The 144179-nt window shown below is 39.4% G+C and overlaps 1 pseudogene; it reads left to right on the forward strand.

The window, feature by feature from the left end:
- Positions 1-45683: 45683 nt before the first annotated feature.
- LOC119533036 lies at positions 45684-116804 on the forward strand (annotated as a pseudogene).
- Positions 116805-144179: the final 27375 nt, after the last annotated feature.

Below are 144179 nucleotides of genomic sequence, written 5' to 3' on the forward strand. Positions count from 1 at the left end.
AGGTCATAAGCTCTACCCTCTTTGAGCATTGGGGTGGCAGCCACACTCTCCCTGAATGCCAGAGCAGTAGGCCCATCCCCTCCAAATGTCAGGGTGAGCTGCCCTTTCCAAACACTACAGTGGGCCCACCCTTTCCAAATGTCAGAGTAGAAGACCCACCCTATCCAAAGGCCAAGACAGAACCCCCATCCTGTCTAAAGACTGGGGCAGAAATCTCCCTCTCTTGGCCTAAGGAAATCTCTTCTGCCCAGACCTCTGCTTCCATGGTTCTGCCCTTGAAGTATTTTTCCTCCATTTTGTCCCATATCTGTCCCTTTCAGTCCAGACTGGCAGTGCTTCTGCTTATACAAAATTCTCAAAAACTTTGCCAGGTTTCCATGCAATTCAAAGGGACCCAAGCCATCAGACCAAAAGATCATCCACAGATCCTTCCTGGATAACTGTATGTTCATTCCTGACTATCCACTAAGATCATGAGTTATACACCTATACTCCTTAGCAAAGGAGTATTCAGCCACACCTTTATACGGAGCCCTGTTTTCTTGGAACTCAGATCCTGGGAGCTCAGGGAGGGCCTTGATACAGCTGCTTCTGGCTGTAGTCTCAGAGCACACTATCTGGATAACTGAGAATTTTACAAATCGTCAATTTATTCTTCCTTTTTGCTTATCAGTTCAGGCCTCAATTTACCTCTTTCTACTTGCATTTTTCTACAAGAAGCAAGGAGAAACCAGGCTGCACCTTCCAGACTTAGCTGTCAAAATCTCCTCATCTAAATATCGAAGTTTATGCTTACAAATTCTTCCCTCCAGTCTAAATTAAACCACAATTTCACCAAGGTCTCTGCCCTTTTTTTAAAGGGTCACCTTTCCTCCAGTTTCCAATACACATTCATCATTTCCTTCTACAGCCTCCCTGGAAGCACCTTTAACACCCATATTTCTACCAACATTCTCTTCAGGACAATATATTATTCTCCAGGACAAGAGAAACATTTTCTACACCTCTCTTTTTATTGAGCCCTCACCCAAGTTGCATTTAAGTTCTGTATCTCTACCAACGGTCTCTTCAAGGCAACTTTAGGCTTTTTCTACCAAGTGCCTCAAAGTTCCAGCCTCTACCCATTACCCAATTCCAAAACCATTTCCACATTTGTAGGTATTTATAATAGCATCACCCCTCCCTACAGTACCAAAACCTCTCTTAGTTTTCCAGGCTACTATGACAAATACCACACACTGATTGGCTTAAGGAACAGGAACTCATTGTTTCACAGTTTGGGGGGCTAGAAGTCCAAAATCAAGGTGTCAGCCAGGCCCTGCTTTCTCCAAAGTCTATAGCTTTCTGGTGATGGTAATCCTCAGTCACATGGTGATAGCCCTCTCTCTCTCTCTCTCTCTCTCTCTCTCTCTGTCTCTCTCTCTCTCTCTCTCTCTCTCTGGCTTCTTCTACTTCTGGCTTCTACTGACTTCTAGCTTTTACCACTGACTGCATTCAAATTTCCTCTGCTAATAAAAACTCCAGTCATACAGATTAAGGCCCACCCTGATTCAATTTGGTCTCATCTAAAAAGGATCTTCAAATATCCTTTCACAAATGAGTCCATACCTTAACTAATAATATCTTCAATGTCCTATTTACAAATGGTTTCACATCCAAAGGACTAGGATTTAGGACTTGGCATGACTTTTGTGGGGAACTTGATTCAATCCCCAACAGTCATGTTATATAATTCTTTTTATATGTTGCTGAATTCGGTTTGTTAGCAGTTTGTTAAGGATTTTTACATCTAAATTTAAAAGGGATCTTGGTTTGTAGTTTTCATTTCTTGTGATGTCTGTCTGGTTTTGGTATCAGTGCAATAGAATGAGTTGGAAAATGTTCCTTCCTCTTCTGGTTTTTTGGAAGAGCTTGTGAAGTATTGGTATTAATTCTCTTCTTTTACCACTTAGTGGAATTCACCACAGAAGCCATCTTCACTTCTTCATTTGATATACCCAAATAGGGTATGTGTCTAATCAGTCTGAATCTACTACAATTGACATTTGTTAATTCAGTTAATTTCCATTTATAAAAGAGAAAAGAAAACATTTTTAGTGAATTGTTAATATCATTTATAACAAACAAAATGAAAAAGACAGTTGGTTATAAGAAAGTCCTCATTAAATATAAAACCGACACCCTTCTTTGAACTATGGATTCTGAGCTACTTCAAAGATATGCCTCAGGCTTATTACCTATCTGGTATAATTCATTATATTCTTCTATTGTAGAATTTATTAAGTTATACAAAATTTGTTTAATAAAAAAGCTCCCACTGTATTGGAAGGTCTCTGGAGAAGATAATTTATAAAAAGGAGAATATTTTTTTGAAGCCATCCTAAAAGCAAAGCATGATTTAAAAAGTGGATGTAAAAGGCTGGTTATTATAAATAACCAAAAATCTATGAAAAGACTACAATAAATCAGTTTAGAAATGGGGAGAAACCTTTGTTATAGCAACTACTTATGTCCATACCATGCACCTTTATTGTAGAATGAAAGTTTTCTTCTGCTTTTAGTGTCTGCTTACACACCACATATTGGGAGGAAAACTGAAAACATGCAAACATCTACATAAAAACACATGCACCAAAACAAATACACAAAGCCAAATAACAGATGCCTACCCAATTACATTTCCTAGAGGAACTGAAGAGTAATCATCTCTAATCAAATAATTAAGAACATAGGATGTAAAACATGCCAAATTTGTCTTGATCTCAGATCCAGCACCATTTAAAGTGCAGACATGATTGCTGCTTCATTTACATATTATGACTCATATTCTGGAAACACGGTGAATAATCCACTGAAGTCTGAGTACACGTGGTGTTTAACAAAGGCATCACAGATACATGGTCTTTCCACATAGGCTAGTACGTAAAGAGTCTTTGCCTCATACAATCAACAAAGTAATTTTATGCTTTTATTTGCACTGCATTCACTATACATGACACTTTGGCCATGGCAATTATACACCCCAGATTTTCAAAGACATCTGATTTTAAATGTTCCATGGCCACATACTGTGTCCTGCTTTTTAGACTGAAAAATACCATCTTCCTAACAATAAAAAGCAGAAAAGACATGGCTCTGGTTTGCAAGGAAGCCTCTTTGGAAGACCAGAAACCCAGAGCTGAGCAGTATAAACTGGTGGAGAAGTAAAACACAAGTGATACAGTACCTAGAAGCTCCAAGGAGCTTCACTGTAGTCAATATAGTCTTCATAACATATGTGTAACTTTCTTTTAATAGAACTGAGAATTTTTGAGCACTCACCCCCAATATGCATATATTTATTTATTTATAAATATATACATGTACTACTGTCATCAGCTATTATCACAAGCACAATATATACTTTGAGTGAGACTGATTATTAAAAACTTTAGATCAATAGTTTAATTTTTAAAGTCTTCTTGATGGTTTCTAACTGTTTTGTGATTGTTTTGTGATATGATTGAAAAAGAGCTAAAACTAGGACTAGAAGTGTCAGCTCTGCAATTTCCATGTAGTTTCCTCTCATTATTAGTTTATCTTCAAGCTAAAGTTCCTTGGCTAGAATCTTCTTAAGTCACTTATCCATTTTGTCAGGGTTGTTAGTTAAATCTAGATTATAATCCATAGATTTATATAACCAGTTGTATATGAACTGCAAAACATCGTAACACACAAGGGCACAGAATTACCAAGCACCTGCACCTCTCATCTCATTTATTTTATGACATTTGATATGTTACAAATATGTTAAGAAAAGCTGCCAGTGACAATCTGTATATTAAATATTAATAAAGCATTAATTTCTTTCTTGCATATATATAGTACATATAATAAATCTAAATGGAAGGTCTAATATTTTCTACAGTAACTCTAATAGGTTGTCTTATTTAAACCTCCCCCCAAAGTACATAAGAGTAACTCAGGATGAGAATTGAAAAATCAATATACTAATTTAATTAATATTGGTAATTAATATGGAACTCCACGTAAGAGAGGGCAGAAAAGCCTTATAAAGAAAGGACAAGTCACAAGATTACCTCAGACCAAAACCACAAAACAAAAACACTCGTATCCATAAGAAACAACCTCCTTATGAGGTCAGTCCAAGAAACTCTTGTTTCTAATCTTTACACTTTCCAGAAACATTCTATAGAAAACAAAACAATGACCCTCCATGGTACTGTCCTCAAGCTACATCTCAAAATTTATTTACCTTCATTAATTTCTACCCTTCCTACTGGAACTATCTTCTTCCTAAACAGTGTATATATTTAGAGAACCCATTTCTCAACTAATAGAATCCCCACTTGGGGACACTCTCTAAGACCACTCTAACAGACTTTCCATCTAAGATCCCCATCAACCTACCCATCTGCTATCCAAAGTAATTATCTATTACCATTGAAATTTAGATCCATCAAACGCCTCTGAATTTTCCCATTGTCCTAAGTCTCTCATAAACTCTAGCCTACAAGACATCTCAGACAAGATACCTCATTGGTTAAACAAATTCAAAAAGACACAGAAAGCCACTCAGGCTTACATACACATCCCTTCCCGATGCCCTAAAGGTATCCCCACATGCCCTGACCTCAGATCGGAACATCTGTTACTCATCACTGCACACGTCATACAGCCTGTGTGCTGCCAGTGCCTTCTACTGCTAACTTTGTAACAGCTGAACCTGCACTGCACTCACTGCCGTTTCTCGTTTCTCACATGTGTTATGAAATCTCCTTGACTTGTCTCCAACACTGCTACATTTCAGGAAGGCCTTTGGGAGAATCCTGAACATTCCCTCACACCCACCCACTCATCCCCACCCACCCCCCAAAAAACAGGCAAATAAAGTGAAACTCTATCAGAAGGAGATTAAAGATTAAAAAAATAGGTTTAACTTTACTGAGTATAGTTAAAAATAACAGGCATAAAGCAAATGTCATACACTAAATAGAAAAAATTCTGGGACCACTTTTCTCCACAGGGGGAAAAAAGTTAATATTTGCAGTCCACACAATACAGGGCAGGAAGTAATTAAGTAATTATGATGAGGAGTTGCTGTTTGGGGACAGCTTTCTGGAGCTTTATAAAATGTGTAAGAGTGTTGTGCAAAGTGAGACGAATCCGTTTCCAGCCCCCACTCAAGGAAGGAAATGACTCTTCACGCCAATGAAGATTTTCATTGTCCTTCTCTGTCCCCCAGCACAGAAAACTCTTGTTTTCTACAAAGAGAACAAAGACCGTAGAGAGAAGGCAGACACAAAATGCTGAACCTCTGTGTTATCTTCATTAACGAGTAAGGCAGTTAGGTTTTTTTCGTAGCTTATCTGAGGGAAGCAAAATCATCTAAAAGAATCAGCTGATAAATAAGTTATTAATTAATGTTTAAGGAAAGTCCAGGACATAGTGATGAGGGCCCTGAAGCAAGAGGTGGACAACCAGGGCAGACGGCCCAGGACCCAGCAGGGTACTCAGAAGGTGACTGACCATAGTAGAAACTGTATTTTTAACTATTTTTATCACTGCTTCTTTATGAGAAAGAAGCTAGAGATTTGTTTCAGAACTGCTATATAACCTTATATTGTGTCATATAAATGTATTTATCTAACTGTTTATAGATCCCCTTAATTCAATCAGTCTCTACAATATTTTATTATCCGATTTAAAGAACACTGCTAGATGGGCTCTTCCTAATGACCATCTCTCAAAGCTGGGCAAATCCATTTAATGAGTGCTACTTTGTACTAAATTTTGTCTGCGTTCACTACAATTTACACTTGAAAAAATGACTTTCAGCAAATAAAATGTAGGTGCAAATAAAAAAATCAGAACGTAAGTATTTAGCGCTAAGCAAAGACTTTTGACACTGGTTTAATGTGTTGGTGATATATACCAGAGTTATTATTCTTTTAGTGATTTTCTGGTAAAGGTCTGAATGCTAATGAAATATGTGCTACATATTTCATTATACCCCCAGGAAGTTGAAGGAAAAAATGTGCTTCAAATGTTATAAATTATACATTGCTCATCATGATCTTGGTCAAACTGATTATGTTTGCATCACTTGAAATAAAGATATCTTTTTAAATGGGAGCCATTTTCTTTCAGAAGAAATAAAATGAAGAAACAAGACAGATGTCAGTTCTCCATAAGCTAATGCAGGCCCTTATTTATCTAAACTAGGAGACCCCTATCCAGGAAAGTAGGATTGGTCATATCTGCTAGGTCACCAAGATGGCTAGTCCAAGGTTTGTGGATCCAGAAATACAATCCCTTCTGCGAATCTCTCTCTTCTTCTCTGAGGTTTAACTTAGGCATCGTTTTCCACCCTCGTTAACACCGTGCCAAACACACATAGAGAGCACTTACTTAACAGGTTACATCACAGTGAAACATTAGAGCACCAACAACTAGAAATTATTCCCAAGGGAAGCTAAATTAACAGTCCTTTTATATCCTTTTATACTGAAACATAAGCAATTTGAAAGAGAAGTTATCAAATCCCTACACTCTCCCGAAAATAGCTTTAAAATCTAAGTATGATTCAGGACTCTCTATATTGCAAGTGAAAGAAATTCAATTCAAACCAGCTCATGAGAGATCAACCAACAAAAAGTGGGATACGCATGGCTATAACGAATCAGCTCCCTCTGTCTCTGCCTCTCTCACGCATGCGCTCCTGGCTGTCTGGCTCTCTCACTCTCACTCAGTCTCAATCAACTGACTTCATCCCTTCTCACCACCCACTCCCAGTTGGCCAGAAACAGGGCAATCATGGTTCACATCTCATGTCTTCATATGACTTCCACCACCAGAGCATGCCTCACCAACTCTCAGTTTGTAAACTTAAAAATAACCAAGCTCCAGTCAGGAGACCAGTTCTGGCCAGGGATTTTGAAAGTACATCACAGCTCCCACAGGATACTGGCCTGAAAAAGAGGAGTCCCCAGAGAAAGGAAGGGTGACGAGAAGACTAAAAAACACATGTCCCCTATAGTCTCATTCCATTTTAAAGTAAAGGTCAAAAGAGATTTGGGGGGAAAGTTCAGGTAATTTTCCTCCACCTGGTGATTTTTTTTTTAATTGCTTTATTTTAATTCCCTTGGTCCTAATTCCAAATTTTGACATCTCTTTGTTCTATAGATTTAAACAAATTAATGATGGGCATTTTCTTAAGCTATAGCTTATTCTATTTACGTCCTTGAAATTACAACTCCCGCTTTGTTTGGTATATTAAAAAATCAGTGTGATTTTTTTTCCCAAAGAAAACAAAGGATCAAACAAGCATAGTTCCAGACACTGACATGTTTTATTCTTTTTAAGTAAAGTATCAGAGGGAGACAAGCACATGTACAATATATGATAAATAAGTCAATATTTTTCTACTTGGAATGCTTTTTTAAGGCAAAATACTTAGATGTCTAAAAACAGATGCTTTAAAATCTACAGTCAACTAGCCCACAAATCAGTGGGCTCATATGCTTGTTTGAGTTATTATCACTCTCTTGCTCTTCTCTCACTCTCTTTTCTGAGGCAGACTAAATAAATACATATACAAAGGAAATCTCTGCAACTAGAAATTTTTTACATACTCTCTATTACAATGATAATACTCAGAGAATAAATACATTAAGATACATAAAATGTCTCCTCATTCATTTGTTAAATTTACCTATATCAATTTTTATACCTTCAATTTTAATAACTCATTACACACTTTTATATAAATATATATATATTTTACATAAACAATTCTCAGTCACTAATGAAATTTAGATAGTAGTATAGATACTCTCCCTTAAACCCACTTAACACTACATAGATCTTTAAAGAGTATATACATTTAAAATCATAGATAGATGATATAGATAGATAGATAGATAGATAGATAGATAAAGTCATGCAACATGTCTTTAGAGTAGTCATTTTAGACGTTCATAACAAGCCAGAGATTTTCATTTTTATTGAAGGAAATTCTTTTCTTACTCTCTGGGCTCTGTGATCACTCTTATCTCCTCAGGAACATGCTGTGTTGGGTTCTACCCATGTACCAACACCCAACCCAAAAAGGGTGGGTGTTGATAGAAGGGCTTCCCTTCTATCAGGCATAGGGAGCATGATGTCCAGTTGCATCCTGCTCAGGTGCCATTGACCCCTGGAAAATCCTAACACCTCAGTGCTGTTTATTTTCCTGACATCTCCAATGACAAGGTGGGATATGGAGTTAGGAGCTTGCAAGATCATCCCTCATTTGGGTCTTCACACTGTGACATCCTGGATGGGCTAGCAAGTCTGTGACATGGCAGGAATGGCCAATGAACCTGAAGAACTGGCCTAAGCCTCACCTGGGCACTGCTCATAAGATGGGAACAATACAACTCCTTCCACCAGGCAGAAAAACAGCCACCACAAGTTAAAAACTGTTCAAATATTTCACACAAACATCCTACACAGAGAGCAAGGAAACCTATAAATGAGGCTCTTTTACATCATTTGGGGGCTCAGAAACCACACTAACCACTGTCCATTCCGGTGGGGCATACCTGGTAACAGTCACAGAAAGGAGACAATGTGCTTATTCCCTGGATATTGATCTCCTGAGCTTGAAAAAACAGCACTAGTAATAGACAACAACAAATAGGAAACAAGGATGACTGTTTCTGAACATGATCACAGTTAAAATGTAAACATTAATGATAAGCCTAATCAGAAATTGCTTAACACAAACACAAATCCAGATGAAATCCAGATAGTTACAGTCTGGTTTCATTCTCTCATGCAAAATCAATCCAGGACTATATGCAATATCCCAGGCTGATAATATGTATCTAAGTATAAATTCCCTGAAGAAAGATGCCAAAGGCATTTCTTTTCTATTTTGTGAATGGATCATAGTATCTATAGCATCCAAATATATTAAATAACAACATTGAAGTAACAAATAACTCAAAAAATTCTCTTTTACCCTGCAAAATGTTCAAATTAAGTCAATTCACTGCAATTTTTCATTAGGACAAAAATATGTGGCAAATATGCTCAAAATAAATCACTATCACAGATGCAGCAAAGGCATAAACAATAAGATGTGTTTAATAAATCTGAAGTATCCCAACAGGTATTTTCACACTTTAAAGGGCAAGTAGAGAAAATGAAACAAGTATTTCCAAATAACTCATAAAAATCTAAGCAATTTGAGGGGAGAGGTGGGTGTTCATTATTAGATGCCAAAACCATTCCTGATTGTTGGAGAATGGTATTGTCAGACTCCAAGTGAGGACTGTTTCAAGGACAAACACCAACTCTTATTTCTCACTCAAATAACAGTTACGGAGCTTTTAGACTTGTAAGTATAGAGAGCCCTTCACAAGTAAGCACTATCACACACCAAGGGTAAATTTTCCCCACAGTCAGTGTTACAAGGACTGCCAATTACAGATCTTTTTCCAGCACCCTTAAAACCCTAGAGAAATTAGCAACTGAGTGGGGAGGTACAAGCCAGGGAGATTGATGACACTACAAGCCTAATAAGCAAGCACACTGCAGAGGGAAAGGGTGAGGTTGCAGTGTGAGCAATGCACAAAGTTTTATAATGAAGCTTTTTAGCATTTTAACATAAGGGACCTTAAAAGCTTTGACATTCAATTTCAGTTCAAAGCTATGCTCTATAATAGCACTGCCCAACAGAAATAAAATGAAAGCTACATATATAATTTAAATTTTCCAGAAGCCACAATAACAAAGGTAAAAAGAAACAGGTGAAATTAATTTTAATATTACATTTTATGTAACCCAGTACATTCAATATATTATCTTTTCAACATGTAATAAATATAAAAAATTATTAATGAAATCGTTTACATTTTTTTTTCATACTGAATCTGTGAAATCCAGTGGGTATTTTACACTGAAAGCACATCTCATCTGGACTGGTCACATTTCAAGTACTCAATAGCCACATGTGGCTAGTGGCTGCTCTAATAGATAATACAGCTCTACAGACACCCCAAGAACATTCTTTCCCTCATTCATTCATTCAATTAATATTTAACAAGTGCCTACTCTGTGCCAGACACTGTGCAAGGTACTAAGGACACAGTAGTGAAAAGGATTAACATAGCCCTGCTGTAATAGAGCTTGTAACCTTGAAAGGAACACAGATATCAAGCAAATAATTATTCAAATATTTATGACAATGTTTGGTACAGGAAATGTATAAAGTGCTGCAAGAGTACATACTCGTGGAACCTAACGACAACAGGAAGAGGGACCAAGGGAATACTCTTGAAAAAGTGAGATTTCATCTTAGATTTGAAGGACAAGTAGAAGTTGATCAAGCTTGGGGGCTGGAAGTGGAGATACAGACAGGGAAAAAAAAGTGGCCCAGGCAGTGGTTAAGTGGAAAGAAGACTGATAAGGACATGAAACTAAAAGAAAGCCAATAAACTGAGAGCATAATAAATACGGTTGTAAAAAATGAGGTCAACAAAAGAAACAGAGAAGGATTTGGGCTTTTATCATAAGACAAAATGACAACTTTGGGAGAATGTTAGACAGTGGAGTGACATAATTAGATTGCATATTAAGAAGATAAATCTCACTGCCCAATGGAAAATGTATCTGAGTTTATACAGAGTACATGTTTGGGGACAAACTAGGAGACTATAGCAGCAGCCCAGGGAAAAGATAATGGCTGAAAATAGGGTGGTGGAAAGAGTTGCAAGAAATGTCTAGGTGGTGGACTCAAGAGGATGTGATGCCAATGACTCAACTGGATGTGTGTAGTGAGGGAGAGAGTGTCAAGCAAGTTTCCCAGGTTTCCGACACAAGCAATCAGGGCAGTGGTGGAGCCATTTAATGAGATGGGGTATAAGGGAGGAGGAATAAGTTCGAAGTAGAAGAACATGAGGACCATTTTGAGCATGTTATTTTTGAGATGCCTGTAATACATCCAAGAAGGAATTTCATTTAGGCCAAGAGAAGAACTCGGAATTCAGAAGAGCAGTTAGAGCTAAAAGTTCACCTTTAGGGGTCATTAGCAGAAAGAAGTTACAGAAGTCACAGGCACAGATGAAATCACCTAGAGTCGAAAGGTTAAGTGGAAAGAGTAAAGGACACAGGGCTGACATCTGAGGATCTTCATCATGTAAAGACTAAGTAAGAAAAAGGACCCCAAGAAGGCTGACAAGTGCCAGGGAAGTCAAAAGAAAAAAAATAGCAGAGTGATGAGACAGGGATACCAAGAAAAGAGTTTTTCCTAGGAAGAGGAAGTGAGTGGTAAATGTACAGAAAATGCATAGAAAGTTAAGAAGTAAAAATTGTCCGTTAGACTTGTAGACAAGGCAACTTGGTGAGAGCAGTTTCAGAGGAGTGGTGGGACAACTGGATCAGGAAGTGGAAACAGCCTTTTTGGACAATTCTTCTGAAAACCTGGCTATGACAGGAAGGTAACTGTCAGGACAGTAATGTCACTTCCTACATTCTGTCTGTCAATGTCTGACTCACCATAAAATCAGCACTGATCCACCCCTAGTTACAGTTACACATAGAAGGTCTGTATGTAGCTAATGCCAAGCAAACAAAATACCCAGAGTAGGGAAGGACACTGTTTATCATGAGATCATTATTTATCATCAAAAGATGCTTCTGTTTTGAAGAACCCTCAAGTGAAAAAAGAATTGGCATTGTAATCAGATTTTTCTAAAACATCCCTATATTGCCAAGAAACTTCCAGCCCACTTAACTGCACCCAGTTGTATGCAGTTGTGTATTTTTCTCACTGGGGAGAAAAATATCCATGGGCAAGCTAGTCAGTGGCATATGATAAATGGAGTAAAACTGAATCATCAGGTTTGAGAAACAAAGCCCAATACGGCAATTTGCTTCTAAGATTCTTAGAAGTCTGTCTTTGGTCAGAGCCTTTAAAAGATAGTTTTGTGGATTTCAAAACCTCAAAAGAGAACATGGTGGATGTCTTATATACCAGGCTTCTATGACAAATACCACACAAAGTGTTGGCTTAAACAAGAATTTATTGGCTCACAGTTTTTAGAGAATCCCAAAATCAAGATGTTGGCAGGACTTGCTTTCTCCCAGGAATCTGTGGTGTCCTCATTCTGGTTGCCAGCAATCTTTGACGTTTCTTGGCTTCTCATCACATGGCAATGTCCTCTCTTTTTTCTTCCAGGTTCTTGTTGACTTCCTGCTTCTAGCTTCTTCCTATTGCTAAAGCCTCTAACAGTACAGGTTAAGGCCCAGCTTTATTCAGTTGGGCCACAGCATAACTAAAAATAACATCTTCAAGAGGTCCTATTACAATGGGTTCATACCCACAGGAGTACAGATTAGGAGCATGTCTGAACTGGGGTCCATAATTCAATCTACCATTGTGGAATAAAGAAGACGTGTCTCAGGATGCCCTGGATTTAAATCCTGATGTCTTTACTTACTATTGCATGTTCCTGGGCAAAGTCACTTCCACAAACTAAGCCTTAGTATCTTCATCTATAAAAAAAAAAAAAAAAAGCTCTAATAATACCTCTTTTATACTTTTGTGGTGGAAATTAAATAGGATAGTATATGGAAAGGGCTTAGGATAGTGCATGGGCATTGCTTATAAATACTATATTTATATGTAATAGATATAGACAACTAATGGAAGTTCATTTCATCCCAGAAGGAGGTTTCTGATCCTTCTCACTCTTTGGTCAAAATGCCCTTTAAATGTACATTAAATGGTGTGAATAGGAGATATGTGCTAGCACTTAAAATATCCGCAGAAAGAATTTATGTGAAAATTAGAAGAAACACTGTAACCAAGCAAGTTAATGTGTCAACATATTCTGAAGGAGCTGGAGAAATCCTGAAATCACATCAGTGATTACTATCTGACAGATGAATGAATGAAACAGCCCTTGACAGTATCTTTTCAGTCTTTCCAGAAGAGAATGAGGTACAGTATCCTCTAGTGTAATACCCTCCCCACAGAAGATTTTGTCACAAATATCCTCTCAACACAAGAACCAAAGCAATCTTTCAACTTAGGCATGCCCAATTTCAGAACCACAGTTAAATGACTAGTTTTGTTTGTTTGCTTTTTACAAAAAGGATTTAACATCACAGGAAACATTTTTTAAATTTTCATTTCATTGAAGATTTGGAGATTAGGGGGCTTGTGCTTTGCTTTCTTACCCATTATCCTAGATTTTGAGATATAGATCATTCCTCTAAATCTCAGAGTCAGCTGGACCACTCTGAAACGAAGCTCTCAAATATTTAGAGGAGGCATTTCCTACAGCAAACCTCATCTTCCTTTCTCCAACAGCAACACAATCTACAATAGTGACTGGGCTTATCTAGGATTTTGAAACCCTTTCCCCTTCCCTGCAGAAGCAATAAAAAACTGTGAACAAGAAGGGTGTTGTTTTAGGGTTAAATATTGAATCAAATCTATTGTATATTTTAAGAATAAATAAGTTAGTACTTCAATATTATTTGCAAATTACTTATGACTCCCCCTCATAACCAAGCCAGACTCACTACCAAGGGCAAGAAGAAACTTGTCCTTCCAAAGGGCCACTATTGTTATGATCCAACCCAGTTAGTAAATTGGGTAATGTCTACTGAATTAAGAACAAATTCTTTCAGTGTTGAAGTCAAGGTTTCCCACAGTCTGACTAGTCTCCATCTTCCACATCTCTCCCAAATAAACATTAAACTTTAATTGACTTTAGCTACTAACCATTTCCCAAACGTGCCGCTCACCCTTTCTCATCTCGCACTTTGCTAATGCTGTTGTTTTTTACTGGAATGGCTTCCTTCAATCCTCACCTAAACAAACCTACCCAGCCTTCAAATGCCCCCTTCTCTAAGAAATTCCCAGATCAACACAGCCAGAAATGAGTTCTCTCTTCACCTAACAGACAGAGCACTCAGATTGTACTCATCCCATGGAGCTTTGCATGTGCAAATCAAATAGACTTTATGGAGAGATATAATCCATCTGCTCTACTCATCTGTAAGTTTCTTGATGACAAAAATCATACTTAAATAGTATATTACTTCTTCATAAATAATAAGTGCTTTATTAATAAGAGTTCAACAAACAATAATCATTGTTTTAAAAAATCTTAGCAGAAGTTCTACGTCACTAACCACATTTTTCTCCATTCCCAATGTGTCTAACACTCGGTGGCTGTGCAAAAGATGAGCAAAGTCAAGATCCTTTAAATCAGTTTCCCAACTTTTTTGCAGCACTCACCATATTCTAGTTTCCCTTATAGCATATTCCTTAATGTATTCATTATAGCTTTCCTTCAAAATCCACTTAAGCCCCTCAGAGAAGTCAATCCTCTTTTAAGACTACACTTCATAATCAAGATTTATGTTTGGAATAAATTTTGATGTTCAGCCTATAAGCCGGTCCTTTAGGTTTTGGTATTTCCATTATGACAATATAGTAAACATTTTCTCATGTGAGAACACATCCTTCCTCCTACAAAACATAGAAATCACAGCGAACATTGCCTGCCACCCACTACCTAACCAGAAAGACAGTTCATTTCTCAAATAGTGGATGCTTTTTGTGACCCTATCTAAAGGGAGCTTCTGAAAACCCCTCATTCGCTTGCTGAGGCAGGCAGTTTTAATAGCTCGAAGATTAACACTGTCTATAATCATTTCTCACTTTGAACCTATGTCACACTCACCATGGGAGAAATTTTTCTTCCTGTCTGGGACATACTTTCCTCCATCACTTTTGAAGGATACTAAAGCAGAACTCTTTCCTTCTGCCCCCTTTTCTTTTTTTGTGGGGGGGGGGGCTGGTAATTTTGAGAAAAGCTGATTCTGTGTTCTTCTCCGGAAGAATTAAAGCCATTCAGATCATTTTCCAAGATTTCTCTGACAGCCCACCATCAGTCTCATCAAAGGCAGAGCCCCAGATGCCTGGTGTAAAAACAAATGATATGCAGAGACAGCTTAGTCCCTCTACTAAAGAGTTTCTCTGCAGAAAACCCAGCTGCTGCTGCTGCTCCTGGACAGCTTCTGGGGAAAACTGGCCAAGACTGGAGAGGTCAGTGTTCAGGAACAGCTGGTTGATTGATTTTCAGGTTCAAACTTTAATTATGTATTGAATCCAAGATGATTATGTTTACATTAAAGTAGCATCCACATGGCCATGTTATTAACGGGCCCATTTACTGATGCCAAAACAGCAAAACCTCGTGGGGTGGAAAATGGACTGTTGGAAAGAAGGCAAACTACACAGAGATGATCAGGTCCTTTCTTCCCTGCCACTTCATGAAGAGACCCTCAAAGCAGTACAATTTAAAGTACCGTAAAGTACTACTATCCCCTTTCAACTTCCAGCTCACCTGTTGTTATTCAAGAAATTGAAAGAGAGCAGAGTTTGGATAGGCTTTTACGCCCCACACCTCCAGAATTCACAGAACTTGACCAGAAAGCATTGTTGATGCCTACATAAAAAAAAAGGATAATTTTAATGTAATTTAAAAGGGTAAGCCATTAGAGGAACAAACACCTCAGAGCTTATCTACAAGAGCTAAGACCTCTTATTACTAGAGTTTTGTATCCCCACACCACCCAGATCAAAAGTGAGTGAAAGTCATTTCCACATAATGACTCTCTGGTTGCCTACAGATAATGAGTTTGTTATCTCCATCCGCCTCTCATTAGGAAGGGATTGGGTCTTTTGCTAAAACACAATCCAGAGTGGCTAAACTTTACACAAAGCTTTGATGAAGAAAGAGCTGGGTAGAATTTCCCAGATCACCAGGGAAAGCAGATTCTATCCTCAGCACTGATGGGGTTTGGCACATTTAACCTTCACATGCCTCCTTTTGTGAAGATATAAAACAGAAACACCCTTCTGAGCAATCCACCTTCAACACAGGGTCTTTTTCAAGGTGAATGATGTTGGTGAGTGTTCGAGTTTCCTAATGCTGCCAGAATGCAACACCAGAAATGGATTGACTTTTATAAAGAGGGTTTAATTGTTTACAAATTTACAGTCCTAGGGCCATAAAAGTGTCCAAATTAAGGCATCAACAAGAGGATACTTTCACTGAAGGAAGGCCGATGGCTTCCAGAACATCTCTGTCAGCTGGAAAGGCACATGGCTGGTGTCTGCTGGTCCTTTGCTCCTGGTTTGTGTTTCAAAATGGCTTTCTCCGAAATGACTCTGGGCATCTGTCTTAGCTCCTCTTGCTCACCCCTTCTGCATCTTTGTTTCTTTCTCCTAGGACATTTTTTGCTAAGCGTCTGGGGGTCCTTTCTTAGCTTCTCCAGGGCAAACTCAGGTCATCTCTTAGCATCTCCAAGCATCTCTAAGCATCAGCAATCATCTGTTTGTCCTGGCTTAGCATATCCCAGGGCATTTTTGTGTCTCTGCTCTCCATGTGTGCTTCCTTTAAAGGACTCCAGTAAACTAACCAAGACTTACCCTGAATGGGCAAGGTCAAATCTCTATGGAAACATTCAATCAAGAGGTCGCACCCTAATCAAAAAAATTAATGTCTGCCCCCACAAGATTGCATTAAAGAACATGGCTATTGTGGGGGGCATAATATATCTAAACTAGCACAATGAGTATGGTAAGAAAAATATACAAATAGAATCACAGCTTTATTTTCTGTTGCTCCTACTATGACCATGTCTAAGCCATGAAAGTGAATACAGAAGTCTGTTACTGAGGGCTAGCAATAATATTCTTGTATGTTAGGTGGACTTTTAGTGTTGAAGTGGCTGTTCATCCATCCTCATGGTATACAAAGCAGCCAACCCACAGCTCTGAGCTCATCTGATTGTGCGGATTTCCCATTCCACCAGGGCCATACTGATGAGGATGCTCATGTGAGGAGCTAGGGAGCTGTGTCCACTCACTTGTCTCCTGATCTGGAGTATATTTTTTTTGACTGCTTGTTTATTAGATCAGTGGTAAACAATAGTAAAAGTAAAAGCAATCTTGAACATAGGCCAAGTTATCATTCTTATGAATCTTCAAACCCAAACCAAACTTTGTTTTCCAGCCTGAAACTCACCAAGTCAGGTCAATTACTACATTACCAAAGCCGTAAGAACAAGTTTGTCCTACAACAATCAACGCCTGACATTAAGTAAGTAAATCTACTTTTTATAGGCTTCTAACCCTAACTACACATTAGAATCACCTGGAGAGCTCTTAAAAGTCCAGTTGCTCAGGCAGCATTCTGATTAAATCAGAATTTCTGGGGGTATCATTACTTTTCAAGTCTACCTAGGCAACTCCAAAGTGTACCTGTGCCAGTGTGGATATATTATGACCCCAGAAAAGCCCATATTCTTTAATGCAATCTGTAGGGCCAGACTTATTAGTCTTGATTAGGGTGTGACCTTTTGATTGACTGCTTCCATGGAGATGTGACCCACTCAACTGTGGGTGAGAACTCTGAATAAATTATGCTCATGAAGGTGTGGACCCTGCCCATTCAGGTTGGGGCTTGATTACTTCACTGGAGTATTTAAGAGAGCTAAGAGCTGACACAGACACTGATGCTTAGAGATGCTTGGAGACTTTTGGAGATGCTAGCCTAGAGTCTGCTCCAGGGAAGCTAACAGAGGAATCCCCCAATGCTTACAGAGAAATGCCCTGGGAGAGCAAGCAAGAATGCACAGGAGCTGAGAGAGACAACGTAAGAGAGGACCCAGACGCTTAGATGCACAGGAGCTGAAGAAGCTAAGAGAGACTCGGGGACATTTTGGAGAAAGCCATTTTGAAACCAGAACCCAGGAGCAAAGGATCAACAGAGGACGGCCACGTGCCTTCCCAGCTGACAGAGATATTCCAGAAGCCACTGGCCTTCCTTCAGTGAAGGTATCCTCTTCTTGATGCCTTAGTTTGGACACGTTTATGGCCTTAGAACTGTAAATTTGTAACCTAATAAATTCCCTTTATAAAAGCCCATCTATTTCTGGTATTTTGCATAACAGCAGCATTAGCAAACTGGAACAGTCCCCTAGGTTGAGAACCGCTACTCTACAGCATCCTTCCATCCTATTATAGGAGTCAAGTACTAGGGTGACAAATCCATCCCAATTTCCCAGGAATCTCTCAGTTTTACCACCAAAAATCCTGCCTTACAGGAAGCCCCTCAGTCCCAGGCAAACCAGGAGAGTTGGTTAGTCTATTACTGAACTCGGGCTCTACTATAACCAGGTTTCAACTCTGTTTAAAGTCAGGCTCTTATTATTATTCTTATACTTGCCATTGACAAGCCATCTCCAATCAAAATCTACAATTTCTCACCTACTCTGTTTATACTGCCTGTATTCCTCATCCCATTTCCTCATCCAAAGGTCTCAGGAATAAAAAAAAACAGGACTTAGGGGATATTGACTCATGAGCATAATAATATCAGGAATTAGAAGTTCGGAAGGCAGGGCAAGATGGCAGACTGGTGAGCTGAATGTTTTAGTTACTCCTCCAGGAAAGTAGGTAGAAAGCCAGGAACTGCATGGACTGGACACCACAGAGCAATCTCACTTTGGGCATACTTCATACAACACTCATGAAAACGTGGAACTGCTGAGATCAGTGAAATCTGTAAGTTATTGCGGCCAGGGGACCCGCACCCCTCCCTGCCAGGTTCAGTCCCATGGGAGGAGGGGCTGTCAGCTCCGGGAAGGAGAAGGGAGAACTGCAGTGGCAGCCCTTCTCGGAAACTCATTCTGCTGATCCAAACTCCAACCATAGATAGACTGAGACCAGACACCAGAGAATCTGAGAGCAGCCAGCCCAGCAGAGAGGAGACAGGCATAGAAAAAAACAACACGAAAAACTCCAAAATAAAAGCGGAGGATTTTTGGAGTTCTGGTGAACATAGAAAGGGGAAGGGCAGAGCTCAGGCCCTGAGGCTCATATGCAAATCCCGAAGAAAAGCTGATCTCTCTGCCCTGTGGACCTCTCCTTAATGGCCCTAATTGCTTTCTCTCTTAGCATTTCAATAACCCATTAGATCTCTGAGGAGGGCCTTTTTTTAATCCTTTTTTCTTTTTCTAAAACAATTACTCTAAGAAGCCCAATACAGAAAGCTTCAAAGACTTGCAATTTGGGCAGGTCAAGACAAGAGCAGAACTAAGAGAGCTCTGAGACAAAAGGCAATAATCCAGTGGCTAAGAAATTTCACTAAACACCACAACTTCCCAAGAAAAGGGGGGTGTCCGCTCACAGCCATCATCCTGGTGGACAGGAAACACTCCTGCCCATCGCCAGCCCCACAGCCCGGAGCTGCCCCACACAACCCAGTGTGACGGAAGTGCTTCAAATAATAGGCACACTCCACAAAACTGGGCGTGGACATTAGCCTTCCCTGCAACCTCAGCTGATTGTCCCAGAGTTGGGAATGTGGAGCAGTGTGAAATAACAAAGCCCCATTCAGCCATCATTTCAGCAGACTGGGAGCCTCCCTACACAGCCCAGCAGCCCAGAACCGCCCTGGGGGGACAGCACTCACCTGTGACATAGCACAGTCATCCCTCAACAGAGGATCAGGGGGTGCACAGCCTGGAAGAGGGGCCCACTTGCAAGTCTCAGGAGCCATACGCCAATACCAAGGACTTGTGGGTCAGTGGCAGAGACAAACCGTGGCAGGACTGAACTGAAGGATTAGACTATTGCAGCAGCTTTAAAACTCTAGGATCACCAGGGAGATTTGATTGTTAGAGCCATCCCCACTCCCTGACTGCCCAGAAACACGCCCCATATACAGGGCAGGCAACACCAACTACACACGCAAGCTTGGTACACCGATTGGACCCCACAAGACTCACTCCCCCACTCACCAAAAAGGCTAAGCAGGGGAGAACTGGCTTGTGGAGAACAGGTGGCGTCCACGTGCTGATTAGTTAGAGAAAGTGTACTCCACGAAGCTGTAGATCTGATAAATTAGAGATAAGGACTTCAATTGTTCTACAAATCCTAAAAGAACCCTATCAACTTCAGCAAATGCCAAGAGGCCAAAAACAACAGAAAATTATAAAGCATATGAAAAAACCAGACGATATGGATAACCCAAGCCCAAGCACCCAAATCAAAAAATCAGAAGAGACACAGCACCTAGAGCAGCTACTCAAAGAACTAAAGATGAACAATGAGACCATAGTATGGGATACAAAGGACATCAAGAAGACCCTAGAAGAGCATAAAGAAGTCATTACAAAACTAAATAAAAAAATGGATGATCTTATGGAAATTAAAGAAACTGTTGACCAAATTAAAAAGATTCTGGACACTCATAGTAAAAGACCAGAGGAAATTGAACAATGAATCAGTGACCTGGAAGATGACAGAATGGAAAATGAAAGCATAAAAGAAAGAATGGGGAAAAAAATTGAAAAAATCGAAATGGACCTCAGGGATATGATAGATAATATGAAACGTCCGAATATAAGACTCATTGATGTTCCAGAAGGGGAAGAAAAGGGTAAAGGTCTAGGAAGAGTATTCAAAGAAATTGTTGGGGAAAACTTCCCAAATCTTCTAAACAACATAAATACACAAATCATAAATGCTCAGCGAACTCCAAATAGAATAAATCCAAATAAACCCACTCCAAGACGTATTCTGATCACACTGTCAAGCACAGAAGAGAAGGAGCAAGTTCTGAAAGCAGCAAGAGAAAAGCAATTCACCACATACAAAGGAAACAGCATAAGGCTAAGTAGTGACTACTCAGCAGCCTCCATGGAGGCGAGAAGGCAGTGGAACGATATATTTAAAATTCTGAGTGAGAAAAATTGCCAACCAAGAATACTTTATCCAGCAAAGCTCTCCTTCAAATTTGAGGGAGAGCTTAAATTTTTCACAGACAAACAAATGCTAGAGAATTTGCTAACAAGAGACCTGCCCTACTGGAGATACTAAAAGGAGCCCTACAGACAGAGAAACAAAGAAAGGACAGAGAGACTTGGAGAAAGGTTCAGTACTAAAGAGATTCGGTATGGGTACAATAAAGGATATTAATAGAGAGAGGAGAAAAATATGACAAACATAAACCAAAGGATAAGATGGCTGATTCAAGAAATGCCTTCACAGTTATAACGTTGAATGTAAATGGATTAAATTCCCCAATTAAAAGATATAGATTCGCAGAATGGATCAAAAAAAATGAACCATCAATATGTTGCATACAAGAGACTCATCTTAGACACAGGGACACAAAGAAACTGAAAGTCAAAGGATGGAAAAAAATATTTCATGCAAGCTACAGCCAAAAGAAAGCAGGTGTAGCAATATTAATCTCAGATAAAATAGACTTTAAATGCAGGGATGTTTTGAGAGACAAAGAAGGCCACTACATACTAATAAAAGGGGCAATTCAACAAGAAGAAATAACAATCATAAATGTCTATGCACCCAATCAAGGTGCCACAAAATACATGAGAGAAACACTGGCAAAACTAAAGGAAGCAATTGATGTTTCCACAATAATTGTGGGAGACTTCAACACATCACTCTCTCCTATAGATAGATCAACCAGACAGAAGACCAATAAGGAAATTGAAAACCTAAACAATCTGATAAATGAATTAGATTTAACAGACATATACAGGACATTACATCCCAAATCACCAGGATACACATACTTTTCTAGTGCTCATGGAACTTTCTCCAGAATAGATCATATGCTGGGACATAAAACAAGCCTCAATAAATTTAAAAAGATTGAAATTATTCAAAGCACATTCTCTGACCACAATGGAATACAATTAGAAGTCAATAACCATCAGAGACTTAGAAAATTCACAAATACCTGGAGGTTAAACAACACACTCCTAAACAATCAGTGGGTTAAAGAAGAAATAGCAAGAGAAATTGCTAAATATATAAAGACAAATGAAAATGAGAACACAACATACCAAAACCTATGGGATGCAGCAAAAGCAGTGCTAAGGGGGAAATTTATAGCACTAAACGCATATATTAAAAAGGAAGAAAGAGCCAAAATCAAAGAACTAATGGATCAACTGAAGAAGCTAGAAAATGAACAGCAAACCAATCCTAAACCAAGTAGAAGAAAAGAAATAACAAGGATTAAAGCAGAAATAAATGACATAGAGAACAAAAAACAATAGAGAGGATAAATATCACCAAAAGTTGGTTCTTTGAGAAGATCAACAAGATTGACAAGCTCCTAGCTAGACTGACTAAATCAAAAAGAGAGAAGACCCATATAAACAAAATAATGAATGAAAAAGGTGACATAACTGCAGATCCTGAAGAAATTAAAAAAATTATAAGAGGATACTATGAACAACTGTATGGCAACAAACTGGATAATGTAGAGGAAATGGACAATTTCCTGGAAACATATGAACAACCTAGACTGACCAGAGAAGAAATAGAAGACCTCAACCAACCCATCACAAGAAAAGAGATCCAATCAGTCATCAAAAATCTTCCCACAAATAAATGCCCAGAGCCAGATGGCTTCACAGGGGAATTCTACCAAACTTTCCAGAAAGAACTGACACCAATCTTACTCAAACTCTTTCAAAACATTGAAGAAAATGGAACACTACCTAACTCATTTTATGAAGCTAACATCAATCTAATACCAAAACCATGCAAAGATGCTACAAAAAAGGAAAACTACCGGCCAATCTCCCTAATGAATATAGATGCAAAAATCCTCAACAAAATACTTGCAAATCAAATCCAAAAACACATTAAAAAAATCATACACCATGACCAAGTGGGGTCCATTCCAGGCATGCAAGGATGGTTCAACATAAGAAAATCAATCAATGTATTACAACACATTAACAAGTCAAAAGGGAAAAATCAATTGATCATCTCAATAGATGCTGAAAAAGCATTTGACAAAATCCAACATCCGTTTTTGATAAAAACACTTCAAAAGGTAGGAATTGAAGGAAACTTCCTCAACATGATAAAGAGCATATATGAAAAACCCACAGCCAGCATAGTACTCAGTGGTGAGAGACTGAAAGCCTTCCCTCTAAGATCAGGAACAAGACAAGGATGCCCGCTGCCACCACTGTTATTCAACATTGTGCTGGAAGTGTTAGCCAGGGCAATCCGGAAAGACAAAGAAATAAAAGGCATCCAAATTGGAAAAGAAGAAGTAAAACTGTCATTGTTTGCAGATGATATGATCTTATATCTAGAAAACCCTGAGAAATCGACGATACAGCTACTAGAGCTAATAAACAAATTTAGCAAAGTAGCGGGATACAAGATTAACGCACATAAGTCAGTAATGTTTTTATATGCTAGAAATGAACAAACTGAAGAGACACTCAAGAAAAAGATACCATTTTCAATAGCAACTAAAAAAATCAAGTACCTAGGAATAAACTTAACCAAAGATGTAAAAGACCTATACAAAGAAAACTACATAACTCTACTAAAAGAAATAGAAGGGGAACTTAAAAGATGGAAAAATATTCCATGTTCATGGATAGGAAGACTAAATGTCATTAAGATGTCAATTCTACCCAAACTCATCTACAGATTCAATGCAATCCCAATCAAAATTACAACAACCTACTTTGCAGACATGGAAAAGCTGGTTATCAAATTTATTTGGAAAGGGAAGATGCCTCGAATTGCTAAAGACACTCTAAAAAAGAAAAACGAAGTGGGAGGACTTACACTCCCTGACTTTGAAGCTTATTATAAAGCCACAGTTGCCAAAACAGCATGGTACTGGCACAAAGATAGACGTATAGATCAATGGAATCGAAATGAGAATTCAGAGATAGACCCTCAGATCTATGGCTGACTGATTTTTGATAAAGCCCCCAAAGTCACCGAACTGAGCCATAATGGTCTTTTCAACAAATGGGGCTGGGAGAGTTGGAGATCCATATCCAAAAGAATGAAAGAGGACCCCTACCTCACCCCCTACACAAAAATTAACTCAAAATGGACCAAAGATCTCAATATAAAAGAAAGTACCATAAAACTCCTAGAAGATAATGTAGGAAAACATCTTCAAGACCTTCTATTAGGCGGCCACTTCCTAGACTTTACACCCAAAGCACAAGCAACAAAAGAGAAAATAGATACATGGGAACTCCTCAAGCTTAGAAGTTTCTGCACCTCAAAAGAATTTCTCAAAAAGGTAAAGAGGCAGCCAACTCAATGGGAAAAAATTTTTGGAAACCATGTATCTGACAAAAGACTGATATCTTGCATATATAAAGAAATCCTACAACTCAATGACAATAGTACAGACAGCCCAATTATAAAATGGGCAAAAGATATGAAAAGACAGTTCTCTGAAGAGGAAATACAAATGGCCAAGAAACACATGAAAAAATGTTCAGCTTCACTAGCTATTAGAGAGATGCAAATTAAGACCACAATGAGATACCATCTCACACCAATTAGAATGGCTGCCATTAAACAAACAGGAAACTACAAATGCTGGAGGGGATATGGAGAAATTGGAACTCTTATTCATTGTTGGTGGGACTGTATAATGGTTCAGCCACTCTGGAAGTCAGTCTGGCAGTTCCTTAGAAAACTAGATATAGAGTTACCATTCGATCCAGCGATTGCACTTCTCAGTATATACCCGGAAGATCGGAAAGCAATGACACGAACAGATATCTGCACGCCAATGTTCATAGCAGCATTATTCACAATTGCCAAGAGATGGAAACAACCCAAATGTCCTTCAACAGATGAGTGGATAAATAAAATGTGGTATATACACACGATGGAATACTACACGGCAGTAAGAAGGAACGATCTCGTGAAACATATGACAACATGGATGAACCTGGAAGACATAATGCTGAGCGAAATAAGCCAGGCACAAAAAGAGAAATATTATATGCTACCACTAATGTGAACTTTGAAAAATGTAAAACAAATGGTTTATAATGTAGAATGTAGGGGAACTAGCAATAGAGAGCAATTAAGGAAGGGGGAACAATAATCCAAGAAGAACAGATAAGCTATTTAATGTTCTGGGGATGCCCAGGAATGACTATGGTCTGTTAATTTCTGATGGATATAGTAGGAACAAGTTCACAGAAATGTTGCTATATTAGGTAACTTTCTTGGGGTAAAGTAGGAACATGCTGGAAGTTAAGCAGTTATCTTAGGTTAGTTGTCTTTTTCTTACTCCCTTGTTATGGTCTCTTTGAAATGTTCTTTTATTGTATGTTTGTTTTCTTTTCAACTTTTTTTTCATACAGTTGATTTAAAAAAGAAGGGAAAGTTAAAAAAAAAAAAAAAAAAAAGAAAAACAAGGAAAAAAAGATGTAGTACCCCCTTGAGGAGCCTGTGGAGAATGCAGGGGTACTGGCCTACCCCACCTCAATGGTTGCTAACATAACCACAGATATAGGGGACTGGTGGTTTGATGGGTTGAGCCCTCTACCATAGGTTTTACCCTTGGGAAGACGGTTGCTGCAAAGGAGAGGCTAGGCCTCCCTATAATTGTGCCTAAGAGCCTCCTCCCAAATGCCTCTTTGTTGCTCAGATGTGGCCCTCTCTCTCTCTAGCTAAGCCAACTTGAAAGGTGAAATCACTGCCCTCCCCCCTACGTGGGATCAGACACCCAGGGGAGTGAATCTCCCTGGCAACGTGGAATATGACTCCCGGGGAGGAATGTAGACCTGGCATCGTGGGACGGAGAACATCTTCTTGACCAAAAGGGGGATGTGAAAGGAAATGAAGTAAGCTTCAGTAGCAGAGAGATTCCAAAAGGAGCCGAGAGGTCACTCTGGTGGGCACTCTTACGCACACTTTAGACAACCCTTTTTAGGTTCTAAAGAATTGGGGTAGCTGGTGGTGGATACCTGTAACCATCAAACTACAACCCAGAACTCATGAATCTTGAAGACAGTTGTATAAAAATGTAGCTTATGAGGGGTGACAATGGGATTGGGAAAGCCATAAGGACCACACTCCACTTTGTCTAGTTTATGGATGGATGAGTAGAAAAATAGGGGAAGGAAACAAACAGACAAAGGTACCCAGTGTTCTTTTTTACTTCAGTTGCTCTTTTTCACTCTAATTATTATTCTTGTTATTTTTGTGTGTGTGCTAATGAAGGTGTCAGGGATTGATTTAGGTGATGAATGTACAACTATGTAATGGTGCTGTGAACAATTGAAAGTGCGATTTGTTTTGTATGACTGCGTGGTATGTGAATATATCTCAATAATATGAAGATAAAAAAATAAATAAATAAATAAAATACAAAAAAAAAAAAAAAAGAATTAGAAGTTCTTAATATTTTAATTGACTTTGTAGAAGGAATTACCTGGTAAAGTTAAAATGGATTTCAATGAACACTTTATTGAAGCCTACTATATGCCAAGTACAGTTCCAAATGTTGTGGATTCAAATATGAATAAGAAGAGAACCTTACATCCAGTGTCAATAGTCTGCTAGATCTGTAACTGTCAAGGGAGATAAAAAGGAGAACTAAGGAAAACAAAGAGAAAATGAAGAAGATTTAAATGGAGGCTAGGAGAATAATTTGCAGTTTATATTATAACTTTGAACTTTAAGCTTCATAGGAAAATATAATACATATCTGTTCAAAATAGAAATGTTATGCTTAGAAGAACCTTGTGGCTCCCACTCCCTTTATCCAGTGTATTATGAGCAGAAAAATGAGGACAAAAAGTAAATGAATAATAGTGAGGGATGAGGGGACAGGATGTTTGGGGTGTTCTTTTTTACTTTAACTTTTATCCTTATTCTTTTTTGTGTATGACAATGAAAATGTTCAAAAATTGATATTTGTGATGAATGTACAACTATATACTGGTACTGTAAACAACTAATTCTACACTGTGGATGACTGTAGGTTTGTGAATGTATCTCTACAAAATTAAATTGTTTTTTTAAAAAATCAGTCTTGGTGGAAATATTTATACCACAAAAAATGGAAAATGATAGAAATCAGGGCTTGGGGTGGGGGAGGGAGGAGCTGGTTGTTAACCGTTTACAGCACACTGCTTGTTTTCACACCAACCAACTTGAATGTGCTGAAAGAGTCAGAGGCAATCAAACTAAAAAAAAAAAAAAAAAAAAAATGGTGAGTTCTAGAGCAGAAGAATGAGGGTCTCATTGATAACTGTCAGTGAGATGTCCAAAGGAGCATCGAGAATGCAAAGTTTTCCTAATAGACTAACAGAAAAATATGAAAGAAAAAAAAAAGCCGCTGTATATCTTAGCTCAAAACAGATTCACCTTTAAAGAAGAGGTGCTCAAATAAAACCGTAGTATGGAACGAGGCTGACACTTCGAAGCAACTGGAGAAATTGTAGTGAGGGTATAGCAGACCCTTCACCCTTTCCAACACCAGTATTCCATACCATACCACATACAGGTGGGCACGTCGGGGAAGCCCACATATGGAGCCGTGAGAACGGACCTGACACTTTCTATAGGAGATCTACCTAGTTTCACAAGCCAGAATGTCTTTTCTTTGCACAGCCCACCATGATGCCCCTCATAAATTATAAATATAAATTTTGATTTCAAAGCCTTCTGTCTCTGTCTTATCAAAGTCTTGCTAAAGAGAAGGAGAAAAAGAACAAAGAAAAGAAAAGAAAAGGGCAGCTTCTCATTTCCCATTCTAAAGCTGATGTTCAAGGTAAGAGATTTTCTGCTTTTGTTCATGCCTCTGAAGCATGAACACAAAATTACTCGGAGGTCTGATCCATAGGTTTCTGTTTATGATTTTATCAAACATTTTGAAACATTGGATTCCTGTTTCTTCCCCAGGAATATACTTTATGTTTCCAGGGTTTCTTTCCTAAGCTTTCACATCCCTTTCTGTAACAGTCTAAATTGAAAGTGCAGCAGGGGTCAGACTTTCATTGATTTAGCAATGTTTCCCTTGACTTGGAGAGGTGGAGTAGTGTATCCTGTCCCTCATGAGGCTGAAAGGTAGAAAATCAGGTTTTGCAAAAGCCTGTCATACCTGTCCATGTGGATGCCTTCCTCAGCCTACTTGTGCTCTGATACTCTATGCTGACTGCTCACACACTGCCATCCTCACCCCAATTGGGCTCTGACACCCCATGCCAGGCCACCAGTTTCCTGCCTGCTTGGATGCCCATCTTACCCTGCTCCAGCTCTGATACCCACACTGGGCTGCTTTGTCATGGGATCACCCATCTGACTCTGCTCAAGCTCTGAAATCTCTTGGGTTTCTTTAAACTCCTCATATCAGGAACAGTTTCTCTCTTTTCTTTTTTTTTTTCCTTATTGGGTTTGTTGTGAACAGTCCTACGCTCTAAAGAAAAAAAGAAACTGATGAAAAAAGAAGGAAGAGAGGGAAATAGGGAGGGAGAGGGGGAGGGAGGAACATAAAATGCCGGTACTCAAAGGACAGTAAAAATAAGAGGATGGACTTTGGTACCTAGAGAGGAATGGTGCTTAATTGAGTGAAATACCTACAAGGCCTGTCAGGCTACCAAAAAAAGTCTAGAGAAAGGCAAGAACTAGCTCTGCCTCTTCCAGGGACATTTTCTGACCACATACTTCTACATGCACATTGTGCTTGTTTGGAGCTGTTATGTACCCCAGAAAAGGCTATGTTCTTTTAATCCATTCTTATGGGTGTAGACCTATTATGGGTTTGACTTTTTGATTAAGTTGTTTCAACTGAGATGTGACCCAGCCCATTCAAGGTGGGTCTTAATCCTTTACTGGAGTTCTTTATGAGAGGGTAAAAGGCTCTCATTTGGAGTGAGCTTAGAGAGAGAACCGCCCCATAGATGCTAAGAGAGAACCCACAGATACTCAGAGAAGGAGCCACAGGAATCAGAAGCTGAAAGCAATGAAATATAGGAGCAAAGGATCTATAGATGCTGTCCATGTGCCTTGCTATCTGACAGGAACCCTGGATGCCAGCAGCCTTTCTTCAGAGTAGGTATCCTCTTTTGATGCCTTAATTTGGACATTTTCATGGCCTTAGAATTGTAACTTGTTACTTAATAAATCCCCATTGTTAAAAGCCAACCTATTTCTGGTATATTGCATTCTGGCAGCTTAGCAAACTGAAACACACATAAAACTAAACCCTTTTCCTTCTGCCTTTTTGTGTTGCTGGATTGCCAATATTATTCAGCTGTAACAACACCCATCAACACTGCAGCCATACACCATTTGCAATTCCTCTACTTCTTAGCAGTTTACTCATCTCCCAAGATATCTTGTGGTAAAGAAAAAAATGAAAAGGTTAAAAATTTTTTGTTCTGCAGCAGCCTTGGGAACTGTTAAACTCTGAGAGCTGCATTCACACCATCATGCTAATGAACAAGAATAGCTTTGCTTTCCCAGAATCCATTTTTTCAAAAGGAAAAAAAAAAATGCATCACAGAATTAGATGTCACTGAAAATATTTCAGTAATTAAAGATGAGCAGTGCATTGGGATCCAATTATTTTCCTTCCTGAGATGACATGATAACTTGGTACCAAAAAGGAGGAAGGAATAGATAAACCTGCCCTCTTCCCAGGAGATGGCATGCCCAACCCAAGGAAAATAAAAGGAGAGGTAGGACAGAAACTAGCTGAAAAATGGAATTTGTCAAATGAAGAGGCATAAATGGAAGCCATCCTCATTGTGCCTATCTATTGGAAAGCTTAGGTTACAGGGTATTTTCTGGATAGCTGTAGACACTCATTTGCATTTGAAGTTAAGCAATGAGCAGCCAAAGGAGGTTTAATTAACTTTGCTTTCAATTACTACTATGATGTAATTAATCATCTCTGTCCCCAAAATCAGTATTTTTTGTTGATCTTTTGTTGACGGGACCTTACAAAGGATGGAGGGAACAAGACTTGCAACCTTTTGTAGCCCCCCAATTGAAAATACCAGTCTAGTAGTCTCCCACACGGGGTGCACAAATCCCTAAGGGTGTGCAAGATGATCCTTTGGAGTGTTGGAAAAAAATATTAGGACATCTATTTTAACTTATTTTTCAATCTATCAGAAGAGAAAGAAATTAAGCTCTACTAATATCTTAATCTATGGATCAGCCCTGGCACCCTCAGATGACTTGCAGCTCATCTGTCCATTTTCAGGTAATCAGATGCCACCTGTCTAGAAGAGGTATCTTAGAGGGGAGCAGGAAGAGCTCACAGCCCTGCCCTTGTTTGTTGTTTGGTTTTTGGCATTTTGCTTTGTATGGCAGTTTTGTGGGCCCAAATACGTGGACTCCCAGATCTTACTGCCAAGTTTTAATCAAACTTACCCCACTAAATGGTAGTGGCTTAAGCTATTTGTGCAAAGAAACCAACTTACTGATTATATAATGCAACTTAAAAAGTAGGAAGATGGCAATGGCAAAGCTGATGCTTCGCCTCCTTCCAGTACAAGCTCCTTGTCAGCATCACGCTTAATTGGTCCCTTCCAGGTAAATTAAATGTTTAACAATAAGCAAGACTGCAACTGCTTTTCAAAAGAAATGCATGCTATGGAAGAAGCATTGTGAAAATGAGTGTTTGGAAATATTTCCATCATTATATGATTTGCTGAAGAAAACACTGTAAATATATCACTACAAACACTCTCCTATCTGAACACTGCTTTAGAATCTTCCAAATGGAGGGTTTCAGTGGTTTTAAATGCCTTTATTAAAAACATTAAAATGCAATACCTTCAAATTAGTTTTGCAAGAACATCTGATTGAGATCACAGAAGAAGGAAAATTACTAGCCATATTTCAACAAAAAACATTGCAAGATGAATTTTGGATTGAAAATTGACTTGCATGATCAAATGAGTGAAATCCATGATGCACATCTTCTACTTGGATATTTTTGAGGAATATTTTTCAGCTATGACAAAATTTGAAAACCAAGTCTCAAACTTAAATTAGAAACACTTCTAATTGCTGTATTACGAAGTTTGAAACCAGTAGTTTAAAAACTAATGAAGCAGATTCATGTACATTGCTCTCATTTAAAAATGATATTAATATATTAATGAGAGCAAAAATATTTTATAATCACAAAAAAATCTTTTTAAGGTGTTTATTTTATATCTAGCTCACCCTTCCTAAATCCTTTAAATCTATGTATCACCATATGAAGTAATATATATTTGCTTGCTTTTTTTATTTAGACAGGAGGGTAGATTTATGTGTTTTATTCACTGCAATATCTCCAGTACACAGGACAGTGCCTGGCATGTAGTATAGCCAGTAACTTTTGAATGAACACATATCTTAAGAAGAAAACTGAAGAGGTGCTTCAAAATGCTTAAAAGGACAAGAAGAAACTCCCTCCATTAATTTACCCAACATTTATTGAGCATTTACTATGCCTATGCATAAAGCACTGGTTTTGATTCTTTGAGGAAATGCAAAGATGAACAAGATGAAGCAACCTCAAGAAATTATGATTCAGTTATGGGGAAGATGGCGGAGTAAGAAGCTCCAGGAATCAGTCCCTCCACCAGAACAACTATTAAACAGGCAGGCGCTATCTGAATCAACTATTTCACAACTCTGGGAGTCCAGTAGAACACTTTACAGTATCCAGGGAAGAATGGCAGGAAGAGGTTGGTAAATTACAGAAAATACCAGTAATTGCTCTCTCTGCATGATGGTTACCATCACCCATCCTCCACTCTTGCAGCAGGCAGCAGTGATGTCCAGGATCACTGGGGGCTGGCTCTGAGGGTGGCCATTTTTCCAACTAGCTCTGGACAAAGGAAGTAGAGAAGATTTAAAGATAGTATGGTTCCTCAGAGCTGCAGAGGACAGCTGAAGGGCTGCATTTGCTGGACAGGGGTGGAGTCAGGAAAGCACAGCTTTGGAGAGTCACGGAAGAAGCTCCTGGCACCATTCCTGACCCCTTCTTCATCCCTTCCCCAGGGCAGTTTGGAGGTGCAGGTGCTCTCTTTGTGGGCTGCAGGCCTTCTGGCTAGCAAAGACTGACTTGGAAAATTCCTCTCTGGCATGATACCCCCACCCCAACTTGAAACAATGAAAGTAGTATATGAAACAGCTGAAGTGTCAAGTGGACAGCAGGGAGCAAAAACTTATCTGCTATAAGACCTGCAGTGGAATACCTGGAAAAGGGAGAAGGTCTGTTTCCTGGGAAGTAGAGGGACATTTAAACTCCTGTATACAGGGTACTCCTAAGGCAACTAGCAAGCACAAGCCCAGGACAAGACACAGGCCCAGAAAGGTAAGGAGGATCCCGCACTTTGCATTTTCCTTGGGCTGATCACCCGGTTAGGAGGGCTGAACTCCAACTTAGAGCACCAGCCAATGCAAAGCCAATTTGCAGACAGTGAAAGGTTTTTTTTGCTTTGGTGTGCTTGGTATTATTAGCTCCAGAAACTCAAAAAAAATCTCTGTAATATCAACAGGTGGTTACAAATTCAAGAAACAGACATCTCAGAGAATAAATTTCCAAGTTAACATTTTAAAATATTAAAATGTACAGTGTGCAACCAAAGAAAGAAAAAGGTGAATGGGAACTCATCAAAATTAAAAACTTTTGTTCCTCAAAGGACTTTATCATGTAAGTAAAACAACCACCTACACAACAGGAGAAAATATTTGGAAACCACATGTGGTGGTTTGGAACTGTATGTACCCCAGAAAATCATGTTCTTAAAGCTAATCCACTCCTGTCTGTGTAAGTAAGACCTTTTGATGAGGTTACTTCAGTTTAGGCATGGCCCAGGGTGGGTTTTAATCCTCTTACTGGAGTCCTTTATAAGAGAATGAAATTGAGACAAAGAGAAAAAAGCCACGGAAGCAAGAAGCTGAAAGCAATGAAACCTGAAGCAAAGGGAGAGACCAGCAGTTGCCACCAGGTGCTTTGCCACGTGGCAGAGGAGACAAGGTTCATCGCAGTCAGTTTCGGTGAAGAAAGGAATCATCACCGTGATGCTACCTTGATTCGGACATTTTTCTCATCCTCAAAAATTGTAAGCTTGTGAGCTAATACATTTCCATTGTTAAAAGCACATATCTGATAAGTGTTTAATATATGTGATATTATAAAGAAATCCTTCAACTCGACAATAAAAAGACAAAAAATAATTTTTAATGGGCAAAAGTCTTGGACAGATATTTCTCCAAGGAAGATACACAAACAGCCAAAAAGCACATGAAAAGATGCTTAACATCATTAGGTACTGGAGAAATGCAAATCAAAAGCACAATCAGACACCATTTCACACCCACTAGAATTGCTACTATTTAAAAAATGGAAAATTACAAGTGTTCCAGAGGATATGGAGAAATAGGAACACTCATTCATTGCTGGTGGGAATATAAAATGGTGCAGCCACTGTGGAAGATAATTTGGCAGTTCTCAGAAAGTTAAGTATAGAATTGCCATATGCCCCAACAATCTCACTTCTTGGTATATACCCAAAAGAAGTGAAGGCAAGGAAGGACTCAAAAAGATATTTGCACACTGATGTTCACAGTGTCATTATTCACAATTGTGAAAATATGGAAGCAACCCAATTATCCATGGACCTATGCCTGGATAAACAAAATGTGGTATATACACACAATGGAATATTATTTAGCCATAAGAATAAATGAAGCTCTGATACATGTGACAACATGGTTGAACCTTGAAGACATCATGTTGAGTGCAAAAAACCAGACATAGAAGGACAAAGATTGTATGATCTAACCAACATGAAATAATTAGAATAAGCAAACTCAGAGTCAGGGTTACCAAGCAATGCGGTGGTGGTAGGGAATAGGGAACTGCAGCTTAAAAGGGACAATATTTGGGGTTTCTATTTGGGAAGATAGAAAGTTAGAAAGTTATGGTAATGGATGAGGGTAATGGTAGCACAACATTGTGAACATACATTTTACTAGAATAAAAAATTTTAAAAACTCCATGAAACTGCACAATATAAACAGTGAATCCTAACTTAGGAAATTTAAAAATGTGCTTTCATCCACTGTAACAAACATAGTATGCCAATGTGAGGTGTTAATAATAATAATGTGGTATATGGGAACCCTGTATTTTATGCATGATTTTTCTGTAAACCTACAGCTTCTCTAATTAAAAAAATTATGATTCAATAGGAGATACAAACACAAATAATTATAATACCCAATAGGTTATGTATGTTAACCACTGAAGAGACACTGGCACCGGAAAGCCTAGGGGAGAAAGAACCCACTTCTGTCTGAATGGGGAGGAAAAGCCAAGGAAGTGGAATATCAGGAATGACTTCAGAGAAGAAAATATTTCAACTAACTCTCAAAGATAAAATTTTGTTCATAACTTTAAACTTACACATTATTTACTATGATTCATTTTCATCTAAGATGATTGTCAGTTTTTCCCTCTCCCCACTTCAGAGAGGTAAAAAATGAATTTATAAATGCATTTGCTCTTAAAGAGCCTACAGCTTCTTGTAAGTCTAAGAGTTATTCTAATTTTAACAAAGATTCTGTAATTCAGAAAGAGAGAAACTTGGCCCATCAGAGCAAGGGATGTCACATTTCAGGGCAAGTAAGTGTGAGCTAAAGTGAATAAGATGCACCCTGGTGTGAATGGGGAAAGACAATGTGGGAGTTTAATTTTAACAAAAATAGTTTCTTTCAGCAAATGCTACGTCTTGGCTGGTTTATGTTTCTTATTATGCAATTTTTACACTTAAAGAGGGTAACAAAGAAAGTCAAAATCCCATGAATGTCTATTAATCTTTGATTCAAGCAAACACATAGAGGATCAGGACATCAGATGTGACAGCTTTATCCCCCACCCCCACCCCAAGTACTTCAAACCCTTGTATGCCCCAAATGGGAAGAGGAAAGAACAGATCCAGAATTATCCAGTTTACACTTGCTAACATTCTTCTCTCATTCTACTATTACATATCTGTGAACATAGCACTTGCTACTTCAGAAATACCAAAAGACCAAATTCAAGAGCTCTTACAACTATTTCATTGCTGGACTAAAAGAGGTATCTAGACAGAAAAGATTTCTGCTAAGAGTAGTGCAAACACATCTTTCACACCTTTAGAAATGTATAACCTTCCAGCAGCAGGTTGTGATGAGCCAGTGGTGGAAAGGATGGCAAGCCATAGGCACCTTGGGGTTGTAACTGGAGCGTGTCCTTCACTGTTCATGGTGAATATCAAACATGGCACCACAAGCATTCTTCCAGGAACCTTTGCAGAATCGGCTTTCTTAACAATTGTACAAACCCAGCCCCGCCCCGGGTCCCATCCTCCCACTTTCTTAATAATCTCTTTCCATTTGCAAGCAGTTGTCTGATGATAAGTGGGTTCTGAGAGCAGAGGGCACCAACATTATTTCCATTTTGACTGAATATTAGACTCCGCACACAAATGTTTTATCAAATAAAAGTTTGCAATGGCATATGAACATAAAACTATTAAAGATGGGAAACTCTTCCCATTATAAATAAATGTTAACTACTTCTAATCAAGTATAAAATAATATCTCCTGCTTGAATAATTTTCTTAGGTAATTAGAATATGCAAATCAAAGAAGAAAGGTATCTTAGCGGTAACGCTTTGCGTATAGCAGCAGTCATGGATGCCACTTATCTACAAATGTCTTTCAGAAGAGGGACGGGGATAGGTATTACATAGAGGAGCATAAAGCTCAAAAGGAACTAATTTGGTTTGCCAAATCCTTTTGCAAATCAAGCTCATGTTTGTAATTTCTTGCTGATTCAGAATCATTTCACAGTTTATCACTTAGTTCAAATGTCCTTCTGAACAAACTGATTCCCAGCATCAAGGAGTTAATACTCATGTGTTTTATGCTGACACTCAAGAGGTTAATTATTAAGCAAGTAGTGTGCATTTCATTTCCAGGAGCAGATAGACATCTCCCACACAGTCCGCAGGGATAATGGAAGGTAGAAGAAAGATCTGATCCTCACTTCACTCAACTTGTTGATGAAGTGAATATCCTGAATGGATATTCTGTGGCAGTCTAATGAGACAACAACAGCTCACGGCGGAAATTTGAAATATTCTCAGTTGCTACAGAAGAGGAGATTCAACCTGCTTTTGTTTATTTTCTCATTTCCAAGTGCTTTTATACCATTTTTCCAAATATGAAAATGTCCCTTGTCTCCCCCAACCACTCTTTTTTGATTGTGTATCTTACTCAGTGCATAGTAATAATTTCAGCTGGGAACAATCCAATTGAATTTGGCTGCTGTCCACAAACATTGTCCCTGGAAACTTGTTTCCAGTCTTATGCCCTTTACATTCTTGCCATCTCATGGAGACGGCTTGACACCTCCCAAGGCACAAGCCACAGGAACTGTAGTGCATAGACCAGTGTGTTCAGTTGCTCTTGTATAATTCATTCCATTTTGAAAAGCAGACTTCAGCCACAGTTTAAGTCAAACGTGCAACACAGCTGTAATAGAAGTAAAGTCTGTAGCCTGAAGAAATACCACTCAATTTTTATTGAAATCCTTTTTGGGTAGAGCCTAGCCTCTTTTAGGTTTAGGCTAATGTCTTTCAAGTCTTACACCTGTGAACAAATCTGTGGTACTTTTATGACTGATTTATTCCAAGCATCAGCAAAAATGTCTGTCCTTCAAATATGACAATCCAATACTTTTCATCAAATATCCCGAAAAGCTTTCTGAACCCCAAAATGTACTTGAAAAACAATGCTATGCTTGTTATCTCAGATTTTGCTATTCCTTGGAGAAAATTCTCCCTTCTCATCACCCTTTTCCTTACCCTTTCCATATGCAAAGACCAAAAAGCTGAGCTCATATTAAATTCTAAGATCTGTAAGACCAAAAAAAAAAAAAAAAAAGAAAAGAAAACCTTGAAACTCAATGCATTTCTAATGGTTAAAGAAAAACAGCACAAAAAAATTTCTCCCATAAGTGAAGCCACAGGAAAAGAAAGAAAACTTGAACCAAACAAAATGACCCTCTCCCTCACTCAATCAACATTTTTGTTAAAAGCCCATGATTTGTAAACAACACTTACCCATGATTCTTACCTGCTGCCAGAGAAACATGAAGTATTTTAAGTTTCAATGCTGTGCATTTTCCTTAAGAAATGATACCTACTGGCCAGAGAGAAGAATTAGCTATGAATAACGAATAAACATTATTTTATGAACTTTGCTGCCTCAGGGGGATAATGATTTTACCAATAAGCCAGCTTTTTAAATAGGATAGATGAGTGCATGGCACATTAGAGATGCAATCCTATAGCCGTTACCTGTCTGTGCATCTCCCTCTGAGACACCAGGTAGCAAAACAAACTGCTGCACTGTAGAATGAGGCCTTAAATGATGAAAATTAGTTTTGAGTGTCATAGTTAACCTGTCCTGTTTTATCCCAATCCTGAAGACCAATAATATCTATGTCTAAAAAGCCTTTCTTTCTGGGGTAAATTTGCTTTGTCTTTCTGCCTCTCCATCCTCAGAAGAAGAGGGCTGGGGCAATGGAGAAGAATTCTGTCTTCAGCCCTCTTTCTCCTTCCCCTTCTCTCTCCCCTGGTTTCTATCCCTCAGTTTCTCTTCCCCAAGTCTCTCCTCCTATCTCACTTACCCTTCTCTCTGCTTCACTGTATTATTTCAATTTGGGTTTTCTTGTTTTGCAGGAAACAGTACTGATTTTACACTCCTGGAAACGAGAAAATGCAGATGCTGGGCAAGGAGTTCTCTGGGAGCGAATCACTTTTGCTCCCAGCAGTTTTATTTGTCTTCTTTACAAGTCTCTCTGCTGCCTACAAAAGTGCCAAACTCCTGATAAATGGGACAGCAAGGTGTCACATTTTTCCCCCTCTAAATGCAGAGTAAACCTTCACAGCCTTGCTCCACTGCACTGAAAAATGAAACTATAACTACACACTGGAAGGTCCTTAAAGAATTCCTTTCTAGACATAGCCCCTGAATAGCTTCCACACGGCTAAACAAGTGCTTCAAAGGATGAATAGTTATCCTGATCAAATGATTTCACATGAGAAAACTTTGGATCTACAACTATTTTCCCAGGAATCCTAATTATACCTATACTAGAGACCACACCTGTGATAGAAGCATACGGAAAAAAAGATGGGAAACTCTTCCCAGTTAGATCTGAGTCCCGTACATCTTTCTATTAAAGTGTATTGGCAATGACGAGGCCTATGTTTTATGCCTGACGTCCTGCCAAGAAGACTAGGGTCCCTGACCCATCCTTTCTCTTCCCAAAATTTTATTAGTGCTGGAAAAATCATAGAAGTTTTCTTACAGGTTTCAATAAATCAGTACTATCAAGAATAAGAACCCTCCACAACTATATTAATGCACACCTGTAGTCCATGTTGCTCCAAAGCAGGAGCTGACAAACTACAGCTGACAAACTACAGCCCCTAGGCCAGATCTGGCCCACCACCTGTATTTGTAAATAAAGTTTTGTTAAAACACAGCCACACCCAGTTGCTTCCATATTGTCTATGGCTACTTTCACACTACAATGGCAGAATTAAGTAGACTGTATGGCCCTTTATAGAAACAATAATACCTGCTCTAAATGATGAAAACATCTGGTGATTTTACCAATAATTGCTATCACTCCCTGAGTATTTACTTTGAGAAGGTGCTAGATGCTTTAGATGGATTATCTCATTGAATTATCACAACAACCTTATGTTAGGCCTTTTATGATCACTACTTTAAAAAAGAAACTAGGTATATTGCAACAGGTGCCAGAATTCAAAACCAGGCCATATGGTTCCAGATCCCATGCTAGTAATCACTCCACCAAACTGCCTCCAGATTTGACGATGCTAAGGCTCTGGCAGGCAAGAAATTGAACAACAGTAGGACACAGAGCAAGATAAAACAAGGAATGTCTTCAAAAAGCTGAGGAAAGTAGGACCAAATATAGGATTAAGTTAATCAAGAACAAGAGATGGGACAATTTTTTTACAAAAGCTGGGTAAAATTTTAACCAAGTCAAACTTTTAAATCACTTTCATAGATCCCTGACAATGGAACCCAGGAAAGAGAGAGCAATAGCTAGATACTGAGTAAATGTTCAGTGACTAGATGATTGGATGGATGGATGGATGGATGGGAGGAAGGAAGGAAGGAAGGAAGGAAGGAAGGAAGGAAGGAAGGAAGGAAGGAAGAATGCTGGGATAGCTCACAGAGTCTGAGAGAGAATTAATCGACCAAGAAGGTTGAGGTAAATCCAGAGACTTCAGCAGTGTAATTTAGAGATCCTTTCTCTAGACCACCATCATCAACGTGGCTCAGTCCCAGCAAGATTCAGTTTCTGGGTATTTCCATTCCAAATTTCAAATGCCAAGGAGACAAAATCAGATTGGACCAGCTTGGCTCAGGTACATGCCTCTAGAACAGTGGTTCTCACCCCTGGCTGTACATTATTATCACCTGGAGAGCTTTTAAAAAACACCACTGCTTGAGTCTCACCTAAGATCAATTAAAACAGAATCTCTGAAGGTGAAGATTTGAGTGAACTCTGTACTCATTTCAGCAATTATGGAAAGCAGTGTTTTCTCTCTCTTCCTGTATTCCCATTTGAGGCAAACAATCACCTTACAAAGCCAACTGGAAACAGAGCCAAGAGGATCATAGGGCTAGAACTGCACTAACTGGCCTTTTCTGGTACAGGAACTAACAAAATCCTCATTATTATTTAAACTAACTTGTATTGGACCTTTTCTTGCTTAAAAAATGTAGCAACCTAACCAAGAGAATCCTCACTAATCTGCATCATTACTATGAAATCAGGTCCAAGTGGTTTATCAACATATTCTGAGAGTCTACTCTATATTTAGACTTGTCCTGAGTGCTGTTGGGGATGTTAATAACTGTTAGACTCCCTCTGTCCTCAAGAAGCTTACAAAATTATTTTTAAAAACTCTGATCTGTGTAATCCAGAAGAAACAGAACATGAGAGATTTGACCTGAGTTAGTACGCTAATAATATACTTCCTTTTTTGAATGGTTTCCTTTTCTAAAAATGGGTTTTCAAACAGAGATATAAGAAAATAAAGCAAAGAAATAAAGAAAAAACAAACAAAAATATCAAAACCTATGCTTTGGGAAAATTCTTAAGAATGGATGTCTTAGGCATTGACTTAGATTTTGGCCTCCTGATGTGAAGAGAGAACTAGTAATGTTTCTAGAACTATTTGCATGGCTGATTAAAAAGACTATCAAAGAAACTCCTAAGATTATCTGCAGCAGCTAAGACATGATTTCTGAAGCAAATCAAACTTTCCATGCCAAAATCCCATCTCCTCCAAAGAAAGCAGTACAACTGGGGTTCCAGGAGAGGGGGAAGGGTGGTAAGTAGGAGGAACAAATCACTGATTTCAAAGGAGAGCATCTTACCAGACTCTACCAAATCTCCAGTGGCCACTTGCTTCTGAATAAACCGCCTAATCTTTGTGGATAGAAATAAATCTCCTTTGTGGTTCAACTGCTAAACCCACAGAGACAGCTTCCAAGATGGAAAAGAAAGAAATTTAAATAATTAAGAGAACAAGCAACTGCAGCCTTTCTCCTTCAGCACTGGGGACCTAGATTATTAGACAATTTTAAATCTCACTGACTCTGAAGGAGCCACATGGCACACACTAAAACCACAAGCATTTAGGGCTGGACTCATTCTGTTTGGGGCTTACACAGCCTCCCTAATAAGAACCATAATGTAGTTTATGGTGCAGTTGAAAGGGAGCTATAGGAATTGGAACCAGGGTTTATTACTATGAGAATATTTTTAAAAGCTTCTGCAACATGTTAAGTGAGCCAGAAAAAGGCAAATTCCGACAAAATTTATAAACAGAGGCAAATGCGTTTTGAAGATCAGGATGATGATGAGTTGAAATTAAAATGTGAGGCTGACTCATTTTCAATTTAGAACTGATTTACTTTTTACTTTCATATCTCGAACTATTTCAAAGGCTAGTAGTGGATATTGCTTGCTAGTATATATTGCAGAATATTAGCTTTGCAAAACAGATTCTTTCAGTTGCAAAGAGCATACCTGCTCAAACCAATAAAGAGAAACACAAAATTTTCTAAATAGGAACAGCATTTTTTAAAATATGGCTCTCCGAAAACAAGAATATTTGCACTGCTATTGTGACATTCTTATCAGAAAGATAGACACCTGGTCAACTCCCTACCATTCCAAATGGGAAGACCCTTCCCATTTGTGAAGAGCCATTTTTTGAAAAACCTTCTTGTGTTTATAGCTGTATGGCTATGCCTCTTGTACAATTAGCAAGAGGATTTCTGTAGCTTGGAAACCAGAGATAAAATTAATATATTGGTTGATACCCACAATACCCTCTCAGGTGTCATCATTGAGAATTATTATTTTCAGCAGTTCATGGCTCATTTCTTTAAAATTAAAATTAGTGTTGTGGCACCCAAGGATAATTTTCCAGCTGTCTCTACAGAGAATAATATAAACTTGGTGAGTTTAATGAATGGTAGTTTACTGCCATTTAGTGTCAATGCAGTGGATGAGTTTGGATTTAACAAGATGTGGAAGCACTTAGCCTTACCACCGTCTTCATTAATATGAAGTCCTTACATAGTCATGTTAGCTGATAAATGATGCCCACCATCTCAATGACCTTATCAAGTAAAATGATTCCTAATAACCAAGGAGGGGATAAAGGAGTACAGAGAGAAGTCAGGGCCAAATTAGTCGGGATGAGATTACTTATGCAGAGTGGTAGATCAGATCCAAACTAGTCAGTAAGAAATGTGCAGCTAGAGTTAGCAGGAAGATGTAGAGGTGGTGTGGAAAACAGGAATAAATAGGAACTAGAACATGAAGGTCATGAAAGACAGCCAACGTAGGCCCTGCAATTTCTCTAAACAAGCAGCCAGGAAGATGTCACACAGCTATTTATGCTGAGTTCTCAAACACAAATGAGCAAGCCTGCACATAATCCAAAGGACTGGCACTGCTAGGGACCTTGTGGAGACCCTATGGGTGAGACCCATGTTGGTGCTGTGCCCCACATGTGCCTCTTTGCTCCTAAATCCTTCCCAGCCTTCCCCTGCTCTGCGCTGTAATACGGAGGGGCCAAGCCCTGCAAGCTATGTCCCATGCTCCCTCCTCATCTGGATTTGGCCAAAGGAACACTGACAAGAGACTGGAAAGCAGGAAGAAGGGAGAAGCCAGGGTATTCCTCCCACTCTCTGTCCATCTTAGGTGGCATCTCCAGTAGAGGCTATGCCTCCGCCTTTGCTCCAGCTCCCACTGAACAGGTGGCAATGAGCAATCCCAACCCATGAGCCCTAGTAACACCTTTTCCCTTTGTCCCTCCAGGTAGGGGTGAGAGCAACTTCTTATTGTTTGTAATATCTAGACTACCTCACTGTCCTCTGCTTGACTACTCAGATCTTCCCTAATTCATAATAACCAATTCCTTGTAGGAAATGCACTTTGTTTTAAATACTTAGAGTGGTCTGTGACTTACTGGCTGAGCCCAGACTGATAAAGAAAATAAAAGATGGCGAGGCCACAACTAAATGGCCTCAGGGATCTGTATGTCAGGCCCATTCCCTCCTACTGTGTACTTGCTAAATTGGAAAAGAGGGAGTAATTCATTATGAGAAAGTGCCTACAGTGCCAGGTGCTCAGGTCTAGATGGAATTCACTGCCTTATCCTCCATCAAACAACCTGGGAATAGAGGAGAACAATGGGTAATAGCTTCCCAGCCATGCCCTTGGGGAAGAAAAAGCCTATAAAACCAAGGCTCTTACTCTTTCCCTACCCTTTAGAGGGGACTTGAGAAAAAGATTGAGAGAGTAATAAAGAGGGAGAAAGTTGAGGGTGGGGATCCAGTTGACAAAAAAATAAATTGGCAGTAGAACCTGCACTCTTCTCCCCACTGAAAGAGAGGCGGTAAAAGCATTGCCAGGGTGTTCATGGAATCTAAAGGAGATGAACAGAGTACAGCACAGTGAGGAAGGAAAGCAGATAATTCCAGCAACAGTATGAATCAAGAAGCAAAATCTAACTGAAAGAAAATATTAATTAAAATTAGCTTGCTCTCTGCCTTCAAAGTCAAGCAGGTTGGCAAGCCTGGGTTGGGAGTGCATCGAGAGCAAAAGCCTCATCTTGCCTTCTTTGCAAGGGTTCAGGAAATGTTTGTTAAAGGAAAGCTCTTCAATTTCTTTCCCAGATGAACCCCCATGAATCACCAGATCACCAGGAACTGAAATAATTCTATCTTCCTCATTGAAAAGTGAGGCAATGGAATGGAATCAAGACCACAAAATCCAACAGTGGAAGAAGGGAGACAAGTAATGAGATTTAAACATAAGCAAAAGTCCCTGACATCAGGAACAAGTCTGCTTGCTCACTGCTGCCTCTCAGGGATCATTATCATATTGCTTTCCATAATCTCCTTAAAGTGAAATTAAAAGTCACCACTGCTCTATACTTCCCTGCCTATTTTCTCAATGGAATAAAATCATTCTTCCTTGTGCTGCAAATGAGCTGCCTGCTTCAAAAATTCCTTAACTATTCATGACATTTTCCTGAAGAAAGTCCTCCTCCAGCCACCCCTAATTAAACCAAGGTGACAGGCGAGTGTCCCCTCTTCAGCCTGTGCAAGAGGACAGGAGCCATCAAAAACAGAATGCTTCACTCCCTTACCTTTATTTCTGATGTTGGCTTTGCAGCCACATGGGCTAGCCACAAACCAGCCTAGCCCATGAGAAAATCACCTTTCCTCTTGGTGTTTGAAGAACATCTGCATCAGCATTCCATGCCTCTTGAGGGAGGGTGTGGGGCAGCTGTTTGAACTCTGACATGGTGTGTGGGAGGGTCACCCAAGAGCCCATCGCTCTGCAAGCACTTGCACATCTTCACTGACAGCTTCCCCTGGGAGTCTCCAAGGCTTGGACTCAGGTCATTTCTGCTCACATCAGTCACCACAAACCTCTGACCAGATGGACACATGAACCTGACCTCCAGACCCAGCACACACAGGCTCCAACAGCAACTGTATCAGTGTCACATTGGCCTTGAACAATTTTCCACCTGAGGAAGAAACTTCTGAAAATATTTAAAGGCAGAGTAATACTTTCTGAAATTAAATCATTTAAGAGGAAGATAGTAAAACTCAGATCGACTTCGCACATAGGCAGTCAAGATGACTGGTATATGTGATTTCAAGAATACTAAGAGAGTTCCAATTCAGCCCCCACACCACTCCAAGAAGTGGTGTAGAGTACTGGCTAAGAACCGAACTTGGGAACTAGAGCACCTAAATTTGATTCCAAGTTCTACCACATAGTAGGTGACTAAAGCAAGTTACTGAATTTCTCTGTATTTTGATTTTCTCATCTGTAAAATGGAAATGATGATAATAAAAGTATCCATCCCAAGGTTGTGAAGACTGAACATGTTAGCTTATGTAAAGAGCTTATGGTCTTGGCACATGGTAAAACTTGCTTTATTAGTATTCTGTTTGCTAAATATCCAATCACTGATTTCCTGATGACTATATTTCAAGGATGGAAATTTTGTTGTATTTGTTTTTAAGACATCAACCCTTCTTCTACTGCTAGTACCTCTGGAAGGAGGCACATGTTGAGCATATTTCCCCCCCATGGAAGAAGCTGGAAGGGAATTTCTCAAAGTTTGGAGAACTGCTAAGCCTTGCACTTGTTACAGATAATGTCAGCACTCCACCCAATCTCTTGAATTTCTTGTGCACGGGGCTTCTCAAACTTCATTGTGCTTTTATAAATCACCTGAGGGATCTTATATCTTGAAATTCTCTAAGACCTAGGCAGAACTTCAGGCTCTGCATTTCTAACATACTCCCAGGTGGTGCTGATGCTTATAGACCATGGACCATATTTTAAGGAACAAGGTTTTTGTGCACACCAAACCCCAGTGCATTTTCATTCCCAACAGCTAGCACCTGTGTCTCTCTGTCAACAAGCTGCCTTCAGGGTGCCAGAGCAGCATTGCCATCACATACTAAGAGCTAGAGCACATGGGAATTGATGTCTCTAGGGACAACTTAATCATTGCAGGATGGCAGGGGCATAAATACCTCAGTGACCTCACCCCTGATCTGGACAACTCTGAGATGTGACCTATGCTATCTCCAGAGCTCCTTTGTGGGACTGGGCCAAAGCTAGCTTCTGTAGAACTTTACTTGCTATTGTACACTTGCTTGGTTCCCTTCCCTTCCCTGTCCAACTTCCTCATTATTCCCTTTTCAGTGTTTTTTTTTTCCAGAAACATTTTCCAATAAACCCTAATGAATTGCATTTCTCATTCATTATTCATTCATTCAACAAATATTTACCATTATCCCTGACTCTTGTACCTAACAATGACAAAGATACTCACAATACAAAAACAAGACACAGTCCCAACTGCTGAGGGTCCTCCCACCGCAAAGACCAATGTCCACAAAGTTAGCAACTGGAGATGCCCATGGTGAAGTGGTGGCAACCACAGCATTGAAACCATCCCATCTCTAAGTGCATGTGCAGCTCTAAACAAGTTCATCCACCTTTTCCAAAAGGCATTCTAAACAGAGAAATGGTAAGACAGGGTCAGCTAGGACATAAGTTAATCTCACCCCAGCCTGCTATCTCTGGAGGAGCTCTGATAGCAGGATGCCCGGCAGTGGAGAGCCCACAGCTGCCTGCAGCCCTGTGGGTCTGAAGCCAGATCGGCTAAGCCTGCACTGGCTGGCCGCCTCATCCGGAGCCTCAACCTGTCAAGAACTGCAGGTGCAAGTTGGCTTTACATGGTGCCAGCCTGAAGCAGGAAGCAGCATCATGGGGAGAAAGCAGCTGCAGGGGAAGTCACAGTCAGTCACTCATGCTGGACCTCCTCCACTCCACCTTCCCTGCGCCTCCAGGTAAGTGACTGATGTCTCTGAGGCTTGCCTCTCTTGGGAAGCCACTCAGAGGTTTTGCCAAGCTGGGGCTGCCGGCAACCAGGTGTTGTTATTTGTTTGTTTGTTTGTTTTGTTAGAATCTAAACAAGGAATAACATGGGCCAGGTGGGCTGAAACTTGCATCATGATCAAAAGAGATCAAGAAAGGACCCCATGAGCAGTACATAGATAAGGAGACCTGGTCTCCCTGTGTGAGTGGAGGGATAAACAGGTAAGAGAGACAATATCATTTGGAGAAATGATCAAGTTAAGGAAAGGAAACTTCTCCAGGACCCTTCATAAAGTGGATTAGCAGAATCATGGACTGAAAAAGCAGGGCCTCTAAAACCTAGGTCAAAATTCTAGCTCTGATACATTCTAGCTGGGTGACCTTGAGCGGGTTATAACCTCTCCTTGTGTCCCAGTTTCCCCTCCCATGAATTGGGGCAATCGCACCTGCCTCATAAGAATGCTGTGAGGATTAAATGGTGGCCTGGTGTGGAATGGTTAGCACAGGGCTCACAAATGGGGTCCTCCCCGTGCCTACAAGCCTGAATCACCTTTTCCACCCCCTGCCCCACTTCTCTTGCCTTCTTTCAGACAAACATGCACCACGCTTTCCCTTATCCACTCACCTTTCAACTTCCACACCTGTCCATCTTCTCTACAGCATCACGTAAATTTGAATTCCACCCCCCTTTGTTTTCTCAGATTGCCCCCAGAAGCCTACTTTTTCCACACAAAGCCAAGGAAGTATCTGGCATCACAATCTCTAAATATTTGGCATCTATGGCCTCCCTACCCTCCAGAGCAGTTTCTCAAACATGGGATAAATTTGTTTTAACTTATTTGGGCAAATAAATCCCTAAAATTATTTTTCATTGATAGACTGTCATTTAACTTGAATAATACAAACATTTCATTTCACTTCAGCTGTGTTGCCACTAGTTGTGCCCATATGAGCTGATTTTTAGGACTATTAAGTGTGGTTTCTGCGTGTCATCCCAAACAAGGTGTAATCAGGGACTGGTGTCCTGACAGCATCCTTCCTAATTCACAGGGAAACCCTGGACAGGTTACTTAGCCTCAAGTCACTTAAAAATTTCTTTAACACTGACATAAGGAAATTTCGGCATAGCTTCCTGCAACTTAATGAGAAATCACTTACATATATGTCTATTTATACACACACACATATATATCCCTTTGCAAAAGACAAAGAACTTCACAATTATCCAATAACAGTTAAAAATATACAAGAATATTTTCAGAAAGTGTTGCTTTAATATAAGCCTCTTTGGGGGTTATATACGTTAATCACAATCACATGATAAATATTTGATTTGCATCCTTCAGATAATCGGGAATAAAAATTACAATCTCAGGAAAGACATTTAGTGCTTCTAAATGCTGAACATTTGAATAATAGTATTGAGGGACTGAAATAGGAGTGAAATGTACTCAAGAGGAAAATTCAAAGGCTTCAAAACAGCTTTTTGGAAAAATAAATAAATAATAAAATAATAAAAAGCATCACAGCTTAAAAGATGGAGGAAGGGGCAAAGATTTTAAAAATTAATGAACTGAGATATTTTCTCCAGAAACATCATTTCTGTATCATTTAATCAGACTTCAGCTTTCTTAAATTGCCTTTGAAACAAGTCAATAAGCGATGTGTGCCTACCCTACTACACATTTCTTACAAATAAAATGTACTCTGAAATTTGTCCTTCAATAAACATAGAAGAAACACCAGTGGTCCCTGCAGGCTTTATTCAAGGTCAAGAGTGAAGGATAAATGGAGGTAAAGCTCTTCCTCAAAGGCTTTGAGAGGCACAGGAAGGAAACACCCACTCAAAAATAGCCCAGCCTCTAACTACTGTGAGGCTGGAATATCTGCTGCCAAGGTCAGGGCCACTTTTGGCCATTAACCCCTTGGTTCCAAAGGGTTGTTAAAGATAAACACGTGGGCTGGGACAGGCTACCAGTTAACTTATTAGTACCCATCAATACATTGACAGGAATCAGAGCCCCAAGAAGATGAGTGTTGAACCAGAAATTTTGACAGAAGGGAAGGAGGACTAGCCTATGTTAAAGAGGAAAGATTGAAATATATTTCACAAGGTAAGACCAAGTGGAGAGGGTGTAATTTGGAAAACAAAAGGCTGTTTTGCAGTGCTGCAAACAATTTGAAAGGCATCACCAAGAAGGGCGGGGAAGAAAAAGAAGAGAAGGTGGGGTAAAAGTACCCTCATCTATTTTACAATTTTACCAGTTAGTGAGTTCTCTACCATGACATAGGTATATCTTTACCCACCAGATTAGAGATAAACTGCCAAGAGGGTAACTCACTGGAGAAAAACTTAAAACTGAGATCAAAATATTTAGCAATGTGCAAGCTGAAGAAAACCTCACTACTTGTCCACACTTTGATTCCCAGGTGCCATATAAACAACTTTATACTATTGATGCTCAACATACTACCAAGAAAGGCTAAAATTTTTGGACAAATAAATAATTATTCAGCACTATGGGAAATGGAGTTTGTTTTTGTCAAAACTGTTGTAAGTTGTGACCTTTACTGTTTCTCTGGAAGAACTGAAAACAGAGGGAATCGAGGTATGAAATTGAGAGAATAGATCACTGTAGAGTTTGTTGCAACACTAGGTCTCATTATACATTGGCTGGAAAATGTGCACAAAATACTTCAACAAGATGAAAGGGAAGGCCACAGATTTCCCAAAGGGAGACAGTGACAGGGAAACTCACTATTTGCTGGAGATACAGCGCCTCAGATACAGAGCCCCTGATTGAAATTTCATTGTCCAGCAATTTCAGATTCTTCTATATTAAGCAGGCACCAAACCATTCCAAACCAAGTGGTAAGGAATGTGAAATGTTCTAACAAGTTTAAATTGCTCTCCTCCACTCATAAAATGACTCCCAATCAACCTCTCATTCCAGAGCCTATTAAGATGGTAGGAATTTTGTGAATATTAAATCACTGTGAACCATGCACGGTAATTTAAAACTATTGCAGATAATGTTTGGTTGAGAACAGTATTCTAATTGGAAAAATGATAGAAAGTTAATCTAGTTCAGTGCTCCAGGATATATTAAAAGAAACAGTGGCTAAAACTCATTACCCAATCACATGGTTATTTTTGCCCTCTATGTCCACCTTCTTGTTGAAAGAGCAGGATCCATCTTGGCCCTTTCTATGGGGCATTAGCTAATCTGGAAGGGATGTTACTAAGAGTAAGCAGTGCAGAAATAGTCCTGGGAGCAGAGATAGATTGCACAAGCAGACAAAGAATGGTGTGCAAGGGAAAGAGGTAAGGAAGAGAGGTGAAAAGACCAAGTTTAGGAAGCAGTCCTACCCCCAGGAGACAGGAGTAAGGCACGGACATGATGAGGACAACTCATCAAATGCCAACATCAGTGAGTGCAAACCAATGAGTGAAGTTTGAGATGGGCCAGAGTAAATGATTCCAAGCTGAACTCAGGCAGCAGAGAAGCACTGCTTTCATACAGACAGCTATAGGGTGAGGAGGCCAGCTAGGTGGCTCAAAGGAACCGTGCAAGTTTGACACTCACCCAGAGGCTTAGTCCAACGAATATAAACCCAGGATTGGCCTAGGGTTATACTTCTCAAATTGTGTTTGTGTTTCTGGTGTGCCAAGAAATGTGCTAAACCCCAAAATAAATATGGCACATGGAGCATCAGTTGTCTTAGGTGGGTAATTTAAACACTTTTTATTTTGAAACAATCCAGGACACATTATGAACCAGAACTATTTGCATTAATTTTTAATAAAATCAAAGGCTTCAAATGCTGTGACACTAGTATAGGGGAGGTCTGCATTGGGCTCTGTCTCCAAGCTACCCAAGGACATGGGTTCTCTTTACTTCACCAATAAGGGAACTTGACTGTAAAACTAATAAAATGCATAAATATAGTTGAAACCATTGGGGTCACCTTTTCTCAGAGAAGTGAGAATTAAATAAACAACCCCTCATCTCCCATGATGTTTCCTGCCTCCTGGAAGATACACATACCTCTTCAATTTAAATATTAATTTAAAGCTAAAGATTGATTAGCAGGTTCTGGAGCCATAGGACCTCAGGCTCACAAGGACCTCCAAAAGTCTCTGTGACAACTCTCCCTCTGCCCCATAAAGAGTCCGAGGCTTTAAAGCACTGAAAGTTGAACAATGGAATTGCTTTAAGGTCAATGCTATACTTTTGCAATACCACACACAGCTCTCTGTTCATTTGGGATTTACAAAGAGTAATTATATAGAGATCTACAGCTAAAGCTGTGTGAAACTGCCAATTTTCACTTTGGGGGGTTTCTTAGCGTGAAATAGTTATATTGTTAAGTAGTTCTTAACATAAAAAAGTTAAATTCATGAAATAGTTACCTACTATCTACTAAGTTGGTTCTAGCAATACTACTAAGAAAACAGTAACATTGAAATTAATTTCCTAAACTAAAATAGAAAAGGGAGGCTCTCCCCAGGAATGAAAGGGAGGGTCACTAAATGAAGACACTACAGAAAAATCCTGTTTTAGTTGCCTAGGCTGCTTAAAGCAAATACCATGAAATTGTTCAGCTTAAAAAATGGGATTTATTAGTTTACAGTTTTGAGGCCAAGAAAATGTCCAAACCAAGGCATCATCAAGCCACTGGCAACCCTTGGCTCCTCTACCACATGAGAAGGCACATGGTGGTGTCTGCTGGAAACCTTCTCTTCCAGGTTTCATTGCACTTGCTCTCTCTCTCCCTCCCTCCCTCCCTCCTTCTATTCACTCCATTTATAAAGGACTCCAGTATTAGGATTAAGAACCATCCTGAAAGAGGTGGGTCACAGCTTAACTGAAGTAGCCTCATCAAAAATTCCTACTTATAATGGTTTCACACCCACAGGAGTGGATTAGATTTAAGAACATGTTTTTCTGTGATACACACAGATGAATAACAATATCCTCCTCATAGTTTATCATGTGGACTAAATTACATTATTTGAAAAATATGTGGAAAAGTCTCTGCAGACTGCCTGAATCATAGTAGATGTTAATAAAATGAATTGCACTTTATATATACTTCTATCATAATATCTGTTGAATTACATTTACCCGTATTTCCTAAGGTCACAAAATCATTAAGGGTAGAATGGAGAGTAGATCCCAGGTCTCCAGTCCTCTGCCTAATACCCAGAAACCTCAGTGGACTATAACAGTAACTACTACTTATTGTTTTCCATCTCCTTAAACATCTCCTTGGCATGTTAGCAACCAGCCTAATGTACCTGTTCCACTACATCCTGATACTGTGTTGCTTCTGTATATTCATCATGCTTCAAAGCTAATAATAGAAAATTACCACATACTTTAGATGTGCTTTCTCTATTGCCCACAAGTTAAACAGCAACAAAGGGGAAAAAGGAAACAGGACAAATGAAAAAAGAATATGTTGTATTTTCTGCTTTCATACCTATAGGCACAGCTGCTGGACCCTTCAGCAGAAAAATTTTTTTTAATTCCTGCCCCAAATTCCTGCGGGTTCACTGAAAGAGCAACAGCATAGCTTTTCTATAGATTTCCATATATAGCTTTTGGATTTCTTTTTAATGTTTATTAATGAATTCATCCAAACTACACCTGAAGTATAGCAGAGATCAGATGACAGTTCCTAAAGTAAATGCATTATAGACTTGTTCAAAAAATTAGAGTCCTGCTAAGCTCTGGAACTGGCTTATTATTTCATGACTGTCAATTTTATAAATCAGTCTATTACCTCTCAAGTGACAATCTCTAGACACCTCTTCATTTTAATTCTGTTTCCTTATATATAATTCCAGTTTGATAGAGAGGCCTGTAGACATGGCACTAAATGGTTTATCCAGATCAGAAAGAACTCTTTTGCTTTCTGCATATTTATGATTCAATGCATTCTAAGTCTCACACTTAAAATTACTAATACACAGGAGATGTGTGGCAACATAGACCATACAATACAAGAGCCAGGTCATTGGTATGCATGACTTGAATTGGGATCAAAAGATGCAGTGTTTGATCTTGGACCTGGACATAGGTTCAGAGAAAAAGGTAGGTATTTGGGTTTTTGATGCAGATAATCAAAAGGGGAAGAAAAAAACAAAACAAAACTGTGGTGCTTGATCAGATCTCAGAAGAAAATTAGTCATGACTATTCCATTAAACAACTTTGAAAAAAACTCATTTTACATAAACTCATAACCTACATTCGATGCTAATTCCAGATGCTGTTGTAAGTATCTGTACTAGTTATGACTAAGCCATTGCAGACAAGAAAGGTGAAAAAGAAGTAAGACCCTACCCTGGTGGAAGCTGGGCAAACATTGAGAAAGAGCTCCACCTACTGGAATTGGTTTCCCTAAATCTAGCTAAACAGGAAAATGCTCATAAATCAAAGACTGAAGACTCATAAAGTTGCCCTCAAACTTTTCTTCACTAAAATATTAATAGATTCGTAGGTAACAGGAACATTCTTTGTAACTAGTTGACTGATTTCATATCACACTGAAAGGCAGGGTATTTTTCTAATTACATTGACTTCTTTCAACCACTGGTTCCTATGCATTGTAGCAATCAGAATCAATATTTTGTAGAAAAATGGGAAATTCTTATTTCATTTCTTTGTTGGCCAAGTAGAGCTAATAATAATTAATACATTGCATTTGTGTAAGACTTTAGCTTACAAAGCCCTTCCATATATATTATCATTTAATTATATATGGCAACTACTGTTTCCATGATTAATATCCAGCCGGAACACACTAGTATGACATATTGAAGGTGTTCATTCTGATTGGTCAGTGGCTGTGCAGTACCAGCTGTTAGATATTTTCAATATAGCCCTTGACTCTATCATGTCCTGATTCAAATAAAACTAAACTGAAAAGAAAAAAATGTGATTTCCAATCAATAAATATGTATTGTTTTTAATTTATCCTCCTGCCACCACCACCTCCCCCTATACACACCTTAAATCAGAATTTGAGTTGGGGTGGGGAAGGGGCCTTTTGCCCACCAGTTCTAACCATGCTCTTCCTCAGTTGGAAGAAAATATCCTTCACTGGACTTAACCACACACTCACGCTTCTTTCCCCTAACCCTGAGGGACCCTGTGCCAGTTTGATATATTATGTCCCCCGGAAAAAGCCATGTTGTTTGATGCAATCTTGTGGGGACAGATGTATTAGTGTCGATTAGGTTGGAATCATTTGACTGAGTGTTTCCATGGAGATGTGAATCAATCAACTGTGGCAAGACCTTTGATTGGATAATTTCCATGGAATTGTTACCCCACCCATTCAGGGTGGGTCTTAATTGAATCACTGGAGTTCTATAAAAGTGTTCACGGACAGAAGGAGTTACTGCAGCCACAAGGGACACTTTGAGGAACGCACAGGAGCTGAAAGAAGAGTTGAAACGCAACCTAGGAGCAAGCAGACGCCATCTACATGCCTTCCCAGCTAACAGAGGTTTTCCCGACATCATTGGCCATCCTCTAGTGAAGATACCCTATTGTTGATGCCTTACCTCTGACACATTATGGCCTTAAGACTGTAACTGTGTAACCAAATAAACACCCTTTATGAAAGCCAGTCCATTTCCTGGTATTTTGCAAACGGCAGCATTAGCAAACTGGAACAGACCCTCAATTCATTCACTCAGCTGATATCAACAGAACACCTACTATGTACTAGTTAAGTTCTAGAGATACAAAAAAGATGATAAGGAGGAAAATAAAATCACATGCAAAGCCCCACATGAATTCTAAGTGGATTAATCACCTAAATGCAAAAGATAAAGCTAGTAGAAGAAACTTATAAAATATCTATGTGATCTAAGGATAAGGTTAAACAAACTACAAAAGCACAAACCAAAAGACAAAACATTGAGTAATTAGGCTTCATCAAAATTAAGCTTTTCGGTTCCACAAAGGATACCATGGGCAAAGTTAATAAAGCACTGATTAGCAGCAGGGCAAGATATCTATAATGCCTTGCCTATTTCAGATTAACATCTACAATGTCCAAGAAATTCCTAAATCCTAAACTTAAAAAGACAGCAATCTCAAAAGAAAAACAGAGAATTACAAAATGCAATTTACGTAAAAGAAACCCCAAAAAAGTAGCAAGCATATGAATAGACCATGAGTAATAAGAGAAATGAAAATTAAAATAATAATGAAAAATAACTTTACAACAATTAGACTGCCAAAAATTAGAAAGCTGGATAATGCCAAGTGTTGGCTGGGATGTGAGACTCTGAGACCCAAAGGAAAAAGAAGATACAACCATCACCACAATAAGAACTAATAACACCACAGAAATTAGGAGTGTCTTTTTATTGCAGTTATTACAAACTACATTTTTGAGCTCCTACTCTGAGGCAGTTCCTGTCTGAGCCAGTTCTTTGTCAACTTAGCATGCATTATCTTCTTTAATCCTTCTTTATCTTTTGCATTTAGGTACGTTTGATAAACAGTGTAAAGAAACTAAAGCTTAGAGAATTAAAGGGCTGGCCTAAGTCACAGCTGCATATGGTTAAATGCACATTTAAACCACTGTCTTCTGACTCAGGGACAAGGTTCTTTCTATGACATTGCAGGATCTTCCTCCCACTTCTCCCACACCTCACCCCCACTCCTAGAAGCACCTTAGTAGTCCCAGGAAAGAAAAATCACTTTTAAAAGTAAATGAACACAGGTGCTTCTGTATTAGCTATATGGGTTAAAAGGAAAGCTCTTCTCCTTTTTTCGGGAAAGCTCAGGAATGACCTTTTCTGGTTATGCCAAAGTAGGACTCTAGCCTGGGGCATGGTTTGAAAAGAATTTCAAGTTTTTCACTGGCAAGTTGAAAAAAGTGAAAAGGGTGTGAAGTACCCAGATTTCAAGGATAAGAGGGACAGAAAATTAGCATGAGATGAGAGAAGAGGTCCAGCAACATGGCAGTAGACAGACCCCAAGAAAGGACATGCCAGAAAGAGAGCGCACGTGGTTGGGAATGGTAGGGAGCAGATATATTTGAAACCACTAATGAGGTTATTTCCCATTCTGTTCTGAGCTGTCCCTCCAGGATCCCCAATCCTCTGGGGAAGTCTGCTGTACATCCCAGCCATGCCTTCGTGGTACTGATGATTCACTGCCGCTCTCCCTCCAGAATCCCCACCGGGCAGCAGTGGCATCAGACAGACAAGGAAGGCAACTCCGACATAGGCACACTCAGTTTATTGTCTACACTGACCACAACTAAATTTGGCAGGATGGTTTTGCCCCTTTTAAATATACAATCAAAATTCTTTCCCCCATGATTTCATCATTTGTCTGCTGCTCATATCCCTTCAAAATCCCTTCCCAGACCTTTCCCAGGGATGGAGCTAAACCATAGGCTGCACAGAATTTGAATAATATATAAAATAAACCTGACATTTTTCTACAATGAAATAAGCATGTTCCTATAGGTATCACCAAAGCCTGTGGTGTAGAAGACCATATTTTCCTGCCTAAACCAGGTTGGAAAGCCTGACCAGGGATTGTTCCTAATTTTTTAATTAATTTATATGAAAATATTTACAAAGCTTCCAAAAATTGTCACATTTAATTATTTGTTTCTCAAATCATTAGGGATATCCCAGAAAGTCTGTGATATAGACCCATAATAATTTCTGGAATGACAATGGAAATATAGTTCTTGTTCCAAGAAACATGATTCTAATTTTTAAAAGGACATGGAAGTAAAATATCACATCAATAAGGTAAGGTCATCAGCAGAAATCCAGGAGTCAGTTTTCCAAGTTCAAGACAGGCTGTTAGGTTCCAGGAGGAATTCAGCTAAGCAGACTGGTAAAGGGCATCACAGAGGGCCACCAAGGAGTGGCAGCTGGATCTCCGATAGCTGTGGCTTCCAGTGGCATAGGAACAACATATATTCTAGGACTGACCAGAGGATCCAGTTGCATGGACAAGCCGATCCTGCAGAACTCTTGCTCACAGCTAAGAGCGTTTCTCTTAAAGTGTTTTTTATCCACAACCCTACTCCTTCTCATGGTATTATTAACGCTGTCCTCTTTCCCCATCCTACCATTAACCACTGATACATACCCTCTCTCAGTTGCACATTACCTACTTCCAAGGGCATGGAAATCTGCCAAATACACACACACACACACACACGCACACACACACACACACAGCAATAATGTACCTGAACATTTGTCAAACATATTGTCACCATTTCCAAATTCCTGTCATACACTTGACTCCCAACCATCCTTGTTATATGATCAGAATCAGTCAGGAGCCTCGTGCTGAATTTGTTAATCGTTAACCCAACTTGCAACCTTCAGCAACATCAAATCAAACACAAACTCAGATGGTGAAACATAAATGTAAATGCTATGATGACATCCTTCCTTTCTCATCCTAATGCATCCACCTTTCCTTTCACTGAAGTTAATGCCTCCTCATTCCCTATACAATATCCTAACAGTACGTTGACAAGCACATGACAACTTATACCAGGAAATATAAAGTAATGAAACAGAGTAACTGGTGGGCAGACAAGCCTCCAGCCGGTCTAACGGCAGGTATCCTGGCTGCAACCATATTGAGGCTGAGAAGGAGAGCGCCAGCCCTTGGATGACAGGATAAAGGCAAAACAGAGTCCCAGTTACTGATATGTTAAGATACTAATCTGGTTATTAAGTCAAAGAATCAAGTGCAGAAAAACAAGTCAGGAATTCATTTACTGATCCTGGGGTACAAAGTCAGAGCAAGACTATAATGTTCCTCTTGGCAAGCATAGCCTGCCCTGTAAGGGACAGTCAAATGGCCCAGCTGTGAAGATCAGAGGCTTTTTAGAAGCAAAGAAACAAACAAGTACCCACAATGAGAGAGAAGCTGGTTAGACCAAATGAACTCAAGTTTCAGACTCAGACAAATTAGGTCCCAAACTTAACACATTTTCAGGTGCAACCACAAACCGCCATTGGTAATCTCAGAAGGTTCATGGTGAATGGTCAGAAGAGATGGGCAAACATTGTGGATTTTAGAATTGGTGAGGAGTGAAATCCTGTCTCTACTCACTTGTACACTGGACTGTGAACGTCAATCTCTGGAAAAATTCTATATCACATTAATAAAAAGGTGATTGTGAACACTTAGAAAAGAAAGACAGCATTCTTAAGAGCCTACCCTGATTTTGCTAAGAATAAGTCATATGAATCTAACCTTGGTCTATTTTTAATGACTACTAAACTGATGATGGAACAGAGGTTATCAGAAATGTGTCTCATTTCTACAATGCATTTGTCAAAACCTCTTACAAGGTCCTCATAGTAAAGATGGAAAAATACAGGCCAAATAAATATTGATTATTGGATTAATGCCAAGCTAAAGAGAGAATTTTTGTAGTACAAGCATACCTCATTTTAGTGTCCTTCACTTTATTGCACAGATATTGCATTTTTTACAAATTGAAAGTTCATGGCAACCCTGCATCAAACAAGTGTATCAGTGACATTTTTCCAACAGCATGTTCTCACTTCCTGTCTCTGTGTCACATTTTAATTAAGGTGTGTTCATTGTTTTAACATAATGCTCTTGCACACTTAACAGACTACAGTATATTGTAAACACAACTTTTATAAACACTGGGAAACCAAAGAATTTGTGCGACTTGCTTTATTGCAATATTTACTTTATTCAGGTTGTCTGGAACCGAACCCACAATGTCTCCGAGGTATGCCTTTATGCTACTCAGCCCACCTCTGATCTTGGCCACAGCTGCAGGGGACATTCTGCACAAGTCCAGTATCACTATGACAGCATCCTACCCAAGCTGGAGGCATTATAAGTCTTTCATTTTCTGTTTATTAGAGAAAACAAGTTAAATATCCATTAATAGGGAAATGGTTAAATGAATCATGGCACATCTGTGCAATGGAATAGAAGCATTAAAAATTTACTAACATGGAAAGAGTTTTTATACCAAAGAGTGAAAAGCAGATTATAAAGTGGTATATAGTATTATTCACTTTTGAAAACTATATAAATATATATGTATGTATATATATGTACATAATTTTTAAAGTATGGATTTGCCTAGACAATTTATTTGCTTATCTACATTTTTAAAGTCTCTTCAATAACAATATTCTATTTTTTGTTATAAGAAAAATTTATATTTTCAAGGAAAAAAAGACTCAGGTTTCAGCTAGCTGTCATTACAAATGAAACAATAATATGATGTAATTGATGCAAAAGTATAGTATTTAATAGTTATATTACTGGTTAATAGAAGTATAGAGTTTAGGACTTGGAAGGCTTCTTTCATTGTCTGCCACACTGGTCAGACCACATCCAGATTCCTTCCTTCCAGTCTATACACCATGTGTTCAGAGCAACATTGGTAAACTAAAGCTCATCCAGAGAAGTGTTCCCAGGAGAATGAAGTGCCACTTGAGGAATGGATGATGAAACTGGATCATTTCACACACACACACACACACACCAGATACCCCAGAGTTTATGTCAATCACAAGAAAGGCTGTCATGTGGAAGAAAGATCTGGGTCATTTCATGTAGCTTTGGAAGACCAGTGGGGGAAAGTGTCAGTCAGATTTTCACTTAAACATAAGAAGAAGGAAAAGGTGAAGAAGGAGAAGGAGGGAAAGAAGGAAAAGAACTTTCTAACAATACAAACTGTTTGAAAACTGAAAAGACTGAAGTAGTGAGTCCACCACTGTGAGTGCCCCATTGTTCACCAAACGTGCCAAACGCAGTTCAGGCCCACCCATCAGGAGTGGCCGAGCGGGGCCTCTTGTCCTGGAGACAATCCCTAATGTTCTTCCAATTCTAGGGTGTTATGAAAAGTCACCAACCCCCTTGCATCCTCCAATTTATAGTCCATGTAACAGATGAAAGGAAATAAATCAAATGTTTGGGTTCAATAACCCACAGAAATAAGGATAACTTAATTCCTTTGAGTGCAACATGACTCATTCAGAGCTATCACATTTCAACAATTTTTTTTGTAGAGTCTGGAAAAATTGTTATGAAAAATGTTAAGTGCACAAGAGTGAATGTCACTGGAAGTCAGAATTTTGTCTCTTGTTTCCACACTGCAGTAGTAATAGCCTCTCATCCAAGCTCCAAGTCTAGTTTATCAAAAAGGAAGTCAGCTTGGGGAGGTGGGTAATTGAACAATGCTTTAGCTGAGGAGGCCCATAGTTGGAATCCTTTCATAAGATGTTTTTCTCATGGAAAAATTTATCTCGCTACTATGAATCTGTTTTCTTCTTTTGAAAATGAGTTTAATACTGACCTATCTCACATAAATATTAGGATGAATAGTACTAATATATTATCTAAAATGTATAAAAACTATAATAAACATGTTTAAAGTAACAAATAACTGGCTACAAAATAGGGAATAACATATAGAATAAGACATATTTGCTGATGTGAGCCATATGGCAGACCTATTGTTATTGGTATATGGGTGAATATTATGTGATAGTGCCTCATGGAAGCACTAAACACCATTCTCACATTTCAGCAGCCCCTAGAGAACTAGAGTGAGGTCCTTTGCCAAGAAGGGTTCCCCATGTCCTTCTGAGAAGGGTTGGGAGGACATCGTGTGGGGTGATCAGGATCAGAGTCCCATGTTCCTGTCAGACATAAGCACCAGGCTAGAGAGATGTGTAGTGCTTGTGAGGATCGTTTCCTGGGGTGTTGATCCTAAAGTAATAATAGGCAACATCAAAGTAAAAAGCAGAGCTGGTCATCAGATCAATACTCAACCCAAAGCAAAGTAAGAGCAGCCCATGAGACTCCGGATTTTATCCGTGAAATCTCTAGTCAGAGCTCAGACTACAGTGTGGAGGAACCAGAGACACTGGTGTTTCTCCAGGGAAAAGACTAAACTATTATCCCAAATCTTGACTAATTGGCACATATTGAGTGCTTACAAATTTCAGACACCATGAAAGCTTTATATACGTATGAATTTAGTCCTCACAACAACTCTATCAGGTGGGAAGTACTATTTCCCCATTTTACAGATGAGAGGACTGAGGTTTCAGTAATTTTCAGAAGGCCATGTCTATCTGGCACCAAACTCTACATCAAATATATTCTCAAAGTTTGAACTGATCAGTGGTAAAATTATCACACCAATTCAAATCCAAAATTGGGAATACATGAATTTGTGCCATTACTTCCAGTTCAGATTCCTCCGGCAGCTCCCTGGCTGCTTCCTACATGTGGCATAATTCCTCCAGTATAAAATTTTAATTTATTTATAAATGTTGACTGAGACTCTACCATGTGCAGCATGCTGTGCTGGATTCTGGGATCATAGATAAGAACCAAACATGCACCTTTCCCTCAAGAGGCTTATTACGCTCTAGTAGGGATGATAAGATACATACAAATAACTGAATACAGGTAAAAAGGAACAGTCAGCAAGAGAGGCTGGAAAAAAGTTAAACTGCTTCCAGATCCAGGAATACAGAAAAGAAAAAAAGAAAAGGAAAAAACTCAGAAGAGGAAATAGCAAGATCAAAGGCACGGTCAAAGAGAGTAAACGTTTTGACAAAAATGAAATATACATGAGTGAGAGGGGTGAGAAGTAAGTTTCTAAAGATAGGTTTGGGCCCAGGAGTAAAAAGCCCAGATCTAAAACCAAAGGGATTTGGACATCACTCTGTGGGCCATGGCTAAGGATTCAACCTTGTGACATGAGGAGCTTAACCTTCCATATTCTTAATTGCATCCTACATATGTTAATTTTTAAAAAAAATGTAGAATGCAAAGCAATGAAACTTAGTCATGTTTACAAGAGAGACCTGCTGTTTACCCAGGTGAGATTCCTGGGGAATTTTTTTTTTCAGATTTTTTGTTCTTTTTTTCACTCTTAGAAAACACAATTTTTTAGGTAAATAAATATATAACTATTACTCTGTATAAAAAAGGCTTTGATGATTGAAGAAAAGAATCTCCAGAAAGTCATTCAAAATTCTGACAAACCAAACAACCACATGCTGAACGGCCGTTAAAATCCACATGGTAATGTGAACTCTGTGAAAAATGTACAATAAACATTTTATATTGTAGAATGTAGGGAACCTAGTAATAGACAGTAACTAGTGAAGGGGGAACAATAATCTAATAAGAACAGATAAGTTATGGAGAGTAAACTTGTTATGGGAATGCTCAGGAATGACTCTGGTTTGTTAATCTGGGGGGGGGCAGGGTATGGTAGGAATATGTTGGAAGCAATGTAGGTATTTTAGGTTATTTGTTTTTCTTATTCCTTTGTTTGGTTTTGTTTGAAATGTTTTCTTTTTTATTGTTTGTTTTTTACTTTTTTGATAAAGTTTAAAAAAAAATCCACATGGGAGATGATTATAGTACTAGAGTCTTATTGAATTCACCATATTATATGTTTTTAAAAATAGCTCAGTTAACGTCTGTTAGACTCTCAGCTGTCATCAGGAAAATAACCAGGATTATATTAACTTGACACAAAAGTGATGTTGTCACAAGATAACTGATTGGGTCCTTATAGGGCAGCTCATTTTGAGAGTAGGATCTATCCAAACTAGAAACATGTACAGCATTATACCAGATCTACAAACCGAAGGAGACATGGAGACCAGCACTGAGGGCTCCTTGCAGAGATAAGGGATGTAATTGGAAAGTCTCGGCATAGGTAGGTTCACTGCTAGCACCCAAAAGGACTTCAGGGTCAAAACAGTGTTCCACTCTCAACCATACCCAATATGATGATGCTTCAAGCTCTCTCTAGGAAAGTTCTATACAAATAGTTGGACAAAGGTAGAGTCATCCTCAAATATCTTAATTTAATTGTTCAGTTAAGCCAGAAATCTGTCTTCACTACAAAGCAGAACCAGCCACTTATGTAGTCAGCTCCATTGCTTTGGGGTTTCTCCAGAGTTTCTAGGGTTTTTAGTGGCTTTTAAAGAGTATTGATTATCACCAATGAAACAATCAACTAATCAACAAAATTCACATATTTATTTATTTAATGAGCACCCACCATGGTGCAGGCACTGACAATACAATGATGAACAAGATAGACAGGTCCTGCTTTCATGATTACAGTCTAGAGAAAAATGACATTGAGCACCTATTAAAGTGGCATGCTAACATCTGTGGGGAGTAGGTTAGGAGATGAAAGAAAGGAGGAAAGAAAGGAAGGAAGAAATGAAGGAGGGAGGGGGGAGGAAGGGAGGGAGGGAGGGGGAGAGAGCACCAAAAAGAAAACACCATGATATTGTTCTGTCCTCAAGACTTTTCAGTCTAGTTCAGGACAAAAAACTAACAAAAGTGAAACATTATAAACTTGGGAATAAAAATTCTGACTTTAAGGAGTGTCAAAGGGATGACACACACACACACACACACATACACACAGGATTTGACATTAGTACCATCTCAGAAGTGTGTCAGCAGTTTCCCCTGTCAATGAGGGAATTTGTCTGAAAAAGTCCTAATTAATGAGTCTTCCTCTGAAATCTGAGTTGAGATGCTAAAAGGGCTCTCCATGCAGGCACAAGGCAATTTGTTCACATTTGAGAAATGATTCTGCAAAGAAAAGCTTCAAGAACATCATTACATTTGAAGTGCACCTGCTGGGGAGCCAATTGTTTGATATTATTAGATGATACCTCAACTGCCGATGAGATTTGAATGTATAATTATTGTATTTATATCCTTATTCTCTACCAAAGTTCTACATTATAAAATACTGTCTTTTTCCATATGATTTTTCACCTGCTCTTTAAGCCCTGGGTCCATTTGCTTTTCAGGGGTGGTGATGACTTTAAATTGGTGACTGTGAAGCATAAGGTCAAGAAGTCTCCTTGAAGATAAACAGAAGATGCACCTCCCCCCAATGCAAACTTATTTAAAAACATAAACTATTATATATGTATGATATGTGAAGCATAGAACACCGACATGGAGAGATGTAACCTCTTGACTTCACATTTTGGCCTAAAGTAGTTTTTTCACAATGTAGAATATGAGTCTTCCCCATAAACACAAGTGTGAAAGAATATACCAATTCTTTCTTGTCTTAAAAAGAATTTATTTGGACTTGGAGCCCCTTCTGGTCCAGTTAGAAGGAGAATCAATCTCAGTCATTCCTGGGTCTTGCTACACACTCCCAACCCCCTCAGGGTTATGCAAAGATCCTGAGGTTTTGTGACAAAAAGAACAGTACATTTGAGTACACCCCTCTCATCTGCATCTACAGCAGTTATCACTGACATGACCATTTCCATTATCACTGAAACCTACCTAGTTTGAAATCCAGTAGCTCTCTGCTTCCAGGCTTTGTTTGGGGCATAGGCATCTCCTTGAAGACTGAGAATCAAAAGCCCTGTTTCAGCTTCCCTGCTGCTCTGTGTGGCCCTTTTCCCTTTAAGTTCTGGCCACTTTCACAGGCTGCAGCACTGGCACAGCCTGATCCCTGAGGCTCTCAGCTGCTTCTCCCCTTCCTCACTCCCTGACTAGCATAATCCCCCTCCAAGAGCTCGGGCTTCTGGAGGAAAAAAGCCAAGAAAATAAGTTGCCTATTTTTTTCCTTCCAACCATCAATAAACCCTCCTCTTCGGCAAATGAACACAAGAGCTCAGCTATCTGGAAGAAAACGGAGGTCAAAAAACACAGGAAGAACAAAAACACAAATCAATATCTCAATGCATTGCCCAACACAATAAAATAACTTCACTCTAATTTCAGGAAAACTAGTAATAGAGAGCTCCAATAATGTCAGGATTTGAGAAATATTTCTCAGATTTCTTTCCTTCATCAGTGCAAAGTGGGAAGTGTAAACCAAAAACATAACTATCTTACCTCATTCATACAGGTAATCAACATAAACCAAACCAACCCTGCAGTTGTCCTTCCTTTTCAACAGCCATGGAACTTATTTACATTTCATTAAGATCCACTTCTGAGCTGGGGGCAAAAGGAATGACAAAGAATGGGGGTACTTCCTGTCTCAGAGTGAACTTGCCTCTGAGAGTACCCCAATTTGATTGCAGTTGGTAGAGTGTTCAGGAATAGTCATTTATGATTTCATACTATAGACTAAAATCTCTGAAATGGGTGAGACAAAACCAGGACCAAATCTTCTAAGCTCAAATTAGAAGCCATGTTTCTCAGAATAGCATGAAAAACAAAAATTAATGAGCTTTTAAAGTGAACATTATGAATGTGCAACCAGGATTACATTTTGAGAATCTGCTTTTCACTTCTGAAACTTCTTCTGAGGGTAGAAATAAATTAAGACAGTTAAATCTGATAACCTAAAAATTGCTTTAAGTATGAAGAGTGGTTGGCTGTTATTTAGTCTCTCCACTAACTAGGAAAAGTTTATCTTGACTGGTATGGAAGGCCAAGATTCGGTCTTTAAAATATGAGTATAAATGACATGCTAGAGAGACATTTGTCCAATCTTCGTAGGTAAACTCATCTCAGTGTACACAAATGCCAGTTCACACATGTAATAACTCCAAATGACCACAACAAAAACAGTGCTTGACACTCTTAGTAAGAGCTTAATAAATATTTGTTGAATGAGTGGATGATTAAGTGATGGATAGATAAATGAATAATTACAAATGTTCTCTAAATGGAAGGAGCTTAGAAGGTTCCTTTCTTCCAAGCAGCTGAAGATGAAAACAAGGGGGAGATAACGCAGCACCCTGTATACAATGATAAGCAGTGGGGTTGTGTTCTTGGTAAAAATGGGAAGCTTCTGGGAGATTTTTATCAACACAATGACTTGATTTGTGATTTAACTCTGACTACGGTGTTTAGAAAAGAGTTGGAGTAGAATATAAAGGACAAGTAGGGTGCTATCGCAGTAGTCAGGAGAGAGATGACAATGTTTGGACCAGGGTAAGGTTAGTAAAGGAAGAGAGAAGTAGAGGGATTCACAGTATTTTAGCAAGAGTAGTCAAGGATGACCACCAGATTATGGCTTTAGTGACTAGGTGGATAGAGGAAAAATGGAGAAGACTGGACAGAGCCAGTTTTGTCAAGGAAAACTAGAGTTCTCTTTTCAGAGAGTTGCGATGTTTAAGACGTATGGGAGACATCCAAAGGGAGATGTCAAGAAGGCAGTTAGAGGAGTCCTGAGCCAAGAAGAAATGTCTAAACAGAGATTTAAAAAAAATTTGGATTTATCAGCATAGAGATGGTACTTTAAATCAGGGACAGGATCAGATCACAGAGGGAGGAATCCATCGCTAAGGAAATACAATAATAAGGGGTTGGCTAGAGCATAGAGACCAGATAGAAAGGAAGAAAACCAGGAGAGATGGTGTCACAGAAACCAAGAGATGAAAATGTTACGAGAAGGAAGGAACAAACAACAGGTGGAGGTGAAGTAAGAAGATAATTTTTTTAAGTGAAAAATAAGAAGAAAAACATTTTTCATTGCTTTCATTGGTGACTTGGACAAGCAATTCTAACAGAAACCAGTTTGGAATGCAAAGGGCAGTGAGAAAGTAAAGCCTGCATTGTAGACTACCCTTTTAAGAAGTATGAATTTACCTCTATTATTTCTATAAATTCCCTAAAAAAACTGAACCATTGCTAGATTTGCCACAAAAAATTAACAGACCACTTACAATAAAACAGTTTCAGGCATTTATAAAGAATAAAGTAGATATACACATACTGACATGAAAAGGTGAACAGTATATATTGTTAAATAATTGTTTTAAATTGAGAGTTGAAAACAAAGAAAGAAAAAGGAAAATGAATGTATATGTTGAAAAACAAGCCCTAAAGGAATAAATAGCAAATTGCGAACAGCGATTATCTCTGAGAGTAGGATTATGAAGCATTTTCATTTTCTGCATTATGTATTCATGGAACTCAATTTTATACAAGCATGCATTACTTTTGTAATCAGAAAAAATACATTTTTGTATTGTTCTGCTATGTTTTGTTTTGTTTTTAGTGGATACAAGGACCACACAAAACACTCACTGAATCAACAGCAGGAAAAAAAAGTGGCCATAATTTAAAGGACTTTTTTTTTTAACTTGAAGCATTATTTTTCTGATTAAAAACTATTTTAGCTTTTTTGTTTCTATCACATGCATTTTCATTTGCTTTCTTTAAAAGAAAAAAGAAATTAATTTTTCAGGGCAGTTTGCAAATTCATGGCAGTTATAATACAGTAAGATACTGTCTTCATAGGCACCTCAAATGTCATTTTGTTAATCTCTAACCATATCCAATAACTTAAATTCAGTCTTTCTTAAAGCTTTCAAATGAGATGAGTGCTGGAACTTGCTTTTAACCCAATCATGACAGGAGCTCAAATTAAATTGGGTGATAAAGTGTGAACTCTAAGAGCTTAAATATTCTAACATCCTTACAGGGGAATGATCCTCTATCTTTGCCAGAGAGCATCAGGGTTTTGGCTAAGGCTGGTTTTAAAACTTCTCATAAGGACAATCATCCAAAAATGATAAACTTCTAAACTTTCCATCAATGCAATATCCTTCAGTACAGAGTAGTATGTGACTTGAGAAGTTCCATGGATGCAAAACTGACTTGAAAATGTTAGTTTAAAGTATCTTCCCTTTGTGTCTGTTTCTATGATGTTTGATTAGTTTATTTTTTCTAACAAATTCCCAGTAAGTAATGATAGGAATGCAACATTTTCAAAGAAGGGTCAGGCTATTTGGGGCAATCCTAGAACAACATTAAATCAAAGATCTGAAACTGTGGTATGTCAAAGTCAATATTATCCATGCTTATACATCTAAAGCATGAATCTAGCCAATTGAACAATGCTGCACAGGGAAATGTTTCTCTTTTAACCTCCAGGGCAACAGCTGGTTTCCAGGAAGGAAATTTCATTATCCTGAGGTATATGTTCAACTACAGATCCTGCCTTGCTTGTAAAATTGTCATTTTGAGTTTCAGTTCTATATCAGTTACTAAAATACAAGGGCAGTGAATCTTGTGCCCTGAGAACTCAGAGTGCGAAGAGGTTTCCTTTCATTTGTTCTGACTCACCATCCAATCAGTGCCACTGACCTACTGAACTAATGTGAGGGAACACAACACAAAAAGAAAGATGATTAATTAGCCATGTCCTTCACGGTCTTACATTTGCCAGTGAGGCCACCCTCCAATTCATATCTATTCCTGGATACATAATTTTTCTGTTCCAGAACACATTGTCTATTTATTTTTACAATCCAAAATAGAATTGGCTGGGTTCTGTTTTATCAATTTGCAAAGTATATCTAATTTGCTGCTACCCATTTCCACCTTTCTCCTGCCTACCAAACATCTGTGCACTTCAAATTTTTTCACTCAATGTTTTGTTTTACAATTACATAATTTCCTGACACTCTTAAAAAAGAAAAAAAGAAAAACAAACCCTCAGGATTCTTTATTCAGTTCTTCAAACACCAGGTTACTGTTACACTGTTCCAGAGAAACATAATTTCATTAACAATTAAAGGAGGCCTAAAGCTGAAATAGTTCAACCCCCCAATTCTGCAAATGAGGAAACTGCTAAGCTCAGCTATATGTGGTGACCTGACCAGAGCATACAGAGAGATGGTTATGGTGTTGGGAATTAAACCCAGAACTGCTAACTATGGTAACCACTGGAAATTTTATTTACACGTATCACATAGGCTAATAATAATACTAAACGAAGAGTCACAATGGCTTTGTATTATAATTATTTGGGACTCTGCCTTTCCCAGTTAATTGTAATGATCTCGAGAGCAAGAACTATGTTGTTTTATGTTTACTCATAGCAGTACATCTGGCACATAGCAGTGCTTAAAATAAATGCTGTCCTCTGTCTTTGTAGTTGACCTCATGGTAACAAGATGGTTGCTGAGTAACCAGCATCACTTACAAACACAACAATGTCCAGCAGAAAAAGGACTTCTGCATTTCTTCTTTCCAAGGAGCACACCCAGGAGACCACCCCCCCTACCATGTCACATCGGCCACAGCTGGGTCACATATGCACCTCTGGACTAACCAGGCAAGGGTATTGGAGTACATGAAGAATGGTGGAAAAGCTAACCAAATTGAGCTTCTGAGGGAAAGGAAAGGGCAGGAGGGAATGGATGCTCATTAGGCCGCCAACAACCTCTAAGGAACACTATGTAACAACACGGAAACTGGTTTGTATAGACAGTAAACAAAAGTGCAAACTTTAAAGTATACAGATTATTAAACAATGATGTAAAATATTTGCATACATGGCAAAAAAACTGGAATATACACTTATTAAAATAACTGTTTAGTGGGATAAAGGCTGTTCCTCCTGCTGTCAAATTTTTCTTTAATATTGTAAAATTGTATTATAATTTTTTTTTAAAATCCCTTGAACTTTAATATTCACATATGTAGCCCAGTTTAACTAGACAAAAGACTCTGACTTCTAATTGGCTCCTCCAGGACTGACTGAGTACCTGGAAATTTGGAAGCCCCTCTCCAGGGCAGGTCTACTTTCAGAGCAGCTGGAAGCAGGCTCCCTGGATGGCAAGCACTGACAGCAACTTAAATTTTCTAGACACTGTCTGATGAGCTTGAACTGTGGTTCCTGAGCAAATGGGAAGGCGTCACATCATGGTATTTGTGAGAAGATGGGAAAGATGTCAGGGTTGGGGAGAGGTCTCACCTACTCTTGCAGCCCTTCTGTAACTCCTTGGAAACTGACTTCCAAAGGAGGGTGATGACACAATAACCCCACATCTGCGAGAGAGGCGGTGCAGTGTGAGATGATGAGAAGTAGGAACCTGAACACCCATAAAGCCGGTCAAAGAAGCAGGCCACGCTTGCCCAGACACCTTTGTTGAGGGACAACAAGGAAAGGAAAAGAGATTAAAAACAATGAAACTGCATACCATTGGTGCACGCTCAGTAAGTTAGATGATTTTCAGGGTTGGAAGATTCTATTATTTGTTTGTTTTGTAAAACATCCTTCTGATAAGCTGTGTTGGAAACTTATAAGGGAGAATATGGTGCCAGACTACTAGTACAGCACAGAGCAGAAATTTTCTAAGCCTTCTGGATGGAGCTAAACCCAAGTGTGATAATGCCCAAAAGAGGCTTGTGCCATAGATGTCTGAACAGCTGCATCTATTTGCCATTCTCCTAAATGTCCAACAGGTGCAAAGTACTGATTATTGAATATACTGAACTATTTTACTTTATAATAAACAAACATCTTCATCTTAACTTTCTAGGGGCAATAAATTTTTGATATTGTATATAAGGATATAATAAATTATATAGCATTACATAATCATTACAGGTGATGAAATTTTAAAAAATACTCCACTGACCTAATCAAAGAAATGTGAATTAAAACAATACAGAATATTTTTCAGTCACTGTAATAGGAGAAAAACTTTGACAATATTAAATGCCAGAGAAATTGATACACACTTAGTGGTCATGTAAACTGGTAGCCACATAAATTGGAATTGCCTTTTGGAGAGTAATTTGCCAGGAAAATAGGATGATCATCTTGCTGGAATTAGCAAACCCTTTGTAAAACTTCAATTCCAATAATCCAAAATGCAGAAAAATCTGGATGTTCAAAGACGTTCTCATATATTATTTGTATTAACCTAAATATTCAAAGCTGAGAAGTTGTTTAACTAAATCATGAAATATAACATCAATGTGCCACTTTTATAAACTGTAGTTATGAAGACTATGTTGAAGCCAGAAAAATATAATTTAACTCACACTGCAGTTTTGAGATACAAAGTAAAATGCTATATTTTCATTTTGTCCATAATTTGGTTTTTCTACTGAGCCCCATTCATTGAATAGATGGGAAGAAAATAACTTTTTTCAGTTCTGCCCAGCTTGAGATTTGATCCAATCCAATAATTTATATAGCAATTTTAATAGTACCTTCAGGTATAAAATTACTCGTTCCCTCAGCCAGCCTTTTTCTCTTTACAAGATGGTATGGAGGGGAACTTGGCAGCATTTAGGGGAAAGAAGGAGGCCCCAGCCTTGGCTGACCCTTAACTGTTTGCTGGCTAGCATCCTCTGATCTCTAGAGTGCTGCTTGCATTCATGGATGAGATCTGCAGCTGTTATAATATACGGTCTTGTCTCTCTTACTTGGGTGCATTAGTACCCCATGGATAACTCGGCCTTACCTTAGAGCTCACTACTGAAGACACAGTCCATTAGCCCAGCATTCATCCCCACCTCTGATTTCAGGATGCCTGAACCAAGTCCACTGGCACTTGTTTTAGCATCTGTGCTGCACAGGAACTACTCCAAAAAAAAATAATCTCGGCCCTTTGCCCTTTGCCTGACCATCTTGCACTACTTTTCTCTGCCTCTGTCCAGAGAAGGGAAGCAATAATCTCCCCCTTTCTCCTCTGGACTACACTAATGACTATACCTCCACTACTTCGAGTGTAAGCCTTGGAAAAAGAGCTTAGAGAACTCACATCTGAGTGCTTTGTTCTCCTCTCTCTCTCTGTCTCTCTCTCTCTCTCTCTCTCTGTGTGTCTCTCTCTCTCTCTTTCTCTTTCTCTCTCTCCACCCTCCCTCTCCCATCCTCATCCTTCTCACAATCCCCTAGGTCCAGAGGGGTTGAGCTCTCCTTTATTGTCCCTGATGTATGTCAACTTCAAGATCCCAGTTAAGTCTTGAAGGGTTGACAGGTGCATCTCCATTACACAATTGGAGAAAACTGCTAGCAAAATCTTCCCGATTCCGTTGTTGATATTCTGGGGGATGGAGAGACCAAAGTGGGGGAGAATTAGAGAATTAGTAACTCTCTCAAGTCTGACTTGCAATGCTTTTCACCTAATGCATAATCCTATTTTGAATGTCAAAACAAAGTATGACCTTGGTTTTTCAGTTAGGATGCTTTATCCATAAATAAAGAAAGCCCAACTCAAGCGTGTTGAAACAGCAGGAAAGCCTGGAGGTTTCAAAGTTAGTCAATTTAGTAACTCATCAATTTCATCCTAGGATCCTTTCATAACTAGATTCTAATATCTTCAGGGAATTAGTACTGACCTAAGACCAATTCTCTTCTTGACAACAAAATGACTGTAATGTTACAGGACGACACCATACATGCCACAAAAGGACCATCTCCTCCAGCGTCTTCTTAACAATAGGGAAACATTTCCCAGAAGCTTTCTTGCCTTGACATCTTATTGGCCAGACCAGGGATTGACCCCCAAGCTAAGAATAAGGTCAACCTCCCCTGAATCATATAAGGGAGGAGACCACGTGAACAAAATCAGGATTCTATTAGCAAAGACGACTTGTGAAATAGATGTGAGGTAAGCAGCTAGCAAGTGTCTGCCTTCTGGCTTAGAATGTGGAATTTATTCCATAATAGATTCTAACCTTACCTCAGGCCATTGGGTGCCTAGGGAAAACAGGCAGACAAGTTGGGCACTCATTAAAGCAAAAAAGAAAAGGATATTAAATATTTTAAAATTTTAATCCTTTTTACACATTCATAATAGAATGTTGAGTGACAAAAGGAAATTGAACAATATGCAATGACTACATTAAAAATTGTTTTATATTCTTAAAAATGCATTTTAGTACACAAAAGAAAGAGCACCAAAATAATAATAGTGATTGTGGCTGAGCTTTTGGGACTGTCAATGATTTCCCCCTAATTTCCAAGTCTTTTAGAATATGGATACCTTCCTAAAGTAAGTAATTTTTTATGAAAATTCTAAATTCCGTTCTATTTTACAAGTTCTTCTTTAAAAACTGTCTTCACACTCCCCTCCAATTTTCTTTAATTGAACATCCTAAAAAAGGAAATAATCTGTATAGCCTACCTATATTCACCTTACATATGAAGCACAAATACTCTCCATGAATAGGATAATTAAACAAAACATCCCTTTGTCATAAATACATGCTCACAGTATCAAAACTTCCCTTTAAATGTACTTCCTCATTAAATCTGGAGAGGTGATTTCTATTATTTTCCCCACAACGACTGTAAAACTCTAATGGGTTTTGCAATTATTTCCTATTTTTCAAGGCACTTTCTAATTTGTACATTAGTGACATTGAAACACTTAAGTTACTATTTTTGAGATAACATCTTTCCCCAAAATACCTTTAAAAAGAAGCTCCTAATTCTACTCTCCCTTTATCTCCTCATTTCTTCAAACCTGAGAATTAGGCTCACTTCCAGAGCATTTAATGTTTTGTTTGAAACATTTAGAGATTTTTTCACGTTAGGCCAACTCCCATTTCTGCAGAAGCTGATTCTGAATGTAATGTATTCCCCTGCTCTGAAGCCATCTCCCTACTACCCAACATGCTGGGTTTCATGCTTCATGCTACTGGTTGTCTTTTCCCTATTGATTTTTGTGTGCTACCAACCAGGTTCAGATCAGCCTGTAATTTGCTCTCTTCTGCCATATCTAGCCTGTATACTTTACTGGCATAGAAAGTAGGGAACAGAATGGTGGTTTAATATACCCTCATTCCCATCTTCCTGTCTACAATTCTAGGATAGAAGAAGAGTCTTGAAAGACGTGGTAGCCTAGGCTTTCTCTCTAACATAGCGCTAATTTCTCTATTAAAAGACATCTTCAACATAAACTGAAAGCTCACTTCAATTTTGTTGGGGTTTTTTCCTGCCTGATTAACCTTCTACCCCAAGGCTGATTTTTTACTATCTCTTTTGGTTTACCTCCTCCTCACCAGACTGTCTTTTCCTTAAAACTACTTGCTTATTACTTTCCATTTCTCCTCCACCACTTTGTACTGCCACATTTTTTTTTTTTTTCATTTAAACATCACCACAATGAGTCTCTCCCCTGCAGATTCTTAACTGGCACTGTCAGTATAAAATTGGACGATCTGAAATTGTTTTGGTCTTTCAAGTAGTCAGGGTTTCTCATTCTTAATATCAAAAGGCATAAATGTGAAAGCATCTTTAAAGCATTTTTTGCTCTTAAGAAAAAAAAGATTTTCATGTTAACTAAATATCATTAACAATGCTTTCAAAGAATTGAAAGTCTACTCTTTGTGAAGAAATAATAAATTATAATATGCACAATTCCTCACAACCATGCTCCTTACAAAAACTGGGGAAAGAAACAAAGTCATAAACAACAAAGAGAAATTTTTTATCTGTACGAGTGATGAAGCAAACTTTATGAGTTAAAAAGAACATTTCTTTCCCTGGCTTTTGTAACTTATACAATAAGAAAAACCATAGGTTTTTGCTTTTATAGTTTTCAGTTCTGCTTTTAATCTCATAATTTTTACTTCATCACCTTAACATAAAAATAAAATTCCCTTTGCTGTTCATGACTGTATATTTATTAATTTGGGCAGCACTGAAAAATATAAATGCAAAACATCTTATGGTACCTCTTGGGAACTTCTTTCTGTGAAATGGAAGAAATATGGAACAGAAATAACAATTCTTCCTAAAAAGAACACTGGCCATACCAAATGTAGTAGACGGTTTGCAAGAACGGTTGCAATGATTCCCTGTCCTATCTATGCCTGCAGATGGTCCCTTCCCACTCCTACCATGGGTTTAATCATGAGACTTGCTTTGACCAATGGGACAAGAGCAAACATAATGCAGGCAAAAACTCAAAAAGTGCTTACCTTCCCTTCCTGCTTTTAGGAACCTGCAGCAGCCATCATGTAAGAAGCCCCAGCTAACCTGTGAATATTGAAAAACACTCAGCCAAGTCATCTCCATTACCCTAAGGACATCAAGGCAACTGCCAAACATGTATGAGGCAATCCTAGACCTTCAGCCCAGCCTAGCTAGCACGAATCAGGACGACCACCCAACTTACTCACAGATTGTGAGAAATAATAAATGTTTGTTGTTTTAAGCCACCAAGTTTTGGGGTGGTGTGCTACAAAGCAAAAGCTAGCTGAGAGAGAAATTGGTTCCAGAATCAGATACCTGACATTAAAAATAAAAACCAAGTAGCATTGGCTTTAAACCAGGTAGCAATCAAAGGCTGCAAAAGCAACAAAGAAATTTATACAACTCAGAAAACTCACAAGGAAACTGTTAGCAGAGGGTGGGAAAGAATGGAAGAACCTGCTACAGCAGGCTGGGAAAGTGACACCCCACATTAAGTAATAAAGAAACAACCAGCAAAACTATCACCTGTGTTAGCTTAGAAGCTAGAAAATCTAATGAAATTGTGGACCTTGGCAAGATGATTTTCAGGCAGAACGCTGAAAATGTCTATTGGCTGGTTTTAGCTAACTGTGATAAGATACAGGGAAAAAGGGACGAGCTAGAGGAAGAACTGTAAAGTTTGCAAGCAGATACATAAAGGAGCCAGAATTTGCAGAATTGGAAAATAGAACTGTTTTCTCAGTTCTAGTCTCTCAAGCCAGTAGAAGATTCTCTAAGAAACAGCTTCAGAATAAAGATAAATCAAGGTACCCCTGCCAGCCCTCTTGTTAATACATTTGTAAGATTTATGGCAGTGCCTTGTAGGTCTTCTCAACTATAAAAAAAAGTGCCATCAAGAGTCTTAAAATCATTGTCCCACGGCAGCCGGACACAGCTCCCACAGAAGGTGGAACTTCCATTGAATGGAGTGGACCTGAATTGGATTCTTAAAGAAACCCACAAAGATTTTAAGAGAGTTGTACTAATGAAAGTAATGCCAGCTAAACAGCATTGAGACTAAAATGGATTGAAACACTTATAAAAGAAGAAAAGCCTCTAGGCCCCCAGCTTTCTATGAGAAGGAAGTAGGCTAATAAAGGTACTCAGCTGCAGATATCAAACATTTCTTATGGAAAAGTAAGATATCTTAGAGGGCAGAGCCACGTGTCACAAAGAACAATGGACTGAGGAGCTACACCCAGGGAGCAGAACCCAGTCCTAATCAGAGAGCATTCCCTGACCCCAAAGGGAATGTTCCCTGGCAGCATGTGTCTGGCTAGATTTCAGGACTGCTATGGACTAATAGGTGCTGCATGATTCCTGTTTTTCCCCTTTTTGAATGGTCATAAAACTTGTCTTTTTAGTTCATCGGGCTCAGCATCAAGAGGATCCCCACCCAAGAAGCCTTATCCAGACCTGAAGTAGATCATAAGATCCTGGTCTTCAAACCTGATTGCATAATTAGAATGAGACTTTTGAGGTCCTGAGATGGAAAACTTGCCTGTGGAGGAAATGTGACTAACTGATGGCCAAAAAGCAGGCTGTGGATCAACTGTAGTAATGGCCACAAATTCTTTCCATTCCAACCTGTGTGCCCCTTTGTAATGTGACTTAGCAGCTATTCCCAGTAAGAGGTGGAGTCTACTTCTCTACTCATGGAATATGGGCTTGGTCATGTGACTTGCTTTGGTAAGTAAGACATTAGCAAATGTGACACAGCAGAGATTTGAAAAAAGTTATGCATCAGGGCATGTCCTCTTCCTTACTGTGCTTTGAGTCCTGAGACCACCACGTGAACAAACCCAAGCTAGCCTTCTAGAGGATGAGAGGACATGTGGAGGAGAACCACAGTCAGCTCTCCCTAGCTGACAATCTTCCAACCACCAGACATATGAATGAGGCCATCCTAGATCATCCAGCTACCAGCCACCACACCAGCAGACTGCCAACGAGAGAAACAAAGAAATGCAGAGATCAAAGAAAACCCACAAGAAAATCCTAGGCAAAAGAGAGAACACAACCTCAAGAATAAACTAATTAAGAAAATCAGATGTCTATACAGCAAAAATTCATGAGTCACACCAGGAAACTTGAAGATATGGCCCAGTCAAAAGAACAAATTAACACTTCAACTGAGATGCAAGAGTTGAAACAGCTAATTAAAGAGGTTCACACAAATCTTCTAAATCAAATCTATGAGTTGAAAGAAAATGTGACAAAAGAGATGATAGATATAAAGAAGACACTGGGTGACCATAAGGAAGAACTTGAACATTTGAAAAAATAAATGGCAGAACTAACGGGTATGAAAGGCACAACTGAAGAGATGAAAAACACAATGGAGACATACAACAGCAGACTTGGAAAGGCAAAAGAAAGGATTCAGGGACTAGAGGACAGGACATCTGAAATCCTACACACAGATGGGGAAAGAATGGGAAAATATGAGCAGGATCTCAGGGAACTAAATGACAACATGAAGTGCATGAATATACGTGTTATAGCTGTCCCAGAGGAGAAAAAAAGGGAAAGGGGGCAGAAAGAATAATAGAGGAAATAATCAATGAAAATTTCCCAACTCTTATGAAAGACATAAAATTACAGGTCCAAGAAGCACAGTGTACCCTAAACAGAATTGATCCAAATGGACCTACTCCAAGACATTTACTAATCAGATTTTCAAATGTCAAAGTTAAAGAGAGAATTCTGAAAGCAGCAAGAGAAAAGCAATCCATCACATACAAGGAAGCTCAATAAGACTAAGGGTGGATTTCTCAGTAGAAACCATGAAGGCAAGAAGGAAGTGGTGTGATATATTTAAGATACTGAAAGAGAAAAACTGCCAACCAAGAATCCTATATCCAGCAAAACTGTCATTCAAAACTGAGGGAGAGTTCAAAATATTTACAGATAGACACTGAAAAAGTTCATGAACAGGAGACTCCCTCTAAAGAAATACTAAAGGGAGTGCTACAGACAGACAGGTTAAGACAGGAGAGGTTTGGAGAGAGTGTAGAAATGAAGATACCAGGAGACAGAAAGAGGGTAAAGATCAGGCATTTGATGCTGAAGGAGTACAGAATGTTCAGCAGGACTGATTGTATAGATCCAGAAATGGGTAGCACAATATCAGGTGATGGTGGCACAATATTGTAAGTACACTGAACAAAGATGACTGTGAGTATGATTGAAAGAGGAAGGTCAGGGGCATGTAGGACACCAGAAGGAAAAATAGAAGATAAAGACTGGGACAGTATAACTTAGTGAAACCTGGAGTGGTCAATGATTGTTATTGAATGTACAAATATAAGAATGTTTCCACATGAGGGAGAGCAAAGGAATGTCAACTTTGCAAGGTGCTAACAATGGGGTGGTATTGAGGAAAAAAATGCAATCAATGCAAACTAGAGTCTATAGTTAACAGTAACATTGTAATATGCTTCCATTAACTGTATAAAGGCAATATACCACAGCTAAATATCTATAAGAGGGGGCTATAAGGGAGGGGTATGGGATTCTTGGCATTGGTGCTGTTGTCTGACTTTTTAATTGTATTTTATTTTATTTTAATCTTATTTTTTCTGTCATTGATTTTTAGTTGTTATGTTAGTTAGGGTTCTCTAGGGAAACAGAATCAAAAAGAGATATCTATAAATATAAGATTTATAAAAGTGTCTCACTCAACTGTGGGTATGCATGAGTTCAAATTCCATAGGGCAGGCAGCAGACTGGCAAATCCAATGAAGATGTCGGATGAACTCCTCAGGCAACGAACTGGCAACTTCAATGAACTCCTCAGGAAACACTTCACTGGTCAGCCAAAGAAGAAGTGAAGGTCCCCTGTCTAGCTTAAAAGTCTTCAACTGATTGGATTAAATCCAGCTGATTGCATTTTCTCATTGTGGAAGACACACCCTTCGTTGATGTAATCCGTCACAGCTGCAGTCAATTGACTGATGATTTAATAAACCAGTCTTCTGATTTATTAACCAGCCACAAATGTCCTTGCAGTAATCATTAGGCCAGTTCTTGCTTGACCAGACACCTGGGTACCATCACCTGGCCAAGTTGACATATGAACCTAACCATCACAGTTGTTATTTCTTTTCTTTCTTTTTCTTTTTTCTTCTTTTGCCTCTTCCTCTTTCTTTGTGGAAGAAATGGAAATGTCCTCATGTAGATAGTGTTGGTGAATGCATAACTAGGACTACGATAAATCAGACTAAAGAGTAAAGGATGATATTGACAGTATTTTAAAACTTAAATTTCTCTGTGAGTTTTAGTGTATTAGAATAGCTAGAAGGAAATACCTGAAACTCTTGAACAGCAACCTAGTAGCCTTTTTCTTGACTGTCTAACTACATAGCTTATACTGTGTGACCACGTAATTGTGAAAACTTTGTGGCTCCCACTCCCTTTAAACAGTGTATGGACAGATGAGTGGAAAAACAAGGACAAAAAGTAAATGAATAATAGGGAGGGATGGGGGGGTGGGATGTTTTGGGTGTTCTTTGTTACTTTAACTTTTATTCTTATTCTTTTTTCTGTGTGATAATGAAAACGGTCAAAAATTGAAGAATGCACAACTATATACTGGTATTGTGAACAGTTGATTGTACACTGTGGATGATTATATGGTTTGTGAATATATCTCAATAAAATTGAATTATAAAAAAAAGAAAGAAGGAAACTAACAACACAAGGCATAATAGCGGGGTCTTATCAGCGGAATAGGCATTAAATGCTTTAAGAAAATAGAGGATGGTGTTGTCATTGTGAGCAGAAGGAAGGTCAAGAGAGATTTTATAGAGCAAGTAGAATTTTAATTGTTTGGATCAGAAGGCATGGAAAACTGCAAGTGAAGATGATGAGGAAGGGGGAATGTGCAAAGCAGGAGAGTGACAGAACTATAGGGGTTCTTTAGAGGACACAATCATCTAAGGCAACTGTCAGCAGAACCCTGCCACATTCTACGGAATATTCAACACAGTCAAGCTTTATCTGCCCTCACCCTGGCCAGTCTTTTCAAACCAAAGCTGAGGACCCACAGGAATCCACAGTCCTTGCGTTCCACAGGCATTCAGGGATGGGACTACTGGGTGAAACCACCCACCAATCCATTCCAGATCCTGAAATCCTTTCTCAAGCTTCTTAAACAAACTTCACTCCTACCCATTTCCTGGTACCCAGCTTCAACCCTGACCCTTACTCCTGCCTGATCCTCCCTTCCCTCCTTGATCCTCCAGATATTAGTGTCTCAGATGCCACAATCTGGTTTAGGCCTCTAGCCTTTGAACTTTTCTCAAGTCCCCTGATTTACTTGATATCCAGACACAAAGATTTCAGCTTCTTGATGGGACTCATGGTAATCCCATCCCTTGCTCTACATGTGAAATTCAACTCAACCAAGACTATCAAATACCTGCTTTGTGCGAGGCCCTAGTCCCTGTGGTACAGGATGATCAATTAAGAGTTCCTGCTCTCTAGCATCTGTGGTACAAAATCATGCATGTGCTATAAAAGCTGTAGTAGATTATGTGCAAAGACGGCCACAACCATTCTTCCCATGCCTGTATGCAAGCCCCCTGTGGAATGAGATCTTGTAGGTCTCTCATCAATGGGTGTAGTCTTTTTTTTTCATCCCTTGAATCTCATCTTACCTTGTGACTTATTTTGAATAATAGAATGTAGCAGAAATGGCATTGTATGACCTCTGAGCCAAGGCCTTAAGAGGACTGGCAGAGTCTCAGCCTCTCGGAAGGCAGTGTGACCATGTGAGAGGCTCAGGATAGCCTGTTGGAGGACAAGACCACATTTAGCAGATGAGCCATCCTATGAAGCAACCTGAACCAGTCCCCAGTCAAGCCTCCAGAAAACTGCAGAGATATGAGTGACCCAAGGAAGACAGGCAGAAGAGACACCCATCTAATTCCAGACCAAATTGCTGACACACAGAATTATGAGCAAACAAAATGAGTGACTTTTTAAACCTCTAAGTTTTGGGGGTGGTATGTTTTGAAGCAAGAGGTGAATAATACAGAAGCATAGAGGAGGACGACATTAATTCTACCTATGAGAACACCGCCTATGCTTTCCACAGTTAATTACATTGTTTTTAAAGGGTGTTTATTAACCCGAATGAATTTCTGGCTGGGGGGATTTCAGGCTGATTTATGAAGTAAAATAATGGGGGCTGAAAGATCAACATTAAACAGACCAGTCTTGCCTGGGATTAAGCCTGGGGAAAGGGAGTGAGTAGTACTTCCTTCCCATAAACTGCTCCTGATCTTTCACAACTTCTTCCCCATCCCACCCTAGTTCTGAACCCACAGATTCTTTTCAATCTCCAGCCTGTTGACAATGACTCCCATATCAGTGAGAGCAGAACAAAGAGGACAGAACTAGGGTGGGGACTTCCTGTGTAGCAGAATGTCCATTTGATATACATAAAAGACACAGGTATGCCATTTTAGCCAAATAATAAAACGTGAAATAAAGAACTTATTCCTATTCATTCCTCTACTTTTCAAATACTTTCCAAATTGTTTTCCCTGTTCTCTGCTGAAACTTTGTTGTCTATCTTAAGCACACAAAAGGGAAAATACCTGCCATCGCCATCAAACTAATACGAAATGAATATTTAAAAGTTCATGAAGCAAGAAAAAGTCATTATCCTAGTCTATTCTTACATCAGGGTTTCCAACAATAAGCCCATTTTCTCCAGAAGTGATGGATGACCTACTACTGAAGACAATTAGCATTAGAAATAGTTTGTGAAGAATGTGCAGGGAGAGATAAAAAACCCAAAATGTAAGCCATACCTCAAGATCTAGGAAAGGACCAACACCACTATTTATTACCAACCTAATTGTAGCTGTACCTCCCAGAAAGTGCTAACCAGGACCTGGAGCCCATAAATATAGACTCAGCCCCCTATAATTTCCACAAAGCATGAAGAGGTAGGTAAACCCACAGAGTACATTCCAGACAAAGAGCAAGTAAATTACTAGCTATGGACAATTCCTTTCTTCCGTCTAAGGAGTAAGCTTTCATTGGCTTTTTTGAGAGGGGTGTGCAAGCTGAGAAGGGGGAGCTGAAGTAGCCAGGGTAATGGAAGGAATCGGGATATGGGAGTGGGCATAAGAAAGGGAAGTGAGATAAGGCAGAACTGTGAATGCAGATGTCTAATGGGGACTTTTAAGGCTGTCTGAATCCTCTTTCCAAATGCCCCTTAGGACCTTCAATAAACCCACCATACTGCCTGATCCTTTGAGTGTTGGATTTGGATTTGAATTTTTTGGTTGAGAGGCCTCAGAAAGGGTATGGGACAGAGGCTTAGGCCACCCAAAGGGAACCAATTACATTTAGGTTGTATCTGTTATGGTTTCATGCCTCAGTCCCTCTCTAATCTTCTGTCCCTCTTGATTAAGATCTAGATCAGAAATAGGTCCAAGTCACCCGAACACTATCTTCTTTGCTTCATATCTACTTGGCAAATAGGCAAGTAGGGTAAGGCTTCTCCTCCAAAGCAGGGGCCACCTTTCTGCACTGCATGAGAGGGAAGAGTGAAAAGAGCAAAGAAAAGCAATCCAAATAGAAAGCGGGCAAAAGGAAGGAAGGAATAAGAAAGAAGGAAAGAACTTTAAACCTCTTCAACCTTCCTTTTCCCAAACATTTGTGATGTACTTTATCAAAACCCTAGCTTCCATACACACCTGGATCTTCTTGTAACTCTCTGTTCTGTTCCATTTAGGCTATTTCTCTGTTCTTGCCCCAGAACCTTACTGTTTTTATTGTTTTTATTATTATGGCATTGTAACATGCTTTAATTTCTGATACGGCAACTCTGTCCTCCTTTGCTCTTCTTTTCAAAACTGGCTTAACTTTTCTTGGACTTTTATTCATTCTTCCATAAGTATTGATTCTAAACTTGAATTTATATTCTGCTCTTTTCTTATGTCTATTGAGATCTATAAAGGTCTCCTATGTGAATTTCTCAACAGAAGGGAATGCTCTAGGCACAGTAATGTAAACTAGCGCATTCAGGTAGATGAATCACAATCATGAAAGATGGGCTACCCCCAACAACAACCAAAAAGAATCCAATAAAATGGCTTTTCTGGGCCTGAAAATCCAAGGTAGAATATAGTAAGGCCACCAAGATACAACTGTCCCATGAAAACATTCCATGAACAGTTTCTCCCTTACCTTACTTTACTGCAATTCCTAATATTTTGAACTATAAACTCCTCAGGGACCACAAGGTCTTAGAGAGAGCTTAGTAGCAGTCACCAACAGACCAGCTCCATGGCAGTGGCAATACTGGCAGACATTATGTATGCCCATATTTTAGACTTGATTACCCACAGTCACAGAAGCCAGTGTTAATTAGCTCTGAAACATCTGATTTTGTGTTAGGTGCATTTTGGTTAGCTTGTTCAGCAAATTTTCTTTCCTAATTCTTATTTGATCAGGGTAATTTGAAGTATGTTTATATTTCCTTTGCTTTGCAGAATACACACCAGCAATACTTTAGGAAAAAGAAGCCTGGTTTCAAACCTACCTAAGAGTACATTTTTCCTTGAGACTTTCGGATTTCAGATGGTGACTTGCAGACACAGACTGACTAAATCCCATGGAAAGGGCCAAGGAAATCTAAGAACTAAGAACTCCGTAGCAGAGCTCGAATTAAGGAAGGGTACCAGCACAGAGTTGAAATGGGATTTCTGAAATATGCAGCAGAACAGCTTCACGTTGAAAGAAAAGTCCATCAAGGCAGAAAGGACCACCATCACACAGGCAAAGGAGAGCCCCCTAAGGAGAAATTAACCAATTTCCCCAATAAATTTTGGTAGGCACTTGGATTCAAGTAGAACCCAAAACAATTGTTGGGCCCTCTGCCAGAATATTTTCCTCTTCCCTCTCCTCCCCCCGGCTACTATATATCATTTACTTAATAATTTATTCAACAAATGTTTGCTGAGAACCTCTTCTGAGCTGGCTACTGTTCCAGGTGCTGGGGATACAATGATGAACAAGGCAGACAAGGTCCAGGCTCTCATAAGGCAAATATTCTACTGGGGAAAAAAAATAATAAAAGTACCAGAAAACACCAGATAATGATAAATTCTCCAAAGAAAATAAAAGAATGTTTTGGTAGAGATTTCCTGCAAGACTTCTTTAGACTGACTGGTCAGAGAAAACCTCAAGTGACCTTTAAACTGAGTATTGTCAAGTAGTCAGCTAAGCAGAGGTCAGAGGAAACAGCATTCCAGGCAGAGGAAATAAGTGGTGCAAAAGCCCTGTGGTACAAATCAACTTGCATGTGTGTTGTCTCCAATGAGGATTCCCTACCCAACCCCTCCAAGGCTGGATTCTATGTATTCCCAAAGCACCCTGTTCTTAAATACGCTGTATTAAAATTGCCTGCCAAATTGCCCATAGCCTCCTCTGGTGTTATTCTCTAAAAGCAGAGGCCATGTTGTATTCTCAGCACCCAGCAATGCCTGGATATAATTATTCAGTATTATTTAGTAAATGAACCAACCAATACTCAAATGTAGTTATTCTGACTTCAAGTTCAGTGGCCTTTCCACTCAAAAGCGTTGCCTCTCCCACTAAATGATTATTATCAGAGTAAAACTCCTAATTTGTTTTTACTTCTCCCATCTTAGAATATCCTTCAGTTCATATCTGGGCAATAATTAAATTTTTGTTCTCCTTATTAAACTCATTTATCTTCTTGGAAATTATGGAGAGAAAAACATTGCCCTGTCTGTTTTCCTGTTAAAAATCATTGAGACAGCCTTCCTATTTTCTGAATACAATTTTCCGCTATCATCAGCTGTGTTAACAGAAGCCAAAAATACCTACAAATATTTGTTTCTACCAATTTCTGTCCTTAGTATCATGATTAGTCTGATTTTAAATCCCCCATCACTGTCCTCAGATAATCACGCCTTTGTCATTCCCCTCTGCCAGCAACAGTCTATGTGTTGACTTTACCCTGGATACACTAAATTCAAACTCATTCACTATGTAGTCCCCAAACCAAGTAATGCCACATTCAAGCATAGCAGCCAGAGTGTTCCCAGGTGCCTGCTGCAATAAACACTGCAATCAAGTCATTTGATTTTACTTTCCCCAATTCCTAAGCTCATAACTCTCCTCTCTATATACAAGAGTATAATAAAAGAGGGAAATTTGCAATTCCTACAGCACAGATGCTCACAGATGGGAAAGAGCAGTTACCTCTCTGCACCTCAGAGCTTGCACTGTCCAGGACTTTCTATGTTTCCATTCCCCTCTACATATATCACCTCATTTGATCTCCACAGCACTGTGTGCTACTTCTAAATGGTATTACTTGTAATCCCTATTTCAAATGAAAAAATTATGAAGCTCAGAGAGATTAAGAGAACAGGCCCTTGATTTCCAGCTAGTATTTGGTGGCATTTATTCATTTATTCAACAAACATTCATTAGCAACCTAACTGTGTGCCAGGTCCTAGTGTAGTGCAGAAGATACAGCATTGAATAAGGCAAACAGCATCCCCAGTCTCATGAAACTTGCATTCTAGTGGGAGAAATAGATTATTAGAAAGTACTCAACCAATCAAAATTTTTTCACAGAATACTAAATGCTACTTTAGAATATGTAAAATATGATAGAGTTCCTGAGCAGGGCAGGAGTGGGGCTACTTAAGAGTAGATAGTAAGAGAGAACCCCTTTGAGGAGATGAGCTGAGACCTAAATGAAGAGGAACCAGTCATGTGAACATCTGGGAGAACACAGTTCCAGACATGAGGAGAACAGGTGCATAGACCTGTAGGTGGGAATGCACTTGGTGTTTGAGGGACAAAGATTAGAGATTGGCTCAGAAGCTCAGTAATTTCAAAGACAGCATCTCTGTAATTCTCTTTTTCTGATTGTCACAAGATGGCTGTGGAGGCTCCAGGCATTGTGTCTACATTCATGGAAGAAAGAATGGGAAGGGCCAGTGCTATCAGCATCATCCACTTTATTCAGTTTTCTCAAAAATCTTCTAGCAAAATTCTATTTGATTTCACTGACTTATGATTCATAAATGCCTCCCCCTTGCCACTCACAATCTGGCAAGGAAGTGGGCTGGGAAAACAGGGGTTTGTCATGATTGGCAGATCAGTTTTGTTCAATTATCTGGGAACACTGGCACTCAAAAAAAATCAGATTCTGTTTGGTAACAAAAATAGGAAATGATTACTAGGCAGACAATAATAGTGACTCTGTCATGGTGGAAGGGAGAGGTGAAGATGAGGTCAGAAAAGATAGGATGGGACCAGATAATATTGGGCTTTGTAAACATGTTAAAGAGCAATATAAAAGTCATGAAAGATGTAAGGAAAACTGTGATATGGTCTCATTTACTTCTTTAAGAGATAGCTGTGGCTGCCAAGTGGAAAATTAATTGCAGGAGGCAAGAATAGAGAGGGACTTTAACTTAGAAGGCAGTTGCAGTATACAGAAAAGAGATGATGGTAGCTTGACTAAAGTATCAGCAGTAGAGATGCAGAGAAGTGAATAGACTCGAAATACATTTTGAGACATGTTGTTGGGAGTATTTGCTGACATATTAGATGGGGATAGAAGTAGGGTAAGTGAAGGAAAGAAATTAACCAAGGACAGTACTAAGCTATAGGCTGAACCTCATGGATCCAGCATAATGGCATTTATAAAAGGAATGACTCCAGGAAAGCAGGCTCAGAGAGGGAAAAGAGACAAGTGCTGTGCTTTGGACATGTTAAGCCTACAATACTTATTAGATACCCAAGTAGCAACCTCGGAGCACAACTTTAGTGAATGCTGTGGCATGCTACTCAGTTCCCTCTGCAGGATGGAGGTATGGACTCGCTCAGCTGCCAGGAGTGATGGCTGCTGATGGGTCAAAACTGAGTTTCTTCCTGGGAATTGCCCTTGGCCTAAGGAAACTACCTTGTCCCAGGTTTCACCTCTCCCTGAGGACAGTTCACATCCAGCGACTGGTTGATGCAGGGGTACAATTGCCAGGTTCTGTGGCCTCAAGTTAGAACAACTTTCAAGGACCATCCCAATCAGGGTTCACTGTACAATTGGCTGAGGCCTTTGCTGTTGTATCTCAACTTCTCCTTCTGCCCAAATCTGCCTCCTTCCTTTCCTCACAAGTGTTGTTCCCAAGATCATACCCCACGGAACTTCCTGTACGTAAATCTCCATCTCAGAGAATGTTTTCCAAGAAACCTAACCTAAAATATTTAGTGTCAGGAGTAAATGAGAAAGCAGAATCTAAAATGGGATTTTGGAGCTGGTTCATCTGCTGGCTGCCAGCGATAAAGATCCCATCACTGGCAGTAGGTGTGGCACTGAACCCCTGGCATTTGGTAGGAATGCAATTGTTAAAATTTTCACTGGCAGTGAACTAGGATGAAATACTGGTAGAAGGGAATGCACTGAAAGGTTCATTATCTCAGGCATATGAGAGATTGAGGGGAGGTAGTTATTTAAAGAGCAATGGAATTGCTGAGTGCTATCAATGAATTTAAAAAAGACAATGAAAACTGAGAGTGATTAATCACTAATTAAGACAAATTATGAAAATCAAAGGGCCTAGCTGACAAAATATAAAAAGATTCTCATCTTATGCAGCCAAAGGATATAAAGAAACTAAAGATCAGCTCAGGTCTTAATTACAAGGGTAGCAGAGCTTGAGAGAAGGCTGAATTCTCAAACCTGCCATGTCTGCTTGTCAAGATCAGGGACTTGGGATATAGACATCCAGGTTGATGAATCTGAGCCCCCTATAGAAATGCCTCACTCCCCTCTGTTGAAGGCTAGCACTGTCCCCTGCCTGCAAATAATGCAGAGGCATCTAATTTTTAGCACATTGCCCCCCTCAGGATCTATCCCCAGCACCTTCTCTCCTAACCACCAGACCAATAACTCTAGTCAGAAAATGACCCAACCAGGAAGTACTGGGATTGTTGGAAGGAAAGGCACAATGCCTTGAAGTAGCTACAGGACCTGGTTAACATGCACCAGCAGGAGAATATGTGTGGATCCAAGGGAGCTTGATTGAGGGGAAGAGGGAGTAGGGCATTATGGGACATAAATTTGGAAAAGGAATACAGGAGTTAACACTCTTGCAAGGACCCCAGGTGATAGAACAAAAAAATGCTGCTAAGGTAATTCTTGGATACTTGGAGAAATTGATGGCCCACATAAGCGAATTGCTATAGCAGATGATGAACAAAGAGATCAAAAGACTCGAGGAAAAGGGCATGCTAGAGTGGATATACCCTTTAAGGCCAGGAAACCCATCAGCCAAATATGTTCTATGGGTCAACCAGGAACATTTTACTTAATTTGAAATACAATAAGGATATTGGTGAGAGGACCACCAGACTATTGAGGAGCTCAAAGATGGCTATAATTTATAAGCCAGCACTAACAGAAAGAGATATCTTTCTTTCTATTGGGCTCCCTAATAGCAAAGAAGATGGTAGTATCCCAAAATAATCAAAGCCAGGGTACATACTTAGCCATCAGAAGCAAGTTAGGTGTCATGGTCGAAGTGAGATACAGAGGGCTCTGATCTGCAGAACAATGGAGATGGCTAAGAACAGTGCCTATAGGCACACAATAGATAAGCAGCCAACAAGGGTATTTCCCAATCTGTGCAATTAAAAAGGAAATCAAGAATGGATGGTCAGAAGAATGAGAGAAATGTCCCTATTGAAAAGTTATGATCCCTTGTCCAATTTCTAGATTTCTAGATCTGAGCCTTTTTTTCAAACCCGGAACCCATTGTCTGACAAGGATAGATACCCAGGAGAACAGACTCCAAAAAAGCAAGGCAATGTATTCAGTAACAATTACACTCCTTTGCCAAACAAACAGATGATCATTTACTTGGGTAACAATATACTGGAGAAAGGAAAATACCAAGACATTTTGAAAACTGCTGGACATGTTAATACTTGGAGACCTGAAACATCATAACAGAGTAGGGATGTCAGAGGGTCAGAAAATAAATAGTTCTGTGCCAGGTCTACTTTACGAGTTCATTGATTTCAGGGGCCCACCCCATGGTCATTTCTCTGTGTACCCCCCCAAATATATATATATATATAAACATACTAATTGGCAGAATCCCTACATTGGTTTCTTGACCTCTGGGATAAGAGCTTTCATAAAGTGGGAGGTCAAGTGGGAGCCCATTCCTGGAATTCTGTGTTTCTCAGGTTCAGAGTAAGAAAGCTTCCATCAGGGACACAGCAAATTTTAAGCTATAGGTGCCACTCAGTTTCTTCAGGTTTCTCATGCCAAAAGACCAGTGTGCAGGGAACGGAGTCACCATCATGGCAGTGGTGATGCACCCTAATCATCACGAGGATGTAGAGAGGTTTTGTTAGACAATGGGGACAGGGAAGAATATATTTGGCACCTAGATGATCCACCACGGTGTTTTGGTACTCTTCTGCTCAATTTGATGGTGAATGGACAAGTACAGCAGCCATGACCTGAGAAGGGCATGGTGACCATGGACTCAGATCCCTTAGAAATGAAAGTCTGGGTCACTCACAAGGTAAGCCACCTAGACCAGAAAAAGTGCTGAGGGTGAGAGGAACCTAGGATGGGTAGTAGAGGAGGGAGAAGATGAGTACAAGTAGCAGCCTGAAACCAGTTGCAGCAATGGAGGTTGTAGTTTATATCACTAACCTTTCTCTTCTAAGTATCCCCAGGAAAAGGGAACTTAAGAGGATCCTGGAAGAGCCATTCCCAGAAGAGGTAAATTTATTACATGAAGCAAGTGAATCCAAGAGGCACAAGAGGTGAAATTTGATGGGTGCTCTGATGTGCCACCAGATCTCGCCCCAGGCCAAGGTGCTCATTTTTCCAGGTGACAGGGGTTTGGGCTACTCATAGCTGACTCCCCATGAACCGCCCTCAGCTGAAGGGAGCTGGCTCCCAGTTTACTCCCCAGAGGTAGCTGGCATCTAATGATTGACAAGGCAGAGATACAAAGGCCCAGCCTGTCTCAAATAAATACACTTCTGGAAAACCCTCTCAGCTCCAGAGTTTGGCTGAAGCTATTACAATTACATTGTTCAACTTCTTCCTCTACCTAACTCTGCTTTTTTCACTCCCTCACAGGGATTATACTCAAGAATACGCCTCAACAAACTTTCTGCATGTAAATCTCCATTTCAAAGACTGTTTCTCAGGGAACACCCCCCTCCCTCCACTCTCCCTCCTTTCCCCTTCCTGTCTCCCCTCTCTCACCAAGAAACATCGACTCAGCTCTTAAAGGGCAAAGTTGCAAAATCTAACTTTTAAACATGAGTAGTAATGAATAAATTGAAGGAAGATATGGCAAGAGTCTCAGGTTATTTTAAATAAAACTAAATCATGGAAAAGAAAAGTTCTTGCATTCATTTGTTGTGAATACATTAAAAGGAAGCCTGTTAAAACTAGAGACTTCCTAGTTATCACTGTGTATATACATCTGAAAGCAAGAGGAAGCCACATACCACATCCTCCTTCCTAGTGTAGAAAGAACTTTTAAGCCAAAGAGAAAACAGTGAGAATGCAAAGGAATTTCTAATTGAAAAAAAAAGCAGAAATTAAATAAGGGCCCATTAACAGTTTAATGAGAAATTAGCTCAGTTCTAGAAGAATATACACAAGATATTTACAATTGTTTTCTCTGCATGTTGAAATTAAAAGTGAATGTTTGGAGGCGGGGCAAGATGGCAGACTGGTGAGCTGTATGTTTTAGTTACTCCTCCAGGAAAGTAGGTAGAAAGCCAGGAACTGCGTGGACTGGACACCACAGAGCAATCTGACTTTGGGCATACTTCATACAACACTCATGAAAACGTGGAACTGCTGAGATCAGCGAAATCTGTAAGTTTTTGCGGCCAGGGGAACCGCGCCCCTCCCTGCCAGGCTCAGTCCCGGGGGAGGAGGGGCTGTCAGCTCCGGGAAGGAGAAGGGAGAACTGCAGTGGCAGCCCTTATCGGAAACTCATTCTACTGATCCAAACTCCAACCGTAGATAGACTGAGACCAGACACCAGAGAATCTGAGAGCAGCCAGCCCAGCAGAGAGGAGACAGGCATAGAAAAAAAACAACATGAAAAACTCCAAAATAAAAGCGGAGGATTTTTGGAGTTCTGGTGAACATAGAAAGGGGAAGGGCCCTGAGGCGCATATGCAAATCCCGAAGAAAAGCTGATCTCTCTGCCCTGTGGACCTTTCCTTAATGGCCCTGGTTGCTTTGTCTCTTAGCATTTCAATAACCCATTAGATCTCTGAGGAGGGCCCGTTTTTTTTTTCTTTTGTTTTGTTTTTAATCCTTTTTTCTTTTTCTGAAACAATTACTCTAAGAAGCCCAATACAGAAAGCTTCAAAGACTTACTATTTGGGCAGGTCAAGTCAAGAGCAGAACTAGGAGAGCTCTGAGACAAAACGCAATAATCCAGTGGCTGAGAAAATTCACTAAACACCACAAATTCCCAAGAAAAGGGGGGTGTCCGCTCACAGCCATCATCCTGGTGGACAGGAAACACTCCTGCCCATCGCGAGCCCCATAGCCCAGAACTACCCCAGACAACCCAGTGTGACGGAAGTGCTTCAAATAACAGGCACACACCACAAAACTGGGCGTGGACATTAGCCTTCCCTGCAACCTCAGCTGATTGTCCCAGAGTTGGGAAGGTAGAGCAGTGTGAATTAACAAAGCCACATTCAGCCATCATTTCAGCAGACTGGGAGCCTTCCTACACAGCCCAGCAGCCCAGAACTGCCCTGGGGGGACGGCACTCACCTGTGACATAGCACAGTCATTCCTCAACAGAGGACCCGGGGTGCACGGCCTGGAAGAGGGGCCCACTTGCAAGTCTCAGGAGCCATACGCCAATACCAAGGACTTGTGGGTCAGCGGCAGAGACAAACTCTGGCAGGACTGAACTGAAGGATTAGACTATTGCAGCAGCTTTAAAACTCTAGGATAACCAGGGAGATTTGATTGTTAGAGCCACCCCCCCCCCTCCCTGACTGCCCAGAAACACGCCCCATATACAGGGCAGGCAACACCAACTACACACGCAAGCTTGGTACACCAATTGGACCCCACAAGACTCACTCCCCCACTCACCAAAAAGGCTAAGCAGGGGAGAACTGGCTTGTGGAGAACAGGTGGCACGTGGACGCCACCTGCTGGTTAGTTAGAGAAAGTGTACTCCATGAAGCTGTAGATCTGATAAATTAGAGATAAGGACTTCAATTGGTCTACAAATCCTAAAAGAACCCAATCAAGTTCAGCAAATGCCATGAGGCCAAAAACAACAGAAAATTATAAAGCATATGAAAAAACCAGATGATATGGATAACCCAAGCCCAAGCACCCAAATCAAAAGACCAGAAGAGACACAGCACCTAGAGCAGCTACTCAAAGAACTAAAGATGAACAATGAGACCATAGTACGGGAGATAAAGGAAATCAAGAAGACCCTAGAAGAGCATAAAGAAGACATTGCAAGACTAAATAAAAAAATGGATGATCTTATGGAAATAAAAGAAACTGTTGACCAAATTAAAAAGATTCTGGACACTCATAGCACAAGACTAGAGGAAGTTGAACAACGAATCAGTGACCTCGAAGATGACAGAATGCAAAATGAAAGCATAAAAGAAAGAATGGAGAAAAAAATTGAAAAAATCAAAATGGACCTCAGGGATATGATAGATAATATGAAACGTCCAAATATAAGACTCATTGGTGTCCCAGAAGGGGAAGAAAAGGGTAAAGGTCTAGGAAGAGTATTCAAAGAAATTGTTGGGGAAAACTTCCCAAATCTTGTAAACAACATAAATACACAAATCATAAATGCTCAGCGAACTCCAAATAGAATAAATCCAAATAAACCCACTCCGAGACATATACTGATCACACTATCAAACACAGAAGAGAAGGAGCAAGTTCTGAAAGCAGCAAGAGAAAAGCAATTCACCACATACAAAGGAAACAGCATAAGACTAAGTAGTGACTACTCAGCAGCCACCATGGAGGCGAGAAGGCAGTGGCACGATATATTTAAAATTCTGAGTGAGAAAAATTTGAGGGAGAGCTTAAATTCTTCACAGGCAAACAAATGCTGAGAGAATTTGCTAACAAGAGACCTGCCCTACTGGAGATACTAAAGGAAGCCCTACAGACAGAGAAACAAAGAAAGGACAGAGACACTTGGAGAAAGGTTCAGTACTAAAGAGATTCGGTATGGGTACAATAAAGGATATTAATAGAGAGAGGAGAAAAATATGACAAACATAAACCAAAGGATAAGATGGCTGATTCAAGAAATGCCTTCATGGTTATAACGTTGAATGTAAATGGATTAAATTCCCCAATTAAAAGATATAGATTCGCAGAATGGATCAAAAAAAATGAACCATCAATATGTTGCATACAAGAGACTCATCTTAGACACAGGGACATAAAGAAACTGAAAGTCAAAGGATGGAAAAAAATATTTCATGCAAGCTACAGCCAAAAGAAAGCAGGTGTAGCAATATTAATCTCAGATAAAATAGACTTTAAATGCAGGGATGTTTTGAGAGACAAAGAAGGCCACTACATACTAATAAAAGAGGAAATTCAACAAGAAGAAATAACAATCGTAAATGTCTATGCACCCAATCAAGGTGCCACAAAATACATGAGAGAAACACTGGCAAAACTAAAGGAAGCAATTGATGTTTCCACAATAATTGTGGGAGACTTCAACACATCACTCTCTCCTATAGATAGATCAACCAGACAGAAGACCAATAAGGAAATTGAAAACCTAAACAATCTGATAAATGAATTAGATTTAACAGACATATACAGGACATTACATCCCAAATCACCAGGATACACATACTTTTCTAGTGCTCATGGAACTTTCTCCAGAATACATCATATGCTGGGACATAAAACAAGCCTCAATAAATTTAAAAAGATTGAAATTATTCAAAGCACATTCTCTGACCACAATGCAATACAATTAGAAGTCAATAACCATCAGAGACTTAGAAAATTCACAAATACCTGGAGGTTAAACAACACACTCCTAAACAATCAGTGGGTTAAAGAAGAAATAGCAAGAGAAATTGCTAAATATATACAGACGAATGAAAATGAGAACACAACATACCAAAACCTATGGGATGCAGCAAAAGCAGTGCTAAGGGGGAAATTTATAGCACCAGACGCATATATTAAAAAGGAAGAAAGAGCCAAAATCAAAGAACTAATGGATCAACTGAAGAAGCTAGAAAATGAACAGCAAACCAATCCTAAACCAAATACAAGAAAAGAAATAACAAGGATTAAAGCAGAAATAAATGACATAGAGAACAAAAAAACAATAGAGAGGATAAATATCACCAAAAGTTGGTTCTTTGAGAAGATCAACAAGATTGACAAGCCCCTAGCTAGACTGACAAAATCAAAAAGAGAGAAGACCCATATAAACAAAATAATGAATGAAAAAGGTGACATAACTGCAGATCCTGAAGAAATTAAAAAAATTATAAGAGGATACTATGAACAACTGTATGGCAACAAACTGGATAATGTAGAGGAAATGGACAATTTCCTGGAAACATATGAACAACCTAGACTGACCAGAGAAGAAATAGAAGACCTCAACCAACCCATCACAAGCAAAGAGATCCAATCAGTCATCAAAAATCTTCCCACAAATAAATGCCCAGGGCCAGATGGCTTCACAGGGGAATTCTACCAAACTTTCCAGAAAGAACTGACACCAGTCTTACTCAAACTCTTTCAAAACATTGAAGAAAATGGAACTCTACCTAACTCATTTTATGAAGCTAACATCAATCTAATACCAAAACCACGCAAAGATGTTACAAAAAAGGAAAACTACCGGCCAATCTCCCTAATGAATATACATGCAAAAATCCTCAACAAAATACTTGCAAATCGAATCCAAAGACACATTAAAAAAATCATACACCATGACCAAGTGGGGTTTATTCCAGGCATGCAAGGATGGTTCAACATAAGAAAATCAATCAATGTATTACAACACATTAACAAGTCAAAAGGGAAAAATCAATTGATCATCTCAATAGATGCTGAAAAAGCATTGGACAAAATCCAACATCCCTTTTTGATAAAAACACTTCAAAAGGTAGGAATTGAAGGAAACTTCCTCAACATGATAAAGAGCATATATGAAAAACCCACAGCCAGCATAGTACTCAATGGTGAGAGACTGAAAGCCTTCCCTCTAAGATCAGGAACAACACAAGGATGCCCGCTGTCACCACTGTTATTCAACATTGTGCTGGAAGTGCTAGCCAGGGCAATCCAACAAGACAAAGAAATAAAAGGCATCCAAATTGGAAAAGAAGAAGTAAAACTGTCATTGTTTGCAGATGATATGATCTTATATCTAGAAAACCCTGAGAAATCGACGATACAGCTACTAGAGCTAATAAACAAATTTAGCAAAGTAGCGGGATACAAGGTTAATGCACATAAGTCAGTAATGTTTCTATATGCTAGAAATGAACAAACTGAAGAGACACTCAAGAAAAAGATACCATTTTCAATAGCAACTAAAAAAATCAAGTACCTAGGAATAAACTTAACCAAAGATGGAAAAGACCTATACAAAGAAAACTACATAACTCTACTAAAAGAAATAGAAGGGGACCTTAAAAGATGGAAAAATATTCCATGTTCATGGATAGGAAGACTAAATGTCATTAAGATGTCAATTCTACCCAAACTCATCTACAGATTCAATGCAATCCCAATCAAAATTCCAACAACCTACTTTGCAGACTTGGAAAAGCTAGTTATCAAATTTATTTGGAAAGGGAAGATGCCTCGAATTGCTAAAGACACTCTAAAAAAGAAAAACGAAGTGGGAGGACTTACACTCCCTGACTTTGAAGCTTATTATAAAGCCACAGTTGCCAAAACAGCATGGTACTGGCACAAAGATAGACATATAGATCAATGGAATCGAATTGAGAATTCGGAGATAGACCCTCAGATCTATGGCCGACTGATCTTTGATAACGCCCCCAAAGTCGCTGAACTGAGCCATAATGGTCTTTTCAACAAATGGGGCTGGGAGAGTTGGATATCCATATCCAAAAGAATGAAAGAGGACCCCTACCTCACCCCCTACACAAAAATTAACTCAAAATGGACCAAAGATCTCAATATAAAAGAAAGTACCATAAAACTCCTAGAAGATAATGTAGGAAAACATCTTCAAGACCTTGTGTTAGGCGGCCACTTCCTAGACTTTACACCCAAAGCACAAGCAACAAAAGAGAAATAGATAAATGGGAACTCCTCAAGCTTAGAAGTTTCTGCACCTCAAAGGAATTTCTCAAAAAGGTAAAGAGGCAGCCAACTCAATGGGAAAATTTTTTGGAAACCATGTATCTGACAAAAGACTGATATCCTGCATATATAAAGAAATCCTACAACTCAATGACAATAGTACAGTCGGCCCAATTATAAAATGGGCAAAAGATATGAAAAGACACTTCTCTGAAGAGGAAATACAAATGGCCAAGAAACACATGAAAAAATGTTCAGTTTCACTAGCTATTAGAGAGATGCAAATTAAGACCACAATGAGATACCATCTAACACCGATTAGAATGGCTGCCATCAAACAAACAGGAAACTACAAATGCTGGAGGGGATGTGGAGAAATTGGAACTCTTATTCACTGTTGGTGGGACTGTATAATGGTTCAGCCACTCTGGAAGTCAGTCTGGCAGTTCCTTAGAAAACTAGATATAGAGTTACCATTCAATCCAGCGATTGCACTTCTCGGTATATACCCGGAAGATCGGAAAGCAGTGACACGAACAGATATCTGCACGCCAATGTTCATAGCAGCATTATTCACAATTGCCAAAAGATGGAAACAACCCAAATGTCCTTCAACAGATGAGCGGATAAATAAAATGTGGTATATACACACGATGGAATACTACACGGCAGTAAGAAGGAACGATCTCGTGAAACATATGACAACATGGATGAACCTTGAAGACATAATGCTGAGCGAAATAGGCCAGGCACAAAAAGAGAAATATTATATGCTACCACTAATGTGAACTTTGAAAAATGTAAAACAAATGGTTTATAATGTAGAATGTAGGGGAACTAGCAATAGAGAGCAATTAAGGAAGGGGGAACAATAATCCAAGAAGAACAGATAAAGCTATTTAACGTTCTGGGGATGCCCAGGAATGACTATGGTCTGTTAATTTCTGATGGATATAGTAGGAGCAAGTTCACAGAAATGTTGCTATATTAGGTAACTTTCTTGGGGTAAAGTAGGAACATGTTGGAAGTTAAGCAGTTATCTTAGGTTAGTTGTCTTTTTCTTACTCCCTTGTTATGGTCTCTTTGAAATGTTCTTTTATTGTATGTTTGTTTTCTTTTTAACTTTTTTTTCATACAGTTGATTTAAAAAAGAAGGGAAAGTCAAAAAAAAAAAAAAAAGAAAGAAAAACAAGGAAAAAAAAAAGATGTGGTGCTCCCTTGAGGAGCCTGTGGAGAATGCAGGGGTATTGGCCTACCCCACCTCGATGGTTGCTAACATGACCACAGACGTGGGGGACTGGTGGTTTGATGGGTTGAGCCCTCTACCATAAGTTTTACCCTTGGGAAGACGGTTGCTGCAAAGGAGAGGCTAGGCCTCCCTATGGTTGTGCCTAAGAGCCTCCTCCCGAGTGCCTCTTTGTTGCGCAGATGTGGCCCTCTCTCTCTAGCTAAGCCAACTTGAAAGGTGAAATCACTGCCCTCCCCCCTATGTGGGATCAGACACCCATGGGAGTGAATCTCCCTGGCAACGTGGAATATGACTCCCGGGGAGGAATGTAGACCTGGCATCGTGGAACAGAGAACATCTTCTTGACCAAAAGGGGGATGTGAAAGGAAATGAAATAAGCTTCAGTGGCAGAGAGAATCCAAAAGGAGCCAAGAGGTCACTTTGGTGGGCACTCTTACGCACACTTTAGACAACCCTTTTTAGGTTCTAAAGAATTGGGGTAGCTGGTGGTGGATACCTGAAACTATCAAACTACAACCCAGAACCCATGAATCTCGAAGACAGTTGTATAAAAATGTAGCTTGAGAGGCTAGGCCTCCCTGTATTTGTGCCTAAGAGTCTCCTCCTGAATGCCTCTTTGTTGCTCAGATGTGGCCCTCTCTCTCTGGCTAAGCCAACTTAAAAGGTGAAATCACTGCCCTCCCCCCTACGTGGGATCAGACACCCAGGGAAGTGAATCTCCCTGGCAACGTGGAATATGACTCCCGGGGAGGAATGTAGACCCGGCATCGTGGGACCGAGAACATCTTCTTGACCAAAAGGGGGATGTGAAAGGAAATGAAATAAGCTTCAGTGGCAGAGAGATTCCAAAACGAGCCGAGAGATCACTCTGGTGGGCACTCTTACGCACACTTTAGACAACCTTTTTTAGGTTCTAAAGAATTGGGGTAGCTGGTGGTGGATACCTGAAACTATTAAACTACAACCCAGAACCCATGAATCTCGAAGACAGTTGTATAAAAATGTAGCTTATGAGGGGTGACAATGGGATTGGGAAAGCCATAAGGACCACACTCCCCTTTGTCTAGTTTATGGATGGATGTGTAGAAAAGTAGGGGAAGGAAACAAACAGACAAAGGTACCCAGTGTTCTTTTTTACTTCAATTGCTCTTTTTCACTCTAATTATTATTCTTGTTAATTTTGTTTGTGTGCTAATGAAGGTGTCAGGGATTGATTTAGGTGAAGAATGTACAACTATGTAATGGTACCGTGAACAATCGAAAGTACGATTTGTTTTGTATGACTGCGTGGTATATGAATATATCTCAATAAAATGAAGATTAAAAAAAAAGTGAATGTTTACTATTTTTCTTCATGTTTTCTGTATTATCTAAATTCTTAATTAAAATATTAAAAGCTAGTTTAACTTTGAAAACTATTTAAGACCACTATATACAAACAACCTCCTTACCCTAAACATTGTTTGCTTAAAATTGTTTGACTCTTCACATAAAATGTATTTTGATATAGAAAGGCTGTGAATTACACACAGCCATATCTTACTGATGACTGAGATATTTTAAAAGTCATCCTCAATGCTCTTTTCCCTCTTTGATTTTACCACACATTCTTCTCCACTCAAGCTCACATTATTTCACCCTAACCACTCCAACAACCTCTCTTCTCTCCTCAGTTTTGCCCCCCTCAAATCTATTCTCCACAAGGCCATAGGCTACTCCCGTCAGACAATCCCCCATCTTCCTCTCCAACTTCACCCTCAACTCCCTCCAAACACTGAACTGCTTATAGTTAGTTCCATACTGCAAAACATGCTACTTCTCCCAAATTTCTACAGTAAGTCTATTTTCCAGTTTGTTTCAGTTGATGTTCTTGGAAGAAATTAAGGAGGCTACTTTTTTCTTCACACATATTCAGAAAAACCATCAATGAGGCACTACTGAAGAAAAGAGAAAAAAGAGCTAGTACGAGTCAGAATGGATAAGAAAATACTCCCTGTTCTGAGAAGCTTTCAGGTTTTCGAGAGGTCGATTGTTTGGGTAAGAATTCATAATATATATACTTAAACACTAAGCCTAGTTGATAGCTTAACAGAATTGGGATGTAAATACAGCTTGTTTTGAACACCATCCATCTTTTAGCACTTCCTCACAAACACCAATTGAGCTTGAAATTTCTCAGACTCTCATGTACAGAACGCTACTGTTGTGTGAGCTATCGGGAGAAAAGGGTTCTGTGTTAAAGTGTGGGAAATAACTGCCTAGCAGTCCAGCTCCTAGAGGACACATCAACCTGTTAAGAGCTCTGAAGAAATCACTTCATTGTCAAGTCTGTGAAAGTGTAGTTGAATATATTTAGCAATGAGCCTCAAAAGTCTTTAAAATACTTATATTCTTTGACCCAGCAATTCCACTTCTAGGACTTCACCCTAGAGAAATAATATGGATATGTACAAAGATTTTGCTACTAGGAGGTTTGTTCCCATGTTGTATATTTAACAGAGTAGACAAGGAATTATATAAAAGTTCAACCATGGGGGGCTTTTGATATTTTTACAAGCAAGGCATATCTTATAATGGAATATTGGGCTGACAATAATGATATCGGCATGGAAAAAATGCTTGCAAAATATCAAGAGGAAAAACCTTATAAATAAATATGAAAGGATAACTCTCTTGTTAAAATTAAATATTATCCAAAAGGAAAAACACCAAAGAGCTCATAACTGGGGTTTCAAATCCAAATACCTCAGGGTACGGACAGGTAAACTAAATGAGGAAAGCAGGTCCAGGGGGTGTCTTTTCTAAAGGGAGCAGGTCCAATCAGCTCTAATCCCTATCATGCTGGAAGGCAGCCAACATGTTGTCAATCTCCAATATTTCAGGAGAAGATAGAAGTATGTTTTAAATGTTAGCATCTAATTCAAAAAAATGTAAATATTGCACAGTCATATAAAACACAACAGTAAACCACCATTAGCAACTCTGATTTATGTAGACTGTCAACAGCGGCTTTATCACTGGGTATCAGAATTTCAGGTGACTTTTATTTCTTTCATTTTGTTTTTTATGCTTTTTTATATTTTCTACAATGAAAAATAAATCATTTTTAATAAAAATACATTTTATTTGAATTTTTAAGAGTTCAATTTTTATCTTACCATTGCCATGTTAAATAGAGTAAGAGAAAAGGTGGAATTTAATAATTTAGGCTAGAAATAAAGCCAGTATAAACCATTTTTTACAATGGTAATACAAAGTATAAAATTTATAGAAAATAATAGAAATTAGTATACTTCCTTTCCTTTCCTTGGAGCTATCTGAAAGAAATCTTCCTTGACATTTTTACAGATTCTTTGCTTTTGTTCAAAACTTTGGCATTACAAATATAAATAGCATAAGGTTATAGATAATTGTGGTATAGTAATTTTTTTCTTTAAAAAATTTCCATAAGGAAGAAAAAGATCCATTTATTCAGAGTACCATTTCCCAGACTGAGTTCCTTGGAAATCTCATGGTCAAATCAATTTGGAAAGCACTGCATCACTATGTCCCAAGAGAGTCCAATGTGCACTGATAAGACAAAGCTCAGAAAGATCTAGCAGTTTAAGCACACACACACTTACACACACAAACACATACACACCACAAAGCCTGGTAGCTCTGTCTAGCCCAGAGAGTCTCAAACTGATTTGTTTGCACAGCTCTTTTTTTTTTTTCATGGAGCACCTGTTACCATCCCATAAACATTAGTATTCTTTAGGACACAGCTTAGAAAATATAGAATGAGTCAGGAACAGAAAAAAAGAAAAAAAAAAGTTTCCTTAGAGATCAATTCTGTGTAATTGATCACTTGTATGAATTTACAAATTACATGGTCTCAACATTTTTTTTTAAGAGAACTTCAGATTTCTGGTATTTAGAAACTCAAGGAACAAAGCACTGGCTCTCACAACTCAGGAGATTAACCCAGTCACTCACAGTAAGGTGTATTTTGAAAATCCACACATTAAAGGGTCTCTTGAGGTCAGATTTTTGAGTCTAATAACAAAATGATACTGAACTAAAAATCAGTGGGGGTCAGCCCAAGGGCAAAAATAAAAGGCTGCCTGAAAATGGCTTTCCTTTTTTAGCAGTTTTACTTAGACTTCAGTTAACAGGACTTCTGCTCAGCACTTTGGTAAAAACAAACTGCATCATTTTATTTTAAAGGAAAACAACTACTGAAACTCCCAATCAGTCCCAGGCATGTCAGCTCAACTTCAAAATGATATCCCTTGAGTCAATTGTTTTAAAATACACAGTACATTCCCAAAACGCCTATTTGATATTTAACTGTTTCTTCACTCACCATATCTGCATGAAGACCACCTAGCAGTGATTAGAGAACAACACCCCCTCATGTCACACCCCCCACCCCATTCTCATCCCATCCGAGAGGTGAGATATAATAACCCGTTTGTCAGGTTTATGTTTGCTTGAATCAACTTGCATTATGGAATCTTAACACTAATTGTTATTTATTTTTACACGTATCATTTCATCTGCCAAAGATGATAGATACATCATGTTGATATGTGACAACTTTCCTCCAACTGAGACCCCAGCAGTGCAATCCAGCTCAACCTGCTTTCCCTCTCAACGAGACTCCAGCTTTTGTTCTTCTCCAACTGAAACTGGGCAGCACACTCCACGCAGGAAAAAAATATGTATATATATACGCTTGGGATTTCATTTTTTATTTTTCCAGTTTTTAGATACACTAGTCCAAGGTGATTCATCATTGGCTTGCAAAACTCAAAAAGTGGCCTCTGAAGCAGAACTCCGCCTCTTTGCTTTTATTTGTTCACTGACTCTGAAAAAAAACAAATTTCTGGTCAATAACCACTTGTTCCAGAAAGGGCACAGCCACTAGAATACACTGAAAATTCAAGACACTAAGAATTTTTCAGGGCCAGGAAAACTACCTTCTTCAAGGATCCCAGCACATACGGGAGAGAAGATAAGAACCCTGCAGTCTTTGTCCATATAATAAGCTTAAGTTAAAGCAATCTTCCAAGTCAGAGCTCTCTCTTTCGTGGTTTACCTCAGAAAAAGCCTGTGGTGGGATTTTTTTTCCTTTGAATTAAGTTCTCCTTCACATTCAGTTGACAAAAAGCCTTCTTTTGTGAGAGCCATTTGATGTTCAAAGAGCTCTTCAAACTGTATATGAACAGCCTTTAGAGAATTCTCCAAACTTCAATCTAAAAGTGGGTCTTAATAACAGGAAAGTGTCATTAGCTGTAAACAATGTCCAATGCCGAATTCCAAGTAATGAGAACTGATGTCATCCATCCCTGAAGTCAAGGGCAGGTTAGAGTTTGACTGTTGACGTACTTCCATCCCTGGCTATTTAAATGTCAGAAACAGCCTCTACTGGACAAAGGATACTTGGGTTGTATTGCTGCTGAGTCAAACTCACTGCTGCTGCTGTCCAATTATAATACAAAAAGCACAGAATTATCCATGCTCTCCATCTTTCCAAAAATTCCTTATATGCATCTGAAGCTCCACGAGTGTGCAGCTAAAGGTTTCATCCTGCATTCTTCCCCACTTTCCCTCCTTCCCCACCCCCTCATACCACTCTCCCACCCTGGCCCTAACTGCTTCTTTAAATTCTTTCCGGAAAAGGCACTGACCTTAAAACCCTAGGAAAAGCAGGTAGGAGCTGGGTCAAAGAGAACAGAGCAATTGCTATAGTTTCCCATTTTTTTATCTCTGGTTTGGGTTTTTATTTTGGTTTTTCTTTTCTTTTGACCTTTCAGAGAGATTCCTTATCTCTAACTGACTGCAACATTGGCTTGCAAAAATTCAGAAAGTCAACTCTGGAATATTCTGCCTCTTTACATTTTTTGTTTGTTTGTATACTAACTGTGAAGAAAATGAATTTCTGATCATAACCACTTATCTCTGAGGGGTCATGGCCATTAGGATACAATAAAAACATTTACAGTAACTCTCACCAGTTGACCATTTGATTCCCCTGCTCTGACTTACCTAGCCATAATAGTAGAACTAAGCAAATGTATTGTGCATGTATTAAGTCTATCCTACTCTTTGACAAAATTTTATTTAATCCATATAGATTCTTCCTCACCTGGGGTGAGGAAGCAGGTAAGGCAACACTAGTTCCACCTAAACATAAGATGTGCAGTAAACTAAGATAAAAGCTTCCATTAGCTCTCTATATATCAGCAGTTCCCAAAACTACCTCCCAACCCACACCTCCCCTGGGTCACAGACCTATTCGTCCAATTCGACTTGGGTATCTGTGCCGGTTTGAATGTATTGTGTCCCCCAAATGGCATTATCTTTGTGGTCTTGTGTGGGGCAGACGCTTGGGTGCTGGTTGGATTTGCTTGGAATGTGCCCCACCCAGCTGTGGGAGATGATTCTGATGAGATGTTCCTATGGAGGCGTGGCCCCACCCATTCGGGGTGGGCCTTGATCGGTGGAGCCATATAAATGAGCTAACCCCCGGGGGGAGAAAACGGAGTGCAGCTGGGAGTGATGTTTTGAAGAGGAGCAAGCTTGCTAGAGAGGAACGTCCTGGGAGAAAGCTGTTTTGAGGCCGGAGCTTTGGAGCAGATGCCAGCTGCCTTCCTAGCTAGCAGAGGTTTTCCGGACGTCATTGGCCATCCTCCGGTGAAGGTACCCGTTTGCTGAGGTGTTACCTTGGACGCTTTGTGGCCTTAAGACTGTAACTGCGTAGTGAAATAAACCCCCGTTTTATAAAAGCTTATCCATCTCTGGTGTTTTGCATTCTGCAGCATTAGCAAACTAGGACAGTATCCTTCAAGCTCCACAAATTCAGTTTCTCCAAACTTACCTTGTCTTGTTTACCAACCTTCTATTCCTCCTGTGTTTTCTATGGTAATAAATGGCATCAACATACACCCAGGACCAAAGCCAGAAACCAAGGAATCATTCTAAATTCTTCTCTTTCACTCAACCCCCACAGCCAAGTCCAGCCCACTTAAATCTTTAACACCTCTCATTTTCATCCCTTCCTCTCTCATCCCATGGCCAAATCCTTGATTAGAGCTGTCATCTCATTGATCTAGATGATTACAATCATTTCCTAACCAGCCTCCCTGTTTTCAGTCTGCCTCCCTTCCATTTTCTTCCCTACACTGGTGTAGCCAAAATATTTCCCCAAAGAAGCAAGGTTTAATCTTACACTCTTCCCATGTAAAAAACTTCAAAGTATCCTCATTCTCCATAGGATGGTGTGACCATACAGCCAGGCTTCCCTGAAACAAACCTGGTTTATCCTACTGTCCCAGATGAATTATTATTAACACCTCCCTTTCACTCTCAAATGTTCCAGTTTAGATGATAAATTACATAGTCACCCCCATTACAGAAGACACCTTAGTATAATATTTAAGGAATAACATTGTACCTTATCTACCACTCTCTTCTATATACCATACTTCAATAACAAGCTGCTTGTGACAGTGAACCTCAACACTGGCTGCACATTAAAATCATCTGTATAACTTTTTAAAAGCATCCATGTTCATGCCCAATACAAGACGAATTAAATCTGACTCTCCAGAGGTGATCTTTAAGTACTGATAGAGTTTAGAGGTCTCAGGTGAGCCTAATGTGCAGCCAGACTGAGCACCACTGAGGTGTGGTTGCCAGATCAACCACCATATTATTCTGTTTCTTCTGCTTTTAATATATTAATGTCTGGTGAATCTCGATTCTTCTTAAATTCCCCTCATCTGTGAAGCCTCTCTGACCTTTCATGGGATCCTGCACATGCCTTTATTAGAGAACTAATAGCACCAAATTACAACCATTTATTTACATGTCTGTCAGTAGCTAAGCCCACTGATTCTATATTCAACCTGCTTCTCAAGTCTGTCTCTACTTGTCATGCCCCCTGTGAGGACCCAGGGCCAGGGGCCTCACCCCCTCCTCCATTACTGAGATACAGCCACTTACATGACCAGGCAACATGTCCCTCTCCCTCCCCGGGGGGAAAGCGTTAAACTTCCCTCCCCTAATCACTGTTAGTAACCAAATCTCACAAGAACCTCCATGTCACAAACCTTTATAAGCACCATCCCACACACCTTGGCACAACTCTCTCTCTCTCTGCGGAATGGCGGAACACTGACTTCACTCTCCTGACCTGCCACCATTGGGAAAAATTGTCTCCTGTTTTGTAAGCCCCTAATTAAACACATGGGTAACTCCATGCCAGGCATTTTCTTCAGTCTTGGGGCTAATCTGGGTTGGAACACCCCCTCACTAGTTCATCATCATCAGTCAGGCAGGTGACTGTATAAGTTCCTTAGCTCCTTACTAGTTTTACTGCTTCCAATCTTCTCCTTTACACCCTCTAATTGTTATGGCAAATACCACCCAATGGATTGGCTTAAACATCAGGAATTTATTGGCTCACAGTTTCAGAGGCTGGAAGGCACACTTCCTCCCGGGGTCAGTAGCATTCTGGTTGGCCAGCAATCCTTGGTTTTTCTGTCACGTGGCAATGTCCTCTCCTTTCTCTTCCAGGTTGCTTTGAGTTCCAGCATTCAGCTCCTCCCCATGGCTTTTCTGTGTGTGTCCCATTTCCTTTGCATTTAAGGACTTTAGTCTAATTATAGATCTGGAAGAAAAGAGGGATGGTGGGGGTGAGTCATGAGAGGAAAGAACAGTGCCTTGCAAATGGATGGTGGTGACAGCAGCACAGCATTGTGAATATATTTACTACCACCAAACTGTATACTTGAAAGTGGTTAAATGATTAATGTTAGGTTGTGTATATGTTACCAGAATAGAACTGTAGAACACAAAGAGTGAACACTAATGTAAACTATGAACTATAGATAATAATAGAATTGTAATAATATTTCATGAATTTTAACAAAGGTACCATGCTTATGCAAAATATTAATAATTGGAAAAACTGTATGATGGGGGATATAAGAACTGTACTTTCTGCATAATTTTTCTGTAAACCTACAACTGCTGTAATAAATTTTTTTAAAAACAAATTTGGTATGGATGGATGACTATAAAAACAGGGACAAAAACTAAATGAAAAATAGGGAGGGATGGGGGGATGATTTGGATGTTCTTTTTTACTTTTATTTTTATTCTTATTTTTATTCTTTCTGGTATAAGGAAAATGTTCAAAAAATAGATTAGGATGATGAATGCACAACTATATGATGGTACTTTGAACAGCTGATTATACACCACAGATGACTGTATGGTATGTGAATATATCTCAATACACCCAAATTTAAAATAAAAATAATAATAATAATACAACCCCAAATGAAAAGCACTTATTAATGCCTTATGCCACTTGAGAAAAAGAACTTATTAATACATTTGAAGCCTTTGAGCTCCCCTCTGATCAGTTTCTCTACCATCTCCTCAGAGGCAACCACTATCCTGAATTTTTGTTAATCTTGCCCTTGCTTCTCTTTATTGTTTTTACCATGAATATGTACATAAATACCTATATTCCTAAACAAAAAAAAAAAAAAAAATTTGAAGACCTTGTTCCACTCTTCAAGTCCTTGGCTCATCAACTTCTAAAGAACAATGTCCAAACTCCCTATTGTGGGATCCAAAGACCTTCCAATCTGGCCCCAACACACCCCAGCTTCCTCGCCCCCTCACTTCTAACACCGCCCATCTTCAACCCCAGTGCTTGAGCACTTTCTTCTATGTGAAATGTCTTACTCTCATTTTCCACCAGCAAATCCCTTATATTTAAAAGTTCCACTAAACTATCACTTCTGTAAAGCTGTCCTCCACCCACAATTAATCACTTCCTCCTCTTTCCCACGTCTTCTCACTTTAAACAGCTTTAGGTCACTTACCATGCTTTGGTTTGCATTATGTAAATGCCTGTGTTCCTCACTGGGCAGTGAATATTTCTAGGGCAAAGGCAAGGTTTTCAGTTGAGCATAACTCCCAATAAGGGACTGTTGAATTCCTTTGAGAAAGGGATTTAAATCCCTAACTGGTTAATTGAAGAAATCTTTAATCATTTCTGCCATCTCATCTATGGGAGAGGTGGGTGGAACAGTATAAACAGCTCAAATCCTAAGTCCTAACACTGTAAGAACTGTAGAACTCAAAGAGACTTTTGGACACTAGGTCCAATATCCATTTTACAGGTACAACAATTGAGGCTCCTTCCAGGCTAAAATACTCCCAAACATGAAAACTTTTAAGCCAGGGCCTTCTGAAAAGTGTTCAAATTTTTATTCTGTGTTTAAATCATGTTTACTGTACAAACATTTATTGATAGAAACAACAATGCCAAGTGGTTTCTTACAAGATCTTAAGAGAGCTCAAGGAAGGCTTCCCCTTTTTAACCTTTATATTAGACTTTCAAAGCCCCTGCTTTTATATTAAGAGCTAATATAAGCTGCAAATTGGAGAGTTTTGAGGCCTTTATTGTGCCCTCAGAAGACTGGCACTGCTTTAGGAAATCCACTATATCCTTAATTCTGGGTTAGTAATGCCTTTTCTGTATTAAAATACTATCCAGAGCCTGGACCCAGCATCATGGGATTGAGAAAGCCTTCTTGACCAAAACAGGGAAGAGAAATGAAACAAAATAAAGTTTCAGTGGCTGCAAGATTTCAAATGAAGTCGAGAGGTCATTCTGGAGGTTATTCTTATGTTATATGAATATCCCTTTTTAGTTTTTAGTGTATTGGAATAGCTAGAATTTCACAGTGTGACGATATGATTGTGAAAACCTCATGGTTCACACTCCCTTTATCCAGTGTATGTATAGATGAGTAAAAAAAATGGGGAAAAAAATAAATGTATAATATGGGGGGTGGAGGGAATGGGATGTTTGGGGTGTTCTTTTTTACTTTTATTTTTATTCTTATTTTTATTTCTTTTGGAGTTATGAAAATGTTCAAAAATTGATTGTGGTGATGAATACACAGCTATATGATGGTACTGTGAACAACTGATTGTACACTTTGGATGACTGCATGGTATATGAATATATCTCAACCAAATTGAATTTAAAAAAGTTTTACATATAAATTAAAAATAACCCTATGTGCTAACTGATGATTAAATATATACAGAGAAAATAAAAAATAAAAAAAAAGGAAGCACTATCCAACAAAAGGATCTCCCAGACACTTCCAGGAATCACTCCCAATGCCTTAACATATATCATTGTGGCATCTGCCTCTGCACTTAAGAGAAATAAAGTCTAGAAGAAATGTAGTAGGGGTGGGGTTCAAAACATTATCTTTCTGAAATACTAAAAACACTCAAATCTCTGAAATGTCTCAAACATAAAAATGCAAATAAATACTTTGCTGAAGGCTCCCTGACAGTTCCTTAAACCAACCGTCTTCCAGAAAGAGGCAGTTACCTGGGCTAGATGTGCCTTAGAATGGCATAATAGTTGTTGCGACTGCAACAACCCACCTTATTCAGATCAAATGAGGTGTCATGTCCTGGCACACACATGAATGTTTCAAATCTTTAGTGAGTGACCATCTTAACTGTTTGAAGACATCACTAAAAAGGATGGCCCAGACCTCTAACACAGATTCTCATATATAGAATTTCCACACGTCCCTGGGCTCTTCTAAAGTATGTAATTTCATCAGAGAAGGTGACTAATTATCCTTGGCCCTTTCAGACCATATACACACGAGTGAGATTCTGCAGGCTAGGTAACATCAAAATCAAAAAAGAACACTATTGAAGTAGAACCTCCTCTTTGTCTTAAATTAAGTGACAGTAAGCCTACTATTCCCTTATTAGTAACTGTTCAAAAAATTCCATTCCTCTACTTGAGGAAATTTTTTTATATATGCATTTTATAAATCAATTATTTTTATAATTTAGTATTTTTGCTTTTTATTTAATAGCAGCATGGGTTATTGGGGTTTTTTTTTTTTAATTGTATTTATTATTACAGTTACTACAGTTACCTTCTATTTGTGACAAATAAAACTGGCTTTTTCTTGTAGCAATAATATGTTTGCTTTTTAAATGAATTTAAAGTTAAAAAAAAAAAGAAAAGAAAACAGGGAGTGTATTTAAAAAAAAATAGTAAGTAAATAATAGTGCAGGTGACAGTAAAATCATGTTGACGGCATGAAAGATGTGTTTTGGAAACACTGTCTTAGAGAATATCCCCGTTAGTGAGGTAAACACTCTTCCACAGAGGTTAAATAACACACTTTCACCACTGTCAGTTCCAACAGCTGAGAACACATAAGTAAGCAACCATGAAGAATACCACTCTAGGAAACACAGGTAAAACAACAAACACTGTTTTTCTTTCTCTTGAACAAGCTGCCAGCCTTACTCCTTGTACCTCCAGCTGTACCCTCCTCCCATCCCACTACCTTGAAACTAATCTTGCAGCTCTGGGGCTGCAGTGCAAAACAATTCAGATTGCAGGGGAAAAAAAGAGAAAAAGACCGTTTCAGACACTAACACTTGTAAATATCAATCTCACCCCTGACCTTTCCCCACCCTCTCCCTCTTGCCCTGGCTACTCTCCGGTGCCTGAGAGGCCCTACTTGGGTCACTCCTAATCTCCCTATTCCTCTCTCCCAGAATTTACAGGCTCCAGGGTGCCTAATTATTGCAAAAGAAAACATTCCGAACCAAGTGGTCCTAAAAGTAACCTCGGTAAATCCCTCACCCATCTCTGTGGAAGCAAACCAGTCTAGCTGCACCTCAATAAATCACTCACCCACTTGAGTGATCAATCCCTCTTACTACCTTCCAGTACTTGCCCTCCCACCCCCTAAGCCCTTAAAAAGCTGGCTGTCCTTTGTTTAGAGTTGAGATCTACTTCTCTCCCCTGCTATAGCAGCCCCTTGAAAAAAGTCACCCTTGCCTGCTTAACTTTGCCTGAGGAATTTTTTCTCTGACAAACTGAAATTGAAAAAAGTATTTGGTATTTGGATACTACAGAAAACCTCTCACAGGTTTGAATAATTTTTTGAATCAACACCAAGATAACAGAAGACTAATTTAGTCCCTTTTAACCCTTAACCCATTCCTCCTTTACATAAATGTAAAATCTTAAGCTTCTCAGTTAGAAACACTAACTAATAAAAAGAAACACTATCTTCTGAGTATCCTTACCAACCAAAGAAATATTTTTGTTGTGCTTTACCTTCCATTATTTGTATTTTTAAAATAGGGTGTTTCCTCCCTCCCACCCCAACACACACATTTGAAGCTATATACGGTGAATATGATTTTACAAACTGCACTCCCCACTTTGTAAATTCCCTAAACATATATATGGTAGACTAATCTTAATCCACATTCCTAGGGAGGGGGGGTGCCCATGTGTAAATAGGACTTACTTTTAGTTGAGGTGTGGCCCACTGAATCAGGGTAGGTTTTAATCATATTATATGAGGCTTTATAAAGAGAAGACACAGGAATCCAGAAGGCAGAGAAATATGAGAAGAGCCAGAAGCTGGAAGTCAGTGGAAAACTGGAATAATCTTGGAAAGGAGAGAACATCTCCATGTGATGGGAGGAAGGTATGTAAACCAAGGAACCCAAGGAACCCCAAGGATCACCAGCAGCCCCACAACCACAGAATCCCAGGAGAAACCAAGCCTTGCTGATATCTTGATTTTGGATTTGTTTTAGCCTGGAAACCATGAGCCAATAAATTCCCATTGTTTAAGCCACCCCATCATGTGGTATTTGTCATAGCAGCCCTGGAAAACTAAGACAATACCCCTTAGGGAATCATATACCACGAGTTGAGAATTACTGTCTACTTTATATTACCATTATGAAGAGTAGCAGATACTCTCAGCTGCCAAGACATTATTCATTACTCCCTACAAAGGCATGCTATAATTACTTGAGAATGTTTAAATTTTCACAATGTTAGTTAAATGCACTGTTAGAAACCATAGTTACCTTGTTCCAATAAAGACAAATTGTAGAGAAATACAATTAAACTAAGTTATTTTTCATTCTTATTAAAATAGCATGGGAAGATTCAATTTGAGGTAACACAGCAACTCTGTAGGTTGCAATAGGAAGTGAAGAAGTAGTAACATGATTCTCATAATAAACAAAACCATTGGTATTGGCAGGAGGAGAGAATATACACCTACCCTGATTAGCATTCCTAACCTTGCGAAGATGCAGAAAAATGATCCTTCATACAATATTACATGCCAAGACTAAAAACGGTTCAACTATACTTTGACGTATATTATATCTACAGTACATACTGTAGAACAAAATGTAAAATAAGCTGTAAAATAAAATGACCACCTAGGAAATGCAGAAAAACAATACCATAAGCTATATAAGGAAATTTCAGTGTTCCGATAGTTTACTTTTTGGTTAGCAGAGTAGTCATAAAGACTTGCCAATGCACCCAAAACACGTTGCATAAAAAATGAAGGAGACTGCTAAAAAGGTGATTGTATGCAGGCATGTGACACATACCACTAGTTGTCTCTCAGCATCCATTCACCCTTCTTTTCTAGTAATAGATCCCCCTATCTTAATTGGGTATTTGGCAGCCCAGAATAAAGACTACATTTCCCAGCCACTATTGGAGATGAGTATGCCAATACGACAAGTTCTGAACAATGAGATGTAAGGGAAAATATTAGTTCCGATTCCCATGTAGTATTCTTAAAGGGAGGAGGCACAGGCTTCCCCTTTCCTGTCCTTTCTGCTGGCTGGAAGACAAATATGTTGGCTGGAACAGGACCACTGTCTTAGATGATGAGCTGGCCTTAAGAAGGGAGATCAAATGCAGAGCAGAGAAACAAGTTACAGAAGGCTGGATGCCTGAAACCGTGGAGTATAATCCTGTACCACTTAGCTCTAGACTTTAACATGAAAAATAAATAAATTTCTATCTTGTTTAAGCTATTGTTATCTGGGGTTTACTGTCACTCTCAGCCAAACCTAATCCTAAAGCATGCATGTATACTTTTTCAACCACATTTTAAATTTGTTCCTTCTAACAACTCTTTAAGTTGCTTGAGTTTCTGTGTTTCAAATCTATATCTTTTAAAACACATTTACTGTGGATTGTTGAAAGCATTTAACTGTTATTAACTAACTGTATCAAATACATACACAATTAATGCATTTAATACAAATGTTCCCAATGCTTTTAAAATTCTTGCATTTCACTTGATGAGTGAAGCACACAAAAAAGTACTTTTCTCAAGTGCATGTTCAATATTGAACAAATATTTATTAAGTAAATGATACACTCTAAGTGAAGCTTAGATTCTATTGGGGGAGGCAGACAAAAAAACAAGCAAACAGACAAATAAGTATTAATGGAGACATAGTGATGGAAATAAGAGGCTAAAATGAAAACTAGCAGGCAGGGAGAAGAGGAACAGCAAGTCACCTTTAGAGCATTCGTCGTGGAAGGACTGAGACCTAACTGATAAGAAGCAATCAGCCCAGCAAAGACTGCAGGAAAAGGCATCCCAGGCATAAGGAAGAAACAGGGTCAACACTTTCATGTCCACAAGACTTTACATTTCAGTAACTGAAGGTGCCTCTTCCACATTCCTGACATTTTACTGTATTATGTAACTGCTTCCACACCTCTCTCGACACCGTAAAAAGATATGTGAATTCATGGCTGTTTATTCTCCCAACAGAGCAAATCAACGGAAGAACCTGCATTGAGACTTGACTCTGCTAACATCCACACTCTCGTGTGGGAAATGGATTCGGAAGGAGGCACCAGAAGCTTCCATTGATCCTAACTGCCATGATGGGACACTGAGAGCATAGCCAAACTGAAGTAAGGAAACCAGACCAGGAATAGCAGCATTGAGCATCACAGCAGCCCACCATGCTTCTTGACCTGGCACACGCCCCGAAACTCTCTCATTCCAGCTGTGCTCTCTCTCAGTCCTTTAATATTAAACTGTCTCTAGCCCTATGTCTGCAGTAAAAAGAAAAAAAAAAAAAAAAAAAAAAAACTAAAACTGTACAGAAAGTTTCTAAATGAAAAGTAGCAGTTCCTGGCCCACTCTAAGCTACCAATCCCTGTTTTCACATAAACACACTTTTATCAGTTTCTATATCTAGTTCCTTTGGTGGTTATCACCATATATACAAGTGGTAAGCAGTGGTATTTCCTCATTAATCCATTTTAAATAGTTATTTACTCCTTGCTTTTTTTTACCTAACTAAGCATTAACAGATCTGCAAATCTTTCCAGTATCAATACAGAGTCTCTTCATTCCTTTCTTTACAACCACAGTGCTATATCCACATGACTTCCTCCATCACTTTCTTCAGTTCTCTACTCAGCTTACCATAAGGTCCAGTGGGCACAGTAACATGGCATAATAAAAGGAAGTGGTACATTCAAGGTAAGATGCAAGCTAATCCAGGAGGGCACAAGTAAGCTGAACTAACAGGTAACCCAAATTCCCATGTCACCTACCACTGTTGCTCTGATGCCTTTCGCTCATTAGCTCATACTTGATACCTATTTCTAAGATACACTGACCAGGAAATTAACTACTCTGACACAGCAACTCAGATCATTTGAAGGAAGAGCCTATAACCAGATCTATTATCGGAAGATTACTGACCAAAACTCTTTTATATACCTATAAAATAAACAGTCAAAAAGCTTTACGCATCCACTTAAGGACCTCATAGAGGAATTTTAATCTGTCTAAAACAAAACTGAAACCTTTGACTGTGGAGAATACTACTTTTATTTTACTGGCTAAGTAAATTTAACTTGTCTACTCTTAAACCTTAATACATTGTTTTAGACATTTCAGAAGTTCCTTCCTCATGTCCACTTTGAGTTTCTCATATGGCAATTTTGTTGTAAAATTAGAAGGAAAGTAACAGCCTTTATTTCTTATCTTAACCAATTTAAATATCTGCACTTTCTGAGAAACCAGTATATCAGGCTATTAATAACTTTTAGAGCTTCTACTCAACATTATGTATTCTCTCTTTAAAATTAAAAAGTCCAACACATACAATATTGTTCATCAATCTTCACAATAATGGTAGAGGTCAGGCTTAAAAATTAAATCACTATAATGATAAATCATTCAGCAGTACCATTATTTTTCTGTTGCTCTTTTGGCTTGCCTTTTATTCATTCAGATTGCATTTTGGTCATCTACTTTTTCTTCTCTCCACTTTCTCCATTGATCTTCAGCCTTTTTGTGGAGTTTTAATTGTTCTATGTAATTGCATAAAAGTCACATCTACTATTCCAAAAACATTAACAATGACTCACGACTAGGCATAATATTCACACTTAAGTAAGTACAGTAATTCTTTTTCTCTCTTTCAACCTGACCGTTGAGAACAATTGCCAGCCCATTCAGTATTCGCTTTGGCCAGTGTCTCTTATGCAGAGTGACATAATCATCTGTCGATCTACATGCCTGGCCACTGCCCTCTGGATGCTGAACCTCCTCACCGCCACCACCAAAGAAAATTAAGAAGCACAACTTGGAATAAAATTCTCCTGGGCGGCCTTCATAGATGGCAGGGCAGCGGCGGGGCGGTGAAAGGCCGTGCGCTGCGACCGTGCTGCGGGCCGCTCTGGCAGGCCGTGGGCGCCTGACGTGGAAGAAGAAAAAAGGGCCACTTGGGCACGAAGACGGACTCGCTTAGTCGTCGGTCATTTAAGCCGAGTGCATTGTGATTTCCAATTATTGAGGCAGTGGTTCTAAAAGCTGTCTACATTAATGAAAAGATAATCATGGCCAGCTTGACTAAGGCACCAGTGTGCACAGAGCGGGCAGGACGGCACCCGGGTCTCGACCGACTTGTGCGTGTTACCTGTATGGATTTATGTAAGGTGTTTTAAACCTCTGGTCTTTTAAAGTAGTCTTACCACTTTTAATACGGAGACCTCTGAGAGCCCCTCTCCTCTCCCCTGAGAGCCCGCAGGAGAAGCGGAGATGAACCACGTTCGCCCCTTCCAGGCGCTGCTAGTGAACAATCTCCAGCACCTTGCCTGCAAACGTTCCCTGATGCAGAGGTAACAGGCATCGGCTGTGGTGGTGATGGACAGCGCGAACACCCTGCGGAGGCTCCGGTCAACTTCTACGGGGCTTCTCTTCTCTCCAAAGGATCCTTCTCTAAGGGCCGCCTCCTCATAGACCTGAAGTGTGGTGGCCACAACCCGCTCGCCACAGCGCCCCCGTGCACCCCGCACTCCGGAGGTTCTCCCCAAGCGTTAAGTTGCTAAAAGATATAAAAATTAGCGCGAGCTTTACCGAGAGCAGCTAGAGTAACGACAAGAAGGTGCTGCTGTACACCGGAGTGGAGCATAAATCTTGAGGGCGGAGTGCGAGTTTATCCTTAGTTCTCTCAGTGGAGACATGCATGCTCTTTCCTTTGGCGGGAGTGTTGTTGGTAAAACGGTAGGCTTAGCGGGTGAGAGTGCTGATGAGAAGGATGAGGAGAATGAGCAGGATCAGAGAAAGAGAGTAGAGTATGCAGTGCTTGGTGAGTTAGAAGGTTTTACTGACAATTTGGAGCTAGATGAAGAAGGAGTAAGTGGGTTCACGGCTAAAGCAAACATTCAAAAAGAGTGGATGAAGAGGCTTTGAATTTCTCCTATGAGGATGATTCTGACAACCACGTGAATGCCCTGCTGGAAGAGGGCCTTTGTGATCCCAAAAAAGAGGCAGATGGAGGAAAAATACAGAGGAGACAGGGACCACCCATCCACTGGAGAAACTAGCATGAAGCCAATGATGATCAAGAGTAAAACAGTGCTCAAAAGCCCTGGCCACCCATCTACAGAGCCATTGTCTGATGAGTAGATCATGATCATCCATAATTCCGGAGTCCCCATGTACCTACAAAGAGAGTCTCTGGTGGTCACCTGGTTCAGGCTGTATTTTTTGGGAATGGGAAACATACGGAAACACAACCTCCCTCTGAGTAGCTCCTCTGTCTGCATTACAAGAAAATGAAGGACAATGAGACAGGGAGCAAAGCAGTGACTTCATCCCCAGTGGAGAAGGGTCCCCTGTCAAGCCCCTGAGCTGATCGACAGAGCTGGACTTGCCCTTGGAAGAGCTTGATTCCACAGGTATTGACTCAGGGCCTCCAGACAAGAAGGGCCCGCTGGAGGCCAAGGCTACACCCAGGGCCCAGTGGCAGGTGAAGGCCAAGGTTGAGATCTGCAAAGAAAAATCAGTTGATCTCGAGGAATTTCAGAGCTACCTGGAGAAGCGTTTTGATTTTGAGCAAGTCACTGTGAAAATAATTCTGGACTTGGGCTAATGGACAGCAGTTTAACTGAGAAATGAAATGAAAACAGGCTGAGTCCAAGAGGCCCATCCTGTCAGCCAATCAGAGTCGCATCACTTTGTGCAAGATGCACCCACAAAGAGTTTGTCCTTAACCATAATAGAAAGTCCAAAGTCTGCATCCTGCATGAGTACATGCAGCGTAACCTCAAGGTTCACCCCATCTACAACTTCTTTGAATATGAGAACCCCAGTGAGCCTTTTGGTGCCTCAACGACCATTGATAGCGTGACTTATGGATCTGGAACCGCAATCAGCAAAAATCTTGTGAAGAATAAAGCTGCCAAGCTTCACTGGAAGTCCTCCTCCTCGACTTTGTCAAACAGACCTCTGAGGAGAAGCCCAAAGTGAAGAACTTGAGTATTTTAATCACATCATTATCCAGGACTAGCAGGGGTCTATGAGCTGACCAGCAAGGTTGAGCTGTTGTCTCCATCAGATACTCCACATGTGCCTTAAAAGAAACCATGGAATGGGTGACACATCCATCAAGTTTTATGTGGTTCCTGGTAAAAAACCAGAAAAGTGAATATGTCATGGCATGTGGCAAGCACACAGTGCAAAGGTGGTGTAAGAATAAGAGAGCTGGAAATTAGTTGGTCTCCCAGAAAATCTTCCAGCTGCTGTACCCACATGTCAAGAACTGAGGTCTTTGCTGCATATGTACATCTGCAAGAGTAGCAAGATGGTCAAACAAACCTTGGTTAAGAGTGTGATCAAGCTGCAGCAGTACACCAAGAAGAACAAGCCCAACTTGCACGTCCTCAACAAGCTCCACGAAGAGATGAAGAAGCTGACCAAGAAGAGGGAGAATAAGTAGAAGAAGCCCAAGGTGACCATCGTGGCATCTGCCCAGCCCAGCTGCGAGCCCCTGTGCACAGCAGATGTAAGAGAGACAGATGAGCCAGAAGCACAGGGGTCAGCACCTCTCCAGGGACCCTTAGTCATGCAACATCCACTGTGCAGCCTGGGCCTCCCCCAAGTTCCTCAATCTGTGGGCAGCATGAGTGAGGCCAGGACCATAGGGGCAGGCTCTGGGGTGCAGGCAGCCATGGTCACAGGACAGATAACATCGAGCAAGCACATCCTTGCCTGCTATGCCCAGGTCTGAACAGTTATGTATCTAGGAATCCTGTTTGGAGCAACCATACAGGTGGAGCCGATGATGTACAGAGATGCACATACACCCCCACTTGTATAGATGTGCTTCAGACCTTTTATGAAGGTTTTGATGCTTTTCAGCACATAACATGCACGGATAAGAAATGACACACGTGACAGATGAAAATTAGAAGTGACCACCGAGTCCTGTGGGCTGTGGTGACCTGAGACCCCCATGGGAAACCCTGCAGGGACCCTGGTCAGGAGATGCATGCTGGAGCTCTATCCTCCACCCTGCCTCATGCTTTTCCCCTTTGTCTCTGTTAAGACAGTTAGAAAAGATTCTTTCAGACCTTTTTTATTTAAAATAAACACAGATTTTTGCATCAGAGCTAATTTTTAGAGATTGCAGGCAAGCCATTAAGGTGTGAAATCCCATCAAAGCCACCACCTGGCTTATTAAACTGATTCTGCTGCAGGGCTAAGACATTTTTCTAATTAAGTCTTAATGCCCTAAATATTCATCTGAAAGACACCCAGGCTCCCCCTTGTACTCGCTGTACTCTGGCAAATTTTACTGAAGTTTTTTGCACAGTCTAAGTCTATCCACCTGTTGATATTTTTTTTTAAGCTTTTATGATATTTTAGCATTTGGAAAGGAACTTTTGCAGTTCAGAAGGGGAACGTAGCTTTGGAATCATGTAGCAGAGATAAACAGAATTAGGCATTTTAGCAAGTGGACTTGTTTTAAAACAAGGACCAGGACCTCTTGACCTACAAACTGGCTCCACTTTCAACCCCGAGGAATGAGCAAGCATGGCAGAGCAGGCTGCCCAGCCCCTGCCACCACTGGCTTCCCTGGATTTTGAGGAAATAGCAGCCCTGGGGAGCCAGGAGCCACTGGTGAGAGGGCAGAAGAAGCTTTTGTATGTCTTAAAAATCACTTGCTTTGTGATCAGCTTGCTCTTGACCATCTGCCTGGCTGGCTACATAGCCTGTAGACAGTTGCAGTGTGGTAGAAACATGTTCCTGCCCTGAGCCCCAAAGACATGCACAGGTTGGCAGTCAGCCATGGGCTCCTTGGCCTCGGTGCCTATTGGGCACTATGTGCTTGTGGCATGTCTTCAGGGGGTGTGGGACCAGGTGCCCAGGGCTGGCTGCATCATCCACCCCAAGGGTGTGCCTGTCCTCTGCGGTACCCATACACTGTAGTCTATGGCGCTTGTTTGGGGGAAGACAGAGTGTCTTGACTGTGAGCCACACACAGCATGTCCCTCTCTCACCACCTGCATACCAAGGTTGGCTTCTGTGTTGATCTTTTGTAAAACAAAACCCCCAGATCAAGTTGCTATAATCAAACACATGCATTTGTCTTGCCAAAAAAAAAGTTAACCTACCATTATATATTCACTCAGTAATGTTCAGTCATAGACATTCATTCATTCACTAACTACTGGCCACCCATTATGTGCCAAGCAAACTTTCAAAATTTGAGAATAGCAATGCACAAATTCAAGCCCATACCCTCATGAAATTTACATTTTAGAAGATAGACAACAAAGAAAAAAATACATAGTATGTCAAACAACACTTTGACTCAAAAATTAACTCTTAAGTTACTGATAGAAATTACACAATCTAGTCTAAGACAATTGACATTCAAACCCAAAGCTAATTCCAAAAGCCCATATTCTTCCCATCATTTCTTACTGTTTTCAAATACAGCATATTTTATGATAACAAAATTCTTGCCTATCATCCATTATTGCTCATGGTAAATAGTCTCATAAATAAATCGTGTTTGCAGCTTTATACAGTGTTATGTGGTATTAGGTTATTTGAAAATATGTCCAAAAAGATCCATATAGTCATGTCATATTTGTCTAAATGCCTTGTACAAAAATGGAAGCTTGTAGCTGTTGAAAGCTTTGTGTTATTCTTGTCATATATTTTACTTCTAAATATGTTATAAACCACAGAATACGTTATTAGTTTTGCTTTAAGCAACCAATTATTTTTTAAGAGATTGAAATAATAAAATAATTTTTAAAAGTTCTTTTATATCTAACCACATAGTTACAATTTCTAGTGTTCCTCATTTCTTCATGTAGGCCCAGATTTCCTTCTGGTGTCATTTTTCTTCTGTCTAAAGAAATTCCTTCAGAATTTCTTTTAGTACAGGTATACTGGTGATTAATTCTTTATTTCAGCTTTTGTATGTCTTAAAAATCTTTAGATGACCTTCATTTTTAAAAGACATGTTGTTATTGAATTCTAAAATAACTTCTTTTTCATTCAGCACTTTAAAAATGTTGCTTCACTGTCTTCTGGCTTGCAACATTTCCTATATGAAGTCTGCTGTCATTCGTATCTTTGTATCTATTTACTGCAGTTTTTTTCCTTTGGCTGCTTTATGGTTTTCTCTTTATCACTGGTTTTAAGCAATCTGTTTCTGGTGTGTCTTGGCATAGTTTTACTTGTGCTTCTTGTTTCTGGCACCAGCTGAACTCAGATCTGTAGGTTTATAGTTTTCATCAAATTTGGAAATTTTTCAGCCATTATTTCTTCAAATATTTTTCTATCCATTTTTCAAGAATGCCAATTACACCTATAACTGGCCAGTTGAAGCTGTCCCACAGCTCACTGATTTTCTATTCATTTTTCTCTTCTAGTCTTTTTTTCTCTATGTATTTCATTTTGGATAGTTTTATTGCTATGTCTTCAAGTTCACTAAACTTTTCTTCTGCCTTCTTTAGTCTGCTGTTAATTCCATCCAGTTTCCATATCTAGAAGTTTGATTTTGGTCTTTTTTATGTCTTCTACTTTATACTTAACATACTTAATCTTTCCTCTAGCTTCTTGAACATATGGAATACCTTTATAATAACTGTTATAATGTCCTTTTCTTCTAACTCTATCATCTGTATGATTTCTGGGTCAGTTTCAATTAATTGAATTTTCTTTCCAATGTGGATTATCTGTTCTTGCTTCTTTGAATGACAGAATGAATTTTACTTTGTTGGATGCTAGATAATTGTGTATTCCTATAAATATCCTTGAGCTGTGTTCTGAGACAGAATTAAATTACCTGGAAACAGTTTGCTCTTTTCAGGTCTTACTTTTAAGCTTTGTTATGTGGAACAGAGCAACATTTAGTCTAGGGGTAATTATTCCCCACTAGTGAGACAAGAGCCTTCTGAGTATTCTACCTAATGTCCCATGAATTATAATGTTTTCCACTCAGACTGGTGAGAACTTTATTCCCAGCCCTGTGTGAATTCCACCTTTTGAGTAATTTTCTTTCTGGTCCCCAGTACTTTCTGAAGATTCATGGGTTGATTCATACTCAACTGAAAAGTTGAAGGGGACCCTCTGCATATCTCTGGCGTATCTATCTCTCTCTCCCTTTCCTTCTCTCTCTCTCTCCTTCCTGTGAACTCTAGCCATCTTGGCCTCCCTAGACTCCCAGCTCCATCTCCTCCACTGAGGGAGACCACAGGGCTATGTCTAGGTTCCTCCTCCTTTCCCTAACTCCTGGAAACTCTCTCCAGGCAGTTAGCTGTAGCAATTATAGGGCTCAACCCACTTGTTCCCATCTCTCTTGGATCACTCTCATTTATTGCTGATGTTCAATGAGTTGAAAACTGTGTTTCACATATTTCATCTGGTTTTTTGTTGTTTCAGGAAAACAGCAAATCCAGTTCCTATAACTCCATCTTGGCCAGAAGCAGAAGTCTCTTTAATTCCACTACAATTCAAATACAAAAGAAAAGTTTAACTTTTTGATAAAATTTATTCAGAAAAGAAAATTTTAAGAATACAAATTCGGTTAGGAAAGAACTGTCTTTATGATATTTAAAAAATGGAAAAAAAATGTAAAAATATAAGATGTAGGCTTGAGAAAATAACCTGTCTCAAATCATTTTTAAAAGCCAGTTAATGGCATTATCAATCTAATTCATTTATATCCTGACCTGTGTAGGGGCTACATAAGTGTTTGTTTTCAACAATCGAAGTCATATATTTATACTTTATATACTTTTCTGTTATATTTCATAATTTTTTAATTTTTTTCTTAAAAAACAAATGGGGTCATGTCCTCAAGGAACTTATGGCTAGCAGAAAAAACTATGTACATAAATAAGTAATACCTCTGAGTTGTTATATATTTGTGATCCTAACAAAGTGCTACAGTGCTTCAAAGCAGGGAGAGATTATTTCTGCTGGGCATAGTGAGCAGTGGCTTAATAAAGTAAGTAGGCTATGAACTAAACATTTGCAATAACATTTAAGATCTTAGAACTCTTTACTGCTTACAAAGTTACTTAACATATGCTACATCATTTGAAGGACAAGTGGGGTTTCTGGAAAGATGAGAAGAAAAGACATTCTAGGCAGAGGAAAGGGATCAATCAATACCCTGCAGCATGTTGAAAGTGTGATCAACAAATAGGGAAATATTGTTAGGCTGGAATGTATGAATATTCCTACAGGGTATGAGCTAAGACTGGAAAAATAAGTTGGGGATGTATCCTGGACGGACTTGATAGTCTAGATAATGAGTACAAACTTAATGAGGTCAGAAAAGAAGAAACTCCTTCTGTTCAGTCTTCCCCATCTCAGTTGCCCAAGTCAAAAACAAAAAAAGCCAATCTTGATTTCTCTTTCCCTCAATGCCCACATCCAATCCATCAACAAGTTGCATTTATTCTGCCTCCAAAATAAATGCCTAATTGATGTATTTTTCTCTCCTTTCTAGCTCCTGCCACTCAAGGCCAAGCAACAACAATGTCTCATTTTGAAATTTTATAGTCCCAGGAAAACTGCTTACTTTCCTGGAACTATAGGTGGCATCTGTTCCTACTCATATTACCATGATGCTTCCATGAATTTTCTGAACCCTTGACTAAATAAATCAGGAACTTCAGTGAGCATGTGTATATATGGTCTCTCCCACCAACCAGCCCATCAGATATAATGTAGACCTAAAATTCACTTTTTAGTGATGTTTTGTATTCCTCTTTCATAGAGCAGGCAAATTAAATATCAAAACACACTGTGAAAAAGAAAAGACAGTCAGCTAAAATTAATGTTGCAGCTAAAACTCTGCAGAATTTATGGTAGCAAATAGCCTGTCAAACTTTAAAGTTCAACTTTCCTTTTAAGTTTCTTTTCTTGGAAAACATGATTTGTTGCAAATTCATACTTCCTCTAAGAAGATTTTTGTAGCATCTGATTTGATACCCAAATCCCTTGCTACCTTTCTGGATAAAAACCTCTCCTTTGGATGTAGCCATTCCCACTATGTACCTATGATCTTGTGGGGATAGCCATGAAAGACCGCCCCATTCAGCTTATGTCTTTTCTCCATCGCCAGATGAGTTTATACTGCTTCTGGGGGCAAGCTGTTTGTGCCAGTGCAACTCATATCCACAGGAGCAAGTAAAATTTCATCTTGGTCCCATGAGCATCACCAGCCACACTCTGCAGAAACCAAAGTTCATCCAAGCTTTGCATTGTCTGTAATGGATTTTCTTAGGGAAAGAAATCAGGGACCTAGATATGGCATTAATGAAATAATCCTCCTTTATGCCTATAGTTGCCCAGAGTTTTCCATATGTGCTGACAAAAATGAACTCAAGGTAGACAAACAGCGAGACCCACCCAGAAGTTTATCTTCAACAGCTAATCCCACCTCACCTCAACCATTGTCTTTCACCCAGAAGCAACAAAGAAAAAGTTATAATAAAGAAGACCTGGTCAACAGTGCAAACATCCATAAAAAGGTCCAAGAGGTTGAGAAATGAGAAAATACCATACCCACTAATGATCGGTAGGTCACAGCTGTTGCTGTTCTTTGAAAAAGCTTCAATAGAAATGGTAAAGGGGCAGTGCTCAGAAAATATTTCTCCCTCCCCATCAACAGCCCAAACACTTAAGACTAACCTGATTTGAAGCTATTATATATCCCTGAAAATGCCATGTTCTTTTAATCCTTTCCTATGGGTGCAGACCTATTGTGGATGGCACCTTTTGATTAGGTTGTTTCAAATGAGACCTCATAAAGGGTGGGTCTTAATGCCCTTACTGGAGTCCTTTAAAAGAGATGAAGTTAAGAGAAGCTCATAGAGAAAATCCCTGGAGAAGCTAAGAGAGAACCCACAGAAGCTCAGTGAGGAAGCTATTGAAGCCAGAAGCTGAAAGGAAGGAAACCTGAGAGCAAAGGACCAGCCAATGCTGGCCATGGGCCTTCCCAAGTGACAGAGGTGTCCCGGATACCAGCAGCCTTTCTTCAGAGTCCAGGTATCACCTTGTTGATGTCTTGAGTTGGACATTTTCATGGCCTAAGTTCTGCAAATTGTAAGTTAATAAATCCCCATTGTAAAGGCCAACCCATTTCTGGTATATTGCATTTTGGCAGCTTTAGCAAACCAAAACACCTGCTAATGTCAATTTTAAAATGGCTATACTTGGTTACCAACATAAATCCAAGCAGCCTACTCCTTTAAATAAAATACAATCAAGCTGCTTAACCATTAAATATGATGCTTTGCTTGAAACAGCTATCCAGATACCTGTGGTATAGTGCTTGCTATTGATGCCTCACCCCATCTCCTCTTGGACTTCCTTAAGTCCACTTGAAGTTAACAGTTCCCAACACACTGACAACATTTCTCTGCCTGAAGGCTTTCTCCAGCAGGGAACTTGCTTGGCAGCAAGCAGGCTCAATTCTCAACCCATAAAAGCATAGGATAGACCGTCAAACCTCCAACCAGAGGGGGACAGAAGTTGGCAGATAACTGTTCCATCCTGCCTGTCCTCTGCTGAGATAGTTCTGAGGCATGTCCACACAGTTTTTCAGTGTCCCCAGCAAGACTGAGCCACAGTTGCCCAGAGAAATAGCCATTTATTGGCTTCTCTCTCTTCCTTTCCTCGCTTTTCCCACTTCCTCACTGCCCTGGGTGCAGGCTGTAAGAAGATACATTATGTGAAGAAAATTTTAAAACAATAACAAAAAAATTTAAGTCAGTCTGCTTTCTATTAGCATCATGCACTGCTGACAATTCTAAACAATGTCAGTGATAAAATGGTCCTCCCTGTTGGGGTAGACCACTCCCAGAGCCCCCAACCCCACCCTGGTACGCCACTGATAAGGTTAGACATGCTCATGGTGGCTTTGGCATCAGATAGACACTGGTCTAACCCAGATAAAGTAAAACTCTATCACTTACCAGGAAGAGGCTATGTAACCTTGAGTACATGACTTAACTTCTCTAAGCCTCCATTTTCATGTGTATAATGGAAATACTACATGTGATTTAGGGTTGTTGTATGACATGAGAAATGCACAACTACTTATCACAATACCTGATATATAAGGGCTCAATAATTGGTAGATTCTATTATTAGCATATCTTGACCTGCTTATTTACCACATTTTTAATCTGCTAAATTAAATGCCAATCATCAATATGTACATTGCTGTCATCATCAAAAAGAAAATATGATTAAATTAAGATTTGCCCAAACTATTCATATCCCTCAAAGCATTTAGTGTAATTATGCTCCATTCCATAAAATAAAATGTTAAAATCATCAGATATCTTTCAAAGTCATAACCTTTTCAACACTTATTCAACATACCTGTAGTTCTCAACCACCTCCCTTCTGCTTTCTCTTCAATTTTACCATTTGCCAGCCCCCCAGGGATGGGACATACTGAATATTATTTACACTCCATTACAGGGGCTTCAGGGCAAAAGAAGAGTAGGTCTTGCTGTCCTCATAACCCACCTAGGCTACTACATTATCTGTTCGGGTTTTGAATTTCTTTGGCTCCTAAGATTTTAAATGTCCTTTCATCTAGCTCTGAATAACTTTGAATATGAGAGAATCCTACATTTTTCAAATCTTTATATCTGATAGGACCTTATAACTCATAAATATATTAAAATGATATTCAATTAAATTCTACTTATGTAGCATGACCTTATCTCGGCTTCTCCATCCCAACTTTTCAGGTCATTCTACTGATAAGCACTTTATCAGTATCTGCCTTAAAGTCGTCTGGAATAGAGGATAGGAATATTCACTCTGGAGTCAAACCATGGTTATGCCAATCAGTGCTTGAGTGACATTGAGAAAATCACTTATACTTTCTAAGCCTAAATTTCCTTTTGTAACATGGATATGATAATAATACTACTTATCTTACAGGATTGTTTCAAATATCACACTACAGAAGTACCTAAAATGCTGCTTGGCATATAACATGTGCTCAGTGGCTGCAACTTATTGTTATATTTTAAACTTGTAATATATAGCTTTTTGTTTATATTTGCTAGTTTCCCTCCTTCACAATAAACTCCTTGATGTCAGAATCCAAGACTGGTTCACCTCTACAAAGCCCATGGTGATTTCCACATACGTACCATAAATCCAAGTTGAATTAAGCACATAATTTGGTTCTTCGGGTCCAAGTACAGTCAGGCATATGCTAATTTAAGTAGTGTCAATACTCTCTCTTTTGAACGTGTTCCACTGGATAATTTTACTAACATAGCACATAGTGGCCAAAAGGAGCTCCCCCTGTAGTTTTCCTCAAGCTGACATGATCTCTCCTCACAGCAGCTCTCTCTGTCTCCCTTCCAGCCAGGTGCTGTGACCCACCTTCTCTCAGGTACAGGCTTTACACTCTGTGTACTATCACTTCCACATAGCTGCTAGAGCCCCATTCCTCAGTATCAAGTGTCCTTTTACCAATGTCTCATGCAGACTTGCCTGACCGCTTGAATTAGATAAATGATCTGCTGTGTCTGTCCAGACTTGAACCCCATGTGTATGTGGTTCCAACTAGATCCATTGCCTCATTCCTGGAATTTTAATCACCCAAATCATAACAATGGCCATATAGCTTTGTATTTTATGTAGCTTTCAAGAATATTTTCTTATTTGATCCTTCTGTGAGATAAGTAGGACTGATATTATTCTTAAGACTAGGAGAGATTAGATGATTTGTTCAAAGGTCAGAGAGGTAGTAACTATCAAAACAAGGATTTCCAGGGACCTGAGTTGTGTTAAGAAAGAGGAGGTAAATGTATGAGACTGTGCTGAATCCAGGAGAAAACAAACTATAGGCAAGAAGGTAACCTCACCGGGTCGGTATGAAGGCTGGACCTCTTGATGAATTAAGAAGTGCCTTGAGTTTGAACACTACGGGCTTTTTCTCTAACTCAAGACTTTAAGTACATCACAAAGAGTTTATTCCATAAAACCTTGATTCTCAAGTAAAGACTAGAATCTGTAGACTCTTTCACAATCAGGATTCCACAAGAGAATTGAGCTCTCAGAAAATTATTTGAAAGACTATTTTCTCAACTCTTCCAAAGATGGTACAAAGCTAGCACCATTCTAAATGTATAGATGAGAAGTTAATTCATGATATACAATGGATGCCTTAGGGCATTAGGACTTAATTCTTTTATGGAACCTTTATTAAGAAGAGCTGAATGACTATGAAGGACTTTACATTACACCTACTATGTAGAATGACAAACACTGCCTCAACTAAGAATTTCCTTTTAGAATTAGAACATAATATCAGAGTTGAATGAAGGACTCTAGAGAATGAATACCATACTCAGTTCCAGCTCCTTAGGCAGGCAAACTCTCCCTTTAGGAGTCAATCTTAATAAAGGGAATGCCTTAAGGTTACATGCTACACGTATCAATGTGGCAGAAGAAAAAGTCTACTAATGGCCTCAGACTAAACACCTGTTGAAGCCATATATTTTATTATATGGAAGTCAGGGGACAGAATGTGACCAGTTCAGCACCTTCCAGCCCTACCAAGTTGGAAAACAGCTCTGGGGAATGTTCTCCAGACAGCGGGCCAGCCACAGCAGCTCAATTTATGAACAAGAATCACTTTAAGTGTCGAGACTTATTATAAACTTTGGAAACAGGGTGAATGAATCAGACCCAAGAATATTTTCAGTAAAGTACTTTCAGAGATTTTGGAAGATGTCTCCAGAGACTGAAACATTGATCCCCATTGAACCTATCCAGGTAACAATGACTTAGAAGCCTTGTTTTGTCTACGGATTGGTGAGCCAGGGCCATCTGGAAATGAAAACAAACCAAACAGGCCTGTTCTGAATTGAAAAACCACCTCCAAGCCAAAGAAATAAGTTCACCTTTGCCATTAATACACCTCTTAGTTAAAACAAAAAAAGCACAAGGAAATACAACCAACTAGATTCAAGGAAACAAATTCAGAGGAATTTTACCTCCCATTTATTTCCATAGTATCTTTTTATATTTTATGCATGTTTACTTTGGGGGTAAGGGAAGGTAGGAAATGCACTCTGAGAGAAAAAAAAGTGAAGTTAGAATGGAAGTATAAAGGCCTAAGAAAGCAGACACCCAAGGAAACAGAATAGAATATTATTAGAATAAATTGGCTTAATCAAGATTAATTCTATTAACGAGCAGAATTGTTGTAAAATCTAAGTAAGCTTGGTCTGTATCTAATTAGGGCAGAGAAAACATGACACCAGGAACAAGAGTGAAAGTGCCATCAAAGTCAGGCAGAAGAGGAAGTCCTTTCAAAGACCTGAAAGTGGGATTAAATGCCCCTTCATTTGAGACAAGCTCTACATTTTTTCTCCCTTTTAAAAATGAAAAAAAAATTGAAAGAAAGAAGTAAATAGGGAATTTTGCATTTAAACACTACCAAATCCACCTATGAGCAATGGCAGCTAACACTTACTCTACAGCAGGTGCTGTTCTACACATAATATGAATTCTCCCTTTTACTTCCCATTACAACCCTAGAGGAAAATGTTGGTTTTATTCCTTTGACTTTATTCCTTTTTATTCCTTTTGACTGAGGCTTGGGGAGGATAGTAAACATAACCAAGGCCACCCAATTTGGAAATCTCAAAGCTAGCATTTGAACCCACTCCCCCCGATCCTGAACCATTCTCACCACACTAGACAGCTTACTATGTTTGTGTGGCACGCTCACAATGATGGCCATCCTAACTACTCTGAATGTGGAAAAAAATTTTTACAGGGATTATGGGTTTAATTGTGTCCTCCGAAAGGATATGTTTAAGTTCCAATTCCTAGTACCTCAGACTGTGAACTTATTTGGAAATAGGGTCATTACAGATGGAACTAGGCAAGTTAAAATGCAATAATATTGGACTATGTTTTAAAACTTCAACTTCTGTGTGAGACCAAAGGTAGAGATGTTTATTTGGTGGAAAACCTTTATTTTCTGTAGCATGCTATATAATGTAACTTGGTATGGTCAGTTTATCCAAACACCATAATTACATGGAAACTTGAATAGGGAGTGAAATCTGGTTGGTTTACACAGGTTGCTGTGAAGCCCTGATACGTCACAGAGTAATTTGGGAAAAAGATAAAAAAGTATTTGTAAAGCCCCCTTGAGGGACTGGGGGAAATGTGGAAATATTAAATTTATCCACCTGAGGGATTCTTTATATTCTCGCAAACATGGGGAACTACCAATTTAGTAGGCCAAGCCCTTGATCTTGGGGCTTGCCCTTATGAAGCTTGTTACTGCAAAGGGGGTGCTAAGCCTACTTATAATTGTGTCTAAGAGTCACCCCCAGAGAACTTTTTTGTTGCTCAGATGTGGCATCTCTCTCTCTAAGCCAACTTGGCAGGTGGACTTGTTGCCCTCCCCTCTACATGGGACATGACTCCCAGGGTTGTGAATCTCCCTGGCAATGTGTTACATGATCCAAGGGATGAGCCTGGACTTGGCATCATGGGATTGAGAAAGCCTTCTTGACCAAAAGGGAGAAAAGAAATGAAACAAATAAAGTTTCAGGGGCTGAAAGATTTCAAATGGAGTTGAGAGGTCATTCTGGAGGTTATTCTTATGCATTATATAGATGTCCCTTTTTATTTTTTAGTGTACTAGACTAGCTAGAAGGAAATACCTGAAACTATTGAACTGCAATCCAGTATCCTTGATTCTTGAAGACGATCATATAACCATACAGCTTATGTGGTGTGACTGTGTGATTGTGAAAACCTTGTGGTTCACATTCCCTTTATCCAGTGTATGGACAAATGAGTAGAAAAAAAGGGGGACAAAAAGTAAATGAATAATAGAGGAGATGGGGGAGGTGGGTTGCTTTGGGTGTTCTTTTTTACTTTTATTTTTATTTTTATTTTGGAGTAATGAAAATGTTCAAAAATTGATTGTGGTGATGAATGTACAAACAATATGATAATACCGTGAACAATTGATTGTACACTTTGGATGATTGTATGGTATGTGACTATATCTCAATAAAATTGCAAGGGAAAAAATCAGAAAAAAAATGAGGTCATACTGGAATAGAGGGGGTTCCTTATTCCAATATGGCTGGTGTCCTTATACGAAGGGGAGATGATATATAGACAGAGACAGAGAGTAGAAGGCCATGTGAGGACAGATGCATATAAAAGCCAAGGAACCCCTAAGGTCACCAGAAGCCAGGAGAGAAAGAAAACATGGAACAGATTCTTTCCCAGAGACTTCAGAGGGAGCGTGGCCCTGCTAATACTTTGATTTTGGACTTCTAGCCTCCAGAATTGTGAGATAATATATTCCCGTTGTTTTAAGCTATGTAGTTTTTAGCACTTTGTTACAGCATCCCCAGAAAACAAATAATCACAAACTTAGTAGCTTAAAACAGCACGTTTATGTCAGTTTCTGTGGGTTAGAAGTCAGGTCACAGCTTAGCTGGGTCCTCTGCTCAGGGCCTCACAGGGCTGCAGACAAGGTGACAGCACTCTCTGTCTGGAGACTCAACTTGTGAAGAATTCACTTTCAAACTCACTCAGGTTGTTGACAGAATTCATTTCTTGCTGCTGTAGGAATGAGGGCACCAGCTGGAAGATGTCCTTAGCTCCTAGAGGTTGCCCTCAGCTCCTTGCCATATGGGCGACTTCCCAAAACGGCTGCTTACTTCATCAAGCCAACAAGGAGAGTCTCTAGAATAAGTCTGCTAGCAATTTGAAGTCTTATCTACTGTAACCTGATCACAGGTGTGATATCCCTTCGCTTTTGCCATATTCTATTGGTTAGGAGCAAGTCACAGTCCTGACCACACTCAAGGGGGAGCGGATTATACAAAGGTGTGAACACCAGGAAGCAGGATCACGGGGAGGCCACCTTAGTGTCTGCTCATCACAGGAGGATAAGAAACTATACACTGTTATCTTCTTCAAAAGCAGAAGCACAGGTTTCCTCTTTGTATTTCTCTGTTAGAAACCTTTAAAGGGTCTCCATTATCCACAAAATTAACACCATCCACCTAAGTCTACCAGTCACACCCTTTTCAGTTTGATCCCAAACCCCTTTCTGCCTTTGCTCCTACACATCCTCTACACTCCATTGAACCTGTCCTCTCTCTGATCTCTGGCATGACCTATCCTTTCCCACCTTAAAACATTTTACCCTTATTTTTCTCTTCCTCCCAACCAGTTGAAATTTTTCCCATCCATCAAAACCAACCTCAGAGGTCACCTCCATAATGAAACCTTTCCCCATCCAGGAATATCTCACATAGATGAACCCCTGAGGCAGTCTGTAGCAGCCTTCTATGTCTTCTTTCCAGCCAAGTGATGATGATCCTAATCATATTGCACTGGGTGCCTGTTTACTGGTATCAGCCTTCATATTTGATCATAAGTGCCTTAGAAGCAGAGACAATGGCTGACTTATTCAACAAACATTTCTTTCACACCAACTGTATGCCTGCCACTATTCTAGACATTGGAGAAAGTACTTGGAGAAGACAGCACAGTCCATGTCTTCATGAAACATACAGTGTTATTCACCATTGGGATACCCTGAATATAGCAGGCAGATGCTCCAGCAGTGCCCCACCAGCATGCAGCTCATGGATCCCTGAGCCTCCTCCTGCTGTACCACCTCTGCAGTCTCTGAGTCCACTCCTGGTCCTTGATCTCTTGCCTCCATATTCTTCCTCTCTCTCTTCACCCACTCTCCAGTATCCATCAAATACTTTGACCTATTGCCTACCCATACCTCACAGCAGAATCATTACAGGTAACCTCAAAAATAAAAAGCCCATACAATGAGAGAGAAAATTTGTTACCTTACTAGTTCACATAAGGTATTTTACTATTTTTCTTTGCATCTCAAATTCTTACTTAGTTGACTTTTAACCAGTACCTAGCATTTTCAGTAGATTTTTTAATGACTTTAAATCTTTAAAAGACATGAGATATATAATTAGGAACTATTATAAGAAGGTGTCACCCTTAAAGCTCTTAATTAACCTCCACATCCTGATATATGCTGAGAGCTGGTATGAACTTGCTTTTTACAACCTTCAAGGATCCCTTTTTAAGAAATTAAATATTGGTTTTGACACATTTCTTTAATTCTCAAAGTTTATCATCTGCTACTCACTTCCCTTCTTTCTCCAAGTGGGAAAATCCAAGGACAATAGCAGTTTTTGTTGAAATTAAGAAAGATTTCAGACTAATTATGCCATGGAAGACTCAGAGAGCCTCTTTTTAATGGCCAAGTGGAAGATCATATAATCATAGAAAACGTCAGACACTATTAGAAAAATTCAGTGACTGAACCACAGGTGAGATGAAAACATGAAAATAAAGGAGATTTCTTAGGATCAGTCAGCTGCACCCTCCTCCATTGCCATCCCCTCTGGTCCAGTCTTTACCATTGCTCACCTTCACTTTTACCAAAGCTTCTTATCTCCCTGGGTGTATTTCATGTAAGTGGATAACTTTAACCAAGTTATCTTTCCAAATGCTAGCATTAGCAAATAATGCCATTGCTTAAAAATTTTCAATAGCACCCGGTTGCCTATACAATAAAATCTAAACTACCTCTCTAGCTGCATTTCCAGCAGACCTTTACCCTGGATCGTGCACTGTGACCCACATAGACCCACTCTCTAGTTTGAACACATGGTACACACTCACTTTTTCTTGATTGTGGAGTTCCTTAGAATTTTCTTTTTTCTAAGAAGGGATTCTTTCACCTCCCACATCCTTCTCTGTCTTATGAATCCCCATTCATCCTCAAAGAGCCAATAAAAATATTTATTTCATCCCCTGTAAAGCCTACCCTTATTTCACTCCTTCCTGTCATCAGAATTATTTGGTCCCTTTTCTATTATTTGGGATTTTAAAAAAATAGTTATTGTATGCCTGCTGTATGCCAGCCATTGTATGCCAGCTGGTATGGTATGGTCCATAAATATGGCCCCTGTCCTCGGGAAACTTATACAGGCACACCTTATTTTACTGAACTTTGCTTTATTGTGATTCGCATATATTGCATTTTTTACAAATTGAAGGTCTGTGGCAACACTACGTCGAGCAAGTCTATTGGTACCATTTTTCCAACAGCATGTGCTCATTTCGTGTCTCAGTGTCACATTTTGAGGCATGTACATTGTTTTTTTTAGACATAATGCTATTGCACACTTAATAGACTACAGCCTAGTGTAAACATAATTTTTATATGCACTGGGATATCAAAAATTCATGTGACTCACTTTACTGTGGTATTCACTTTACTATAGTGGTCTGAAAACAAATCTGCAATATCTCTGAAGTATGCCTATAGATAGTAAACAACTGAGCAATTAAAAATTATGAAAAACAATAAAGGAAAAAAGAAAAACAGAGGGCTATGGTGGAAAATAATGGGGGAGAGAGAAACCAATTTAAGTGGCCAGGTCAGCGAGACCTGAAAGATGAGAAGGAATCAGCCATGTGCAAAGCAAGACAAGAGCATGCTAAGCAGAGGCCCCAGCACATGCAAAGGCCCAAGCTGGAAAGAACTTTGTAGTTTAAGAAGAATGTTCATTGGTGAGAGAACAACATGCAAGAGGAAGGGAGGCATGAAGTAAGTTTGCAGACATGAATGAGAACTTGTTATGGAGTCTGAGTATATTTTAGGTATACTGGAAACCCCTGAAGGTTTTAAGCAGGGGAGTGATCTGATTTGTCTTTTTTAAAAATCACTCTGGGCCTGCCATGTTTCTGGCTGTGCATCCATTCTTGCAAGATCATGAATAAATTCTTTTCTCCTCCACAACCGGCTTCCCAGTGGGAGACATACACATTGGAAGGACAAGAGAACACTCAGCTCTGTGAGGGTCTGTGCAGAAGTGTGGCAGTTTGTCCTGCCTTGCTGCTACCCCTGCATTTTCCCTTACAGCACAGGCGAAGGGCTCCTGTTGTGTGGGGGGAACTGAGTTGCTCCCACAGCTGCAGCAGGTGTTTTAGGGATAGGGGAGCTTCTCCCCTAGGGAGGTTCAAGAGCTCCTGGAGGGGGGGTTGAAGGGACCACTCGCTTCTGGGGTGCCCCTTCCAGGGGTCTTTTCCAGCAGCTGGGGTCGTGGGTGTGAGCTGTTTGCCACCATTCCCATGTACCCGGGTGAGGGTTTTGGAAGGGAAAGTGAGGCGGGGCCGCCCCTGCTGTGTCCACCGTGGCTGCTGCAGATGCGTGGTGGGGAGGTCAGCGTCTCCTGCACGGAGTTTGTTAGTGTTTTTTTGATGCAATTTTATTGAGATATATTTACACACCAAACAATCCATCCAAGGTATAAATCAATGGCTCACAGCATCATCACACAGTTGTGTGTTCATCACCACAATCATTTTTTCATCATTCTGGAAAAATAACTAAAAAGAAAAAAGAAAACCTAAAACATCCCATACCCCTTATCCCTCCCACCCATTGATCCCTGACATTGCTGTGATACATTTTCTACTGTTGATGAAAGAATATTAAGATATTACTGTTAATTACAGTCCATAGCTTGCAATAGGTACATTCCCCACATTTTTTCTCTATTATTAACTCCTTGTACTAGTTTGTGCATTTGTTCTAGTTCATGAAAGAACTTTTTAATATTTGCACAGTTAATCACAAACATTGTCCACCATGAGATCCACTGTGTTCTACATTCCCATGTTTTAACCTCCAACCTTCCTTCCAAGGATGCACGACTCTACACTGTCATCTGTTATTTTTGCTGACTCCCTCAGGGTTGCTTTCTCCCCGTGAGTTGGGGGATTTGACAGCAAGTCCCCATCCTTGGATCTGCATCTGTGAGAATTCTCTGAAGCCTGGCTTTAACATTCTTTTATCTGGAGAGGACTTGCTAGATGCTTGGGTTGCCAAGATGGCTTTAAACTAAATTTTGGCTTGAGTTTTTCTGGCTTTTATAGCAAGTATGAACTCTGGCCCCACTCCACCTGAGTTAGGCTTGTGGCTAGAGTTCTCTGGGATGATCTGCACCCCACCCCCACCCCCGTGCCCACCCCACCCCCCATGCAGAAGCAAAGTGGGGATGGCGTCACCTTCTTCTCTGGGAGGGGTTTCCCCCAGTGTGTCCTCTCTCTGTGGGCATTCTTTTATTTTTTTAATTCATTTTTATTGAGATATATTCACACACCATGCAGTCATACAAAGGGTACATTCAATTGTGCACAGTACCATTCTATAATTGTACATTCATCACCAAAATTAATCTTTGAACATTTTCATTACCACACACACAAAAATAATAAGAATAAAAACTAAAGTGAAAAAGAACAATTAAAATAAACAAGAACACTGGGTGCCCTTTTTTTCTTTTTTGCCTCCATTTTTCTACTCATCCATCCATATGCTGGACAAAGGGGAGTGTGGTCCATGTGGTTTTCCCAATCACATTGTCACCCTTCATAAGCTACACTTTTATACAGTCATCTTCGAAATTCAAGGGTTCTAGGTTATAGTTTGATAGTTTCAGGTACTTACTGCTAGCTACTCCAAGTCATTAGAACCTAAAAAGGGTTGTCTATATTGTGTGTAAGAGTGCCCACTGGAGTGACTTCTTGGCTCCTTTTGGAATCTCTCTGCCACTGAAGCTTATTTCATTTCCTTTCACATCCCCCTTTAGGTCAAGAAGATGTTCTCCATCTCACGATGCTGGGTCTAGATTCCTCCCTGGGAGTCATCCACTTTGCCAGGGAGGTTTGCTCCCCTGGGTGTCAGATCCCTCTGTGGGCATTCTTGATCTCACCCCTTCTACCCCTCAGTTTGTCTCCTGTTCCCGGTGTGTGTGTCCCATTAAAACCACTGAGTAAAAAAACCTCAAAACTTGATAGAAAAATAGGTAAAAGACATGAACAGATAGTTTGCAGAAAAAGATAGACAAATGGCTCTTAAACACTTGAAAAGGTGCTCATAATGAAGACACCCAAATTAAAACTACAAGGAAATGCAATTTCTAACCTATCAGATGGGCAACAGTTCTGAGGTGTGGAGACACACCTGGCCACTGAAGCCATGGGGAACAGGTGTGTTCACTCGTCAATCCCGGGAGGGGAACTGCTGTACAACTCCCAGGCAGCAGAATTTGGCAACATTTCACCTAATCACCTAGGCTTTTACCCTTTGACCCAGAAACACCATTTCTGGGAATATCTCCTGAGGCTACACATCTGCAAATAAGAAATAATGTATACACAAGGTGATAAATTGTGTCATTATTCATCATAGCAAAATACAGGAAACAACCTGAGTGTCCATTGATAGGTTCAGCCACACAATGGAATATTATATAGCTATAAAAAATCAGGGGGCCGAGGTGGCCTGATTCCAGGATGTACTGCTACTAAGTGAAGCAGGCAAAGTGCAAAAAGCTATCTATGGTTGGGGGGAGGAGGCGAGGGACAGGAAGGGGGAGTTAAGTGTTTTGCAAAAACACAAACTGTACTGGTTTGAGTCTTTTATGCCCCCCACAAAATCCATGTTCTTTAATGCAATCTTGTGGGGGCAGACTCAGTCTTTTGATTACAGTGGAACCTTTTGATTAGGTTGTTTTCATGGAGACATGACCCACCCAACTGTAGGTGAGACCTTTTGATTAGATCATTTCCATGGAGGTGTGGCTCCTCCCATTCTGGGTGGGTCTTAATTAGGTCACTGGAGTCCTTTAAAAGAGCTCACAGAGAGAAGGAGCCAGAGAAGCTGAGAGAGACATTTTGGACAGAAGCTAAGATATGTAATCCAGAGTTTGCCCCCAGGAGAAGCTAAGAGCTGATGCAGACCCAGATGCTTGGAGACAGTGGGAGATGCAAACGGAAAGATGTCTGGAGATGCTAAGCTAAGAGATGAAGCCCAGAGTTTGCCCCACAGAAGCTAAGAGAGGAGAAACAAGCAAGGATGCACAGGAGCTGAGAGAAAGAAGCTAAGAGAGACAGATGCCCAGAGGCATTTTGGAGAAAAACATTTTGAAACACAACCTGGGAGCAAAGGACCACCAGACGCCAGCCACATGCCTTCCCAGCTGGCAGAGGTGTTACGGACGCCATTGGCCATTTTTCAGTGACGGTATCCTCTTGTTGATGCCTCAATTTGAACACCTTTATGGCCTTAGAAATGTAAATTTGTAAGCTAATAAACCCCCTTTATAAAAGCAAAAAAAAAAAAAAAATCACTCTGTTCTTTGTAGGGTTCAAGAAGGGAAACAGGGAGACAACTTGGGAAACTATTGTCCAGGTAATGGAGACATGGTGTCTTGGGCTCCAATGACCATGGAGAAGAAACAGAGTCAAGGCAATACTATGAAGACCAAATTAATAGGACTAAATGCTCCACACAATTCCGTAACAGCCATTACCACATCATCCTGTAACTGTTCCTTTTCTCTTTCTGACAGTGGACAGTGACATCTATGAATGCAGGAGTAATAGTTCACTAATCTCTACTTCTTCAGAGCCAAGCATGGTACCTGGTAAATAAATTTTCGGTGAGTACTTAACAAATACATGTAGGTAGGAAAGATGCAGGTATCTCTAGTGGGAGAGACCAGCTGCTGAGTGTTATGTTACCTAGGTTAGGACTGTAAAAGATCAAAGCAGGTGTGGTGGTTCAGAGCACTACACAGCCAAGAAAAATACGTTCTTAAACTTAATTCCTGTGGGTGTGAACCCATTGGAAGTAGAACCTTTTGATGAGATTACTTCAGTGGCCCATCTAATTCAGGATGGGTCTTAATCCTATCACTGGTGTCCTTTATAAATGGAATGAGGAGAGAGAGAGAGAGAGAGAGAGAGAGAATGCCACAGAAGCAAGAAGTTGAAAGTAATGAAACCCAGAAGAGCAGGGAGAGACCAGCAGAAGCTGTCTGTACCCTTCCATATGACAGAGGAGCCAAGGATCTACAGCAGCTGGCGGTCAGGAAGAAAGCACTGCCTTGATGATGCCTTGATTTGGACATTTTCCAGGCCTCAAAACTATGAGCGAATAAATTCCCATTGTTTAATCCGACTAATTTCACGGTATTTGCTTTGAGCAGCTTAGGAAACTGAAACAGGTGGTATATGGGAATCCTGTATTTCACGCTTGATTGTTCTGTAAATCCACAACTTCTCTAATAAAAAAAAAAAAAACACAACATTATTTAACAAGGCAGAAGTGTATTAGGAATGGATTATGTCACATCATCCATGTGCAGAAATGCATCCATCAATTAAAAATATACTACAGCTATCAATATTATTAAAAATGTTTTCAAAATAAAAATAAAGTTACATTACATGGTACATTAGCCAGAGTTCTCCAGAGAAACAGAACTGATAGGGTGTGTGTGTGTGTGTGTGTGTGTGTGTGTGTGTGTGTGTGTGTTTGTGTGTGTATTGAGAGATTTATTCTGGGAATTAGCTGACACAACCATGGTGATTGGCAAGTCTGAATTTTGTAAGGCAGGCAGCAAGTTGGAAACCCCATGAAGGTGATATTGAATTCTCCAGAAGAAACTACAAGTTGGGAATGTCAATGATAAATTCCCCAGAAGAAGCTGGTTGTCTGAAGAGGAGATAGAAATTCTTTTCTGATCTCTGAAATCCTCAGTTCTCCCTTTAAGGCCTCTGTTAGGAATTTGATCACATCCCCCACAAAAGTCATGTTCGGATCCCAACCCCTGGTCCTGTGGGTGTGAACCCAGTTGTAAATAAGACCTTGAATATGTTATTAGTTAAGGTATACCCAAAATGAATGAGGGTGGGCCTTAATCCAATACGGCTGGAGTCCTTATTAGAAAAGGAAATTGGACCCAGAATAAGAAGCCATGGGGACAAAGTCAGAGACTGGAAGTCAACAGAACCCAGAGGAGAAAGGAGAAGACACCACCATATGCATTGCTATGTGATGGAAAAACCAAGGACCAAGGATCAGCAGCAGCCAGCCCCAGAATGTCTCAGCCTTCGGAGAGAAACAATCACCTTGCTAGCACTGCAATTTTGGAATTCTCTAGCCTCAAAACCATGTGCCAATAAATTCCTTTTGTTTAAGCCAACCCATTGCATGGTATTTGTTTTAGCAGCTAGGAAACTAATACAGCCTCCAACTGATTGGATGTACAGACTCCTCGCATTGCTGAATGCAATTGTCTTTGTTGATTATAATCAGTCATAGATGCAATCAACTAACTGACTAATGATTTAAATGCATGAAATACCCTCATAGTAGCAATCAGGCCAGTGCTTGCTTGACCAAATAACAAGACACCATAACCTAGCCAAGGTGACACGTGAGATTAATCATCACAGATGGCAAAGGGAAATTAAAGGTTGCTACTCAACTGACTTTAAAATAGAGAGATTATCCTGGATTATCTGGGTGAGCTCAAAGTAATCACAAAGTCCTTAAATGTGGAAAAGGAAGGCAAAGAAACTAGTGTCTGAGTGATGTGAGAAAGATTTGACCACCAGCCATTGCTGACTTTAAAGACAGAATGGGGCTATAAGCCAAGGAATGGGGGCAGACTCTAAAGGACAGAAAAGACAAGAAAATGCATTATTCCCTAGAGTCTCCAGAAGGAATTTGGCCCTACCAACACCTTGATTTTAGCCCAGTGATACCCATTTCAGACTTCTGATCTCCAGAACTGTAAGATAATACATTTGCATTGTTTTAAGTCACTAAATTGGCAGTAATTTCGTACAGCAGCAATAGGAAACTAATCAACTGCCCGTTAGGATTACTATGGAGATTAAGCGAGTTAGTATGTAAGAATGTTCTTAGCACATGCCAGGCTTATATAGGTGTCACCTGACATCCCCATATGAGAAGGATGCTTGACTATTTCAATGTCCTTGCCTACATACAACACTTGGGATAACACTGCTTCAATACACAATTACACAAATTATGATAAATATACACAAATATAATTATATAAATAGAAAGACTTCAATAGATAATTGCAGACATTGTAACTTGAGATATAAACAATATTCTTCAGCATTTTCTTAATTCCAATATCATTTCTCTATCACCAAGTTTCTCTAACTGGATATGAAGCAATTGAATTGACTCTAATGATCAGCAATGGTTAATTCTGGATGCCATTTCTGACATTCTGAATTATCATGGGGTTCCTCACTGCCTCTTTCCCATAACCTAGAAAAGAAAGACTTTTATATTCACTATTAAGCATCTCTGTCATTAACGAATAACCTAAACCAATGCAAAGAAAATTGTTAGTATTTGCACTACTATGGATGTGCATACTTCCATTTTCAACTATAATTATTAGTTGGCTTAAACTGAAATCACTTGTGTTTAATAAACTTATCACTGCCATTTATTAAAAATACAATAAGTTTTGCCAGGAGCATCCTTCTGCCCTGCATCGCATGACTAAGTCCCACTTAAGATTCAAGCTCTGCAAGGCATTCTCTGAACAGCAAAGTTCTCCCAACACCTGGAAGTGTTCTTCCTTTCTATTCCTGTTGCTACCTGGGCTTACTTCTCTCATACACTTGATCATGCACTTGGATTGTAATTACTTGTTTTCTCCATGGTCTCCACACTAGGCTGTGAACTCCTTGAGAGCAGGGATCGTTTTTATACGCAACATGCTTAATAAGAGTATGTTGCATTAATCAAATCCAAATATATTTTGAATATTCCTAATGCCACTTTTAAAAGTAATTGATTCCTTATGACTCCTGGGGAGGAATCTAGACCCACCATCATGGGATGGAGAACATCTTCTTGACCTAAAGGGGGATGTGGAAGGAAATGAAATAAGCTTCAGTGGCAGAGAGATTCCAAAAGGAGCCGAGAGGTCACTCTGGTGGGCACTCTTACACACAATATAGACAACCCATTTTAGGTTCTAATGAATTGGAATAGCTAGCAGTAAATACCTGAAACTATCAAACTCAACCCAGAACCCTTGAATCTTGAAGACAATTGCATAAAAATGTAGCTTATGAGGGGTGACAATGTGATTGGGAAAGCCATATGGACCACACTCCCCTTTGTCCAGTGTATGGATGGATGAGTAGAAAAATGGCAGCAAAAAAAAAAAAAAAAAAGGCATCCAGTGTTCTTGTTTACTTTAATTGTTCTTTTTCACTTAAATTTTTATTCTTACTATTTTTGTGTGTGTGGTAATGAACATGTTCAAAAATTAATTTTGGTAATGACTCACAACTATATAATGGTACTGTGAACAACTGAATGTATGCTTTATATGACTGCATATGTGAATACATCTCAATAAAATTGAATTTAAAAAAAAAAGTAATTGATTCCTAAAGTTAAGAAAGTCTGGGTCCTAAATGAGGCATCAGGAATGGGAGAGGGAAAGCCTCTGCCTTATACTTGAGCCCGAAATCAGGATAGTAATCCAAGCTTACTGTAACTTTTTGGACACCTAAGGCCACGTCCACCGAGAAAACCAATCCCAGGTCCCAAAGCTTCACAAAACACAAAAACTGGATTCTTTCCTTTAGCAAATCTTCTAGAAGTGGAAAGATAATTTGCTGAAAATTTGAGAATTCCTAGAAATTCTGTGTACCCCTCATCCAGTAAGAGAGCCTCTATCTTTTGCTGCCCCTCAGGAAACGTGACTTCACATGACTGCGGCACCCAAATCATACCTGTAGGCAGATGACCTTGGCACCCTGGGGTGGGAGTGACTAGAATCTAGAATTGTGCTATCCAGTACAGTAGCCACTAGCCACATGCGGTTATTGGGCATCTGAAATATGACTAGTCCAAATTCAGAAATACTGTGAGAGCAAAATACTCATCTGATTTTGAAGACTTTGTGCACAAAAAGAATGTAAGCTATCTCATTAATAATTTTTCATATCAATGAAATGATATTTTTATATATTAGGTTAAATAAAATATCATTAAAATTACTTTCACCAGTTTCATTTTACTTTTTTAATGTGGCTGTTGGAAAATTTCTAAATATACCTTGTGGCTCATATTATATTCCTATTGGACAAATAGAGGCTGAGATTATGGACTTTTGATTCTGATGGACCTGGTTTTATCGCTAGCTCTACTGTTTCCTAGCTGAGTAACTTGAGACACATTACTTACTTCTCTGTGCCCCGGTTTCCCATCTCTTTTAAGAACAATAGCTTACACGATTTGAATGTCGCTTTGTGCCAGACGCTGTTCCAAGCATTATGTGAATCAATTCATTTAGGCTTCATCCACACTATGAGGCAGGCACAGAGAGGTTATCTAATTTTCCAAAGTCTTACAGTAAATTTTGAACCCAGGTAGGGAGAGTCCAAAAGCCATACTCTGAGCCACTGACTGATATGATTAAATAAACATGTAAAGCACTTAATCCAGTGTCTGGTACATGATAAACACTCACTAAACATTAGCTATTTGTAATTCAACTTTATTTTGTCTATCCCTGCTGTTCTGGTTTGCTAATGCTGCCACTTTGCAAAACACCAGAAATGGATTGACTTTTATAAAGGGGGCTTATTTGGTTACAAAGTTACAGTCTTAAGGCCATAAAAGTGTCTAAGCTAAGGCATCAACAACAGGGTATCTTCACAGAGGAATGGCCAATAGCATCTGGAACACCTCTATTATCTCGGAAGGCACGTGGCTGGTGATTTCTTTTGCTCCCAGATTGTGTTTCAAAATGGCTTTCTCCCAGGACATTTCTCTCTAGGCATCTGTAGGTATTCTCTTAGTTTCTCCCAGGCAAACTCTGGAGTAGCAAAATTCTACTTTCAACAGCTGTCTTCAAAATATCTTTGTTGGCTGCAGCACCTCCTTCTGTCTGTGAACACTTTTATAGGACACCAGTGATTCAATTAAGACCCAGCCTGAATGGGTGGGGCAACACTTCCATGGCAATTATCCAATCAAAGGTCTTGCCCACAGTTGATTGATTCACATCTCCATGGAAACACTCAAAGGATTCCAACCTAATCAACACTAATACATCTTCCCCTACAAGACTGCATCAAAGAACATGGCATTTTGGGGGACATAACACATCCAAACTGGCACAACTGTACTTTTACAATATATTCAGTGAATCAAGTTCTTCCCACTCTCCTGGCTAAAACCTCAGACATCCCCATTACTTTTTTTAGCACCTTTAGGAAATGCATATTCCTCTGGCCAGGTTAAATGGCAAAAGAGTCTTGATTCAGAAATTAGAATATCAGGCAAGTATTTCAATCAATACTTCTAGTCCTGTCATCTCATACCACTATGTGCCTCCCTGCCTCTAGCAGTCTACCTCCCCATACACCGTACGTGCTGCCACACATATATCTTTTTGGAGTGAAGTGAATTGTCCACTGAGGTCATGTTTGGATTGGGAATGTTGCTCAGAATTTCAGCCCTATGACCACACTGCTATTTCCTTGTTCTCTTTTCATCAGCATATCAAAAGAAAAATCAAGTGTAAAATTTTTTATTTTGTATCACAGGTCCTAAACCATTGGCTTTTATTAACAAAGTTAAACCCTAAAGAAATATTTTCACAGTAGCATTGCTTAAGAATTTACTTCCTTTAATACAGTCATTTTAAGTGAGAATTTAATGTTCTCTCCCACCCCATCCATGATTAAACCAGTCTTGTAAAACACTATTCCTGGAATATTCATGACTTACGAAGCTAAAGATGTCACCGTCTTCATGAGGACCATTTCACTAGCAATTTATGGAAAGGAAGGCTATGTTTATTCCAGTCAGGTTTCACCCATCCATTTAAAGCTTTCTAATTTCACTTCTTGGTAATTGTTCCCCTAGCATTTCCTGTAACTGTGCCTTATCTGATTCTTTCACTCCAGAGTGTAATTTTTATTGTACTGTAAAACAAAACATTTTTGAATTATAATTGGAAGTCCTGACTGGTTTCCCATTTAGTGTTGAATAATTTACTCCTGACTAATTAGGCTTGTGGAACCCCCGACTCACCCTGCTGAATGGTTAACCCGACTTCGGATTCTGCTGCTGAAATATGGCTAATTGTCATAAGCCATGTGTAGTGATAATGAGCACATCTTTGCCTCTCCTGCCCTCATGGGGGAAACTGGAGATTTCTAAAGAGGTATTTTGACGAGCTATGATGCTTTTGCAGTGTTCTAAATTATAAAATTGAACAACTGAAAATGACCAGACCATCGATCTCATCCCACTCTCAGTTCAAAGGGACGGCAGCTGCCTCTGACTCCTTTTGTGGGCTGTCCCAGGAAACAGGGATTAAATTTAAACCACTTTTCACTTTTCTTTTTTTTTTTCACCTTTGCTCTGCAGTCTTCACAAACTCAAGTTTATTCTTCTGCAGATATAAGCAAAGTTACAAGGTGAAGAACTGTGCCTGTGCTAATTAGCAGTTCCTGCTTCAGTTTGAGGGCTTAAACTATGAAAAGACAAAGGAGGATGATAAGACTAGAGTATGTCTGAAATACTTACAGAAGTGGTTCTTTGACAAATATAAACTTGCAGGCTGAAAATCACATTTATTCTTAAATATATTTTCAGGAGAACCTGACAGCACTTGTAAATGCCTTCTGTCTATATTCATTTTATTAAATGTTGACTACATATCCAACCATTTTCATCTTTTAGAAAAGTCTCAACTGTTCCTAAAAGAAAAAAGAAAGCTGCCAATGTTATTTTAAATCTTTTGGGGACACACCTATGTATGTGTTTATATTTGCGGATTTTTTTCTTTTTTGCATTATTTGGTCTCGTATGTGAAAGAATCTTTCAAATACTGATAACAGAAAATAAGGAGGGCATCAAATTCAATGGTTTTTATTTATTTTGGGGTGGGGGAGATGAAATGTATCCAAGGAATCAGATTTATAGAGCTGAAAGGTAGTTATAAGATCCTTCTACATCTGAGAGCACATATTGGAAGCCCTGCTCAGTGTACATTCCCCAGAGGGACATTTTTTGGCTACTCTGCAAAGGCAGCACAGGCTTCTTAAAGGCTGTGTAGTGGGGCACAATCCACGCAATTCTGAGCCTATCATATTACATTCCCATAACCTCACCCATTTA

The sequence above is a fragment of the Choloepus didactylus genome, chromosome 4 (genome assembly GCF_015220235.1).
Source record: "Choloepus didactylus isolate mChoDid1 chromosome 4, mChoDid1.pri, whole genome shotgun sequence".
Classification (NCBI taxonomy): Eukaryota; Metazoa; Chordata; class Mammalia; order Pilosa; family Megalonychidae; genus Choloepus; species Choloepus didactylus.